This window comes from Onychomys torridus, chromosome 16 (genome assembly GCF_903995425.1).
Source record: "Onychomys torridus chromosome 16, mOncTor1.1, whole genome shotgun sequence".
NCBI classification, from domain to species: Eukaryota; Metazoa; Chordata; class Mammalia; order Rodentia; family Cricetidae; genus Onychomys; species Onychomys torridus.
In genome coordinates, this window is record NC_050458.1 from 2,125,772 (window position 1) to 2,269,950 (window position 144,179).

General features: G+C 43.3%; 1 protein-coding gene across 4 annotated transcripts; it reads right to left on the minus strand.

The window, feature by feature from the left end:
* Window positions 1–19,192: 19,192 nt before the first annotated feature.
* Nipal2 (NIPA like domain containing 2) lies at window positions 19,193–118,895 on the minus strand. 4 transcript variants are annotated; one of them, XR_004946800.1, is made up of 12 exons: window positions 118,533–118,895; window positions 92,408–92,476; window positions 89,784–89,955; window positions 70,308–70,367; window positions 57,261–57,382; window positions 46,320–46,416; window positions 37,095–37,230; window positions 35,281–35,369; window positions 31,123–31,186; window positions 29,987–30,081; window positions 24,721–24,823; window positions 19,193–21,485 (listed from the first exon to the last, which is right to left on the minus strand). XR_004946800.1 is itself a non-coding variant. In XM_036208725.1 (11 exons), exons 1-11 carry the CDS (start codon window positions 118,665–118,667, stop codon window positions 24,801–24,803), a joined length of 1,062 nt encoding a protein of 353 aa, XP_036064618.1. In that variant the 5' UTR covers window positions 118,668–118,895; the 3' UTR covers window positions 24,408–24,800. The 4 variants fall into 4 exon arrangements, 2 of the variants coding, with proteins under 2 accessions (XP_036064618.1, XP_036064617.1); XR_004946799.1 differs by having other exon boundaries at window positions 19,193–21,509; XM_036208725.1 differs by lacking the exon at window positions 19,193–21,485 and having other exon boundaries at window positions 24,408–24,823.
* Window positions 118,896–144,179: the final 25,284 nt, after the last annotated feature.

Genomic DNA, 144,179 nt, shown 5'->3' on the forward strand with positions numbered 1-144,179 from the left:
TTGATCCAAGTGTTTATTTTAAAGTATTTAAACTTGGAGGCCGGGTAAAAGTTGTAATGAGCAAATAAGCCACTAGGTGGTGACAAGACCTCATGAGTAAGCATAGGTTGTAGTTAAAAAAATCCAATCAAAATACAAGTCTGTTGTGTAATATCCTGCACTAGGAGCATTTATGAGGCTTAGATCAATCAGTACTCCACATTTTAGGGAGTAGACCCATTTGAGCAAAATCTTAATTGACAAGGCTTTGCTGTTTATTTGGTGTGTATTTATAATGTGATGTGGTGCGTGCATTCGTGCGTGTGCGTGTGTGTGTGTGTGTGTGCGTGTGCGTGTGTGTGCGTGTGCGTGTGCATGCGTGTGCGTGTGCGTGTGTGTGTGTGTGTGTGTGTGGTGTTTGTGTGTGTTTGTGGTGTGTGTGTGTATGTTTGTGTGTGTGTGTGCACACGTGCGCGTGTGTGCCATGGCTCACATGTACAGGGCAGAGGACAATTTTCAGGAGTCAGTTCTCTCTGTGGGATGCAAGGATTGAGCTTGGATTCTAAGGCACAACAAGTGCTTTTACAGAGCTGGCTCCAGGACTCTGAATTCTGAAGAAGCATCTAGAAAAGAAATAGTCACAAAGGTTTATGTCAAGTGTAGGAGTTGCTTACCATATTCACCCTGTCACTAGGAGGGAAAGATTAGGGTGACAGTCACTTTACTTACAACCGCTTGTTTTTACTGAAGTCACTTATTAACCTTGTCTGTTTTCTTTTCTCCAGGGCAAACTAACCTAATTTCTCTAGTTTTCCTTCACTCCCCTCTCCCAGGGACTCACAGAGAACTTTAAGCCAGTTTTTAGACATGAAGTGATTTGTTCTCAGAGAAGCTTCTGGTGGGTCTGTACATCTCTATAGGGAAGCCTGGGGGCTGTGGGTCTGTGCATCTCCATAGGGAAGCCTGGGGGCTGTGGGTCTGTGCATCTCCATAGGGAAGTCTGGGGGCTGTGGGTCTGTGCATCTCCATAGGGAAGCCTGGGGGCTGTGGGTCTGTGCATCTCCATAGGGAAGCCTGGGGCCTGTGGGTCTGTGCATCTCCATAGGGAAGCCTGGGGGCTGTGGGTCTGTGCATCTCCATAGGGAAGTCTGGGGGCTGTGGGTCTGTGGATCTCCATAGGGAAGCCTGGGGGCTGTGGGTCTGTGCATCTCCATAGGGAAGTCTGGGGGCTGTGGGTCTGTGGATCTCCATAGGGAAGCCTGGGGGGCTGTGGGTCTGTGCATCTCCATAGGGAAGTCTGGGGGCTGTGGGTCTGTGCATCTCCATAGGGAAGCCTGGGGGCTGTGGGTCTGTGGATCTCCATAGGGAAGTCTGGGGGCTGTGGGTCTGCATCTCCATAGGGAAGCCTGGGGGCTGTGGGTCTGCATCTCCATAGGGAAGCCTGGGGGCTGTGGGTCTGTGCATCTCCATAGGGAAGCCTGGGGGCTGTGGGTCTGTGCATCTCCAGCTTCCTGTCTTGTGCTCCATGATTCAGTGTTCCCTGCTCCAGGAAAGAGCTCATTTCCTTTCCATTAAAAGCAAGCCGGGGGCTGCTTACATGGAAGTAGTTTAGTTCAGGAAGTGACTAGAGCAACAGGAGTGGAGACAGGAGAGTGAACCTTGGGGAAAGAGCTGAAAGCTGTGTGTACCCAATTACGTATAATGAGTTTACTACCCTTGTGGGCAGCAACACTGAGGGATCCAGAGCACCTCCACAGTGTTTATGTGAAGCTCACAACAGAAATCTGCATTGGGCAGCTCCCCTTCCATATGAGCCTTGGGTTGCCCCAGGGAGTGTTCATTTTCTGGCCCCCAGAATCCAGTTTCCATGGAAGGCCAAAAGGAAGCGCCAAGGGCCAGTTTCTCCTGTTCCCAAGACAGTACTACAGAAAAAGCTGACCAAAAGTGGGTCAGGAAAACATGAGATGAGGCCCTCCAGGTGTCCAGTGTGTGTGTGTGTGTGTGTGTGTGTGTGTGTGTGTGTGTGTGTGTGTGTGTGTTCCTGATGGAACAAGCCTCAGCAGCTGGCATGTACACTCTAATGTCCCTTTTGCCAGATGCAGAGCTGTATTCAGATCCATACTTCCCATTGTATACTCACATTGTCATTAGGGAGCAAGGCCCCAGACTGCCACCTGGTCAGGAAATGATGAATGGAGTTACTCTGCTGGCTTTGGCTAGCTGTCCATCATTCATTCTTACCCAGCTTGCTGGTGGCTTTCACCCCATTTTCTTCTCTCCCTGCTCTGGGCTTTTTTTTTTCTTTCTGTTTCTCAGTAAGAAGGCGGCTATTAGAGAACAGTTTGATTGGCGTGTGTTCCTGGGATCAGCAGCCTCAGCAACAGGAACTTAGAATCTCAGGTACTGTCGGAGACCTGGGGAAGATTCAGCATCTGAACAAAATCACTGAACATTCCCATGGGCAGGAATGTTCTGGGCTCTTCACTGAACCCCAGGTGTCCAAACATTGCTATCATACCGCCCAGCTATCACCAGAGCTCTGGGCACTTGCCAAAAGCACACATTTCTGAGCATCACCCCCAGAGAGTCCAGCTGTGCCAGGCTTCGTGGGTGGCCTGCGGCTCATGGTTTCATTAGCTCCCAGGGTGATTCTGTGGGTGGTGTCAGAATCCCCAGGCTAGACTATCTTCTGAGTGTTTTCTACGTCTGGGCCATCGACTACTTTAAATGACATGCTTGTCACCTCTTGGGGTGTTAGAAATCAAGGCAAGAATTTTTCTTTTTTACACAAGGGCTGCAGACCACTGTGTGCCTTTTCCTACTCCATCCCTACTCCACGGTGAGCCTTGGTTTCTAGCTGCTGGCTGTTGAAGATTCTGGTATTTTTCCAGCATCTTTCAGGCTTTCCTAAGCCATGTAGCTTCCATGGCTCCTCACACTGGGACCCGGCTGAGTAAGTTCTGGTGGACTGGGATAGCCAGATTTTTAGGTGCTAGGGGACTCAGGTCTCAGTGGCAGGGTCTAGACTCTTTGGTGTTGCTACTGTAGTGTCTGGTCATCAAATGCTAGGGTCATGTTAGCCATCTGCACCACGTCCCCAGAAGTCTGCATGGGAACTAAGCTTCAGTCACTAGCTCTGGGAGTCTTGACTGATCATCTGTGAAGGTTTGGGTTCTCATGACGGGGGCAGAGGAGGGGGAACTCAGTGGGTGAGTCAACAACTGTCCAGGGGTGTAGACCACCTAAGGGAGAGGGAGACCAGCTCCCAGGGCACCCTGCCAGGCTGGAAGCTAAGAAGCAGCAAGAGGTTCCAATCCAGAAGGCCGGGCTGGGATGGAGCCCTCAGGCCTCATGTCCCCGTCTTCCCCGAGCCTACTCCAGTCAGGTCTGTCTGTGGGCCCTGCCTTTGCAGGGGGACGGTAGGAGCCACTTCTCAGCCCGGGAAGAGCTTGGGCCCTGACAGGTTACACATTCACCTGCTCTTTCTTCCACATGGAGGCTGTGCCGAAGTCCCAGAAGCTGGCTCTGGGCATGGAGCCAACCAGACTTGGGGTCTGGAGTTTTCCTTTTCTAGGGCCAGCTCCACTCACAGACAGCTGCTTGGCTCTGCTCCACTCAGAGCCTGGGAAGGAGGTTGCTATGATCTCAGCCTCCTCCAAGGTCCCAGGTAGAATTTAGGCACATTTTTGTAAGTCAGGTGGGAGTATCCACCAAACTGTAGTGACCACAGAGACAAGCTGGAACAAGGCCTTGAGCAACAGACCTGGCACCCTGGGGTACCTCATCTTCTCTCACTCTGGGGGTGGGGTGGGACAAAAATTCTAGTCCTGCCAGCTTGGTGTGTGGAGTAGATCTGTAGGGCTCCCAGGACCTCATTCAGTCACTATACTGTCAAAAGTGGGACATTGGGCATGTGATATTCCCTTAGGGATTTCTGTGCCGAGTTCCATTTAGTACAACCCACTCTGACCATGAGACTCCGATTTTCCTTTTATAGGCGAGGAAACCAGCCAGGGGAGAAGTTCACTGACTGGCCCGCCTTCAGGAGGATAACTCAGGAGGCTGACCCCAGGCACACACACTGTGAGCTTGTCCCATCCACCAGTCTTTCTCTTTCAGAGACATGTTGGCGGTTCTGTGATGGGTATCCAGGGCACAGATGCACATGTGAGTCAGACATGGCCATGCTCCTAACCTGTGAAGGCAGTTAAAAAGTTTGGCACTCCGGCTGTCCATGGAATCTGGTCTTTTTCATCCCGGTGTTTTTCTGGAAAGATGGCCCTGGAGTCCTGATAGATTTATTTTCTTTGCTTTCGTTTTGCCCAGATATGCTAGTGATATTTATGACACCAGCTCCGTCCACACCATTCATCTTGCCCTTGTTAGGAGTGTGTGTATGAAAGGCCTGTGATTACATCTCCCTATTGGTCTGCTCATGTCTAAAACATCAGCCAAAAGCAAGACAATAACATACAGCTACCCCTTACCCTGAGGGAAAGTAGGTAGTTGTTTGGCATTCTCTTTCTGAACCCCGGGCACCCCAGAGCTGTACCCTCTGCTCATGCCCTGCCCAGCATGGGTCTTCCAGGCCAAAGCTCATTGGAGTCTTCTAATCTTGCCCATAAATCACTGGCCTGGCTCCCAGGCCTTCGTGGACACTGTTACTCAGTTCCAGAGGGATTAGGGGTAATCTCCTGCTCATTCGCTAGAACACAGTTATTCTTTCCATCTGTCACCCCTCTCCCCGACACACACCCCGGGGCAGAGTTCTGGTTTCTCTGTGGGCCAATGCTGACCCTTCTCCTCCAGACAGCTAGGGGGCATCTGAAGGGTATAGATTGTGGAATGACAAGATGGGGGGCTGGGCAGGTGTTTTGCTGACTCCTTTGTTTCACTTGGCCATGGAAGAAGCTGTGTCCTGGAGAGAGGACAGCATATGTCTAAGTCACTCAGCCATATGACATAGCTCTATGTGTAAGAGTTGGGGCCGGAACCTGGGCCTCCTGCTGCAATGGTACTCTGTAGGACCAGGAATTGGGAAGAACATTCCCTGCCCCGCCCAGTAAGGATTTCATACCCACAGTGGAAGTGAGCTGTTTACTGTGCTAGTCTTAGGTCTGTGCTTTTCTGTCTTCCTCTTTGGATCTCTCCAACTTTATCCCAGCAGGTCTGCCCTCCAGGGGCAGGACTTCCAAGGGCCTGCTTGGGATACTGGCAAGATCCAGAAAGATGGGCTTCAAGTCCTGCCATTTCCTGACTTGGGGGAGGTCACTGACTCTCTCTGATCCTCAGTGTTCTTATTAGCACAGTGGAGGGTGCATTAATGTCCCCTCATCCTCTCACAGCAAGACTGAGACAGAAAAGCAGGAACCCTGTGTTTATATTTGCTGAGTGCTTGCATATGCCTGCCAGCGAGTTTAGCTTATTTTATATGAACTATTTATTTTAATCTCCATAGCAATTCTGTAAGATGTATAATCTCCTATTTTGGAGAAAGGGTGCCAAAGATGTTTCACCGAGAAAGCTCACTGAGACAGGGCAACACAGCAAGAGGGTGGTATCCACCATGTGCCTGTCATCATCCTAGCAAACTTGCTCTTTGGCAGAGGTTTGTCACATCTTGCCATTTCCCTTTAGATGTGACCTGTTATTAACAATCATTTGGCAAATAGAGGCTTAAGGCACAAAGGCTAAAATAATAGTTTTTCTGAGATGTTATCAGTGAAAGAGGTGAACATGGCCATTTGGTCCAAGGTTCTCCTGAGAACATGTATCTCCTAAATATGACCGCAGGGGGGCAGTGTGGACCAACGGTAATATTCCCAGAGGTTCAAGCTAGGGCAACAGCCCTGAAAAGGAAGAGGATGTCAGCAGCCCCAGGGATGTTCCCGGTGTCTTAGGGAAGTCCGCAGGGCTCTTTAGATTCAACCAGTGTTTGTGGAGCTCCAGCTGAAGACCAGGCCTACACTCAGGAAGCTGGAGGCGAACGATTGGTTGCTGCCCCAGAAGCTCTCTGTCCCTGTGCGGAGGGCTCCTCCCAAACCATGAAGAAGAAAGTAGGACATTATGCTAGAGATATAAAAATAAATCAGAATTTGAATTTGCTTTGCAAAGATCGAAGGAGACTCTCATGTTTCCCTAGAGCCTCACACCTTCCCTAGCTGCTTTCTCAAAGTTACAAAGTAGACTCAGAGAATTCACCCTTTAGGAATGTTCTAATGACCAGGGCCATCCATTGTTAGGCATATCCCATCATTCACAGCCAAGCTGTCTCAGCTGGGCCAACCCTGACTCGGTTAACTCTTCCCCTCAGTGCTGCTGGACTGGCCTCCAACTGGCCTCGCCATCCTGACTGTACACTCCCATCACGCAATGACCATGTTATATAGATTGTGTTGGTTCATACAAGTGCCCCACTGGACTGAAATGTCACTGAAGCCAGAGTCCCTGTGCTCAGCATCTGCAGCCTGTCAGGCAAGCAGGGCATCCCTAGGGTACCATTCAGTTTAACTGAGTTACTGGAGAGAAAATGGACACATTGTCTTTAGCAGTTATTACCTAATTCAGGCCCAGCAGCAACCCTGTGCCCTGGCATTATAGACATTATTTTATAAATGATAGATGCATAGAGACACGACAGATAGACCTGAAGGTCTCAGCGGCTTAACGTACCTGTAGGACTTGGACAGTCTTCTCCTGCCTTGATGCTGTATCATCTGGAACACACCTTCCTGAGGCTGCTCTCTGGTCGGCTCTGGCCACCGTGACAAAATTCTACAAGCTACCAGCTACAGGCAGCTTAACAGGCATTTGTCTCATTATCCTAGAGGCTGGGAGGTTGAAGACCAAGGGTGCTGGCAGACTTAGTCTTGGTGAGAGCCCTCTTCCTACCTTTCATGTGCCCCCAAATGTAAGCTATGTTTGTTCTATTTTGAAGAAAATGGAGAAGGTATACTAGTGTATGCACTAGACCATTCTGTTGTCTCCTTTTCTCTCCCCCATGTTTCCCGTCTTCATGACCTCACCTGAACCTGATTGCTACCCAAAGACCTCACTTCTCCGTGCTACCACAGTGTGTGTGTGTGTGTGTGTGTGTGTGTGTGAGAGAGAGAGAGAGAGAGAGAGAGAGAGAGAGAGAGAGAGAGAGAGAAACAGACAGACAGAGACAGAGCGAGAGATCTCTCAAAAATGTAGTCAATAACAGCTTTCACTTCCATGGTGTTTTCAGCCAAGCTGCACAGATCCAGAGGTAATCTCTTTTACACCCAAACTAGCCATGTTGGTCCAACACATAGGCAAGGGGGGCTGAGAAAGGAAGCCTGTGCGCTGGAGGGCCCTGGCAAACTCCACCACAACCTCACAGTCTGCATGCATGTGTGTAGGTGTGCATACCTACCAATCATGCTCTAACACAAGTGTGTTAAATGTCTTACACAGAAACACAGATCCTGCATGACAGCCCGTGTTTAAAATAAGACTCAAGGACATAAGCGAACTAGAAAATGAAAACCCTGCCGTGCTTGAGGACTTTCCACTCCACTGCTTAGCCAAGGATGGTGCTGAGGACGGGGGAAGGACATCTGGGCAGCAGGCAAGGCACTGGTGACAAAGGAGGGTGGAAATGTCCTCACTGTTTCTGAGGACAAGGGAGTTCTGGAGACAGGTGGTTCCAGGAGGTTCACAGAGAGCAGTGAGACTCATCTTTGCAAGGTTTAGGTCTCTTTCTTCTGAGGAGCATGCACATTTACTGGGGTGCAACACCAGGGCTCCATGTAGGGCTCAGCTGGGAAGGTTAAACATGGCTCCAGGGCACTTATGTCATGGTGTTCTGACATCAGGGAGACGAGAGGGGGCAGGTCTTTGCGGTAATTAAACTATTTAAATCAATTGTAACAATAAATGAGCTTTAAAGGAAAAAATTAGGAAAAGATAAACAGCCTCGACTTGGAGCCTTCAGCTGCTGCCCCTTTCCTGGGAAGCTTCAGTGAGTATTGGGGACACAAAGGTGTCCTTGTTCCAGGGCCTTGGGACTCTGCTGGGGAGGTCACCAGCTTCCCTTGGAGCTCTTCATTTTGCCCACTTTTATGAACAGCCACGTGACAGTGTGCGGCACAGCACCGAGTCTCCTTCTGTCTGGTTGTCTGGCTGCACTGGGAAGAGTCCTACCTTCCTTGAGGCGTAGAGTTACACCTCCCCTGTGAAGTCCTCCTGATCTACCCCAGCACAAGCTTCACATAGTTCTCCTCTGAGCTCCCAGCAGGCCCTTGAGATACTACCCCACTCCCACCCCCCACACCCCCCCTCCCGGACATAAAGTGTGTGTCTAAAGTTTAGGTGCAAATCTGAGTCACCACTAGCCCCCTTGCACACTGTTGCTGCAAGTAATTCAGCAGATGAACGAATGGGCAGAGGAGCCAAGGACATGCAGCGCAGACCCTGGCACAGTGTCTCTTTTTCTTGTCTCAGCCCCATCCGGCCGGCCCACGGTTCATCGTCTTAGTGGACTTGCCTGTGTGCCCAGGTGTGTGGAGGGAGAACACGGTAGGAAAGGCTCTTGTCATGTCAGGTCCAATCAGATGAGGCAGGTGAGTAAGATTTCGTGGCTGGTCACCCAGTGAGCCCCATCTTCAGGCAATGGTGTGATGTTGCAAAAACCAGTCCAGGCACTGGGCTCCAAGCAAGTTCCCAGTGGTCCTCACGGTATTCAGTACATGCACAGCCCTTTTCTATAGTGATCCAAGAATGGCCTGGGTGATGAATAGAATGCAGAGGAAGTGGTGGTGGGGTGGTAGTACAAGGCTAGGTCAAAGAGCATTACAGCTGGACTCAAAGTGCACATCTGTAATTCCAGAGCTGGAACCAGAAGGCATGGAGGTTGGGAGTTCAAGGCCAGTCTGGGCTACATAGTAAGACAAAAATAAATGAATAAGCCATATCAAACAAAACTGAACAATGAAAAGTACCCTGGCCCTTGGCATCTGTGGTGCAGGAAGCCATGCATGAGCACACGTCTCCTGTGGAGAAGTCCACATGGAGAGGGACAGAGACCAACAGCCAGCAACTGTACCAACTTGCCAGTCATTTAAGTGAGCCACCTAGAAAAGGGGACCCTGCAGCTTCAGTTCAGCCTCGATTTTGTGTGTGCCAGTGTGCATGGAAGCCAGAGGGCAATCTGGGGTGCCCTTTGACTAGTTTCTGAGACAGGGCTTTCTCTCTCTTCTCTCAGATGCAGAGTTTATATATTCACACACATGGAGGGGTAGATTGTAAAACTAGAAAGTAGACCACCAAAAGGAAAAAGTAGGTTTTAAGAGAACAGGGGAAGAAAAAAACAGGGTGATAGAAGACATGTGACATGGAGGAGACAAAGGACTAAGGGGTGCTGGGAGCCCCAACTGGTCATCCAGTACTATGTGGTCAGCTCTGAAATCATAAACATACAAGCAAATGTATACAGTGAGGGCATGACTACTCCAAGCTATGGTTGAGGGAAGGTTTTTATTGTAGACCAGAGGGAGATAGAGCCAGAGGCATCTGCAGGAGTCCAGAACAGGGAGAGAGAGTTGCTGAACATGGCCATCAGACTGGATTAGACCATGAGAGGAGGTGGGGGAGGCATGAGAGAGGAGGATCAAGAGAGGGAGAGAATCAAGAAAGCTCATGACCGAAATGGCAGGGCTATGTAGTGATGAGAAGCTGGGGAGGGAATCCCGTGAGCTGAAGCCATTAGGGAGGAGAGGGGTGAGAAGAGCCAGGATGTCAGCACAGACTCTGTAGCAGGTATTTGCAAGGCTGAGAGAGGCGAGAGGCCACCAGGAGCTTTGATATGAGCCGTTTGTGCCTTCTTACAGAGAAGGAAATGGCTGCTTTGGTAGATGGAAATGGGGCACCAGAATTAGGGGAAGTGGAGTTTCCTTTGGACCTGACATTCCAGCCTTTTTGTTGATGATAAGGGTCAACACACCTCTTATATAACTGCTTCTTGGATGAAATTGGACCTGGTAGTACAGGGTCTTTCAAATTGTCTGGCTTCTGGGGATTGAACTCAGGTTCAATGCTTGGGCAGCAGGCAATTTACTGAGTGAGCCGTCTCCCCAGCCCATGGGTCTAGATTCTGCATGAATTCATCCCTAGAACTGCACAAGGCACTCAGAGCCAGAACTGCCCAGCCAAATCGTACCTCATTTCTGACCCATAGAGACAATACAGGCTAATTAAGGCCATTGTTCAAGTCTCTACAGTTCGGGGTGACTTGTTATCCAGCTTTAGTTAGCTAGCACAGTGAGGGCCTTAAGTAGTAGTTACAGTTGCTGCCCTGAGAGCGCCACATAGTTCAAGGGTGTTAATGTCACTGGTCTGTGCTGCCTCCAGCCTTCTGCTGTGGCAGCGTTGGCATTTGCTCCCTAGTCCCCATGCCTGGGTGTCACCAGCACTTGCTAGCCCTGCCCCAGCACCAGACACCATTAGCACAGCGGCTCTGCCTGCTTTCAGCATCCTTCCCTGTTCTCAGGCCCAGCTGGTTTGGGTCAGGACCACATGGTCATAGATGATTTTCCTCCTGAGTCCTTGCAGTTAGGCTCCAGCATGACTATGATTATTTTTTGGGGAAAAGGACCAAGAGATGTAAACTTTCCTGCTTGGGATCTGGAAGGGAGAGATGACCATGTTGAAGAAAAATGTCAATTATTTTCATTAAAGTTTTAATTTAATTTAATTTAATTTTGTGTGTATGGATGTTTTGCCTGCATGAATGTATGTGTACCATATGCACCATATGGGGTTCTTGGAGTCCAGAAGAGGGACCAGATACCCTGGGACTGGAGTCATGGATGCTTGTGAGCTGCAAGCCACCATGTGGCTGATGGGATTGAACCCGGGGCCTCTGGAAGAACAGCCAGTGCTCCTAATCCCCGAGCCACCTCACTCCTCCCATTTGACTTCAAATATTTTAAGAGGAATGTGTTTTTCTCACACTAATCTACACAAAGAGACCTACTCCACCAGATAATAAGGGTCTCAAGGGCAGAGACTAGACATTTTCCATTAATTAATTAAATTAATTAGTCATCCATCTATTTATCTACTTGACCATTCATTTGGAAGTTCCTTAATTCGCTTATCTGTCCACCATCCATCCATCCATCATCAGTGCATGTATAGACACCACCTACTGGACATGGCACTAAGCTGTGGGAGGTCACATCAGTGGCGCCCACCCCTCTTTCAGATAGCTGACACTCTGGTTGGGAGAATAGACAATAAACAGAAGAAGTGTGATACACTGATTGTTCATCTAGAAGTACAGTGAATAACAAAGGAAAGTGAGTGTCATCTCAGTATTGAGTCAAGGACTTGCTGACCAGTTGACACCTGATGGAGGGAAAGGGTGAGTCCTGTGATTGCTGGGGAAAGAGTGTTCTGTTACAGTAGCCATCCCTGTAGAGGCCCGGATGTGGAAGTGTGAAATGGCAGGGGTAGAGGGGCCAGCACAAGGGAGTACCAGGGAAATGGGTCGATGGCCACTGAGCAGGAGAGGGAGATGAAGTTCTTTGGCCTTTATGGGGAGTGAACTGGGGAGATGCAATAGGGTTTTGAGGGCCAGGGGATCTTTTGTAAAGCACTCTGCCTGGGTCTCCTTCCTCCCATGCTTCCCTGGCATATGCAGACAGGAATCTAAGTTCTGGCCACATCTGCTCACATGGGGTCCTCAGCCCTTCCTTTCCCAGGGACTTATATGTTCAGTCCTGCTTGGGTTGTTGGGAACATGAACCAGGTATGGTTCTGCCTGGCTTCCCCTCTCCATGGGGCCACTTGGAGCCACCCACTGTAACACTGCTGGCTTCCCTAGTGGGAGCACCAATGGAGAGCTCTGTGAAACCTTCAGAAACTCTGTGCCCAAGTAAACTGATATGGGACCCAGGTCACCCACCTCCGCCAGTGAGCACACCCTGAGCTGGCTTCCTCCCATCCATCTGCCCACCCTCAGAAGCCAGGGCCTTCCAGGCTCACTCTCGCTGTTCTTTGGCTCCACATGAACTCCACCCATCTTATCAGATACAGAAAGGCCTGGATTCTGGTGGGGGCTGTCATCACTAGCAGGACTGAGGCCCCAGCCAGCTGGCCAAATGTTCCTGACATTCACGTTTGGACACTGGTATAGCTGTTTTCTTTGGTCCACCCTCTCTCCTCTCCTCTGGCCACACTTTCTGCCCCTGTCATAGGTTTGCTGCGCTTCAACTATCTCGGAGGTTCTGGTCTCCTAGACTCTTCCTGGTTTCACAGTCTCTGCGGATCATGCCCAAGCACTTTTTGGATCTCCAATTCAGTGTCACTGTCCTCCATAGGTGCTATTTTTGAGAACAGCCTAAGGCACCCATCCAACTTCTCATTTCTTAGACATGTTAAGAATCCTGACTGTGTTTGTGATTTGCACATTTGCTGAAGTGTCTCCAGTGAGTGGAGTACTCAACCCCTTTGCTAAGCCATTTTCAGACTGGACTATCAGCCTGATGCAGTGGTACGGAATCTATTATTTTCTTCTTTACCCTGCAGAACTCAACAGAGATAAATCCTCCAGCACCCCACCCCTCCCCAGGCACTCCGTGACTAGAAGCCCCACACTGTAGAACAAGAGGCCTTCTCGTTTCCCACCTCTGCTTCTGACAGTTGTGCTGATGAACCTTTATTGCAGTGATGGTCAAGGCTTGGTCCTGGGATGGTGGTGTTATTAAAAACAGATTTAATAATGCTCTAAGCAGTTAGCCTGCTGGGCCAGCGATAGTTCATCATGGTCATAAAGCTAAGCGGGATCACTGGGGTCAGCTAATCTCTGCTTTTAGACATAGCCACACCTACGTCATTCCAGAGAGATGGGATTATTTTTTATTTGTTATTTCTCAAAGACTTTCAGAGGGCTGGAGCTCAGAGTTCAGCCTCCTTCAAAAATTACATCTAGGGTTATAATGTTTTTGTGTGTGTGTGTGTGTGTGTGTGTGTGTGTGTGTGTGTGTGTGTGTGTGTAGTGCACACTTTAGGGTTTCCATGGTGTCTATGTCTGCCCCAACATGTCCCCTGCCAACCTTTTCGGGCACAGGGCTGAGACAACAGCCTCCAAAGGGTGTTCTGGCAGCAGGATAGCAGGGGCTCCATAACTCAGGGCTATCTGCCTCTGTTCTGTGACCTCAGGTGAGGCAGTCATCTCACTGGGCCTTAGTTTCCTTGGAGTAAAGGGGAACTAAGAACTATGACTTTGCAGTTCCGTGGCTCAAGAGTCCTCTGAGAACAGACTGTGTGGTCACTGTGGGCATTCATAGATGGAGTGGCTCACCAGGGTAGCCCCTTAGCACACCGTGTGACCTCCTGGAGATCTTAGGGCCACCTGAACTGATGGGGCACTACAGATTACAGCTGTTTGCCTCCAGGATGCTAAGCTGCCAAGTTAGTACTTCCTGGACTCTGGCTGTGGAGGACATAGGCACATGTCCCTGTGTCTGTGGAATGCAATATATGTTGCCCGACTTGATGAGAAGCAACTTGTTTCTGGACTATTGGTTTCCATGGTAGCAGAGAGAAGAGGAACCAAGCAACCAGGAATTATGCTTAAGGAAAAAAAATAGGGTAGGATTTGATGACGAGGGAACCTAGTGGCTGTTGTATACAGATTTCAGAGATGCACTTATATAACAAACATTTACAAGCACATCATGCTTTCTTATGCTTCACAGATATTACATTTTTATAAACCAAATGCATATGGTGACCCTGTAGGAGCTCACACTTTAGCAAGGTTTTCAGTGTATTGATTATGATGACCCAAGATCAGTTATCTTTGGTACTACTATTGTAACTGCTTTGGGGTGTCTCCAATGTTGCCATATTGATCCAATTTAATCTGTACATGCTCTGGTCTTTGTCCCACTGACTGGCTTTTCCCTATCTTTCTCCCTCTACTGCCCCCCCCCACCAATATTGAAACCAGGGTTATTAATTATTCTACAGTAATCTTAGAAGAGTTTCACAGAGAAATGAGGAGGAAGGCATGGAGAATGCTTAGACAGACCCAAAGCTGGGCTTCGTGCACCAGCCAGCCAGCCACTAGCAAAAGTGAAAGTTCTTGAAGGAAACTAAAAGTGAATGCATGCATGACGACATTCCTTCAGCCAAGAGCAAGTGCTGGTTTCTTCTGCGCTTCTGGGGAGGCTGACAGAAGTACGGAAGCTGCTGAGGCCGAGGCTGAGGCCAGCAGAAGTTGGCTCGCCAGATCTAAGGAAAGCAGCTGTCTCCACACATGAACGTGCAAAGGGAGTCAGCATGAGTCCCCGGAGCAGCTGGAGCCAAGTCCAGAAGACAGCTATGCTAAGCAGTAGTGTAAACAGCCTTTCCTGAAAGAAGACGCCATTGGGGCTTTCAGAGCTGGAGAAGAGAGTCAACGCTTGCTTTCAAAGCTTCAAAGAACAGGCTGACTCTCCTGGTGGGGCTGGTGCAGCTGGTGACTTTAAGTGGAAGCCAATGGTCATTTGCCATTCCAAAAATGCTGGGGCCCTAAAGAGTTGCACTCAGTCCCTCGCCTGGGCTCTGTAACCGAACAACAAAGCGTGGTTGACAGCACATCTGTTGACAACATGGCTCTGGCTATTTTAAGCCCACTGTTGAGAACTACTGCTCAGAGGAAGGGTTCTTTTAAAAATGTTACCACTCATTGGCAGAGTTCCTGGTCACCCAAGAGCTCTGATGGAGATGTATAAGATTAACATTGCTTTCATGCCTCTAACACGGCATCCGTTTTGCAACCTATGGATTGAGTAATAATTTTGAACATCCAAGTCTTATTATTTAAAAATGCATTCCATGAGTCTGGAGCTAGACCTAAGTAAAGCAAATGGAAAATGTTCAGGAAAGGGTTCACCATTCTAGATGCCATTAAGAATGTTCATGGGGGGGGGGTCCACAAAAGCATGAGGACCTGAGTTTGAACCCCATGGCCACATAAAAGCTGGGCATGGTGACATACATTTATAATCCCAGCACTGTGGGGGTGGAGACAGGCAGATCCTGGGGGCTCACTGGCCAGACAGCCTAACTGTGATTCTGCAATCCTGCTTCAGTAAGTAATCTTGTCTCAAAAAATAACAGGGAGAGCAATAGAGTAAGGTACCTGATATCTGTCTGTGGTCTCCACACATATATCCACAGGCAAGCACACACATGTACACACAATACACACGCCATACAGATAAAAGAAAATAAGAAAGAAGAATATTTTTTGACTCATGGAAAGAGGTCAAATCATCGCTATTAACAGGTGTTTGGAAGCAGTTGATAGCAGCCCTCATGGATGACCTTGAGAGTCCCAAATGTCAAACGGGGAAAACTGTTCATGCAGCAGGGATAGCAAGAGAGCTCCATTGGAGCTGGAGAGGTGGCTCAGTGGCAGAGCACTTACCTGGCACACAAGGCCCTGGGTTTAACACCTTAAAGTTTCTTAAAAAGAAAAAATTGAAAATGAACGGGTGACTAGGAAGAGCTGAGATCAAAAGTGGAGCCTGACACTGTGGTTGAACTGCAGTCACCTTCTGATAAAACCTTGATGGAGAAGGCGTTGCTTCACGTGGACAAGCAAAGGAAGTGTTTCCTGGTGGTGGGCTCTCCTCCTGGTGGTGGGATGTGATTATTGTGGAGACAGCAACAGCCTTACACTAGTACCATCATGTTAGTTGGGCAAGCAGCCTGAAGGGTTCAGAGATTGACTTCAAGTTTGAAAGAAGTCCTGCTGTACACAAATTGCTACCAAATGGCATTTCACGCTGCAGAGACATCCCTTGTGAAAGGAGGATGTGGACGAAGCACACTTCACTGCAGTACCTTTCTACAGCCACCCACTTCAGCACCCACCACCCTAACTAGCCAGCAGCATTTCCGTGGAGGCAAGACCTTCCAGCATCGAAAAGATTAGAACTCAGTGCAGGCTCAGGATGTTTTTAGCATTTTCTTTTTGGGCGGGGGGGTGGTGGTGGTGGTGGTGGTGGTGGTTTCGAGACAGGGTTTCTCTGTGTAGCTTTGTGCCTTTTCCTGGATCTCATCACTTTGTAGACCAGGCTGGCCTGGAACTCATAGAGATCCTCCACCTGGCTCTGCCTCCCAAGTGCTGGGATTAAAGGTGTGCACCACCACCGCCCGGCAAAGAGTAGATTTCTTTTCTTTCTTTCTTTCTTTCTTTCTTTCTTTCTTTCTTTCTTTCTTTCTTTCTTTCTTTCTTTCTTTCTTTCTTTCCTTTTTTTTACTGTTGTTAGCATTTTTTTAGCAACAAAATATTATTATATTTTTTGTGTGTGTATGTATGTGTATTTCATATGTGTGTGGATGCCCCCATATGCCAGAGGATGGTGTCAGAGTCCTTGGGACTGGAGTTATAAGAAGTTATAAGCTACCTGACATACATGCTGGGAACTGACCTCTGGAAGAACAGCAAATGCTCTTAACTGCTGAGCCATCTCACTAGTTCTGCAACAAACTACTTACAAAGTATAATATCTTTTAGAGGCATTATATTGCAGATGTAATAAATTAAGGTATAGTGAGAATACAATTTTTATGTGCACTGGGACATAAAAAACATGAACTATTCACTTTACTGCCGTATTTGCATTGTTACCACAGTCTGGACCTGAACCTGCAACATGTTAGAGGTATGCCTGTCTGAACACCTAACAGTGGTGTTCTAACAGTCAAGATCACTGATCTTAAGAGGCTGGTCAGATGGCAGGCAGGGGTAGGTAGAGAGGCAGACAATGAACGATATACAGACATATAATACAATACACAGATTACACAGTTGGAGGCACCGAGGATGGGTATGGCTCTCAGCTCATTGGCATGGATCTGAGTGTTGGGAAGCCCACAGAATCAGTGGGAGGAGTCCAAGTAAAGCCAAACAGCTGGCTGGCCCGGTTTCTGGCGACACTGTGATGGCACAGGTACCACTCTAACTGTGTCCGATGGCACCACTGCTGGTGGACATTTAAAACTGCCCCACACCCTACTTCAGGGTTGGGAACGTAGTGTCACCTGTCTGGGGCTGGGAAGAAGGAAGCCGTGTTTTCAGCTTGTATGGTGGGCAGGAGTAGGGGCTTTTGTCTCTTCTTTTGTGTCCTCTTAAGAGTAGAATCTTTTTTTTTTTTTTTTAAGATTTATTTATTATGTATACAGTATTCTGTCTGCACATATGCCTGTAGGTCAGAAGAGGCTCCAGATCTCATTACAGATGGCTGTGAGCCACTATGTAGTTGCTGGGAATTGAACTCAGGACCTCTGGAAGAATAAACAGTGTTCTTAACCGCTGAGCCGTCTCTCCAGCCCAAGCGTGGACTCTTACACACCGCTCCTGGATATAACTGACGAATGCCCAAGGAGACAAAAGCCCTTGTATTAATTTGCTAAACCTACTGTGACAAATTAGGGTACTTAAAAACAGACATTTAGGGTTGGGGATTTAGCTCAGTGGTAAATTGAAATCAGGGTAACATTAGGGTTCCCCTGTTGAGGGTGGAGGGGTAGCCTGCCCCCTGCTTATCTGCTGGTCTCAGACACTTCTTTGCTTGTTGATGGTGCTGTTGTGTGCTTTCACATGACCTTCGGTATATGTCTGTGTCCAAACCTCTCCCTTCTAATATTAAGGCACACCAGATACCCTAATGGCTCCCCTTATATCAGAGTTCCCCCGTTAAAGAGCCTCCATAAGGTCACATACTAAAGCAGTGTGGGGCGGGTAAGACTTCTGTGTATCTCAGTTTACAGCAGTTCCCTTCAGTGGAAGCTGGTGGCTTTTTTGTGACTTTGCTTCATTTCTCTTCCTTACAAGAACAGGGCGGCTTTCATACTGATGGCTTTTGAAAGATATTTATGCAATTCTCAAATTTTAAATTGTGAAAATTAAATAAGTCTGTCTTGCTGTTTCAATTATTCATTAACAACAACAACAACAACAACAACCCATCAGTTAACGGGCTTGGGTTTGTTCTCAGCCGTTTTTTTTTTGATAGGCTGTAGTACTAATGTTCTGAGCATCCCTGGCCACGGGGTAAATGTTTTTTCCATTACTGACTTGTGGTGCAAAACACCAGCAAGGAAAGTGAAGTCGTTCTCACTGTTTTTGGACAGAGACAACACGTGCAGCATGTGGGCTGTGAGAAGGGCCAAGTACCAATTTACAGTGAAGACCTATTGCCTTGGTCCACCCAGGAATGGTCCATCCATCACTCAGGCCTTCTGTCCAAACATGCCTGGCATCCCAGTGGTTATGAGAAAGGACACACAGACATGCCGTGTGTGTTACATCTGATGTCGGGGCCACCTTTGCTCTGTCCTTTTGGGTAGCTTTTCCTGTCTGGCCAGGGTGTACCAGGGATTAACTCTGATGTCACATGTCCACATGATTGGGAAGGGAAAGGGGGTGTTGGTGCCAGGCACAGGTCCCAGACCCCCAATTCTTTCACATTTTCATCATCTCCCCTACATCCGCTGATGTAACTAGATAGATGGGACAGTGGGGTCACCAGAGGCACACAAGCAGTAGCAAACCTTTCTCTGAATAGTGCTAGAAAAAAAGAATCTTGAAACTAACAACCCCCAAGTAAACTTGCATGTAACAAAAGGTGGGGAGATAGAAATGTGGAAACGTCCCCTCAAGAAAATCCAACATGGCTCTGTGAAGAGAGTAAACAGCAAGTATCAGGAAGCTATGTTTTGTTTGCTGCTGTCTTTACTTTCCCTTGACTCAGTGGAAAATGAGTCTAGATTCCACAAAACTCCTCGGTGAACAGCAAACACAACCTGCGGCCGGGCCAAGTCAGCGAGGTTTGGATGCAGTTCTACTCTGTGGAGACCTTGGAAGGCCGGGGGCTGAGCCCAGCAGGAAGCGGGTGGTTCACTTTAGATAAGGCTGTAGAGTGGCCAGCCAGGCCATTGTGCTCACGCCCAGAGACAGTGCTGTCCTTTACAGGTCTGTATGCTGTCACGCTCTGGGTAGTGTCCATACTGGAGGGGAGACAGCCGAGGGGGAGCTCCCTGGAGGTGGTGGAGAGTAAGCAGTGGGAGGAAGGCGCTGGGGACAGCGATGTCATCTGGTCTGAAGGCAGTTTTAGAGTTCCTAACTTGGAGCAGGCATGCATGGCTTGCAGGGGCGGGGGTGGGGAAAGGGGTGGAGTGGGGTGGGGTGGGGTGGGTGGTGGCCTCACTACCTGAAGGGTCTCTTCTCACTCTTATTCGCTCATTCCTCTGGTTTGCGCTGACCCACCCACCCAGCTGTGCACTCCCCTGTGGACGGAATAGAGGCAAGTTTTTGCTGTTGCACCCTGGTTTTGCTTGCTTTTGTGACCGTGATCTTTCCACTTTGAAGAGGCTCCCTTCTGCCCCGTTTCCTCAGCACCTCTTTCTGTACCCGCTTTTTTGCTTAGCCATACCTAAGCCGTCATTAGATGAATACATGAGTGACTCTGAGCCTTTAAAAACTAACAAAGTAGTGTTCATTAAAATAAAGCCAGGCAGTTTCCCAAGGCTTTCTTGTCACGCACACAGGCTCATCTTTTCTTTCTTGCCTGAAATTCTGCTTCCTCTGGTGTCGATTCCCACTGACCGGTTTGCACTATAGTCTGAGACAATGCCCACTTTTATGGAGCCAGAAGCCACACTTAACATCAAGGCCTTTTGGGGGTCTGTGGTCCCCTGACTGGCTGGGGGCTGAGTGGGTATTGTAAGCACCTCTGAAGTGAGGGACTGAGCTCCTGTGGCTCTCAGAGCCAGACTAGGTCCCCAGTAGCTCCCTGAAACACACCGTTGTCCCCAGTCCCTAACCCTAACACTTACAGTCTCTGACTCTCTTCTTTTTCCTCCTTCTCAACTGACAGCTCTGAGCTCTTTGGTTTCATCCTCTCTCCTCGCTAACTTCAGCCAAGGTCCTCTGCTGACCTTTCCTCCTTCGTGCTGTGGCACCATGGACTCCTCACCTGTGACTGCACCCATGCCTCCCATGTTCCCCAGGGCCATCTCGGAAGTCACTGTTTAGCCTGGGGTCCAGCCACAGCTGCTCGTTTCCAGTAAGAAAAGATGGGCTGCAAATGCACGCTTGGAATCAAATCCTCATCTCACACAGACAGAGAAGACTGAAGGATGATGGGAAGTCTCAGTTTTGTGAGGGAATTCCTGAAGATGCTGACAAGGTCTTTATGGTTTTCGTCAGAAATGGCCTCCTAGGCCCACGTTTGGAACATCTACTTTGAAGGCTGTGGAGGCTTTCAGAAGTGAGGCTTGGCTGTCAGAAGTAGAAAGTTCCCCTTGTGCCTGGTTCTGACCTGCCCTCGGCTTCCATGTCTGGAAGCTCTACAGGGGGAGCTGCCCCCACCACCATGCCTTCCCCTTTGTGCTGGACCAAAACTTGTGAAACTGTGAACCAAGCCAACTTTTCCTTAGGTTGTTTCTGCCATGGACTTGACGCTACCAACCAGAAAGTGACTAATGTGGTCCTTTTTAGTTATTTATTATTATTTTTTTATGTGTGTGAATGTTTATATCTGTGGATGCTGTGTAGGCCAGAGGTGAACATTAAGTATCCTTTTCAATTTTGGGGAGTCAGGATATCACACTGATCCTGGAGTTAATTGGCTGGTAGATTGAACTCAGGTCCTCCAGTTTGTGTGACAAGCATTTGACTATCTGGGCCAACTCTCAGCCAGGAAAGTTCTAATACAATATGTATGGTCATGTTGCATTCTTAGATATGAAGCCATACCTAACGCCACCATTTTCTTCTCAAGTCTAGTATATACCCGATCCAGCCACTCAAGGCCTTTGGAGCTGACCTCCCCACGTGACAGGCATATACCGAGCTTGTTTGAGCTGTTACTCGTCTCTCTTTGTTTTGGTGGGGCTTTCTCCAATTCCTGGTTCTTCAAAGACCATGTTGATCTGTATATTCATTTTCTAGGTCACTGCAACAAATTATCACATGCTTGATGGCTTGATAGTCAGCAGGGCAGTGCTCCCTATGAAGTCCCTAAAAGAGTCATCCTTGATTTCTTCTAGGTTCTGGTGGCTCCAGGTATTTTCGTTGTGATTTCAAGACTCATTTCTGCCTCCATTTTCAAGAGACTAAGTCTGAGTTTTCCCATCTTCTATCTTTTTAAAGGATACCCACTTTAGGGGCCACCCAAGTAATTCAGGTTGATCTCCCTCTACAGGACCTTAATTATCAGGGCCAGGGAGATTGCTCCGTGGTTAAAGCTCCTGCTGTACAAATGTGAGAACCAGAGTTCAGATCCCCAGATCCCATGTAAATGTTGGGTTGTCATGATGGCTCACCTGTAATTCTAGTACTTGGAAGGCAGAGATGGGGACACCCCACAGCAAGCTGCAGAGCCAGACTAGCCCAGTCCATGAGTCTTGGGTTAAACTGAGAGACTTTGCCTCAATGAATAAGGACGATCAAGGAGGACTCCTGGTACCATCCATGGCTTCTGTATGCATGCATGCACCAAACACTGCATTACATGAGAAGAGAGGGGTGAATGGAGAGGAGGGGGAGAGAGAGATCTTAATAACTTTTTCAAAAAACCTTTCCCCAAATAAGAGCTTTACCCATGACTTTCTGGGCTGCAGAGAGAGCATCCATTTTGTGCCACCAGCCTACCACCACCTTATTCCTCTAGACCACTTAACCTTTATCTTGTTATAGCTCCCAGCTTGTCTGCTCAAGCGCCCCAAGAAAGACATTTCTGACATGCCATTGAGCCACGTAGGGATTGTAGCAGTAGTGGTAAGAATAGGATAAGAGTTATATGTCAGGCTGGAGAGATGGCTCAGCAGTTGAGAGCCATCTGGCTGCCCTTCCAGAGGTCCTGGGTTCAATTCTCAGCACCCACATGGCAGCTCACAACTGTCTGTAACTCAGTTCCAGGGGACCCGACACCATGGCAAAACACCAATGCACATAAAATGAAAAACAAACTAAGAAATTTAAAAAAAGAGTTGTATATCTTGGGTGTATGGCCAGTGTACTGGTCAAGTCACTGGAGTCTGTGCAGGGCTGGGACACGGTAGGGTTGTACAAGACTAGACTTGAGGGCTAACTTCCTCTGCACACATAGGAGCGGCCTTCTCATGACCCTAAAAGGAAGATTTCATGACTTCCTTAAATGCCATGCTCCAGGTGTCACTCTCAAGTCATCTGACCCTAATCTCTGGTTTTCTAATGTGGAAGTGTAGAGAAGGCCTCCCTATCGGGTAATTTGTAAGAATAAAATGAGCAACTCAAATAGAAGATGAAGCATAGTCTCTGCCTGGCACACTGTGGGCTCAGTAAATAATACCTGTTATTTCCACAACCGAACGGTAAGCTCCCAAGACGCTGGTCCTCATGCTCATTCATTTTATGTCCCTAAGGACTATAAGCTGTCAAGATTTGGAAGCAGCCAAGATGTCCTTTGGTAGATGAATGGTAAACTGAGGTACATCCAGATAGTGGCACCTTACTTAGTACTAAGCAGAAATAGATTACCACGCCATGAGAGGACAAGGAAAGATAAATGAATACTAAGAAATGAAAGCAGCCGGGCTCAAAGGGCTGTGTGTATGGTATGAGAAAAACTGTATGAGGTTCCAGAAACAGCAAAACTTCCATGACAGCAAAACAACCAGAGGCTAAGTGGGGAGGGAAGGTTGGGGGAGCACAGAGATTTCAGAGCATCTTTGGTACAACACTGTGATGGTAGATGAGTGTCACTAAACCTTTAATCAAGTTGCAGAATACACACTTCTAAGAACACTGTCTTAGTTATGGTTTCTATTGCATTGATGAAATACCATGACTATAAGCAACTTGGGAAGTTCTTTTGCTTAGCCTTCTTGTATCACAGTCCATTATTGAAGGAAGTCAGGGCAGGAACTGAAGCAGAGGCGACAGAGAGGTGCTGCTTACTGGCTTGCTCTTCCTGGCTTGCTTAGCCTGCTTTCTATTTTTTAAAAGTGATATTTATTTATTTATTAAATGTTTTTCATTTATTTTACATACCAACTACATTTTCCCCTCCTCTCTCCTCCTATTCCCTCCCCCACCTCCCATCTATGTGTCACCATCTCCCCCAACCCCATTCTGAAAGGGGCATCAGCTTGCTTTCTTATAGGGTTCAGCATCATCAGCCCAGGGTGGCATCACCTATAATAGGCTGGGCCTTTCCACATTAATCACTAATCAAGAAAATGCCCCACAGGCTTTTCTACAGGCAGTCTTATGAAGGCATTTTTCAACTGTGATTCCAACCTCACAGATAACTCTAGCTTGTAGCAAGTTCACAAAAACAAAAAACCAAAACTGACCTAGAACAAGGACCATAATGGAGATGAGGAATGAGGCATGATAAGGATTCATGGGAATAAGTTCACTGATGGTACCAAATATGCCACTGTAAGGGAGAAGGTTGATAAAGAGGAGGCTGTGCAAGCATGGGGACTGGAATTATGTGGGAAATCTCTATACCTTCTGCTCAGTGTTCAAGAAGCAAAATCAAAAGTGTTCTAAAACAACACCAAACCAAACACACACTAAAAATAGTAGGCAACCAATTTCAATCTAGTGGCTTCATGAGTATTTGTCAGCTTGAGTCATTTGGTAATTGGATGAATAGTCTGTAATCAGGCAATGATCCTAAGCTTTGCGTCTCCAGCTCAAGCACTCTCAAGCTGACTCATTTTCTTGTAGGTGCATTGTGTTCAGAAGGCTTAGGTAAAGTGCTCTGGACATGGGGAGGAAAGCCCAAACCTCAGACAGTTTCTGAGGTTTGTTTTAAAATTAAAACCAGGAAAGGAAAGGTTCTGGAAGTGGACGTGCTGGGAGACTGGTCACGCCTGCAGAGCAGCGGCTCACCCTTGGAAGGAGGTTCTTGCTGGAACATGGACTATCTTGCATCTTGCCCAGGACTCTGTAAAGTTCCTAGCAATGGCTTGCTCAGCTGGGTGTACCTTGAAAAGTCATTTATTTGCTATGGGGTTGATATTCCTCTTTTCTGCTGTGGTTGGTACTCAGTAAGTCTCAATAAGGACCCACAGGGGGTTTTCCTAGTTCGGCCATAGCTCTTGGAGCCAGTTGTTCTCCTGGCACAGGACAGCATGTTGTGTGGTACCCTCAGGCTGGTAAGAACAGGACAGACAAGAATTTCTGGGTGGGAAGGCTCTTCCTTGGATTTCCACAATTGCCGTTTTAAAGCAATGTGTTCAATAGCCCCAGACTGGTCTATGTTTGAAACCATGTATGTGGGGATTATTTTTTTGTTTTTTAATTTTTGCTTCTAGATGATCATAATAAGAGCCAAGCTGTTGGTGAGTCTAATGATTAGAAGCAGCCTCAAAATTCCTTATACAATCTTCACTTCAATTTTGAGCTAACAGCAGTGCAGAATGTGTGGTGTTTACCTAGCAATCTCCCTAAGAGACTACATGAGAGACATGGAGGCAAGGTAAATGTGTATTAAGAAATGAAAGAAACCAGGCTCAAAAGGCTGCATATTGTATGATCCCAGCTATATGACATCCCAAAAAAGTGAAACTTCAACAGAAAAATGACTGAGTTGAGGGATGGACAGATGCCATTTGACGCGTGCATTAGGCTTAGAGTTGCTTAAAGATTGCCTTAATAGCAAGCCACAGGGTTTGCATAAAGCAAACTGGACAGATGCTGGGAAGGTTCATTTTACTCACTGCTGTGTTCATAGCCTTCATATTTCTATTAAATTGGCATCCCAGAGGCAGGCTTCAAAGGGGCCAAGCATGTGCAGTCACTATTCCTGGATGTGTTGTGTGCCTGGAAAACACAGAACATGCAGATCGTTCTTGGCTTCATATCTCTGTTCATCTGAGTCATGTTCACCATCACACCTGCTTTCTTTGGAGCCAAACTTAGACATTGTCACATTATTCTTCAATAGCCACGAGGTTGCACACATCCATGAAATCTTCCTCTTTTCCTTCTTTTTCCACTAATAGAACAGAAACTCCAGCGCTATACATGTATGTGGAGGTGGGGGTGGTAGTGTGTGTGTGTGTGTGTGTGTGTGTGTGTGTGAAGAATATATTCTGAATTTCTGCTTGAAAAATCTTTTGGTGTATTAGTTTTCAAGGGATTTTGCTAATGAGAGTGTTATAGCATAGGGTAAGCAAGCATTTGAACTAAGTGGTCAGATGGGAGAGACCTCTGCACTCATTGACTACGAGAGTTAACACTACAAAGCAATTACCAGAGTGGTACGTGGGACTGGGTAAATTCTTCCAGCCGGTTTAGTGATGTTCATAAAAGAATCACTGCTTTCCAAAGAGACAAAGTTGGACTCTGAGAATAAACTCATAACAAATCCATTTATTTCTTATATAAGCAAAATGATCCTAATATAAATATCAAGCATTTGATTTGTCACAAACCATGAAGTGTCAATTTTTTCTTTTTTTTTTTTTTTTTTTAGCTCTCCAGTGCTCAAGAAACAAGAAAAAAGTTGGATAGAAAGGGCAAAAGAGTCTGGACCAGGCCTTGGCAAAATACAGCCATGGATTGGCTACTATTTTCTTGTTGTTAATAACTACAGATGTACACCCATTCTCATTTGTTTACATATTGTCTATGGCCACATTTGTGCTATGATGGAATAAGCTGAGCAGCGAGAGACAGATACCATATGGACAACACAAACCCCCAAATATTTACTTTTTAAGTCTTTACTGAAAAAGCCAATCCTTGGTGTAGACAAACAGTCAGATGAGCCAAATGTTGGCTGAAGGTTCCCAGCTTACAACTCCAGAAGGGGTGGATTGGCTTTGGCTGTTATCATGAAAAAGAGGAAGAGAAGCGCTCTACAGGCCAGTAGACTTCTATCCACCTTGGTTTGGTGTACCACAGTCAATAAAATTAGGTCTGAATACATCTAACCTTGATTTCAAAAGCATTTCTGTACCAAATAATGAATTTCATTTCTCAAAACCTTTAATGCAGGTTACTGTTGTTAAGCTTATGTGTGCAAAATTCTATAGTGCTCAAAATTGGGTGTTGTAACTATGAATGTGGTCCTAGTTCAAGGAAAATTCATTGTTCTAATTGCTTCCCAATTTTTGAAACTAATGTCAAGATTTACTAGAAATTTGTTGTTTAAAGCACCAGACACATAACTTAGCTGAGCCTCCCAGAGCCAACATGCTGCACGCATTCAGTAAAGCATGTCATTAATTATCCAACTCTTGCATCCAGATTAATGGGACACTTTTCACAGTGGCAGGAACTGTTAATAATAATTTGAAGTCAGAGATGGGCTTTGGTTTATTCCAGTTTGGTCAGGAGTTCAGGTTATAATAAATAAAACATTTAAAGACTAGAAACAATTAAGATTAGCATCTCCCTAGCTCCAAGTTTAGCACCATGCACAAACACAAATCTTCAGTGACACTGGGTGGCATGATCAAAGTGTCATTAACTTTATTATTTAATTACAATAAATGTGTCCTTTTTTCTCATTGTTTTAAATATTAGGTATAGCATAAACAATAAAAGTTACTACAGATTCTGCCTGCAAATGTATGTTAGTGAGTGTGCTTAGGGGTAGCAGAGAAGTCATAAGAGGCACAGGTTCTTCTATTGGCTATAGTCGATGGCCAGATTCAAGGAGCTAAGACCCAGTTCTCTGATCATGATTTTTCTTTTCTAGAAAAATTGGCCAAGTGTAACCAGAAGTTTCTCAGTCCTGCCTGGCCCCACGGTCCTGCAGCTGCTTATAAAATAATCACACAGAGGCTTATATTAATTACAAACTATATGGCCTATGGCTTCAGCTTCTTGCTAGCTAACTCTTGCATATTAAATTAATCCATTCCTATTAATCTATATGTTGCCACATGGCCATGGCATTGCCAGTCTGCTGGCATCTTGTTGCTCCTTTGGCAGCGGCTAGTATATCCCTTGACTCTGCCTTTCTTCTCTCTGTATCTGCTTGGATTTCCAGCCTGACTGTAAGCTTTCTTGCCAGAGGCCAAAACTACTTTGTTTATTATCCAATGGGAGCCACACATATTCACAGCATACAGAAAGAAATCCCACAGTAGCAAAGCTTCAGAGGACTTGGAGGGAGAAACAGTGTGTAGTATGAATATCCTAAGAATCTAAATGCCATTTTGAGACTTGTATTGGAAGCTAAAACATAGAAACCCACCCAATAAAGTATAGGGTTTGTAACAACTTAAGGCATATGAAATGTTCTCCTTCAATTTCAATGTAAATATAATAGGATCATAAGGCTGGAGAAAATGCTACCATTCTAGAGTTTTATTGAAAAAATAAACATTGCTGCAAAATTTTTAACACTTTAAAAATTTGTGTGTCATACTTAACAAACACAAACCATGATAAAATATGTGCTGTTTGAATTTTAGTACATATGCCACAGAGGTGAGCACCATTTTGTCTTAAATACTCCCCACCCCATTTTTTTTTTTTTTTTAAGTTTTTGAGACATGGTTTCTCTGTGTAACCCTGGCTGTCCCGGAGCTCACTCTGTAGACCAGGCTGGCCCTGAACTCAGAGAGCTATCTGCCTCTGCCTCCCCAGTGCTGGGTTTAAAGGTGTGTATCACTACTGCCCAGCATAGGTTCCCCACCACCACCTTGTTTTTTCAGGAGCTGAGGACCAAACCCAGGGCCTTGTGCTTGCTAGGCAAGTGCTCTACCACTGAGCTAAATCCCCAATCCCTATAGGCCCCCTTTTTAAGCAAAAAAAAAAAAAAAAAAGCTAGCAGTCAGGTCTTTTGAGTGTTTGGTATATACCATCACAGAATACCATTTGTAAATTCTGCTTTTTAAAGAGGCCCTTTATTTTCAAAGGAGGATTTTAACAGAGTTGGTTTTCTGAAAAGAAGATCTGCCATCCTGACAGGGAAAAAGGAGTAAGTCCTCACGAAAGGCTCGTAGAAGATGCCTGAGAGAAGCACATCAGACCTTTCTTAAAGACAGGTTGTGGCAGCAGAGAGTGTTTTGAAGCCAACAAGCTGACTCTGCAAGCCACATGGAAGAGCAGCCTATGCCTTCTATGGCCAAATCTCGAGCGCACATTTTTGTGTGACATCTGCTCAAGCAGCCAGGCTCTCATTAAGATACAGCCAGTTAGATGATCGCTAGGGAGAGATGCAGGGTGTGGGGAGCACTTTGAGTTACATTCCATGAAAGCATTAGACTGTTAGAGATTAGGAGGGCCTGACTGTCCACAGTGGGGGAGAGGCCTGAATCGAATGTGCGCACATGTCAGCGTGAAATAGCTGCTGACACAAGCTGAACATGTGCGATTTTTAAAAGGTGGTGTTGGATAACAGGCCAACAGCCATCCCTCTCAGCATTTTAGGCTTCCTTCTTCTCTCCACTCTGGCTCCGGGTTGAGTCACTGCCATCAGGCAAGGCTCCATAGGATAAGCCATTTGAATCTGGTTGTATTTTGTCCAACATTTGTTTCCCTGTGGAGATAATAATCATAAAAGACCTTTTGAGCTCTTAAAAGATAAAAATGTCCTAATAATTTCTCTCCAGTTCTGGCCACATTTTTGCCTTTAAAAAAATACTATGTGGTTACCCTCTCAATGAAAAAGATAAAATGTCAAGGAAGGAAAGGCCCACAAAAATCTAGTATTTGTCATGTGGTCACACACTTATCCATATGACATCTGCCCGCTCTGCACAGGCATGGAGACAGGTTGGAGCGATCAGGAGAGGCACAGAACTAGTCACTCATCTCCAGACCTTTCAACACAGTGTTTTGTCTCCCCTCTTGTCTATACAACAACACAGGAAACATCATGGAACAGAGCTCTAAGAGCCACTGCAGATCCTATACATGAAGCAGAAAATAGTTACAAACAAATAAACAACAACAACAAAAAAAAAACATTTTATTTTTTGGCATTGTTATTTCTTAAAAAAAAAAATCAGTTTTAAATGAGCCCTAATGAGCATTGCTGCTGCTAATACCAATCCTATCACTGAGTGCTCTTGATTAGGTAGCTCACATAGCAAAGGGAATACCAAACTCACTCCCTTGGTCTTCATTTCTCAGTCTCACAGAAACTTTAGTGATTTTTTTGCTTTAAAGGCATGATGGACAGAATGGTGGACAAAACTATCTCTACTATTGCATAGAAACCTGTAGGTCACCCAAAACCCCTAGCAAAGCTGGGAGTGGGTGGGTGAGTTAGGGTGGGAGGGTGCTAAGGATGGCTGCCCTTGCTCTGGATTTTGCTTCTGTGTGTACTGTATGCACAAGGTGGGTTGTTTCTCAGTGGAAACGAGCATTGGAAAGATGGTACCCATTGGCCCAGTCTGCATGAATGAAGTGAGGAAGGAGAATGTTCATGTCCTGGTGATGGTGGTGGTCACTCTTGGCATCACAGTGAACAAGCTGCCTCAGTCTTCCTCAGGAATGCTATTCTTTAGCATCTGGACCATCAGTCCTTGGGTATCCCATCAAAACACCTGTAGGTGTCAGGAATTTGCCATTCCCCATGCATCCATGTCCTTTGACACTTTAAGGAAATCCCATGTGATCCTCCAAGTGACCCACATTAAGGGACTCTGGTAAGTTCCTCAACAACCTCATTGCTCTGTGCCGAACATATCTATAAATTATCAACATTATACCTCCCTGGGCTTCATCACTAAATGCAATTCTTGAGGTAAAAATTATGTTCTTATGTTAGCATCTAAAATAGTGCCAACAATGATTAATTTATAAGGGTAAAATTTCTTTCTGTATTCTAAAAAGATGACTTTGTTTGTGTGTATATGCGTGCATGGAGGTCAGAACACTTATAAGGTTGGGTATCACCTTCAACCACGTAAACTTGTGTCATCAAGCTTGGTGGCAAGCACTTTTATCCACTGAACCATCTCAGGCCCAAGGACAATCTATTATAAATTAGAGAAAAAAATACATATCTTTTTTTCTTACCAGGAATATTCCCAAAATCAATAAAAGACTGTTGTAGATGGTCATTTTCTCTATTTCTCGTCACCAAAAATACTCCAAGGAATGAGAGAAAGCACCTGTAAGAAACATGCTAATGAAGAACACAAGAATACTGAAACAGCCATTGCATTAAATAACTGTACCCTAACTTTACATGATGACATGAAGTCCATCAGTTTTGTATGTCCCACTTCTCATGGTAAGCTGCCTCAAACTTGTCTTAATTCTTACAGCCAGTAAGAGTTATACCCAGAACCAAGACTTGGGCAGTTTCCAATAAATCCCTGCCCCAGGTTTTCACCATCTGGAGGCTAATTCAGGCTCTAAACCCTTTGGGTAGACACTAGGTCTCATTTTCTATCCATGCATGCCCAGACCCATTACTGGCATGCAACACAAGTGAAAAACAAGCTATTCTTTAATTTTCTAAGAATTCTCATTGTCCTTGGCCATAAGAGTAGTCATAGTTTCCAGACCCCAGAAGTTTGGCCGCACCCAAATGTCTTATGAAATTAAATTTTCAAGATAGATGGTTTCCTATGTTGAAAATAGACTAGGCTCAAGTTTGCATAACAATGGTCATGCTGAATAGCAGATCAAGAGGCAGCTGAGCTAATGGGGTGCGCCTGGGGCCAACGGCAGCAGCTATTCATTGGCAGCACATCATCAAGGTCCAGCTCTCTGTTTGCCAGCAATGTCAGCAGTGACATGCACCACGTCTCTAGAAAGGGCCAAACTGGGTGTTTTATGACCAAAAGGGCAGCTATCAACCTGAAGCTACTTCATCTAAGACTAGAATCTACCAGCCTTGGCCTTTCGCTTGGGTGATCCGACCTAGGAGCTCTCAGGGAGGTGGTCTGATAGAGAACTAAACGGCTATGGAGGAACCACAGACACCAGTGGATTTATGATTGGGGCGGAACTGAAAATCTCAGTGTTTCAGAACTCTCAAAGGGGGACACAAGCCACAAAGCCAAGAGCACAAAGCCCTGTGTAGAGTGTTAAGTTGAAAAATATGTTTCTTGTAGTATGTTCCAATTTTCTATACTTGAGGTACTGTGCCAAAAATCTATTACAAAATTAATAGAACTTCATATACCTCTGAGACTTGTACTCACCCAAAGAGATATATAAACACAGTGAGAAGGGCAGCACCAAGGAACTCCTGGTAAAACACGATACCTGTATAAGAAGAGGACAGAGCTAATTTTAGGGCAGGGGCATTTATAATAGCAACACATTTTTTTTTAAATTGTGTAAATAGCTGGGCATCGGTGGTGCACACCTTTAATCCCAGCACTCGGGAGGCAGAGGCAGGCAGATCTCTGTGAGTTTGAGGCCAGCCTGGGCTACAGAGAGAGATCCCAGGACAGTCACCAAAACTACAAGGAGAAACCCTATCTCAAAAAACCAAAAAAAAAAAAAAAAAAAAAAAAAAATCGTGTAAATATATGTGTGGTTTCCCTTAAAATGTATATTCAATATTTTAATTTAAAAAACTCTGTGTGTTATTCTTACATTTCAAGCTACTCAAAAGACTTGCATGGTCTTGTAGACTTAATATAATTATCAATGTTATAAAACCAACGTAGGTTTCGTAAGCAGAAATTTCATTTTTGTCTATATGTGCATGTATTTGCATATGCATGCATAGTCATATGTGTGTGTATGCCAGAGGCCAGAGCACAACCTGTGTCTTTTCTTACGAGCTGTACGTCCACCTTGTTTTTAGAGGCAGAGTCTCTTACTGACCTGGAACTTACCAATGTGGCTCGGCTGGCTAGCCAGCCTCTGGGGTCACAGATACAGCTCCCCTCCCCCTTTTTAAATGGGGGTTTGCTCTGGGGATTGAACTCAGGTCCTCATGCTTGTGTGGAAAGCCCTTTACTGAGATGTTTTCCCAGCACTGTAAACAGTGATGTCTTATTCAGTCCAGGGTTTCTCTGTGGAACACGCAAGAGAACCAAACTCCAGCAACCATCTTCCACCTATGGTTTTCATCAGTGAACCCACCCGCTGTGAGAACCCAGCTGGGTGCTGAGGCCACTGTCATGGCAGGTCTGCCCCAGGCTGCCTGCTGCAGCAATGTTATCTCTTTGGCTATGTCCTAAGTCCTGTAAGTCTGGCCAGATGCCCATACAGGCACTAGAGGAATCTCTGGCAACTGGGCATTGCCTTGACCCATTTTTCTCCATAGAGCTTCCAGCCATTTTCTTCCTCTGGTTTTCCCCTATGGGCCATGGGGAAAAAGCATGTATCATCTGGTTTAATGACTTCTCTTCTCTTCCAGTTAGTCCCAATGATTTCTTCATTTAAGGCCCAAGAAACTTTGCAGAGCTTTTATTAAGTAGGAAATTTTTAAATCACAGACCATCTGAAACTAGCTGTGTGTGGGGTGGGTACCAGTTTTACTGGTATCTTTTAGAAGGTACTCTGTAGGTACTGGAGACACCATGGTGAGCAGGGCGAGCCCCGCCTTTAGGAGCAGCTTACTCAGTCTCAACCTCACCTCTTCACTTGCAGAATGAGCCACATCCACTTCTGCTGAATGTTCCACATGGATGAGCACTTCCCAAACACTCCTTGTACTGTGATGGACCTCTCTTTAATCATGTGAAGGTTTTTGTTAATCTAGGCAATGCACCCTAATGATAACTTCTCTAAGGGCATGTAACTTGTATCTACGTGTCCACTATTCAGTCAAGTAGTAATGAGTTTGTTTGTATACACCTCCCCCCAGGGTTTGAGATTTCTGTGTCATCAGAATGAGTTTCTGGAAATGAAATTTCTGTTTTAGAGAGCAGAGACTTTCTTTTTTTTATTTTAAAACTACATTAAAATTGTAACATTTACCATCTTAACCATTTTTATGTATGAAGTTCAGTAGTGTTAAATGTATTGGTATTGCTGCATATTTAAATCTGACAACAGTTTCATTTTGAAAACTTGAATCTGTACTCTGATCAAGCATTTTCTCTTCTCTTCTCTGGTAACCACCATGAGTTTCTTTCAAGTACATGGGCTCACTATTTTCCTTTTCTTTCTGAGATGGACTTGATTCTCTTAATAATGTCCCCGTGTTTCATCTGCATTGGAGCAAGTGGCAGAATTTCCTTCCTGTTAAACGTGAATAGTATTCTATTGTGTGCACTCATCACATTTTCTGTCCACTCATCTGTCAATGGATACTGGGATTGCTTCAATCTTTTGGCTATTATGGTTATTGCTACAAATTTGTGTTCATTTTTGGGGTACATACACAAGAGTAGAATTGCTGGATTGTAGAATAATTTTAAAAATTTTGAGTAACTGCATACTGTTTCCCATAATGGCTATATAATTTTATATTTCCATTTACCAATAGTACAGGAGTTAACATTCCAATGTCTCATATCTTTGCTGTTACTTTTTTTTTTTTTTTTAATTTTAGTAGTGGCCACTCTAGGGTTGGAGTGATTACTCAGCAGTTAAGAGCATTAGCTGCTCTTCTAGAGGTCCTGAATTCAATGCCCAGCATCCACATGGTGGCTCACAACCATCTATAACTGTAGTGTCTTCTGGGGTGCAGATGCACACGCAGACAAAACACCATACAAATAAAATACATAAACAAATAAGCCTTTGACTGGGCATATTCCTTTAATCCCAGCACTCAGGAGGCAGAGGCAGGCAGATCTCTGTGAGTTTGAGGTCTTGTAGTGATTTCTAGGACAGCCAGAACTACATAGAGAGACTATCTCCACAACAAAACAAACAACACCACACCAAAGAGTAGTCATCCTCTGGATTCGTGAAGTGCCATCTCATTTTCTTTCCATGCTGATTACTAATGTTTAGCATCATCATTTGCTTGTTGGCCATTTTATATTTTCTTTGCAGACACATTTAGTTCCTTTGTGTTGACTTGTAGAATCAGAGTAGAAGCTTTTTTAACACCATTGATAATACCAGGAAACTCAGTCTGGGAGAGTAGCGCCAGCTCCCCAGCCCTGTGAGGTGCCCATGACAGCTCAGGTTTGTCCATGTTGGCTACTGCAATAAAAATCAACCTTGGCAGGAAGGAACTAGCCATTTCACCTTTCAGCTATACCTTTCATTGCTGGGAGAAGAGGCCATCAAAAAGCTTCACTGCTATTCCACATGCAACATCAGATGAGCTGTTAGCATTTCCAGAAAGTCCTGAGCATTATATACAGCCCTATTAGCTCAGGGAATTACATTGTTTTTCACATTTTTCTGTATATTGATTATTAGGGTATATGTCATATCTGTAATTCTTCTTGCTTTATTTTAGTTTTCTGATAATTCTAGGGCACACCAACATACAATCTTTTATCACTTTCACTAGAAAGCACTAGACACTAAAAAAGACAGATGCCTTGGGATATAGTCTTTTCTTACAGTATTTCTTTGAGGTTCAATTTTTTTGGGTAACAGAAGGCTGTATGAATTACTTCAAGAACCTGTCCACTGGCCTGGGGGCACACATCTGTGATCCCAGCACTCAGGATGCAAAGATAGGAGGGTCATGAGTTAGAGGACAGCCTGGGCTACATAGCAAGTTCCATAGCACTAGCTTGATGAGAAAACGGCAAATACATCAAGTAGCTTGAGATTATTGATAATATTGAGCCAGGGCCTATCATTATCAAATTCATAAATGATTTACTTGAATCTAGTCTACTTTGGTTTGGACCAAGTTTTAAGTTTGTACTTTTTTAACATTATTATCTCTGCAAATGTAAAGGTATTTTCATTAAAATACAAGAGCTCTAAGAGAGGACTAGCAAGTGTGGAAGTTTGTCAGGCCTTCAGTACAGTGGTAAATTAGGCCAGGGACCCTATTCTGTCATTAAGGTGATGTGGGCACAGAGGATGAGTTCAAGGAACTGGGGTGTTTAGCCTGCAGGAAGACTCAGGAGGATTTTCCTGTCACTTTGATTAGCAGGAGCTGCAGGCAGAAGACTGAGAAAGTAGAGCAAAGGTGAGTGTCTTGAATTCATAAGGAAACTAATTTGAGCTCCAGAGTAAGGAAACACTTTCTAGTCATTAGAACTCTCAAGTTAATGAGAGTCATCAAAACAGGGCTTAGCTGCATAGGAAGCAGAGAGCACCAGGGAGTATTCACACAAAGGAGAGGACCATGGAGGAAATTAGATACTGGTTGGAGGCTGGGGACATGGACTCCCAAAGCTTCCTTGTTCCTCCTTTGAGTCTTAAGATATCTTGTACTTGTGCTGGAGTGGTTCCACCTGCCATGGAAAGCCAGGACTCACCTGCGACGATGGCACTGGCTGTGAAGAAAACATGGTTGACTGGAACCACTGTGGTCATCGTGTAGAGCTTTGTGGCTTGATTCAGGAACCTATAGGAGATGACGATTACTGAGGCTCCAGGTCAGCAGCACTCAGCAGCACACTAACAATAACTTGAAGAAATGCATGCTCTGTAGCCTCAACTACAAAGGAGAGGAAGTGCAGAGGAAGGGCACTTCCAATCAGCGGTCCGAGCTTCGATGCATCTGATGTATGAGATCAGATGTCAGGTTTTATGGTCTGTTTAAACCAACAACAGTAACAATGAAAAGCAATTAATCATATTCCGAGGCCACAGAAGTTTGAGTTGGAAGTGATTCAGACTGCTGGACCGGTATCACACTGGGGCTGATTCATTAGGATAGACCTTAGAACCTGTAGAATATCATATCTGGGGAACATACAGCTATCCACTGACATGCCACGTGCCAAGAAAGCAGACAGAGAAGCAAAGGAATGTTTAATGTTTCAAAAGCAATGCTTGGTGCTCCAGCTGCAGAGCACATGTGGGAGCTGAGCTTCTGCTCCAGCCACCCCCAGGAACTCAAGTTCCCACACTGGCTGTGCTCAGGCAGAGACAAAGCAGTACCTTGCATGGGCATTACCTGGGAGCTTTCAAAAAGTTAGGTAGGATGAGTGATCTGCTCACTCTCCAGCAAGGGACTGGATGTCAAGAATAACTGAAAAAAAAAAAGAGGTTTGTGGATAAAGCTTGTGTGTGTGTGTGTGTGTGTGTGTGTGTGTGTATACATGTACAAACAAATGAGAATCAAGGTGGAGGACTACATTTTCACTCTGTGAGAGAGTTAAACAAGGCAGACAGGATACAGTCTTCTTTTCATTGTGTCTGCCTTTAAATTCCTGAACGTGCTATAAAGTAATGACATGAATCACTAAATCCCCAGACACTGCAGCAGCACCGATTAATTCCAATGACAGAGGCGGCGAAACAGAATGGTGAAGTATGATAAACACACTCCATCTTAGGAAGTGGATTTCTCCTGTCTCAGGCCCAAGATCTACTTACCCACAGGACAGACTGCTGCCATCTGTAGAACAAGCCCCACCCCTTATCAGCAGTTTGAGATCTGGTTTCCTTCTGGGCACTGGGAGGTGCTTCTGCATAGTGTTTTGGGGTGAACTCTCTGGCTAACTCAAAAGAGCCCAGCAGGCAGAGGTTCAATCACAATGTGAAAAGTGGGGAGAGTGGTTAAAACAGATGGAGGTGGGGGACAGGAATTAAAAATGTTCCATGTCACCAGTATTAGGACCCAAGAGAAACATGAAACAGTCATTCCTAAATCCCATGGGTATGAAGGAAATTCTGGCCAAAGATACGAAGTTCTGGAGAAAGGGTTTTCCTCTGGGCCAAACGTCTGTTTTCATCCATCTCTGGTCAATTAATGAGCATGAGCTAAGAGATGGAGGTGAAGGGTTCATGCATTGCCTATATTTAGAAAGAAGCCCTGGATGTGGACCTGCCCCTTTGATTTATTGCTAATGACAACCTGTGTGCGATCGGTATTAATTACAAGCAGAAGAGCCTCAGGGAAGCATTGAGCACATGTAGCTGGATGGCAGCCTCACTTTAGAGTGTGCAAGATGCGAAGGCAGTTCTCAGTACGAACTAATCACTGGATGGAAGAGGAAAGCAAGGCATGCTGGAGAAGCCAGAGGTCTTTACCTTGAGAGACCATTTTAACTATCATCTAAGCCAGTGCACAGAGAAGCCCAGGAATCCTGAAAGGTCACTGAGTTTGTAGACACTGACTTACTTGACTTGGAAAACACAGGAGGCGATCATGATGACAAGCATGATATAGAAGATGGCGTAAGTTAGCTGCATTTTACCCGTCACAGAGAGAGTGATCATGCCTGAGACAGCTTTCACTGAAATCACAGTCAAGGAGGCTGGAAGACAAGAACACAAAAAAATACATATTTGAGACCAATGTACAGATACATATCTGAAGTTTACTTGCTGGAGTGGCAAATGTGCCAATTATACTTTCAGGACCAAGTTGGGGAAGGTGTGTGCCAGGGCGGACACACACAGGGCTCTGTGGCTCACACTGTGTCTGCTATGGGTGGGACGGGGGTGGAAGGCCTTCTACTCCGCAGCAAGGTGCTCACTTTCCAGCCCCAACTGCTGGAAGGCTGCCACAGAGATGACAGGAAGCACTCTCAGATGGGAAAGGCAAAGACAGTGAGGGGAAGCAACAGGCCAGAGCGCCAAGGCCTTCCAGGGAAAATGACAGACCACAGTGCGAAGTCTAAAGCTGAACAGGCAAGAAGACAGGAAGCAAAAAGCTTCACCAAGCACCCTGAGTTTACAGAGGGTTGTGTGAAGATTTTGTTAGTGGGTGTCATGTACTTTCTGACAAAGACAATAAAGTGAACCAGGACTGGAACTGAGTATTCATTTCTCAGACTGAACCATAAATATGACACTTACATGAGCAGCATCTTCTGATGTTCTGTGCTGAGGAGGGGCGCCGGTGGGAACAACTTTTCATAGGTTCCAGAAATCAATTAAGAAAAATGGACTACAAAATGGACTGGCAAAGAAGCGTGTATTTTCTTCTCACATTTCTATAGAATCCAGAGGTTTTTATCTGTCTCAGATCCTCTGAAATTATGTTGCAAACCATTTCATACTTCAGCTGAAACCATAGAAAATTCTCAAGCAGGGGCTGAGGAGATGGCTCAGTGGGTAAAGTGTTTGCTGTGTAAATACAGGACCTGAGTTTGAATCCCCAAAACAAATGTAAATACTGTGGCTGTGTGCATCTGTAACTGTACTGCTGGGGGTGGGGTAGAGGCTGAGCAGTGGATCCTGGGAGTTTTCTGGTCAGCCAGTCTAGCTCAAATAGCAGGCTTCAAGTTCAGTGATCTCTCTTAAAAAGGTGGAAAAGCAACTGAGAAAGACTCCTCAATGTCAGCCTCAGGCCATCACCCATGCCCAAAGGAGAAAGGCATACATGCAGCACACACAGATACAGTACACATAAAAAGAAAATTCACAAATTTTTTTTACATGAAATCAAGTAATTACAAGCCAAACACAATGTGAAAGGGAAGAACTCCTGTATTACTGTTGTTGGTCTACATGGGTCATAATATATCAGAATGTTTTCCTTTTTAGCTTTTAAAAAGAACATATAAAATATATAAAGAATATATTTAAAGTAGGTAAAGACCATCCATAATTGTATTTTTCAAAATCTGAAGATTCACTATAATTTGAAGAATACTAGGGAACACTTCCAAGCTAAGTATTTTCTTTCAATTAAAAGTCTTAATTATCAGAGATTAGGAGACAAATTCTAAAATGAATCTCCAATCTGAGCCAGGAGGTCTTATAACTTGGGTCCACTCCATCTCAAAGTGTCTTCTCACCTAATCTGCCACATCTGACTGAGACCCAGTCAGGCTTTAGGTAACCTCTGGATTTTAAGCTCTGTTCATCTGTACATCTGTACATCTGTATGTCACTTTGGTGGTTAAGTCTGTGGGTCACTCTTCAGGGACCCCAACTTCCTCCTGAAACTGGAGCACAGTGCGGCTGCAGCCGTGTGGTCTGGCCAGGCAGGTCTCCCAGAGGGCTGATTAATGGAGAAGTAATTGAACACATTGTTCCAATAGCTTCAGAACCTCAGGGCTATAGAGGATGTTAGAGGCCAGCTAACTTAACTGCCATATTATTTCAAGTTAAACTCAAGCCACCCCCCCAACCCCAAACTAGAATTCTTTAGAAAGCTGCTAAACAAACCACCAACTTCTATAACTGATCATACTTTGGATGTATGAATAACTGCTATTTTTGTAATTCTTCAAGTTATTTCTAGGCTGGTTATCAAACACTACAGAGTACTTGTTTTTGCTATTCTTGAGTCGGGGGAAGGGGAGGGTTGCTGGTGAGAATAGTCTGAAATTCACAATTGTGACACAGAATCAGTGTGATGTGTATTAGAGACCTCTGCATACAAGGAAAGATGGCTGGAAACATCATTAAGATACTATCAGTTGTGATCTATGATACTGGGAGTATGATAAAATTAAATTTAAAATATCTACAAAAGAAAGGAGGTAGAGCAAGGGGAACACTCCTCCACTGTTGGTGGGAGTGCAAACTTGTACAGCCACTTTGGAAGTAAGTGTGGTGGTTTCTCAGAAAACTGGGAATCAATCTACCTCAAGACCCAATGATACCGCTCTTGGGCACATACTCAAAGAATCATACCACAAGGACACATGCTCAGCTATGTTCATAGCAACATTATTTGTAATAGCCAGAACCCAGAAACAACCTAGATGCCTCTCAACCAAAGAATGGATAAAGAAAATACATATACATATACAAATACATATAAAGAAAGTACATATACACAATGGAGTACTACTCAGCAGTAAAAAACAATGACCTTATGAAATTTGCAGGCAAATGGATGGAACTAGAAAATATGATCCTGAGTGAGGTAACCTAGACTCAGAAAGACAAACATGGTATGTGCTCACTCATACGTGGATAGTATATGTAAAGCAAAGGATAACCAGATTATCACCCACAGCTCCAGAGAAGCTAGGTAACAAGGAAGACCCTAAGAGGGACACATGGATCACCCTGGCAAGGGGAAATAGATGAGATCTCCTGAGTAAGCTGAGGGAAAGGGGGACAATTGAGGGGAGAGGATGAGGGATGAGATCATAAGGGAACAGGATGGTCGAGCTGGAACAGGGATGGAGTGGGAGAGCAATGAAAGAGATATCTTGATAGAGGGAGACATTATGGGGATAGGGAGAAACTGGGTACTAGGGAAGTTCCCAGGAATCTACAGGGATGACCCCAGCTTAGACTACTAGCAATAGTGGAGAGGATGCCTATCCCAGTAATCAGATTGATGAATACCCTAACTGTCATCATAAAGCCTTTCTCCAGTAACTGATGGAAACAGATGCAGAGATTCACAGCCAAGCACCAGTAAGTCCAGAAGTCTAGTCAAAGAGGAGGAAGATGGATTCTATGAGCAAGGGGCATTAAGATCATGACGGGGAAACTTACAGATACAACTGAACCAAGCTCGGGGAACTCATGAAATTTAGACCAACAACTGTGGAGCCTGCATGGGACTGGACTAGGTCCTCTGCATAAGTGAAACAATTGTGTAGCTTGGTCTGTTTGAGGGGCCCCTGGCAGTGGGAATAGGATCTATCCCTGGTGCATGAACTGGCTTTTTGGAGCCCACTACCTATGGTAGAACACCTTGCACAGCCTTGATGCAGGGGGAGGGGCTTGGACTTGCCTCAACTGAATGTACCAGGCTTTGCTGACTCCTCATGGGAGGCCTTACCTTTTCAAAGGAGACAGGGGGTGGGCTGGGAGGGAAGGCTTGGGGAGGGTGGAAGGAGAGATAAGAGGTTGGTATATTAAAATGAATAAAAAATTTCTTAAAAAATCTATAAAAGCATATATGTTCATTTAAAAATTAGAAAATGCAAGAAAGCTTGGAAAAGAAAATAAAAATCAATTGTCATGCCTTTTATCCCAACACTTGGGAGACAGAGGCAGGCAGATCTCTATAAGTTTGACGCCAGTCTGGTCTACAGAGTGAGTTCTAGGACAGCCAAGGCTACACAAGAGAAACTCTGTCTGGAAACAAAACAAAACAAAACAAAAAAATTAGTTGTCATGTTTTTTATAATTTAATTTTATTTTATGTTCATTGGTGTTTTGCCTACATGTTTGTTTGTGTAAGGGTGTCAGAAGCCCTGGAATGGGAGTTACAGACAGGTGTGAGCTGCCATGTGGGTGCTGGTAATTGGATTGGGACCCTCTGGAAGGGTCGCCATGCTCTTAACTACTGAGCCACCTCTCCAGCCCTCAACTGTCCAGTGCATACTCACCCTCAAGTCATCTGTCAACATTTGGGCATATCATTATTTTATTTTTTTCAAGGAAATGTATCACAGCACATGACTCACAAAGTCTACACACTTAGAAACTTATTTCCCATCTCCACTAAGTGTTTTCTATGCCATGAAGCATTCTAAAGACTTTTATTGGCTGTCAAAAATGCCTTTGTATGAGGTGTATAATTTATTTTGACAATTTCCTATTTTTGGATATTTAGACTGAATCATTTTTTCTCTTACATTAAAATGAGGCTGCAGTGAACTTTTCTGAACATAATCCATCCATCATTCTGCCTATTTCTGTGGGAAATCACCTGAAGGGGAACAGTGTGTTGACAGCCGTGTGAGAAGGCTTCTGAAACAGCCTCACAGACAGCCTTCTGGAGTCCTGCTGTCACACAGTGTCAGTCTTCATGACACACATTTTTATTGTTTTCTTCTATTTTCTCTATTTTCTTAATCAACAACCACAAACACATAACCCTTTCGCTGCTACAACACATTCTCCCAGCATCCTGCTCATTCCTGATTTGATTTCTGGCTCTCCTAGTTTAACGCTTAGTTCTTTATCCCATTCTAAGGATTCCTGGGTGACTAGATACTAGATTAACATCTCCTGATCAAAGCCATCAATATTTCAGTTGTTTTTGCATTGACAACTGGAGTGTGCTAAAAATAGGGTGAGATTTCTGGATCCCCCAGCATTCTGATCCTTGGGATGACTGTGCATAGAGACCAGATTTTTTCTTTTTTTTAAAGAAAGGAGGTCACAAATTATCATTAACAATACCCACCACACTGTGCAACAGAACTCAAAACCTAAACCATGCTAAAATAACAAAAAACCCTCACTAGATTTATCCTGAGATTTCATTGACATTCAAAAATTGCTAAGAAAATACAATTTAAAAGCTCTCAATACATAAAAAATGGTCAATGTTTGAGGTGATGGATATATTAACTATCAGTGTGATCATTAACAATAGTGTTCATAAATTATAACACCCCTTTCCCCCGTAAGTTTATATAGCTATACATTGTCAATTTATAATTAAAGTCTCTAAAATTAGGGGCATTTGAGGGGTAGTTTGGAAACCTAGTACAGTAGAAGCTTCCTAAAACATAGACATATTTGAAAGTGATCTAAATGAAATTGCCAACTAATGGGGGAGACAGAGCCCCAACTGTCTATCTCTTGTCATCAAATGAAGCTTCCAGTCTTGGGATGGAGTTGTTGGTCAAAGGGATTTCATAGGAACCCCCAAACAACCCAGGCTGTTACCAAGACTTAGGTTGCTCTCCACAAGTGACAGCTCCCTATTGCTGAGGACAACAGCTACACAGCTCACTGAACATGGAGAAACTGGGCTGGCACCTGCATAGAGCCGCCACCCTTCTTTCTAGCATCTTTGGCACAGGAAGGTACTCTGAACATCACCAAAAGAGATGTCAGCACCAAGTCAGCTGCAAACCCTCTGATCTACAATAGTGTCCTGCCTGCGGTGATTGTGACATGAAGCTTGTGGGAGTAGCCAATCAATATCTGATTTGACTTCAGGCCCACTCCAGAGATGGACTTGATACCTAACACTGCTTGGGTGACTAAGAACCTGAGAATAGATAGCCTGGGAATACAGGGTAAAACCAAATGCTACTGGTCTAAAAGAAAAGTAGCAATAGGAATGACGCCTAATGCCATTCTGTTCTACTCATAGACCAGTGCCTTGCTCAGCCATTGTCAGAGAAGCTTCCTCCTGCAGCAGATGGGAATAAACACAGAGACCCACAGCCAGACACTATGCAGAGAGTGAGAGGCCTTGGAACACTCAGCCCTAAATGGAGGTCTCCATCAAATTACTCCCTTCAGGGCTCAGAGAACCCTGAATAAGACGAAGCAGAAAGAGTGTAAATGTCAGAGGGGATGGAGGACACCAAGAAAACAAGGCCTCTAAGTCAACATGATAAAAACACATTTGAACTCACAGTGACCGAGGAAGCATGCACAGGGCCAACATGGGTCTGCCTTCCAGGTCAGTGTTTTAATGGGATTCCTTCGTGAGTGGATGACAGGCTCTCTCTTTCTTGTGCCTTCCCTTGGGCTCTTTTCCTTCTGTTGGTTTTGTCCAATTCTGATGTGTTGGGTTTTGTATTATCTTATTATATTTTACTTTATTATATCTTTTTATTATTATGCCTTAGAAGCCTGTTTGTTTTCTATCAGAAATCCAGATGTGAAGGGAAGTGGGGAGGAGCTGGGAGGAGTAGAGGCAGAGGAAACTGTAATCAGGATGTGTAGTGTGCAGGAAAAATAAAATCTGTTTTTAATAAATGGAAAAAAAATTTAAAAAGTGTGTGTGTGTGTGTGTGTGTGTGTGTGTGTATAAGAAATGATGTTACCAGATACAGGCAAGACAGCTACTCATTGGAAGCCCTTTTGCTTCACCTTTCCGTTTGTTGCTTATTTTTGAGATAGGGTCTCATATAGCTCATACTTGGCCTCAAGCTCAAGTATGTAGATGATTCTGGCCTTGAACTCCTGATTCTCCTGCTTGCATATCTGAAGTGCTAGGATTACAGACATTTTGAGCTATCACACAATCAATATCAGATCAACAATAAAGACAAAACTACCCACGTACTTCCACTCCCTCTCACTCACCTCCAAGTTTGCATCATGTGTGCTTTTGTTTTTAATTTTAATTTTATGTGTGTGGGCATTTTGTGTGCACGTATGTCTGTGTCCCACTTGCATGCTGTTGCCTGCAAAGGCAGAGGGAGGCATCAGATCCCCTGAAAATGGAGCTACAGATGGTTGTGAGCCATCTATAAGTTAAAAATCAGGCCGAGAACATTAAAAGTGACAAGCAGAGGCATTCTGAGAAGAACAGTCTTGTGTAGCTGGGCATGGTGATGCACATCCTTAATCCTAGCACTTGGGAAGCAAGTGGATTCAAGGCCAGCTTGGAGTACATAATGAGTTCTAAAACAGCCGGAACTGCATAGTGAGACCCTGTCTAGGAGGAAGAGGAGGTCCATCAAATCCAGGTCCTCTGGAAGAGCAGCAAGTGTTCTTAATCACTGAGCCATCTCTCCAGCCCTTCACGTGTGTTTCAAATCATATGCAGGGAAGCACTCTGTGTGCTACCTTTTCCATTTCATACAACTCTATACATTTTTCAAATCTTCCCACGACTTTCATAACTACTTTTTTTCTTGTAAAAGTCACTAGTGACTAGCAACAATTTCCTATGATCACAGTATTAATCAACAATTGTAGGTTTTAATATTAAGTATTTTCATAATGATCTTGAATCCATGTGCTTCAATTCAATCTGGGTTTTCACTTTGTGTGGTTCAATATTAGATGGTCCAGTTCAATACTAAATATTCAGATTTTCTATCTCAATGCATTTGTATGTCTCTTTTTATGTTCCATGAGCAGAGAGAAGTCTCCTATGCCTCTTACCTTTCTATTAGTGTAGATTTCTGAGATTTTCCCATAGCATATTCAACATGAAGCACCACTGGACTAGACTCTCTTCTTCCTCTTCCTCCTTCTTCTTCCTCCCTCCCCTCCTCTTCCTTTTAGACAGGGTCTCACTATGCAGCCCTGGCTGTTTTAGAACTCATTATGTACTCCAAGCTGGCCTTGAATCCACTTGCTAGGATTAGAGGTGTGCATCAGCTTGCCCAGCTAGACTAGACTCTTCTCAGAATGCTTCTGCTTGTCACATGTAATGTTCTCAGCCTGATTTTTAACTTTAGTAAAACATGATACCCATTTTCTTCTACTTTAGGCATAAGTACACAGTTCTAGGAAAAGTATATATGTATATACATTCAAAACATTTCACATCTGGCAAGGCTGATCAGAGAGGGAGCTGGTCCTGAAGGAGGCCCTTGCCCTAGTACCAAGTGCTAATCATGGCAGGTGTAGAGACCTGAGAAGGCAGGGGCTTTGGAAGGACTCATTCTAGAAGATAGTGGGCATGTGTGTGGCTATTTCAGCAACTCACACAGAGTTGTACTCATGTACATGGACTGAATCCAATTCAGAACCATTTTGAAAATTAAACTGAGAGTTTCTCTGAAGTCCAATTTGAAAATCTTTCTTTTTAAAAAACTGGTTTCATTTACATTTATGTTCACAACTTTGATCTTAATTCTGTTATGCTCCTATTTCAACTTCCTTTTATTTTCAATATTTTTCTATATGGTGTACATTTTTCTCTTTTCTTGTTTGCTTTTGAAATAAACACAAAGTTCCCCTCTGTTTTCAGCAGATGGTGTTTTGTGTAGGGTATATTTGTTTCTAAAAATAAGTGTCATAAACATAAATGCTCCAGTGTAGAGGAGAGGAATAACTAACTGATGAGGTAGAAAAATAGGAGCTCAGCATCTTGCTAATGGGGAAGGGTACACCTACTCCAGTGACATCAGTACAGTCTATCAAGTTTGGTCCATCTTCCAGCAAAGCGGGGTTAAAGGAAGAGTTCTAAATGAAGTATCAAGAGAAAATTTCTCAGTATGGGCTGTGAGCTGTCTTAGTGTTGGCATAGAAGCATATGAGAAAGATCAGGAGGAATGGGAGAAAAAAGGGTCTGAGAAAAAAGTACATAGAATATAGTTGGTTATCTAAGCATCAGGTTTCAACCTTTCCAGGAGCCACTGGGACAAAAAGTAAACAAAGAAATATAGTGCTTAAAAGAACCATGCTTATACATCATGTTATCCACATTTAAGTTAAAAATATAAACAGGAGATCTTGTGAAGCAAGTTCTGACCCAAATTGAGTTCATTAGTTTCTTCCTTTCAATATTTTCAATTATTCTCTTTAAAAATTCTTCAGATTCTCAGGGAGAAAAAGTTTAGCAACAGATAAAAAACTTAAATGTATTTGAAAAAGAATTAAATATGTATAAATTGAGAAATGATATGCAAACTATAGTTTGTATAATTTGGACTCTCTTTTTGAGGGTCAGAGGTAGAAAACAGAAACCGTGAGAAAGAATAGCATGTCCAGGTCTTTCCCTCAGCCTCCTGACTTCGCACAGTGAAGAGACTCAGAACATGAAGCAGGTCCTTACCAAGGAGTGCCACCAGGGTGAGCAGGATCACAATGTGCCTCATTCCTTTCCTTTTATGGAAATACAGAAGGATGCAGAAAACTAGGATTTCTAAAATCTAAAATGAAACAGATTAAAAAAAAAAAAAAAAAAAAGAGTGAGTTACTCTATATATCCCACAAGATGCCCAAAACATCTGCTTGGATTTGCCATGGTTCTCATGAGGACTGGGGTGACTGAGGTTCCCAGGGCTGACTGCAAATGCAGGGCAGAGCTTGAATACTACCTACCTACCAGTGATGCCAAGCCCAGCTCTCCAGGTTCAGCTCCCCCGCCATTCTAGTCTCATTTACCCAACTGTTTCCTGTCCCTGTGTGTGCTGAGCAGACATGCTGTGTTAAATTGGACAATCCCTTAACTCTTGAGGCCTCACTTCCTGCCAGGCCCTTTCATAGTCATGCGCCACCGCAGGGGCTCCCAGCTGCACCCCTTTACCCTCCGCCAGTCTCCTTGCAAAGCTGCAGCCATCTTCCACTTTGCCTGACTCTCCTTGGCCTTTCAACATTCTACCATTTGGCAATCCAGAATTATTTAAAGTTTTGGATTAAGGAAATGTGGCACATTAACACAACAACATTTTACTTAGCTATGAAGAACATTCAGGAAAATGGGTGGAAATTATATTACATTAAGTGGAATAAGTAAATCAGACTCAGGAAAAAAAAAGAAAGAACTGTGCATGAGATCCACACAGATTGGTACTGGGAGTGAAAATGTAAGTCAGGCCCAGCCACTCTTTTGCTTGAATTCCTACGGCTTTCCATCTCTTGTATATTAAAAAACTAATTTCCTCCTGGGTAACAATGTTTAGCTTCTGCACAGACCTCCTAGATGATCCAGTCTGTGCCAGCCATGGCCTCTGCTCTCTTTCTCCTTCCCTCCCTACCTCCTCCGCTCACCCTAGCACAGCTGAACAACACTTTCATAGGCTCACAGGTCAGGAGAGTTGAGAACCACTACTCTAGTTCTTCATTATTCCCAGACTTCCCTTCACCAATCTGATTCACTCTCAGCTGAAATGTCACCTCCTCTGAGACTTCCTGATGGCTAAGAGCCACCCTGTCCCCTGCCACATGCTGGCTTCAGGTTGCTATGGCCTGTTTATCATCATCAAGCGTGTTTCTTGCTCTGTTTCTTCTCTGTCTTCCCAACTAGAGAGACACCAAGCCAGTTCAACGGAAACAGGAACTTTGTCTGGTCTGTTGGTCACTCAATGAGCATTTATGGAATTCACAAATCTATTTCAAATAGCTTGCCTGCCAAGCAAACTTAACATCCAATAAATTGAAAGTCTAAAATTTTGCTGTGTTTAAGAAAAGCCTAGTATCATTTTCAACTCTCAGTGTTTGGGGTTTTTTACATTTAAATTTTTGCCACCCCTAAGAAACCTGAGACCCTGCTACAGTTATTTTTGGTAAAGAGGTGGCACTCTGCAGTGAAATCATAAATATGAAGATTTGCTTTTTAGACAAATAATTGTTTTTTCTTTAACAATCACTGAGTTAAGGACCTCACTATTTTCAGAATTGAGTTTTACTTATAGAGCCTTCTCTAAATAATGTAAATTTCTGTTTGGGCTCTGGATCCTGCCATTGGCTAGATCTCTCTCAATTAGGAAGTTTTCCATATACTATGGAAGATTAAACTATCCTTTCAACTTTTCCCTGGTAAATGATGCCAATTATGATCACTTTTCTGTATAGGACATATTTGCAAGGCCATTAACTATGTTGCCCTACAAAAGCTATCCAAGTGCTCCCCACGCCTTCCGTCCAAGTGCTCCCCATGCCTTCCGTCCAAGTGCTCCCCACGCCTTCCGTCCAAGTGCTCCCCATGCCTTCTCTCCAAATGCTCCCCATGCCTTCCCTCAAGTGCTCCCCATGCCTTCCCTCCAAATGCTCCCTATGCCTTCCCTCAAGTGCTCCCATGCCTTCCCTCAAGTGCTCCCCACGCCTTCCCTCCAAGTGCTCCCCATGCCTTCCCTCCAAGTGCTCCCCATGCCTTCCCTCCAAGTGCTCCCTATTCCTTCCCTAGAGCTGCCCTTGTGACATTGGGTGCCTCAGTCTCCTTCCACAGTTAACAGGAAGACCTTCTTGGCCCAGTGTCCCTCAGTGTAGACATCCAGTTCTCACCTGATGGAGCGGTAGTACTGGATTTGTTACCAGGGGAGAGAGTCCTCCTCATGAGCACAGCAAGGACCATCTGCTTCATGTCCACTCTAAGTTTTGGTGAGGCAGGATATAGAGAGTTGTAGCTAGTTCTAAAAATCATGTAGAAATTTCTCCTGCTCAAATCCCTCTCTGTGACTTCAGATAATAAACATGAGTTCCTATTATCTAAAGAATGGCTGCAGTGGTACTGGACTCCACCTTGTGTCAAGAGGTCACACAGCTCCCAGGGATAAAATATTCAAGCAGTATGAACAATGTCCATTTTTTTTCTCAGACGGCTGTAGCTTTATGGGTTCCTGCACCCGATGGAGAAGCCACAATGCTGACTGGCTTCTGTGAGCCCAGTATACACTGCTCTCAGGGCTCTCCTTGTATCAACTTACCAACCCTGTCAACCACCTTAGGAGAAGAGTACTATAGTGGATATCTGTTCTACCTATGACCCTGAGGTACAGCCCCTCGAGATGTAGCAGGTAACTGTTCTGCTAATAGCCTCCAAGTACCTGCCCCTGGGGTGTGGTGTCAGGGCTACCCTGAAGACCTGAGATGCATGTGTGCTGCTCTCTTCTTCTCTCACTGTGGGCTTGGGTGGTGCGGACTGACTCGGGCATCAGAACAGCGTGGAACTGTACCCCAGCCTTCCAGGACCCTGCAATGATTCTCCTATTCTGTCTAGTGAGTTCTTTCCTAATAAATTCCTTTTACCCTCTAAGCAGACTCCCGTGGATTTCTCGCTATAAGGTACTATGATTATCTTCATTTTATGAGTGAGGAAACTGTTGTGTATGTGGGGCATATTAAAGAATACTGCCCCCAGAATGCAGAATGACGCCATCCCACCCAAAGAGGCCCATGTCCTAAATTCCCAGAACATTTGTTTACATTATGGCATATTGCATTGGAGCTTTGCAGCTGTGGTTAAGGTTATGGACCTGAAATAGGAGGTGGTCCTGGACGAGTCAAGCATGTGAGTTCCTGGAAGCAGAAGCCACTGTAGTCAGAGAGACTGGCAATCTAGGTAAGACTGAGCCAAGCACTGCTGAAAACCCGGAGGAGCTGGCAAGTGATGGATTCCTCCCTGGAGGCTATGGAAGGAACGTAGCCTATCAGCACCTTGATTCTAGTCAGGGCCCAGTACAGCAATTCATTTCCGTTGTTTAAAGCTTCAGAGTGTGACAATTTGTTATGAATTCATAGAAAACTGATTCAGGTTTTGGTTCCTGAAGTTTTTTCCAAGGAATTGTCTTCAAGATAACTTTTCTGAGTTGGGGAGGTGGTTTGAATAGGAATGGCTCATGTGTTTGAATGCTTGGCCGATAGGAAGTGGCACTATTAGGAGGTGTGGCCTTGTTGGAGGAAGTGTGTTACTGTGGAGGTGGGCTTTGAGGTCTCCTATGCTCAAGCTGTACCCAGTGTGGCACACAGTCTCTGTTTGCTGCCTGTGGATTAAGATGTAGAACCCTCAGATCTTTCTCCAGGACCATGTCTGCCTGCATGCTGCCATGTTTCTTGCCATGACAACAATGGACTAAACCCCTGAAATTGTAAGCCACCCCAATTAAATGTTTTCCTTTGTAAGAGTTGCTGAGGCCATGGTGTCTCTTCACAGTAATAGAAACCTCAACTAAGATAGTTGGTTTTGGAGCTTCTTTTCCCCTCCCTTTCTCCTCCCCTTTCTCCCTCCCTCTCCATTACCCTGGCTACCTTAGGACTCATTATGTAGACCAGGCTGGCCTTGAACTCACAGAGATCCACTTGCCTCTGCCTCCAGAGTGCTGGGATTAAAGGCATGCACCACCATGCCTGGCACTTTGGGGTTTTGTAATTGGTTCTTGAATCCAATTAGAATTAATGGCACTAGATACCCTGTTTTGGTAATATGGGGTCAATGGTAATCTAGGAGATGATATATCAAAACAGATGAATTTCACCAAGCTGAGTTTATCTCCTATTTTTCTTAAAAAAAAAAAGACTTACTTTCATTTACTCTTTCTCCCTCCCCCTCTCTTCCCCCCTCTCTCTCCCTCTTTGTGTGTGTGTGTGTGTGTGTGTGTGTGTGTGTGTGTGTGTGTGTGTGTGTACACTTGAGTGTGGGTACCCATGGAGGTCAGAAGAGGGTGCTGGATCCCTTGGAACTGGAATTACAGGTGGTTGTTTAATCAGCTGATGTGGGTGCTAGGAACTGAAGTCCTTTGCAAGAGCAGCACGTGCTCAAAACTACTGAGTCATCTTTCCAGCCCCACCCTTTTTCTTTTTTGCAAGCTGAGTCATTCAAATAACTTTTTATGTCTCACAGAAATAGTGTCTGTTAAGGTTCTCTGTAGACATTTTGATCCTTGGTAGTCAGTTGCACTGATCCTGCATAGGCTGTTCAGTTAAGTGTTGGAGTGTGTCCTCCAGAGAAAGACAGCCTTGGTTTCGAGTTCTGACTCTCTGAATTTGTATTTATTGACTTTGGCCAAGTTATTAGACCTCTCTCTATGCCTCAGTTTTCTCTTCTGGGAGGTGAAGGAGACAATGGTGCCCACTTATAGGACTGCTGCATAGGTGACGTGCAGAATGAGGCCACAGCTGTGCATAGGCTTTGCCTGCTCTGTAAGAGCCCTCTACTGTGCATCCCCTGCTGCAGACACATGGTGGTGTTCATCTAGGCAATGAAGCAAAGGGATCTCACAGAAAAGATGTTTAATAAAAACACAGGTTCACAGTACCAGATGGTGGGTGCTGAATCAGCTTTGTCAGAACTGCAGACTTAATAATCAGCATTGGGGCATAAAGTACTTCAAATGATAGGTTTGGCCCTGCCACTGCTGACTTAAGGAAAGAAAATGAGCACTGTGTAGATTATCATATGAAGGATTTTATGTTCAGAACAGAGGTTTCAGTTTGAGTAGTTTATTGGAAAGTCTGGGTGGGCAAAAGAGTCATCACCAAGCCTGCCAAAGAGCATGATGTAATTGAGGCTTAGGCTGGACCTCCTGTGTGGGCTGCAAAGAATACGTTATCAGGTGTGTTGTTCAAGGAAAGGCTCTATAGCTCTTGGTCAAGCAGGACATATGGGACTAAGGACACTTAAACTCATCTCCTTCCTTAAGGACCTGTGAGCCCACTGACACAGATGATGGACTCCTCAGAAGGACTGTGTTATGTAGTGTCTTTCCAAATTACTCTGATCTTGAGACCCCATTCAGCCTGACTTTCGGCAGTTTTCAGGAAGAGAACTACTCCTCTGCAGCAGATGGTCTTGGAAAAGTTGAACCAGTGGGTGAGCAGACTGATGTTCTCCCCCTGCCAACAGATATCAGACTTCTCAAATCCCTTTCTGCACAAGAACACCAGGACAGGCTCCTGGCCTTGTTGTGGTGAGGCTCTCACTTAACAGAGAATTGGAGATAACACAGACACCCATGGCCCATGTGATTACATACATGAAGGGTGAGAGATGAGCTGGTCTAGAATATAACTTTACAATTCCTTGTGGAAAATGTAAAACTGATTAAGACTTTTGAATATCTTTATTTATTTGATATGGTGGTCTGATCAGTTCTGAAAAGCAATTCAGATGCTGTAATTATATTTGGTGTAATACAGAAACAATGAATGGCTTGTCAAAAACTAGTCTTCTGGGGGTGATGCTGAGACAGGGTCTTTCTATGTATCCCAGCATGCCCCTGAACATGTGGTTCTTCTCCCTACCCTTCCCGAGTACTGTATACTGATTACAGGCATGTGCCACCATACCCACCTCAAAGAATAGTCTTAATATAATTATGACCTTTGTAAAAACTAAACAAAAAAACCCCATAACTGAAAAAAAACACCAAATCTGCCACATCTGAAAATTGAACTTCGATTATTTACATGTTCAACAGATTTAACCCAAAATTCAGCTCAAAGATCTTAGCATGGAACCCATCACTCCTAGAGTTCTTAGTGATGCAGTTACAAAATGGATTTGATTCCAAACTAACATAAAATTGATCCTCTAATGGCAACAGTGCTGCTCAACTGTAACTTATTAAAGACTTATTTTATGCTATTTTATAAATATCTAAAAGTAGTTACACTGTTGTGTGTGGAATTTATTTTGAAATAGCTTTCATTATTATAATATAGTTTTCAGAAGTAGAAGTCTCTCCGAGAATGATAAACTACTTTCCTCTCTATTACCTAGGTTACAATATATGCTACAGCACACTACACTACAGTACACTACACTATACTATATAATACTACTCTATACAACATTATACTACAGCATACTACACTATACTATAGAACACTATTCTATACTACACTATACTATAAAACATTACTCTATACAACACTATTCTATACCATATACTATACTACACTACACCACACTATACTACAGCATACTACACTATACTATACTACACTATACAACACTACTCTATACTACACCATATTACACTATATATACTATACTACACTATATTATACCACTATCCTATACTATATTACTCTATACTGTACTACATTACTCTACACTATACTATACTACATTACTCTATACTATACTATATTACATTATACTATACTATACTACATTACTCTATACTACACTATATTATACTACATTACATTATATTATACTATACTATACTACACTATACTATACTACATTATATTATACTATACTACACTACACTATACTATACTACATTATACTATACTATACTACATTACTCTATACTACACTATATTATACTACATTACATTATATTATACTATACTATACTACACTATACTATACTACATTATATTATACTATACTACACTACACTATACTATACTACATTATACTATACTATACTACATTACTCTATACTACACTATATTACACTACACTATATTACATTATACTATACTACACTATATTACACTACACTACACTATACTACATTATACTATACTGTACTACATTACTCTATACTATACTATATTACTCTATACTATACTATATTACATTATACCATACTATACTACATTACTCTATACTACACTATATTACACTACACTACATTATTTATACTATACTACACTACACTATACTACATTATATTATTTACACTACACTATACTATACTACATTATACTATACTGTACTACATTACTCTATACTACACTATATTACACTACACTACATTATATTATACTATACTACACTACACTATACTATACTACATTATATTATTTACACTACACTATACTATACTACATTATACTATACTGTACTACATTACTCTATACTATTCTATATTATGCTATACTATACTACATTACTCTATACTACACTATATTGCATTATACTATACTATACTACATTACTCTACACTACACTATATTATACTACACTACACTATACTATACTACATTATACTACACTATACTACACTATATTACATTACACTACACTATATTATACTACACTACACTATACTATATTACACTATACTATACTACACTACATTATACTACACTATACTATGTTGAATGGGTAAGTAAATAAATGAATTTAAGAGTTAGCTTTGAGAACATTTCGTTGTGAGAGTTTGGGGATGAGGGGTTAAACTGGGAGGAGTTTGTGGAGGACTGGGGAATACGGTCAAAATACAGTGTAGACATGTATGCGATTCTCAATGGTTAAAAATATTATATAAAATAGTCAGATTTAGAAAAATACCAAAATGTAATTGGAGTATTTTGGTCCATATGTAAGGTTTAATAAAAAGTCCGTGGACTGGTGATACATCTCAGTAGTAGAATTCTTGCCTGTTTTCAATCCTCAGTGCCATGAAGGAAAAAAAGAAAAGTAAAGATTTAAAAGGCTGTTTGGTCCTTTTCAGATGTATTTTCTGGTACTAAAAACAATACAAGATACATCATCATTAAACCATGCAGTTTATTCCAGGAAAGAAGGCTTGATGCATCTTTAATCTCCAGAGGATCTAACTCAGGCTATTAATTTTCTGGTCTATGACACTATGTCACTTTTTTTGTCACTGGACAAAGCATCTGTTTTGCCCGTAGGCAGAAAGTTGTAATGTGTTGGTCAGATTTCAAGCCTGCACAACCATGAAATATTTAATAAAGTATAAAGAACAGAAGTAAATCAGAGATTAAAGCTCCTTCTAGTGCTTAGAGGTGATTGATGAAAGCTGTGGTAGTTAAAAGACTCTGATGGTAGACAAGTAAGGAAGTAAGTGGGGTGGAGTGGAGGCAGAGTATGGAGGACCCCAGGAAGGCTAACTTGAGTTGGGAAGCCAATGCCCAGCACTAAGGGCAAGGGCTAAGGACAAGCTGGGAAGTGACAGCCAGCACAGAAATGAAGTCCATGATAATAAGAGCCTGGCGAGCAACACATCACAAATAGGTGTTTCTTTAGGCAGGGCATGTTGAATGATGGGCTGGTTAATTGACTGATTAACCAATAATTCTCCTGTGGCAGTGAATTGCTGAAATAGAGGACAGGCAAATAGGTAATTACGTCATAATGTGACTTGTAAAAAGTATAGCAAATAGAGAAACTAGCTTTGTAATAGTTCCACAGAAGAGGCTGCATCAGAGTTGTATCCATGAGGGTGGGTTTGCAGGAAGCTGGAAAGTGATAGAGCTATAGGTTAGAGGAAGTAGGGTATTTTCCCAGCAGAGGAACCATAGGCAAAATGGCACTGAGTTATGTAGCTGGCAGGGTGATGCCTGTAGCTATGGTACTGAGATGATCAGCAAGGAGGGCATGCTTCTTCAGACACCACTGGCATGGCCTGAGAAACCGATGATGAACGTTCGGGTTAACACAATGACAGTAGAAATACCAGAGAGGGGTTTCAAGTTCAAGAGACTTTGAAACATGTAAGGATGGAGAGTGGGGATTCAAGATGTGAGAGAAGTCATATGTAGCTCAGGTTTCCAATATGACAGACTGATACAGAAAAAGTAAGAGATGAGAGAGTTGGGGAACAAAATACTGAGTTCAGATACTGATATTTGCATTTGAGGAATCCATGGAACATTCATGAAGGGGTGAGTAAAGAGTGAGCAATGAGTGAATTCAGAATGCAAAGAGTCAGGAGAGGCCTGAGAAGAAGCAGATACAGATTGCAAGAGGCATTATGTGTGAACAATGGCATCTGTGCTGGTTAGCTTTTTTGTTTTGTTTTGTTTTGTTTTGTTTTGTTTTGTTTTTATCAACTTGACACAAACTAGAGGCGACTAGGAGGAAAACTCAACTGAAGAATCACCTCCATGAGATGGCCTATGTCTGTGGAGACGTTTTCCTGACAAACGGCTGATGTGGAGGACCCAGCCAAGAGTGGACACTTCCACTCCTGGGCAGGTGACCCCAGTAAACGGAGAGAGCAATGGCTAGCAAGGCAGTGAGCAGCCCTCCTGCCTTCTGTGCCTTCTCATCTCCTACCTCTAGGTTCTCCTTTGGAGCTCCTGCCCCAGCTTCCCTCAGTCTTGCACTGCAAACTGTAAGCCCAACACACCCTCTCCTCCCCCACTTGCTTTTGGTCATGGTGTTTATCACAGTCATAGAAAAACAAATTAGAACAGTATTCTAGAAGGCCTTGGTAACACATATTGTGTAAGCAGACATATACAGCTGGCAGATGAAGAGGTGCCCACAAAAAGATGGAGTAGTCAGAGAAGGAAAGAAGTGTAAAATATACCACTAAAGTCAAGAAAGAGAGACATGCAAAGAGATGATAGGCATGGAGTAAACACTGCACAGAGTTCAAGAATTCTTTCTGTCCCTCCTTCCCTCCCTCTCTCCCTCTTTCTATCTCATTCATATATATATTAGATGTAACGAGAAAGGCATAGATGGGAGCTGAGGAAGTGGGTGACTTGGAAGGCTACAGGATAGTTTATTAATGGTGTGTAGCATATGAACACTTAAAAACACAGAAATTAACTATTTTTCTGTAGGATAAGAGAAAGGAATCAAGAGGGAAACAGTGGAGAATATTTGTAGGTATGTGTGTTCCAGTGGTCAGGGTTATGCCAGAGACAGTGAGACAGAGAACACTTGTCATGAAAACTGCCATGACATGAGCCTGATTTATACCTGGGGCAAAGTTCACCTGTAAAACCTGCAAATGTCAACTGTGTGCTTTTAACACTAAGTTGACAGAATAAGACAATCTTTTCTACATCAGAGAACTAGATCAGATACCTTTTGAGGTCACCTCTGATCCTAAAAATGTGAATCTGCAGACTTCAATTCTTTATTATCAAATTTGTAAGTATTTTGTCAAACTAGTTCTTAGGAAAATGCTCACTTAGACAATTCCAATTTTTTCTACTCCTTGTCCTTTCTAGAATCTTCTTTCTTTCTAGTCTTAACTGTATCCTGTAGCAAGTTATATATCTACAGTTTTGATCCAATTCTTTCTTTATACTTACCAGATGCAGCTATTGTATCAAATAAAATATCTCAGTTAATGTCTTCAACTGCCGATTTACCAGCTCCCCCTTCCCCGACCCCCACACCCTTGGGACTGTGTCATTGTTTTTGATCTCAATGAGGACTGTTTGAAGATGATTCAAGAGTATCTCACATCCTTTGGTACTGACCACATACACTTACATCTTAGTAAGCCACTGTGCTAAGAAGAAAGGGTTGCATGGGTTTTCTAACACTGTAGCTACCAGTGGTCTAGAGAATATACATCAGAAACAGTAAAATATTTAGAACCCTTACCACATAGACCAGAAACTGCCAGCCAACAAAGTAATACTGTACTGTTCTTGCTGAGATGTCCTGGGTCATATTTGGAGCAAAATTCACCAATAAATATGTTCCTGCAAATGCCAGTGTCATACCTTTAAATAAAAAAGAAAAGATAAACCAAACTGAAGAAAGATTAAAGTTTTACTTTTTCCTTCTTTCCAGTTGAGGTGGGGTCTTGTTATGTAGTTTGAGCTGGTTTGGAACTCATTCTGTAATACAGGCTGGCCTTGAACTCACAACTCCTCCCGCCTCAGTCTCCCAAATACTGCAATTACAGGTGTTCATTATCAGCATGGCTACTTTAAAACTTTTCTTGACACAAATGTTACCTAGAGGGGAGTAGTATATGTTAAAATTCAGGGATCCCTGACCCCCCCACCCACTTCAACTGGCCCCATTAAAATACAAGTCACCAAACTGTCCCTAAAGAGTACCATATCTTTTTTTTTTTTTTTTTTTCCCCAAGGCAGGGTTTCTCTGTGTTACAGCTCTGGCTGTTCTGGAACTCACTTTGTAGACCAGGCTAGCCTCAAACTCACAGAGATCTGCCTGCCTGTCTTCCAAGTGCTAGAATTAAAGGCCTGTGCTACCATCACCCAGTATGCACCACATCTTTAAAGGAGAATAAAATCCAGGGAGTAGACAGAGCAGGATGTAACTCCAGACTCTGTTGCCCCAGGTGAATCCTATCCTCTTCAGGGAGTTTTCCCCAAACACAGAGAAGATCAAAACATGCAAAAATAGAGAGGTAAGGACACACTCATCTGACTGTTTCCACACCATGAATACAAGTGGATCTACACAGATCTAGATCATCTAGGTTTAGATGGAAGTGCCCGCAGTGGAGGATAGGGTAGTCCATCTCATGATGACCAGCTCTTGCTCACTCATTCCTGGAACACATGTGCTGTGGATATCACTCTGTGTAAATAAAGTTCTGATTGGCCAGTGGCCAGGCAGGAAGTATAGGCGGGACAAGAGAGAAGAGAATTCTGGGAAGTAGAAGGCTGGAGAGAGACACCACCAGCCGCCACCATGAAAAGCAACATGTAAAGACACCAGTAAGACCCAAGCCATGTGGCAAAGTATAGACTAACAGAAATGGGTTAATTTAAGATAGAAAAAGTAGATAACAAGCAGCCTGCCACAGCCACACAGTTTATAAGCAATATAAGTTTCTGTGTGTTTACTTGGTTGGGTCTGAGTGACTGTGGGACTGACGGGTAAGAGATTTGTCCTGACTGTGGGCCGGGCAGGAAAACTCCAACTACACACATGAGCTTGGGTGATCTGGACTTTGAAACTAGGCAATGGGCACTTCAATCACTGTCATTGATGGTAGTCCTTCCAGAAGTAACTGTGGTGGATGGGACCCCACTGGAGAATTCTAATCATCTACTAGGGTCTAGAAGTCCCATAGGTGGAAGTTTCTCTCCTGCTTGCCTGTTCAAATATAAAGTATATATATATATATATATATACAAACTAAATGCAGTGATACTTTGTTTGTGCTCTAACAAATAAAGCTTGCCTGTGGAACTAGCCACTAGAGTCCATGCAGTGGTGGTACACACCTTTAATCCCAGCACTTGGGATCTCATGCCTTTGATCCCAGTACTTGGAAAGCACATGGCATTTGGGAGGCAGAAACAGGAAGTAATATGTCTGGGCAGAAAGAGGAAGTGATAAGGCGGGGTGGAGACAGGAGCTGGTGGAGACAGGAGCTGGGCCTTTCAGTCTGAGGATTCCTAGAGGTAAGAGGTTTCACAGTGACTGGCTGCTCTGCTTCTCTAATATTTCAGCATTTGCCCTGATATCTGACTCTGGGTTTTTATTATTAAGACCAATTAGAATTAGTGCTATACATCCCAGGGTTAGCATAGTAAAGACAGAACCCATCATGAGCCTAATTGCTGTCTGTTCATCACGTTATCATTACTTAGAACCATGAAGAATAGAGATGTGCATGGGGAGGGGTGCCACAGGAAGGCTGTAAGGGCCCTTTTTAGATACTACACTTGAAAACATGCCTTCTTTCACCACTGAGCACATCTCTGTTGTGGATATAACTTATAAACAGCCTTTAATATACTGGAAGATGTGGTAATATTTTATTTGTGATGAAATGTGATATTTTATTTACATGTTAATAAATAAAGTTGCCTGGAGATCAGAGGTCATGGCTATTGCTCTGATCTCTTTGGCTATTTCTTCTGTATTTGGCTCTGTGTTTCTTATTTACTAAGACTGTTTAGAAATTTGTCTACAGGAAGAGTCTGATCTATTTGTGGGGCTCCACAGAGGCTCCCTAGTAAGGCCTTAATCAAGGTCAGAAAGTCTGAGCTTGCTTTACCCAGCAGGGCTGCATAATCGGATGATTTGACCAGGGGCATGGTTACTACATGTTTTGAAGGGTCTACATTTGGCTATACATTGTGCTTTGATCTTGAAAGGGGGAGGCCTTTTGTCTCTCCCCTTGGTAGTGTATAAAAAGCCCATTAGAATAAATCTTGGGGTGACTGGGTATTGACTCAGGGCCCTCCTGAAGCTATCTTGTGTCTCTGTCTTTCTCTCTGGCTATGTCTCTTTCTATCTAATATTTCCTCATTCCTCTCTCCTCCCCCAACCCCAGAACCCTTTGACAGGTCAGAGCTGGACTTCGACATCTATCCATAAAACCTGACAGTTTGAGGGACTGATTTCCTACCCCTCTTAACCACATGGTCTAGGTTTTAAACTCAGTTTATGAGAACAAACAGTTTAATGTTATATAAGTTTGACAACAACCTATTCAGAGCCTTGTGAGGCTACAAGTTTCTTCTCATTTATCCTACAATATACTGTGAAGACAAGCTTATACATACAGTTTTTAGAGCTATTTCTAATGAGGACTTTTAAAATGAAAAAATAATATACATTATTAAGTGCTTCAGTAAAAGCAAAATAATAAAAACACATACATGAACTTGGGGAAAGATATTGGCCAGTTATGTTCTTTCTTAGAAAACAAAGGATTATTTCAAATTAGGTTCCTAGGAGGAAGGGGTTTTTAAAAAATCAGTTTTCTGAACCTGATGTGGTAAAGTAGCAGAAGTCCACTGGACACACTTTAAAATGTCTCAGGGCTTCCCAATGTTCCTTTTGTGGAGTCAAATTCCTATCGACTTTTAAGGTCCTTTGCCCAAGTTTCTCTCCTCACCGTACATTACCCAGCACTCACTAAACTTCCTGTGTTGTGATGTAATGTGAAGTTGGTGGCACATGCATGTGGAACAAAATTCCAGAGAGTTATGTAGGATTGGTCAGCTAAAACCAAGTGTCTCTCACTCGCTGATGGCCCACCAGGTGACCTGCCCAGAGTCAGCCTTAGGCTTCCTCTTTAGAGACGAGTATGCATGAGTTTTGTTGGTTTCATAATAAGCAAGAGCATATCATAGACACTACTTTGCACCGACTTTTCTCTCACCTACAGAACACTGTGGAGATCTCTTTTAAACCTGCTCAGTGTTCCAACACTTGAAGGTAGTTGTGTTTATTTGACCTCATTTTCGACGCTGTTTCACATCTGCTTCTACACTCTCTATCAAGGCATTTTTCCTCTTTGTTTCATTTCAAAACAAAATACAAATAGGATGGCTGAGGATTTTACAATGAATCCTTCCATATCCCTTTTCATATATATTACTTCATTTGAGCCTCAAATCATTGTGAGTCAAGAGGATAATCTTACATCAGTTTGTTTGTGCTTTCTCTTTAATAATTTTAAATTCGGATACCATAGGACAGCCTTGTCCTCTAATAGGTGTATGCTTGCTTGTTTTATGCCATCTGTATTTTTGTTCTTGTTTGTTTTTGAGACAGGGTCTTGCTAGGAAGGCAGACTATAGGCCTGACTGATCTTGAATCTATGACCCTCTGCCTTAGCCTCTTCATGCTGGGATGACAATCTGTGGTCTCATGACTAACTTATTTGTATTACTTAAGATGACCTGCCTTCTATCTCCTTTGGGGTCATTCATATTTTCATCAGGATTTAAAAGGATTGATGTCACTTGCACTTACACCCTTTCCTATCCTGTTCCTGCTACACTTTATTTATTTCACAGTTTTGCACTATCTCTTCTTTTGAAAGATGCAGATTTATAATTTAGGAACCTTGCTGTTCACCTTCAGTGGCCTTGTTAGAAGGAGTCGTGAAGGAGCCCAAGGAAGCTGGCTGCATGGATATTCTCTGAGCTGCATCCCTGGTCGAGGCTGGGATCCTACAAGTTTAACTCTGAAATGTACTTGAGAAACTCAAATTTCACTGGTACTTCCTTGACAGAAGAGCTCAGGAAAATTTCATCCAGGTGAAACTGCCTCATCTCCACATGTGAATTAAGCCATCACACCTTTCAGACCTGGGAAGTATGCTCCAAGAGGCCAGTCAAGGCAGCAGAATATGCTAGAAACTCAGATAACCTGGGACAGATGCATTTCAGGATATTGACTACCTACCATGAGTCATCTGAGTTCACCCTAAAAATTCACTTAAAATCATATTTATATTATAATATCCCAGAGACAATGGGGCTATCTAAAAGGAGGCTCTAATCCAACTTGACAGTGGAAAGTATGGTCAGGAAAGAATTGGCTAGACTCTTGACTGCTTAGGGAAGAACTTCCCCCATTGATTTAAAAACAAAACAGAAAGATGGAAACAACCTACAAACAGAAAAGAGTTGCTGCATTTAGCCCTGAGAACTACAGACAAGCACCAAGGTCTGGGCGACAAAAGCCACTGGGCAGCTGCAGGAAGCAGAGTCTGGATGCTGGATGGTACTCCAATTTGGGGATGGAGCCCATCCTCCTTCCTCATGCCCTAGTCTATAGAAATTCTATTTTCTCATTAAAAGTCGGTTCTTTTGATAGGCAGATCACTTACCTGATCTGAGACAAAAGCCTGGTGGTTTAAAACAAAGACCTTATGGGGCTTTCCCCTGCCTGTAGGGAACTGGGCTGATGGACTGATCTGCCTGGAGCATTTATAACAGTATGAGTTGGGGAGGAAGACCCTCCAAAGATGTAAAAAGCAAAACAAAACAACCCTCCCAGAAAAAAAAACCACAACTCACCCAGTCTTTGAGGAGAAACTGGAGTTTTAGGCTCCTAAGTCCTTGTCTGTTTTGTCGAGGGTCTTTCTCTCTGTGTGTTTACTCTGTGTGTGTGTGTGTGTGTGTGTGTGTGTGTGTGTGTGTGTGCGCGCTCGCGCGCGCACACGTGAATTTTCTCATCCCTAATAAAAACCTTTTTTACATTGGCAAAAAAAAAAAAAAAAAAAAAAAAAAAAAAAATCAGTTCTCTTACAAGTTCACAAGGGCTATTTACCATGTAGCTTGATATACTATACAAATAATGAGATCTCTTCCTATAAACATGTACAATGTATAAAGCATGTACACAGGCTAATCTGTGCTCTTTACAGTAGGGAGACTGACTGTCCTGGAAGGGAGCCTGGTACTCTTTATAAATTCCAAACTAGTTATGTTATAGACAAGAATGGCTGACATGAAGGTAATACTGTGATCAATATTAAAATGTGGTAATCCTGAAAAAATTATCGTTAATAAAAGGGGACAGGAAGATGGTTCAGTGGGTACAGTGCTTGCTGCTCCAGTATGAGAGCTGAATTCAAGTTTCCAGCATCGGCACATACATCTAACCCCCTGTTCTGTGGGGGATGAGACAGGAGAATTATTTGGGCTCGTTGGCAGCTCTAGTTCAGGGGAAAATACTGTCTCCAGGGGACAGACAGAGTGACAGAGCAGGGTGCTTGTTGTCCTCCTCTGGCCTCTGCACTACATTTATACACATATGCACAGACCACACATGTACACCACACACACCACACACACTATACACACAATTATAAATGCTTTACACTTGATTAACTTAATGTTTATAACAAATCTGTGAGAAATGATTAGAATTATCTCCTCTGTCTGTGGGAATACATCCCAAAACTTCCCTGTGCCTAAAAATCTCACAGAGTACAAACTTCTGTTTGTACTATCTATTTACCTATGATAAAGCTTAATTTACAAATGGGCACAGTAAATGATAAACAATAACAACAAAACAGAGCAACAAAAGCAATATACTTTAACAAGTTATTTAAAACTTACAAATTGCTTATTTCTGCAATTTCCCATTTAACATTTTTGGACTGTAGTTGACCATGAGTCACTAGATCCACACATTTAGCAAATATATGTATAAGGGCAAATTGTTTACTATTATACAATTATATTATTATAAAATATATTATAAATAAATCCTATAGTATATAATATATACAATATATATTGTGTAATCTTTATTACTACCTACATTTGACAAATAAAGACAATGAATCAGAAAAGGAAGAACTATTCTGCCTGGTGTTTTCCAGCTTGTAAGTGGGAAGCTTGGTTTGGAACCCAGGCAATCTATTTTCTTGACTGTTACATTCCAATGACCAGTGATTGCCTTAGGGGGTGCTGCTGAGTGGAGCGAGCCCTCATGCTGCACAGAGCATGCATCTCCACAGAAGGCTCCTGGCAGAGGCCCCCGAGGTGCCTGGAATTTCAGATTATTCTGACCCTAACTTTCCTTTTGGAGAGCATTCTCGGTGGGCACTCACAATAGCGAGTTTAAGGAGACTTATGCCTCACCAACAGACACTTCTAAGACATCAAATCTGTTTGGGAAAAGGTGGGTTAAAGAAACCTGAGCAGTTCTTTTCCTGGAAGACCTCTCAGGTGCACCAATATGTTGATGTTTGCGGACTCACCCTGCAGACAACAAAGTTATCTTGGTCTCTGAACATATTTGACCATTTATTCTGCTCTGAAGTGCTGTTTTGAGGAATATTTAATACTTGGGAAATGCTTGACATTTAATGGGCTTGCTATGAACTCAGCCTTCATCTCAGGAGGCTACTGGTCTGCTACCAGTCTGCTGGAACACTATGGGAAGGGACGAAGCATGAACAGAATGAAAGGACCGGAGCCTGGAATCCAGGTGTTCCTGTCCCCTGGCTCCTCAATGTGCCAAGGAAGACAGATGTGTTCAGTGCTTCAGCAGATGTTCCTCTACTGGACAACTCTTCTCAATTAAAATTCTAAACTTTAGTTTTCAAAATTTTCTGACTTCTGGGCACTGCATTATCTCTTGATTGATGAGAGTCCAGGTATTACTTTGGAATACCAGAAGTCACACAATGAACTGGATTCATTAATTCATTAATACTAAGGGAGCAATCTCATCCAGATTCCTCAGGCTCATGGCAGATGCCCTCAAAAGAGTCCTAGAATGGGAAGTCTAGAATGGTGGTGACACATGCTCTTTGTTTTTTTGTTTTTTGTTTTTTTAAATGTGGAGCTGAGGATCGAACCCAGGACCTTGCGCTTGTTAGGTAAGCGCTCTACCACTGAGCTACATCCCCAACCATAAATCTACATACATATGCTGGCGTGCATATGCATGTGACTCTTCTTTTTTTTTTTTTTTTTTTTTGAGCTGAGGATCGAACCCAAGGCCTTGCGCTTACTAGGCAAGCGCTCTACCACTGAGCTAAATCCCCAACCCCGGGAAGTCTTAAGTAGTCCTGGACCTGCCATCAGAAAGGCTCCCAGTCTTGAGGCTGCTGGGAAATCAAAATGGACGCTTATCCTCTCAGCTAGAATGGCGCTGCACTTGGCTGGATCCTATTCTAGACAAATGAACCAAACCATGCTGATCTGGGATCAGGGGTGAGGAGAAGGAAAATAAACGGCCTTGGTCTCACTATCAATTTGGGGAAACTATTTGTAGGTGACTTGAAGTAATCAGGTTACTGGTCTCCAGGGAGTGTGAGGAGTTTACTATAATTTGTATTTTTATGATATTATTATCTGGGCCTAAATCAGTGTGGTTCTCATGGACTATTAGCTGTGGTACTTTGATGGCTGATGGAGAAGAGGAATGCACTATAGTTTTTGGCTGGGTGAAGGGAAGAGAGAAGTATGGTGCTTTTTAAAAGGAAAAATAATCATTAAAATAATGTTAAATTATTAATCCACTAAGAATCAGAGCAGGGGCCAAAGCCTGTCAGTGAGTCTTTTCAGGCAAGGCTTTTGTGAGGTCATTTTTTGAGGCTAGTGGTAAAAAGCTTCATGGCCAGAGAGCAGCATTTGGCAGTAAATGACCTCAGCTTGTTTCCACACGGCCTCAAATCTCCATTTGTCCATCAGGACAAACAAACTTCCATTTGCTTGAAGCAGGGAAATAAATTATATTCCTTCTCACATTTTGACAATTTAATTTTTAGCATGCACATATGTTAATCTTTCAGAAAACACCACTAGCTACTCTTTCCCCTGTTTGGTTTTAGTACCTATAAAGGAAAAACAAAAAAACCCTGCATTCTTAGCTTTTCACAGAAAGAGCCCCATTTCCTCCAGGCAAAAGCAAGGAAGGCCCAGGAGAGTAGTGTATGAGTAGTTAGCACACCACTAAAGGGGCTGGGAAGGCCTTCCCTGGATTCCCCAGTGTAAGTGAGTTACTACAGCCCAGATAATGATAGGCTGGAGGCACTGTTTGTTGAGGAAAGGGTGTGGAATGGATGACTCCCCCATCCCCCTCTATAACAATACATTAAAGGCAAGAACTGACCACTTTCTTAACAGTGGCATCCCCCCTCAAAGAGAGAAAGGCAGCCAAACCAAATCAAAACCACAAACTGAGTTGTGGGGACTTTACATTTGCTCTTGAGTGTGTGGTTGTGGAGTTATGAAGGCAATGGCTAACATTTTGAGTACTTACTTTGTGATAAGCCCTTTTCTAAGAATACATGCATTCATTTAATTCTGTGTGGGTAGGTAATAAAATCTTCCTTTTAAAGACGAGGATACTGAGGCTTAAAGAGCTTATTAAATAACCTCATGTCACATGGCTTTAGAGACATCTCCTAGACCAAAGCCCCCACTTGGTTAGGTTGCCATGATTAGAATGCTTCTCTGGCAACTGCCAATTATGTGACCTTGGGAAAGTTGGTTAACCTCTCTGAGAACCAGATTTTGCTTCTAGAAATGGGTTATTCCTGTATTTAAGCAAGCTATTCCATGTAAAACACAGCATAGTATCTGGAAAAGGAAGTTTAAAAGATGCTGGCTTCTGTTCATATACATCAGAGGGTCCTGAGCATCACCGGGAGCTGTAAGAGCCCAGGCATTACTATGAGGCTTTGCTTTATATTTTGTTCATTTTCTTGATGTGTGGTCATGGAGATGCTCCCAACCTTTGTGTTATATTTTTAGTATTACCTTCTGGAAAGCTCTTGGGAATGGTGGTGTTCATAGTAATTATATCAATTATAGGGAGAGATTATTTGTCTTTCTCAGAATAATACCACACTATCCACACAGTGCACAGCAAAGTTGAAGCCATGGGAGGAAGATTAATTTTTTGCTTTAGTAGATCTTGGGTTTTAAGAAACGATTAAATCACTGAGTATCTTTCCCAGAGTTAGGGCTTCCATGTGTTTTCTCTCTAGTTCTTTAGGTAAAAGCTTCAGGACAGGCATAAAAAAAAACCTTAATTTTACTTTCCTATTCTTTTAAAGAAGTTTTAAATTTCTATTTATTTTATGTTTGTAAATGTCTCGGTTGCAGGTATATCTGCGCACTACATGCTCACCTGGTGCCCTTATCCACTGCAACTGGAGCTAAGGATGGGTGTGAGCCACCATGTGGGTGCTGGGACTTGAACTGGAGTTCTCCACAAAAGCAACAAGTGCTCTTAACTGTGAAGCCAGCTCTCTAGCTTCACCTTTTCTATTCTTTGTTCACCCTTTTTATGTTGGTTAGTTAGTTCCTGAATGCCCTTCTTCATATCCTACATCTGGTCTATGCCAGTCCTGTCTTCTGTCAGAGGCTCAAATGACACTACTCTTCCCAGACATGGCTAGGAGTGTTTTCAAGTCAGGGTGAGTTTTCCTCTCAGGAGACATTTAGTCATGTCCAAAGACAGCTTTGATTGTTCTAATTGTGGTTGAGGACTTGAGAGGCACCTAGTAAGCAAAAGGATTGCAGACCTATATGTAGAGGGTAGACCTGAAAGAGAAGATTTATTCACCCCAAATGTCAGAGGGCATGAGTTCAGAACCACTTTTCTAAAAGCTCACACCAGTATGATACATATTATTTTTTATTTAAAAACATATTATTTATTGTTACATTAGTTTAACTCTGTGAAGCTGTGTTACTGTGCTTGTCTAAAACACCTGATGGTCTAATAAAAAGCTGAACAGCCAATAGCAAGGCAGGAGAAAGGATGGGCGGGGCTGACAGAGAGAGTAAATAGGAGGAGATCTGGGAGGAGAAGATCAAGGAATGAGAAAAGAAGGGGCCAGTCACCTAGTCACCCAGTCACCCAGCCAGACACGAAATATGAAGGAAAGAAAAGATATACAGAAATAGAGAAAGGTAAAAGCCCAAAGGCAAAAGGTAGATGAGATAATTTAAGAAAAGTTGGCTAGAAATAAGCCAAGTTAAGGCCGGGCATTTATAAGTAATAATAAGTCTCCATGTGTATTTATGTGGGAGCAGGGTGGTGGGCCCCCAAAGAATAAAGAGTAAAAACAACCAATAACAATTTATATATTTTGTCATGGAAGGTAAATTATTCATAGTTAGGGAGAGTGATGCTTAGTTTTAATTGTCAACTTGACACAACCCAAGAAGAGAGTCTCCATGAGGGACTGTCTAGATCCAGTTAGTCTGTGGAGGACTGCCTTAATTATAACTACTGGAAAGAATCAGCCTGAAAGTGGGCAACATAGCTCTTTGGGTTTAGGTCTTGAATTGTATGAGAGTGGAGAATGTGAGCAAGGTGGTACCGAGGCATGTACTCGTCACTCTCTGCTCTTGGCTACTTTAAGTTCCTCCACTGTGGTCTCCCTGCAGTGACAGACAGCCTGGAATCATGAGCCAGGGAAACTGTCTCTCCCTTAAAGTTGCCTTTGTTGGGATATATATCTTAATCAAGCAACAGAAAGAAAACTGGAACAAGAATTCAGTCATAATTATCTTTTTATTTCTATTAGTCAAGATAATTTACCAGTAGTAGTTGAGACAGGAAATCTTCCGTTACCCATCTATATGACCTTATTAAATTGGGTGAATTTAGTTAGTAACCACCCATTAACTACAAAGATGGCAGGTGGTGGATGAAAGTATTTGATGTTTCTTTGTGACATTTGATAAATATGAAGCCTAACTTTAGCTTTTAAAACCTAGGCATTGATTGTTCTTACTTCTGATTTCATATGACTTTCCCAAATGATTCCATAAACCACAACATATGAAAAAGGATGTATAAAATAGTATGTTGGAAATGATACAATCACATATGAATGCATTTGGAAAAACATTTTAACCATGAAAAACCTGACGATGCTGACTGAAAACTCCACCAGCAGAGTCAAGCCAATGAGGAGGGAGGGGCAGGGTCAGGGCCAGGACAGAAATGCTAACACACCAACTCTGGGGTCAAAGTCGGAGCTCACATTAACAAAACAAAGCAAAACTCTGTGGAAGAGGGTAAGCATTGTTTTGTTTAAAGTGCCTAAAGTATCTGTATTTATTACCATATGTCAGAAGAAATAAGGCAGGATTTTGTCGAGGAAAAAGACATGAACATCTATAATTCTCATAAATGATCTTTCTACAAAAGTGAAAAGATACAGTGCATATGAGAGAGCCTTGCTATATGATAGAAATCTTTATTATAACCAGTAAGGTCACTGTTAATTTCTATTAATAATCATATTCCCAAAGAAAGAAACTTACTCTGATTTTATTTTAAAATGCTTATTTATGCATGGTGTATGCCTGCAATGGTCCACGGTGGTCAACTCTGGTTGTCTTCCTCTAGGGCCATCTCCTCTATTTTTTATTTTTCAGATTATAATACAGTCACAACATTTCTTCCTTCCATTTCTTCTCTGCATACCCTTCCATATGCTCCCCTTTTCTCTCTTCAAATTCATGGCCTCTTTTTATTACTTGTTATTGCATGCATATATGTATAAGAACATGCATAGATACCCTGCTGTAGCCTGCTCCATCTGTTCAATGTCACTCACATGTATACTTTTGGGACTGACTGTTTAGCATAGGATAACTAGTTGGTGTGCTCCTCCCCAGGGAAGTCTGCTCTGCTCTCAGCACTCCTTTGTTACCTGTAGTTCTTCATGTAGGGTTGAGGCCTTGTAGGCTTTTCCCATCCACTTTGGCCTGTCTATTGATGGTCTTGTTCAGCTCATATTTAGGCGGTCATGTTGGTGAGACTTTATGTGTGTTGCTTCTGACAGTACTAGGAGACACAACCTCACAGCAAACTCCCTGATTCTCTGGCTCTTGCAATCTTTCTGCTTCCTTCTCTGCAATGTTCCCTGAGCCTTAGGTGTGGAATCCTTTACTTTTCAAGGCAGGATCTCACTGAATGTGGAAATTTCCGTCCAGCTAGACTGGCTGTCCAGGAAGCCTCCAAGAGCCTCTCTGCTTCCTCAGCTTCCTCAGCACTGAGGTTTCAGACATACGCCACAAAGCTAGGCTTTTCGGTGATCTGATTCAGGTCCTAATGCTTGCACACTTGGTGAGTTTTACTTTTAGGCAGTATAAATATAATGATATAGCAGATATGAACTTTCAAGTAGAATGGTCTAATAGGTAACACAGATGTTTTTCCTGAGTTTTATTATGCTCATAAAAGCATCACAATGTAAGCAACAATAGTCTTGCAAAGTAACAATTTGCTATAGCCAATAACTAGCAGTAGCATAATGAAAATAAAAGCTTTACATGATAAGAGGCGGTCTCCCATACAGAATGCTCACCCCTATGAGATTTGCAACCATTTCATTAAATTTTCTGATTTTAAGTATGTCATTTTATAGGTAGTATTTATTTATTTACCAAGAGGTGCTATAATTAGATGACTTAAATGGTTACTCACCTAGTAAATCTGAGGCTCTCAAATTTTCTTTTAGGAATATAACAGAAATTATGGCACTACCTGCAAAGAAAATAGCCATTAGTAGTAGTCCCAATATGAAAACCATGTATTATCAGCGCAAAATGAAAGAAGTTAAGCATTCCATGTCTTTGCTTCTCTCACTGTTCCCTGAGTAGAGACACCCAATAGTTGTGGTTGTAAAAGTGATTTTCTTTCATGATGGAAGAAGACACATAGGAACTAAGAAAGACAGGACAGGGCCTGGTTACAGGGAGGGCTTCCTTTGTAAGTTTACTGAGTGAACATGTGGGAAGAAGGGAGAGGGAAGAAGGAGGAGAGAAGCAAAGAGAAAAGAATGAAATGGAAGACAGGAGCAAAGTAAAGAAAGCTGAGAATGATTCAATTGATACATTTACATCGTATACCCTACTAAAGCCATCAACCCTGGCTTCCCTCCAATGCCTCCTCCTCCAGGGTTCCTCCTGGTTCTCTCTCCTTCACACAGCACACCCAGGAATCCAAGTCTGCATTCCAGTTGTCCTCACCATCACCCTGTCATGGTCACCACTCACGCTTGTGCCTCTGTGTAAGAGCCCAACGGAAATCTATCCTGACATCTCACTCTTCCCCTCTCCACATCAGAGGAATCCTTCTAAAATGCAAAGCTCACATACATCTACATCTTTAAGTCTCTAATGGCTTCCTGCTACTTACAGGGCAAAGCCCTGGGCTGCTGCCTGTGCCCTTCAGTGACAGCTGTGGCTGCTGTCCTGCCACTTCCTCACGTCTACCCCAAGTTCTCCTCTGTGCTGTGTGAGTCCTGTGCATGAAACAGTTCCCAGACCACCATGTGCTTTCATGCGCATGACTTCTATGAGTGCAACTGCCCGTGGTGTGATCAATTCTAGACTCAAGATCACTTCTAGATACAGACTGAGCTGAACACTCTACTCTTATCTTGGGATAGTCTCCATGTAGTTTTTCATTGATCTGAGACCTGTTTTCGTGTCTTCATCCTTATATCCTGTGTTGTGACTCTTCCAAGGATGACTGATACTGCTGGACCCTCACAGCTGAGCCAGGGCTTGCTGCTATGGCCTCCAGTGAAGGAGGCAGTTTTGTTCCTTTTGTAGACTCATTCCTTGATGAATGCAGGCACTGGAGAACTCAAAATTGCAACCATAAAAAAAGATGCACAGTGTAATCTGGATTTGAATTTTTTATTTAAAAATTTAGCTGAGTTTTTAAAAGTAAAAACAGAGGAAAGAATGTTTTCATAAAAAAAAAAAAAAAAAAACCACCACTATTATCCTGTGGCCCATAGTCAGGGTCTGTGTTGATATCCATATGGTACCTGTTGCCACAGAAGGCAATGTGGATCTGGGCCACCACCTGGGGCCATATTGGTGTCCTAGGGCCACTCTGCAGCCAGGGCAAGGCTGATCTGAGTGGCCTGTACTGCCACCTGGGGCCATGGTGACATCCAGGCCTGGACTGCTGCTGAGGACCACATCTAGGTTTGTGGTCCTACTGCAACTGAGGGGGTCTGTGTTGATATTTACCACCCATACGTGTGCTCCCCCAGCACCCACATTGCCACCAAAGGCCACACAGGTGCCTGGATTCTAGGCAGCCATCTGTGGTCATGTTGGGATCTGAAGGATGTGCTGTTGCCAGGGCCATGCTGATCTGACGGGGCTGTGCTGCTACCTGTGCCATGGTATTGTCCGGGCTGGGCTGTAGCAGAAGCCCATGTCTGGGTCTGGGTCAGGGCTGAAACCTGGTGCCGGAGGGTCATGCTGCTGCTGGGACCACACAGATTGGGGTGGCCTATGTTGCTACCCAGGGGCATGGTGATGTCTGGCCAAGTTATGGCTGGAGGCAATGTCTGGGTCCATGGCCCTGCCATAGTCAGGGGCTGTGTTGATGTCCATGGCTCCTGTTACCATTGAAGGCCATGGGACTGCTGGGGGTCTGGGCCACCACTTGAGGCCATAATGGAATCCTGAGACCATGCTGCTGCTGGGCCCCATGCTGCTCTGAGAGGGCTGTGCTGTCATCAGGCACATTGTGACTTTTTGGCCCAAGCTGCTGCTGCTGGCCATGTCTGGGTCTGTGGTCCTGCTGCAGCTGGGGTCTATATTGATGACCATTGCCTATGTTACCACAGGGACCCATGTGAACCATGTGTTGAACCATGCGTTGAAATACAAGGGCCATGCTGAGCTGGATCTGGACCTCACCTGAGGGGAGTGGTCCCAGAGGCCCTGGCTGACCAACTCTGCTACCACCCAGGCCCATATTCAGGGCTTTGAGTTGGCCCATCCCAACATCTACCTCATCTATGACCTACTGGAGCATGTGACTGACTAGGCTGTAGAATCATAGCCACAGGATCTCCATGACTCAGGGCACCAGCAAGATGTCCCAGAAAAGTTTCAGTTAGGGTCCAGTGTTGATGGTGTGCCAGAAGCCAGAGGCCTTGAACCAGACCAACAGCTCATTACAATGAACATCTGCAAGTGAAGCTGTTTGGACAAAGCAGCCTGTCTCCTACATGACACACTGCAGCTCCCAGTGCCATCAAGACGAATGAAGAGGTGACTGAGAGGCAGGAAAGACAGAAGAGGGAAAGGGTTTTTTTTAATTGTTGTTTGTTTGTTTGTTTGTTTGTTTTTTACATTTGTTTTTAGTTGATATTCTTGTTTGTATTTTTTGTCTTCTTTGTTTTGTTTTCCTTTATTTCTTTTTGGGTTTCCTTTGCAGGGAACACTGTAATGGTGAGGGGTGAATACAGAGGGACTGGGGGATAGGTGGGATTGGAGTGCATGATGTGAAATTCTCAAAGAATCAATAAAAAATTATGTTTTTTAAAAGTGCTATTATCTAGAGAAAACTGCAGTTGATATGTTGATGTTTTTACCCTCTCAGTTGAGAACAAACTATAAAACACTATTTTCTCAGTTACTATGGAAGCAGCAATTTGCTATGTCATTAAAAATTCTTCATAGAGATAATTTTAATGTCTGTATAATGACCCATTATGTGGCTGTCACAGTCACATTTTAAATATGAATATGCCCGGTGTTCTGGTGACTTGTTTAAAACAAAATAAGAAGGCTTTCACTTTAAATAAACTGAGATGTTCATACACTGCCCACCCTGATGCTCCTGCATAATCTCCCTGGTGAGGTTATGTTTTCAAATGGAAGTTTTACCAAGTATATATTTAATTGAGTGGTTTGGCTCTAAAACATTAAAGCAAGATTTTCTATAGACAAATATGAATATTAAATTATCAAATTAAGCCTTTTAAATTATGAATTTAGGTTAATACAGGTATGAAAACGTATGTAAAATTTCTATTCTAAGATAGAAATAATTCCAGGAAACCACCAGCATCCTGTGTTTGGAGACTTAGAAAGGCATGAAAATCAATGGCTTTACAAACTGCATTCTTTCGCTGGCTTCTTACAAAATTGGACAAAGAATGTTTATATCTGGAAAGAGATAAACAATAAAAAACAAGAGCCAACTGACTGCACTAACACAGCAGTGTGTCCCACTCAGCACTTCTGGCGACTTCACAGCCAAGGGGTGCAGTAAGATGGGGAACGGCTTCTACAGAATGAGGAAAATGTAGAATAGTAGGGTAGCTGCTTAGCCCTAAATGTTGTGAATGTGAGAATCAAATTACAAGGACATTGTGAATTTGCTCTGAGACATACTGGTGTTCCAGTTGAGCCGGTGTAGACACGGGCACCCCTTCCCAGGTGAGCTGGTGTAGACACGGGCACCCCTTCCCAAGCTGAGCTGGTGTAGACACGGGCACCCCCTCCCAGCTGAGCTGGTGTAGACACGGGCACCCCCTCCCAGCTGAGCTGGTGTAGACACGGGCACCCCTTCCCAGATGAGCTGGTGTAGACACGGGCACCCCCTCCCAGCTGAGCTGGTGTAGACACGGGCACCCCTCCCAGGTGAGCTGGTGTAGACACGGGCACCCCTTCCCAGCTGAGCTGGTGTAGACACGGGCACCCCTTCCCAGCTGGAGCTGGTGTAGACACGGCACCCCTTCCCAGGTGAGCTGGTGTAGACACGGGAACCAACTCGCCTGCCCACGTTCTTCATGCACCCTGCTTCACTTGAGGTCAGAAAGGACACTTTCCTTTCTTTTGTTGCTAAGCCACAGCTTCATAAATAATCTAGCTTTCATAGGCAAGTGGGGAGAAATGTCATGTGGCAAATAATTTTATTGCTTCCAGCCAAAAGGACATGACTGTAATAAAAACTTAAAATATACGACATGCATTGAGCTGTATCAACTGCCACAAACCAGTTATGTTTTATGAAACAAATGTGCTTTTTTCACTCTAAAAGAATTTAGAATTCTAATGCACTTCTATACCTATCCATTCACCCATTGTTATTTTTTCTGTTTTAAGAGAACACGAAGTTCAGTGTAAATGGATTTATGTTGAGGTCTTTGATCCACTTGGACTTGAGAGGGTGCCTAGACTGGTCTACTCTGGTGATTGGACTAGTGAATAACCTAACTGTCATCATAGAGCCTTCATCCAGTACTGATGGAAGCAGATGCAGAGATCCACAGCCAGTCACCAGGCGGAGCTTTGGGACTCCAATAGATGAGAGAGAGGAGGGATTCTGTGGGCAGGGGATGTTGAGATCATGACGGGAAAACGTGCAGAGATGACCAGTCACACTAGTGGAAACCCATGAACTGTGGACTAATAGCTGTGGAGTCCCCCACAGGACTAGACTAGGCCCTATGGATACGGGAGATAGTTGTTTAGCTTGAACTGTTTGGGGGGTTCCAGGCAGTGGGATCAGGATCCGTCCTTGGTACACGAGCTGGCTTTTTGGAGCCCACTGCCTATGGTGGGCCACCTTGCACAGCCTTGGTGCAGGGGAAGGGGCTTGGACCTGACTCAATTGAATGTACTAGGCTCTGCAGACTCCCCATGGGAGACTTTGACTTGGGGAATGTGGGAATGGGGGTGAGTTGTGGGGGTAAGGCCGATGGGCAGAAAGAGGAAAGAGAGGGGGAATCTGTGGTTGGTATGTAAAGTGAATAGAAATTTTCTTAATAATAATAAAAACATAAAAAAGAGAACACAAAATTTTTCTATCAAGGTTGTGTGTGTGTGTGTGTGTGTGTGTGTGTGTGTGTGTGTGTGTGTGTGTCTGTGTCTGTGTATGTCTGTGTGTTGGTCTGTTATACACAGAGACCAGAGTGGCTGATGTCTGGTGCTCTCCTCTACCATTCTCCACCATATTTTAAAAATACTCATTTTATTTTAAATTACGTGTGTGTGTGTGTGTGTGTGTGTGTGTGTGTGTGTGTGTGTGTGATTTTGTGTGGGTGTGTGTATAAGGGGCAGATACCTGCAGAGACGAGGGGTGTCAGGTCACTTAAAGCTGGCGTCTCAGGTGCTTGTGAGCTACCTGATGTAGGCGGTGGAAACAAGCTCGGGGGCTCTGCAAAATCAGTGTGTGCTCTGAACCGCTGAGCCACTTCTCAAGCCCCGCCCCAGTTTTCGGGGCAGGATATCTAACTGAACCTAGAGTCATTGTTTCAAGTAGATTAGCTGTCAGTGAACCTGTGGGTCTGTCACCCTGCCTCATCCCAGAGCTGGGGTTCAGATATGCATCACTACACCTGCTATATTGCTTTTAGTGGGTATTAGGGATCCATCTCCCCAACCTCTCTACCAAGCTTTTACATAGAAGAAGATATTTATTTAGTAAAGTAATAAAAATAACATGTTCTTATGACAGATTTGCTTGTCACTCATTTATATGCAAACTATCGGTGAAACAGGAGCTGTGCTGAGCAAACCAGCAGTCTCCAAACAACCGCTCAGACATAACTTCCTGGTAGAGTAGTGGATTTATATACGGGGTCTCACCGTATATAAAGTTTGCAAAAGGGACCTGAGCTGGGCTGAGCTGTCTTTGGCTCCTTACTTCATTAACCTTAAGGAAATTCTCAGGAAGTGTGAGGTGGCTTCATTAAGATGCTGTAAAGACAATCATAAGTAGCCTGAAACACTTCCCTGCTCTTTGGTTGGGTGAAAACTAGAGGTCCCCTTGGAGGACTCTGGGGCGTGGGCTGCAGAGGACAGCAGGGTGCTGTGCTGAGGAGGGAGAACAGTACCGAGCTAACATGTCCTCTCTGTTTCTCAGCTGGTGAGATGAAGCACATGTACTTCGGGGTTGCCAGGGACCCACTCTGCATATGCAATTACCCAGTGCTTTAAGAGCACACCAATGAAGGCAGGCCTTTTGTGATTTTTAAAAGTGATTTCACAAATATGAGCGAAAACCAAGAGACGGGCAATCTGTTTTCTGTAATACCTGGGTCTGTGGTGAAGGCATGACAGGAGCACACATCTATATTACCCTTTCCTTATTAACAGACAGTCCAGGAGTACTCACCAGCACGAAAAGAAACTCAAGCTTACTAATTAGTAGTAAATAAGTGGCCACAAATACAAACATTCACAAAGTAGAGCAGACAAGCATAAGGAAAAGTCCAACCTCGTCAGTCATAACAGAAGGCAAGGCCATAAGGCCCACTGATGACCCGGAAGCAGTGGGTTTGTGACCCTCTATGTAGGGACTGCTGCTGGGAGCTGATGGAATCTGTGTAAAGAGTGATCTCATAATCATCTCATGAACATTGAACTGTTCACATTCTTTGATCTGTATCTGGGAATCTGTCTTAAGGCAGTAATTAAAAAAAACTGGAAAGAGTCTAAACCTATCATTACAAAATTATTTTTCTATAGTAGAAAACTAGAACAGTCTAAGGACTCAGTAGTAATGGACAGAATATCACAGTCAATAAAAAATTATGGAAAATCACAATGATAAAAATATTCATATTGCAATATTTTTAAAAATATAGGATATATTTTAAAAATATAAAATTATCTATAAAATATATAGATAATAATGGTGATTATTCTTTTTTGGTAAAGATTTATTTTTAATATTTTTAAATTATGTGCATGTATGTGCACGCATGCATGTGTCTGTGTGTGGGTATGTGCACATGGGTCAGGTACCCTTGGACACCAGAGGTATTGGGTCCTCCTGGAGTTGGAGTTACAAGTAATGGTTATGACTTGCCGAATGTGGGTATTGGAAATTGAACGTGGGTTTTTTGCAAGAGCAGTATGTGGTCTTAATCTGATGTGGCTATTTCTCCAGCCCAGTGGTAACTATGCTATGGAGAATTCTACATGGAATAATTACTCCCAGGAGACAAGCATTGCTCTGCTTTATAAATGAAGAAGCACAGAGCAGAAGAGGGTGAGCTCATCACAGTGTCACAGAGACTGTGGAGTCAGGCATAGAGTCACAGCAGTCATGGCATCTGTTCAAAAACCGCCAAAGGTGATCCACCGCAGGCACAACATTTCCACCAGCTAAGAGGAACATACTGTAGCATTCTTTTGCATAATATAGCGATCACAATTAATAATATTCACTGTATTTTTAATTGGTTAAATAGATATTAAATGTTCTAAACAAAATGTATTGGTGAACTGACAGTATGTTCACTCTTTGTCTTGACCTTTTCTAAAACATCACTTTGTACTTTATAAAGATACACAATTATTGTTTGTTAAGTAAAAATGTAATTTAATTATTAAAAATTAACTTTAAAAAGAGAAAATATACTAAAATATAAACTATTTTTATAGGAGCTATGGTGGAGGAAAAGCCTTGATCCAAGGGTAGTTTATGTATTTGCTTAGCTAGAAATTTCAATGCTTGTTGGTCAGGGACAATTACAATGTAAGATTTGTCCATGAGTCATAGGTTTTCTTTTGCCCATTATGAATCACTGAGGTTAGCAATCAGAACGGAGGTTGATTCTGCCCAAGGTTGACATGAGACAACACACACACACACACACACACACACACACACACACACACACACACATACACACGTATTCTGATTTACAGTTTTAATAAAAACAGATAAAGGCCAAGCATGCTTTTGGTGGCTTCAGCCAGCCTCAGAAGTAGGTATGTACATTGATGCTGGCTTCCCTGTTCTTCCTGATTTATGGAGAAATCAACCCCTACATTGGCCTGTATTCTCTTCTCTGAAATCACTCAGCATACAAGGGTCAGTGCAAGTCTGGCTGTTATTATGGAAGAGTTATTTGGTGTAATGTGGAAAAGAGTTGTAGTCTAAGGTTCATAAAAAGTCAGGAGGGGGAGTGGAGGGAGGAAGTGAGGAGGAGAGGATGTACAAAGTTTGGATTGGGTTTATTTCTGCAATTAAGCACAAACCTTCATTAACAGTTAACATCAAAGGCAGAGTCAGATCTTTGTGTTTTTATAATCATAGATAAATGAAGGACTGGAGAGATGGCTCAGTGGTTAGGAGCACTTGCTGCTGTTGTAGAGGACCTAGGTTCAGTTCCCAGCACCCACCTGGTGGCTCACAATAGTCTGTAACTCCTGTTATGAACTCTGACCTCTCGGCCTCCAGGTTCCTTTGTGGTATACAGACATATATGGAGGCAAATACTCACATACATGGAATAAAAATAAAGACATCTTTAAAAAAATAAAAAGGAATGGATAAATGATTGTTCCATTTTAAATTTATAACACTAAGGTGTTTGTGTTCTCGCTGCTTAAACTATTCCCTCATATAATCCTTTTCAATTAAAAGTAAGAAACTTCAAAAACTATTCAAATGTGCATGGCAGAACTATTATTTAAAAAATGATTTTGGTCACCTTTACTTATTTTGCTCAATTTTTAGCCCTTAATTTCCACTTTTACTTTGGTGGTGCCAGGAAAACCAGTACTATGCCACAACCTATATCCACTATTTATAAAAGATACACTTAACCTAAAGTTAACACACTCACAAAAATGCACACATGAACACTCTTACACACTTTGTTGAAAGGTTATAAATACTAGCACCTATAGGAGCCAGTTAGGTAATGTCTAAAGAAAAGACAAAGAATGTTGTTGGGCTGTGGTGAGGAGGGTGAGGTGGGCTGCGGCTTTTTGGTTGGCTATGGTGAGAGTAGTGGGCTGTGGTGATGAGGGTACAGGCTGTGGTGGTGAGGGTACAGGCTGTGGTGGTGAGGGTACAGGCTGTGGTGGTGAGGGTACAGGCTGTGGTGGTGAGGGTACAGGCTGTGGTGAGGGTACAGGCTGTGATGAGGGTACAGGCTGTGGTGGTGAGGGTACAGGCTGTGGTGGTGGTGAGGGTACAGGCTGTGGTGGTGATGAGGGTACAGGCTGTGGTGGTGGTGAGGGTACAGGCTGTGGTGGTGATGAGGGTACAGGCTGTGGTGGTGGTGAGGGTACAGGCTGTGGTGAGGGTACAGGCTGTGGTGGTGAGGGTACAGGCTGTGGTGGTGAGGGTACAGGCGGTAGTGGTGGTGAGGGTACAGGCGGTGGTGAGGGTACAGGCTGTGGTGATGAGGGTACAGGCTGTGGTGATGAGGGTACAGGCTGTGGTGGTGGTGAGGGTACAGGCTGTGGTGGTGGTGAGGGTACAGGCTGTGGTGGTGGTGAGGGTACAGGCTGTGGTGGTGGTGAGGGTACAGGCTGTGGTGGTGAGGGTACAGGCTGTGGTGGTGGTGAGGGTACAGGCTGTGGTGGTGAGGGTACAGGCTGTGGTGGTGGTGAGGGTACAGGCTGTGGTGGTGAGGGTACAGGCTGTGGTGGTGGTGAGGGTACAGGCTGTGGTGGTGATGAGGGTACAGGCTGTGGTGGTGGTGAGGGTACAGGCTGTGGTGGTGATGAGGGTACAGGCTGTGGTGGTGGTGAGGGTACAGGCTGTGGTGGTGAGGGTACAGGCTGTGGTGGTGAGGGTACAGGCGGTAGTGGTGGTGAGGGTACAGGCGGTGGTGAGGGTACAGGCTGTGGTGATGAGGGTACAGGCTGTGGTGATGAGGGTACAGGCTGTGGTGGTGGTGAGGGTACAGGCTGTGGTGGTGGTGAGGGTACAGGCTGTGGTGGTGGTGAGGGTACAGGCTGTGGTGGTGGTGAGGGTACAGGCTGTGGTGGTGAGGGTACAGGCTGTGGTGGTGGTGAGGGTACAGGCTGTGGTGGTGAGGGTACAGGCTGTGGTGGTGGTGAGGGTACAGGCTGTGGTGGTGAGGGTACAGGCTGGTGGTGGGGTACAGGCTGTGGTGGTGGTGAGGGTACAGGCTGTGGTGGTGATGAGGGTACAGGCTGTGGTGGTGGTGAGGGTACAGGCTGTGGTGGTGATGAGGGTACAGGCTGTGGTGGTGGTGAGGGTACAGGCTGTGGTGAGGGTACAGGCTGTGGTGGTGAGGGTACAGGCTGTGGTGGTGAGGGTACAGGCGGTAGTGGTGGTGAGGGTACAGGCGGTGGTGAGGGTACAGGCTGTGGTGATGAGGGTACAGGCTGTGGTGATGAGGGTACAGGCTGTGGTGGTGAGGGTACAGGCTGTGGTGATGAGGGTACAGGCTGTGGTGATGAGGGTACAGGCTGTGGTGGTGGTGAGGGTACAGGCTGTGGTGGTGGTGAGGGTACAGGCTGTGGTGGTGAGGGTACAGGCTGTGGTTGGTTGAGGGTACAGGCTGTGGTGGTGAGGGTACAGGCTGTGGTGGTGAGGGTACAGGCTGTGGTGGTGAGGGTACAGGCTGTGGTGGTGAGGGTACAGGCTGTGGTGGTGGTGAGGGTACAGGCTGTGGTGGTGGTGAGGGTACAGGCTGTGGTGGTGGTGAGGGTACAGGCTGTGGTGGTGAGGGTACAGGCTGTGGTGGTGAGGGTACAGGCTGTGGTGGTGATGAGGGTACAGGCTGTGGTGGTGAGGGTACAGGCTGTGGTGGTGGTGAGGGTACAGGCTGTGGTGGTGAGGAGTAGTGGCTAGGAGAAACTACACAACATTCGTGAAAGATTCCAGTCGTGATTCAACCTAGCTAACTGAAAGTCTAATGCTACCAAATTGGACTTCCTTTTTTCCCTCGAGACAGGGTTTCTCTGTGCAATAGATCTGGAACTTGCTTTATACAGCAGGCTGGCCTCAAACTCACAGAAACCCACCTGCTTCTGCCTCCCAAGAGCTGGGATTAAAGGCATGTGCCACCACCTCCCAGCCCAAATTGGATTTTTAAGGAATTATTTGTGTGACATGGTCTAATTTTTAAACATAGGGACATCAATCCATGTCCCTTAAAAATACTGTTTGCGTCAAACAATACAAAGCACTGGCCAATTCTAGTAACAAGCACAAACGTAGGAAATACATTGTGTAACCTCTGACCTAGTCTACATGTGAGAATTTCATCCATTTTCATTTCCAGGATATTCAACTTATTGTTTTAACTTCTATAATATTAGGGAACACTATATGTTGATAATATGGGAAGCAGAAGACAAAAACAATTAAAAAAATTCCTTTGTTAAAAATATCTCAAAGTCTGCATGAAAAGAATGTATTTACATAATAATGCTACAAACAGAACCCAGTGAGTAAATGTCTGGCTTGTGGTTTCTGGCCACTATATAGTGACTTTACTACGCTGCTCCGAAGCAAACTACCCAACACTTCCCATCAGCCACAACCAGGCCTCAGTCCTGTGGACACAGTGAGCGTGCTCAGGCTCAGGCTGCTCTAACCATACCGAGGCACTACTCTGTAATTATCACTCACCACTTGTAGAATTTTTAGGGAAAAGAAAAAGCATGCCAATTGCAATGTATTCCAGGGAGTTAGGGTATGAAGCTTTGAGGATGTGTGACAGATTGAAAAACGTACTCTTATGCAGAGAAACCATCTATGCTGGCAGGGGTGAAGAGTCAGGAAACTCATTTTGATGAAACAAGTTGTATTTTATTTATCGAGGATAATAAAGATGTAACAGTTGCTCAGATGGTGATTTGCATAATTCTAGATGAGGAGATTTACCTGGATTAAGAGCTGTAGCTCTTCCTTTTCTACATTTTTCTTGGCATGCATTAGACGTGAAAAGACTCCAAAAATAAAAAATAAAAAGGTAAAAATAACCACTGCTGACAATGTTAATTCTGTATTATAAAATTAATAGCCTATTACTTCATCATCAGCAATTTGTCTAGAAATAGTTTGTGGCACTCTCAAAAAAGAGATGGGTGAAAAAGATGTTTCAGATAAAACTTGAGATTCAGCAATACTTTCTGCTTGAGAGTGTATGAGCTGACATAAAATTAAAACGTTAAAGCTTTAGTCCACATGGTTTATATAAGCTAGGTTTGGACAAATGTACTGAAGAAAAAATACAAGCTAGGTGGAAAAGAGGTATTTTCTGTATATCTCAAGCACTAAAACCAACATCCGTGTGAAGTGTTGTCACGGTGTCCAGGAAGGCTTGGGTTGCAATGAGTGGGTCATGTTGGCACTAAGTCTGTTGCCCCAAAGGACAGAGACTCCGTGGCATCAAGGTTTATATAACACTGCATGTCACTTGCTCACTGGTCTGCTTGTGTTTCCTCTCATTTGTTCCTAATAAAAATCTTGGAGACTAAAATTTCTGCTTGACATGATGTCTCTGGAATTTCAAGACCCTGGTAGGGCTTACGTGCCTCACTCTGACCATCTTCTAATGGACTGCAGACACAGTTCTGCTAGGGTTTCTCAACAGCACCAGGGAAACACATGAAACAACAGAGATCCCGCCTAGGTCAAGGGCTTCAATGACTTACAGCAGCTGGCTGATTAGGGGAAATCAGACAGAGCAGGCGCAGGACTGACTCTTGTTCTCTTCTCAGGGTATTAGCTCCCAGCCTTAATTCAAATCATCCAACAACAGGGGGACTGGTTTTTATTTCTGAGGAAATTATTCTGGAGCCAGTGAGAGCCTGCTGCTACTAAATGATTTGTTCAATAGGAAATTCCAAGTATTTGATATCATATAATTACTTCTGAATTCAACCCACCTCTTACTTCTATTCACCTTAGCCATGACTAAGAATGATGCTAAATTTGAATATCTTACACAGCACCTGACATGTAGATACTCATTCAGTATTAATTTCTTACCATTAACTGTGTACCATCTGAAGCATCATCAGTATTTAAATTGTTAAAAGATCTCCCTCCTAGGCTTGAAATCAGTGTGCTCATAAGCTGAAAAGTAGCATTGGTGCTTCCTACCCACTCCCCTCTGGAATCAGTCTCTTTCTAAACTCTCCTGCTTACCACCCAGGAATAAGTTGACTTTATACTGAGTGAGGTTCCCTATGAATCTCCCCAATTCCACATAACCTCAAATTCTGGATTGCAGGTAACTTCCTTATTTTTAGCTATCTCTAAAAATATAGCATATATTACATATAGCATAGAACTTAGTTATGAAGGTATAAAGTGAACAACAATTAAGTGTGAGGCTATATTTTGTAGATGCATGAATGGTCTTATTCATCCCCTCTGGAATAGGCTTATGAACTTCCTAGTATTCACAGGAGTGAATATTCTCTACTGTCTTGCCGTGAACTGATTGATCATTGTACCACATCAGAAATTGAACTCTTCAGTTGGAGAAATGGCAGTTAAGAGTACATAACGTGTCGCTGGAGAGATGGCTCAGTGGTTAAGAGCACCAACTGCTCTTCTAAAGGTCCTGAGTTCAATTCCCAGCACCCACATGGTGGCTCTGTAATGAGATCTGGTGCCCTCTTCTGGCCTGCAGTCAAACATGCTGTATACATAATAAATAAATCTTAGAGAAAAAAAAATTCCTTTAAAGAGTACATAACGTCCTTGCAGAGGACTCCAGTTCTGTTCCTAGACTCCGTGTGTGTGTGTGTGTGTGTGTGTGTGTGTGTGTGTGTGTGTGTTCACAATTACCTGTAACTCTAGCTTCAAGGGGTCTGATGTCTCTGGCCTCTGTAGGCACTTGTACTCATATGCATATATCCATACCCCCCTTATAAATTAAATCTTAAAAAAACAGGAATTGAATTGTTAAGCACTTATGCCCTTTCCATCAGTATTGAAACCCAGACCAATTCTGCAGCCATGTTGTATGAGCCTCTGTGTCTCTCTCAGATCATAAGCAACGAGACCCAGGGTCTCAGTTGAATGGTGAAGCAGCTGCATGGGTCATTTTGCACATGTGGAGCACTGTTCACAACTGTGCAGCTGTATAAGGTGCTCAGTGCACAAAAACTCCATATGTATTTCTCAGGATGGTCACAAAAATTCGCAGATGGACAGAAATAAAATACCATATGAAGGGGCCATCTTTTTCTAATTCACAAAATTCCACCATGCAAATGAGAAGTGGGTCTGTGTAGAATGTGAAGAGAGCAAAGAATGAGATTGTTTAACTCAGTCTAAAAGACAGGAAAGGCCTCCAAAAAAGAAGGTTACCCAGACAAGAAGGATTAGCAGGTCAATCATTAAAACTCCATAGTATATAACTTCTTTCTTTCTTTCTCTTTCTTTCTTTCTTTCTTTCTTTCTTTCTTTCTTTCTTTCTTTCTTTCTCTTTCTTTCTCTCTTTCTCTCTCTTTCTCTCTCTGTCTCTCTCTCTCTGTCTCTCTGTCTCTGTCTCTCTGTCTCTGTCTCTCCTTCCTTCCTTCCTTCCTTCCTTCCTTCCTTCCTCCCTCCCTCCCTCCCTCCCTCCCTCCCTCCCTCCCTCCTTCCGTCCCTCCCTCCATTCCTTCCCTCACGTGTCATTTTTTTAGGCTCCACCCACCTTTTCTTTGAGACAGGGTTCCTCACTAGCCTGGAACTCACCAAGCAGGCTAGGCTGGTCAGCTGGCCCCAGGGATCTAACTGTTTCTGCCTCTCCAGTGACTGACTGCATTACAGACACACCACCCTGCTAAGCAAGCTTGTCTGCCTGCCTGCCTGTCACTGCTCACTCTCCCTCCCTCCCTCCCTCCCTCCCTCTCTCACTCCCTCTCTCCCTCCCTCCCTCCCTCTCTCACTCCCTCTCTCCCTCCCTCCTTCCCTCCTTCCTTCCTTCCTAAGTGGGGCTCAGTGGATTGAACTCATTTCCTGATGGAGCCTTTGCACCAGCTACTATCTAGCATGTCTTTTTAATGGACTTCTGGTACAATAATAAATAGCTTCTAAAAAGTACACAATCAAGTCATAGCTGGAGATGAAAATAAGTGTGCCCTTCAGCCTGAGTTAACATACAGGACACAGAACTGATCTGAAGAGAGCAGGAAGAGGTAGACCACACACTTGAGGACAATGCTTTCTTCACCTGATAAACTTCCTTCCTTTCTCCCTCCCATCCGCCCTCCCCCTTTTCTTCCCACCATGATTTTTTTGTTTTGCTTTTTTGTCTTTTTAAAATATATTTTTATTTTATTACTTGGGAATTTCTTACAATATACCATATTTATTCCCTGTCTCCTCCCAGACCCACCCCACCCCCTCACTGACCCTCTCATAACTTTGTGGGTTTTTTAATAGTCTGTCACCTCCAATCTGCGCTGCCCATGTAGGTGTGGGGCCATCCAATGAAGATCATGGACCTCCCAGAGGCCACATCCCTAAAGAAAACTGACTCTTTCTGCCATCAACTATCAACAGTACCTCAGTTAGTGGTGGGAGCTATAAGCCCCCTCCCTGCCACACTGGAATGTTGACTGGCTTGATCGCATGTAGGCAGCCATAGATGCTGTGAGTTCATGAGTGGGGACGTACTATCCTGTCTGGAAGATGCCATTTTACACTGGTTTATTCTGGCTCTCCCTAACAGCTGGCTCTTAAAGTCTTCCTATTCCCTCTTCTAAGATGGTCCCTGAGCCTTGGGAAGGGGTGCCTTCTATTTATTAAGAAAGAGTCTTCATGTGTAGGCCTGGCCGGCCTGGCCTTGTCTTCCTGCCTCAGCCTCCTGAATGCTGTAGTGCAAGCGTACACTATCATGCAGGGCCTGTGCTCTTCTATAAACTGTGCTTGTCTTGGTCTCTCACTTGGAAATTCTGGAATTTTACAACCTGTTCCCAAGGAGGATGTGGAGGAGTGTACTTGGTGCTTCATGGATGAACTACTTCCTGCTTCCTGCACATTAACCACTGCATGGATAAGAACAAAACAAAGCACTCCCAAATTGGCTCATACATTTTAGAACAAGGAACAAACTCCATTATAAAGAATATTGTACTTTGTTTCTGTGTAATGATAATAATAATTATACGCACAGTGACAATAGCTAGTGTTGCATGTCAAACAGTCTTCTTACACTGTTGAGGTTACTTGGGTCTTCAAAGTCACCTCTGAAATAGCAACTATTTTTACCACCACTTTACAGATTAGTGATCTGAGGCATAAAAGTGGTTTAATCTACGTGCATGAGGATGCAGAGGGGCAGGAGTGAGATCCAGCCAGGCAGTGTGTCCCCAGAGCTGTGCTCTTGACCATCCCACAGGCTGCTTCCCTGGAGCACTAGTCAGCCTAGGCGCTGATGAAACTGAAGCCCATGAGCTTCCTCAGAGAAACACAAACCAAATCAACATGGAGAATTAACTCCTGCAGCACAGGCAGCATTCTTAGTCAGTATAAGCTTTGGGAACTGTTGTCTGTGGAGAAAGAAAGTGACACAAAGGTGACTCCCACACACTCAGTCTGGAGCTTGGCCTGGGCACAGAGCCCCGCCAGAGCTGCAGGCTCTTCCTCTGCCAGAATCTACTACAGGGCTACTCAGGTCATGTCTTTCGAAGGCTTGGGTGTTTGTGAGCATCACCTAAGGGTTTTCTGCAGAAATTATTGTATCTAAGGTGCTCCACAGAAAAGTGCCTATGGCCATTGGGTTCTGGAGATGTGTTTATTGAGCTTCCTCTGAAGACAAGTTCAAGACCCATGGAACTCTCTATCCCCAAACTCAGATACCTCTGTGATTATGGAATCACATAAAACTTTCTATTATATGTATTTATTTGTGTAAGTATGACAGTCAGAGGACAGCGGGCAGGAGTCAGTTTTCACCTTCCAGGGATGTGATTCCAAATGCACCACCATGCCAAACACACACACACACACACACACACACACACACACACACACACACACACACACACACCACACACATTTAAAAGCAAAAGACAGCCACCACCGCCTGGCCAAAATTACAGAGTATTCTAATCCTTAAAGTCCATGTTATGGTGCTGTAAGATTGCTCATGAGCATGTATCCATTTGTTGCAGTGGTCTTAGGAGCCAGCTGCTGTGTGTCATACCCTTTTGTCCAAACAGCTTAACTTGGAAATGTTCATTGTAATGAGTTATTGGTCTCATTTAAGGCCTCTGGCTTCTGGTACACCATCAATACTAGATCCACACTGAAACTCCTGCTGTTGTCCTGAGTTGTGGAGACTGTGGCTGTGGTTCCACAGCACCAGTCTCTTCTTGTGCTCCAGCAACTTGTAGATGGGGTTGATGTTGGGGTGGACCAACTCAAAGCCGTGGATGTAGGCCTGGGAGATAGTTGAGCTGAAACCAACCCTCAGGTGAGGAGAGGGGAGGAGTCTGCTCTCCTGTGCCCTAGCCAAGAGAGTCCACAGTGAGGGGTGGGGCTAGCTATCCTGAAGGGCAGGGCCAGCTCTCCAGTGCCTAGGCCACTGGGCCAACTCTCCTGCTTGGGGCAGGGCCAGTTCTCCCAGGGCCTGCAAGGAGTGAGGAGTGGAGCCAGCTCAGCATGGCCCTCTGACTTCAACATGCATGTTCTACATGGCCCCCAGTGGTAACATAGGCCACAGACATCAACACAGACCTCAGCTATAGGAGGAACACAGACCCAGACATGGCTCTCAGCAGCAGTCTGGGCCTAGACATCACCATGGCCCTGGGTGGCAGGCTGGCCACTCAGATCAGTATGGCCCCAGTGGCAGCATGACCCTAGCACACCAACACGGCCTCAGGTGGCTCTGTGTTTCTTATTTAATAAGACTGTTTAGAAATTCATCTACAAAAGAGCATTGCAGAAGAAACAAGAGCAGAGATGCCAAAATGCACAGAAAACCAGAAAGCCCCTCCTGCCCCATGTTGACAACTCAATGAAAACTCTTACCTGTTATTTCTCAGATATTAAGAAGAAACACCTAGAACATCTGTATTATATGCAATAAAACAGAATACACGCCCAACTTACGTATTTTATTGGGATGTTAAAAATGGTAAATGACAGTCTAAATTTTGTCTTCTCTGGGTAGTATCAGCATGTGGATTTGTTGTATATGTACATAGCTATGTTGTATGCATGTGTATAAACATGTGTGTGGTGGGTGCTACCCTCTGCATATATGTGGAGACCTGAGGACAGTGTCAGACATCTTCCTCTGCTGTTATCCGTCTTACTTTCTGGAGACAAAGTCCCTCACTGGACCTGGAGCTTATGGTTGCAGCCAGAGAGCCTGGCCAGGGAGTCCCTGGGATCTACCTCTGTTCCACCTGCTGTTCTGAGCTTATGAGCAAGTGCTGCTCAGCCTGGCTTTTACAGGGATGCTGGGGGTCCACACTCAGGTTCTCCTGTCCATGAAGCCGGCATACACTTTTACCCATGCAGCCATCTCCCCAGGCTCAATATGGAGGTTCAATAATCTCTAGAAAGTGAAGTAAGTATTCCTTGTAAAACATCTATACTATAATATAATCTTCAAAACTGGAAAAGTTAAGAGGAGAAGCTTCCCAAATAAAATGGAATTCTCTCTGTCTAGATATTATTTCAGTTTAAGTTACACTTCCTGGAGAATACCACATCACATTGTGGAGAAATGTGAAACTTGGGCTGTGTGATCATATGCCATCACAACCACTATCAAGTTGTTTCTATTTCAATGAAGATTCTAAATTCACAGAAATTTAGAAATATGCTGCTTCCACAGCAACAGATAAAGAATAAAACACAAAGATTTTTTTTTATTAGTTTTTAACAAGGCTTATAGAATTTATCCTCCTTGTTAGCAGTGATTTTTGCTCTTTAGGAGAAATCTCATTTTATTCATCTTTAAATGTACTTAGTCATATGAATTTTGAAAGTGGGTAATTGTGACATTACTATAAAACTGCACATTCTTATGGTAATGCAGAAAATTAATATTTAATTTTTAATGCCAAAGAGAGGCCAAATTATGGTTCAGGATGAGACAACAGTAATCCAACTACATGTATTGTTAGTTTAACATAAAAATAAAATATAACTGCATAGAGATGTTTTTAAATAATCCATTAGTGATCAAAAATACAGTATAACTTTTAAAGTGACTTAACTTTTAGGACTCAGATGTTGAGAATATGGTCTTTAAATGTAAATGGAACAGTTATAGCATGCATGTTTCTATGTGGTTAGTGTGGTGGCCTGGGAGGGCATAACAGAGATCACAACTGTGATCCTATGTTAACCTACTTGGAAAAATGGGAATAAGACATTCTTCTGTGCTACATCTTTTATCAATTATTCTAATTTATGAACATCTTAGTTGCCGAAAAGGGGTAAGTGGCCTACCTGTAACCGACATACAGCCCAATGGTGCGATGGAAGTGATGGGGGCCACTCCATAGGCTGCGAAATTGCCCACCTCTCCTATGGCCATCAGCAGGGCTCCACTCCACCAAAGCACACTCTTAAAGTATGGCTTTGGCTGCTCTCTCTGGGCCAAATGAAGATGAGAATATTTCTGGAAGCAAATCAGAACATAAATAGAAAACATTTCTACCCAATTAAAACTTGCTGTCAATTTTTACTTTATTTATTGAGGCAAGTTCTCACTGTGTATGCTTGGTTGGCCCAGCACTCACTATGTAGACCAGGCTGGCCTCAAACTCAGCAATCCCTCTGCCTCTGCTTCCTAAGTGCTGGGCTAATGGCATGCACTACCAAGTCCCACTTGCTTGGACAGTTTAGATGTCACTTTACATCAGAGCTTTCTCATTTGTTTGTTGACTATTATGGCTTTCTGTCTGTCCCAAGCAGAAGCATTTCTATAGGGTCTTTTGTGTAAACGCTGGTTTTCCTCTCACAGCTCTGTGACGTGCACTCTCATCACTATCTGAAAGCAAGCATCACGTGCAGGTGAGGAGCTTTTTAGAGCACTATGGTGATAGTTTATTTGTATTGAAATGTGATTTATTTGTATGTCAATAAAGTTGCCTTGAGGTCAGAGCAAGCCAGAGCAGAAGCTGGGCAGTGGTGGTGCACGCCTTTAATCCCAGCACTTGGGAGGCAGAGCTAGGCGGATCTCTGTGTGTTCAAGGACACAGCCAGCATGGCAGACACACGCCTTTAATCTCAATACCAACCATAGAAGACCTGGAGGTCTGTACAAACAGGCAGTGACGAGGAGGTCATGTGGCTGGGTTTACAACCAATGAGAAAACAGAACAGAAAGTCTTTAAATAGACAGGACACACAGAAGTAGGTCTCTGGTGGAGAGGAGGAACCGCAGAAGCAGTGAAGGGTATGGTTTTCCACTCTTGCTCTGACCTCGTGGTTTTTAACTCTGCAATCGGTTCTGTGTTTCTTATTTAACAAGTCGGTTATATCTACAGAGCACTATGCTGAGACAGGTTATTTTAGAATTTATAATAGTTCCAGATCCCAAAAGAAACATTAATAAGATGAAGGCAGTGAGGTATTAAAGAGAGTGCTTTTAGAAAGGATTCAGATGTATAGGTTGAAGTATCTACTACAATTAATATAGCAGAGAGAATGCAAATTGCTGGGAAGTGTGGCAGGTAGACTCATGCATATCTGGTCTAAATATTTCTTTGTATTTAAAATATAAATGCTGGGCTAGAGAGATGGCTAAACAGTTAACAGCACTGGCTGCTCTTCCAGAGGATCCAGGTTCAACTCCCAGCACCCTCATGACAGCTCACAATTGTATGTAACTCCAGTTCTAGGAGACATGACACCCTCACACCAATGCACATAAAGTAAAGATAAAGTATTAAAATATAAACGCAATATGCTAGAGGTACAGTTCAGTGGCAGCATACTTCATGAGCCTACACAAGGCCCTGGGTTTCATCCCCAGCACTGCAAAATGAAGCAAACCTATGAATTCCAAGGAACTCATTAAGTACGTTTTCCCTAGATTTTATGAAAACTGAGCTTATTTCCTTATAAGACTAGTGGACTGGTCCAGATCATCTTTAAAAAAATAGAGGTCTAGAAGAAAACATGGGACATTAAAACAACTCAATTGTGAATCAGCATGATACACAGTACATGTGGGGATCAGAGCATAGCTCAGGAGGCTGGTTCTTCCTTCTACCATGCAGGCCCTAGGGGTTGAAGTCGGGCCATCGAGCTAGAGGCAAGTGCTTTTACTCACTGAGCCATCTTACTGGCCCTAAAGTTCTCTTTGTAAATGCTACAGTTTGGTCTAAAATGTCCCACAATGGGACAGCTTTCCTGTCACTATCTCCTAAAGAGACAGGATCTACTTGAAGGAAGTCAGGTACTGGGGGCGTGTCCTTGATGGGGGCATTGTAACCTTTCCTAATGTCCCCTCCACTCCATCTGCTTCCTGGACACAGTAGGTGACTAGGTCTCTTCTGCCATGTGGAGCAAGACATGACTCAAAACAAATCTTTCCTTTACTAGACTTTCTCAGGTGCTTTGTCACAATGACAGATCTCAGTAAAATAAGACATGATTTATTTCCGTATTTTTCAGGAATAAGTACATTTCTTAGAAATTACTAACAATTATATTAGGCTATGGCCTAGTAAAGTTTTTCATAAAATTATATAACATTCAAGGAGATATTTTGATATTCAGACCAATTTTAACTCAGCTTTAGAAACTATATTTGGTTTGATTCTGTTGCAAAATGACTTACTAAATGATTTAAAATTTAGATTGAATTCGTGGTTTGGTTTAAAATTCAGATTTCATTCGGTTTTTAGTTTTGCAACAGCAGTTTTCTGGGGTTTCTAATTCAGTTGAAGTTCTTACTGTATACCCTACATTTTTCAAGACCTTCACAAAAGATAATTTTTTATGATTTTTCTTCTTTCTTTTTTAATGGATGAAAGAGCTGCAGAAGCCAAAGTTCCTTACCCATGGCAGGTATACTACACTCCCAGATAAAACTGCAGCCAGAAAAGTAGAGTTTTTCTTACCTGGATATTTAGGGAAATGCTGATCACCAAGTTTCCTAAAATAGCCAGCAAAACTCCAAAAAGGTGAACCTGAAATGGAAATACTTTCTTTAAATGTCTTTAGAAATGGTACTTATTTGGCAGTGGGCGGTGGGTGGTGGTGGTGGTGGTAGGGGGGGTGGGGGAGTGGGGGGGGATTGGGAGGGTGGGCAGTGGGGGGAGAGGTATGCTGCTGTATTAACTGACTTACTCATCTGCTCGGTTCTGCTTCACCTACATTTGCCAAACCTACCCTGGGAATAACATTTGATTAAAGTGAAAAAGTAACCAAATACTGGTTTTTGGAGATAACTCGGTCAGGGTCAGTGAGATGGCTCAGTGGGTGACAGCATGTTCTGCACATCTCAACAATCTGGCTTTGATCCAGGGAACCCACAGTAAAAAGAGAGAGCTGACTCCTGAAAGTTGTCCTTTGACCTCCACACACATGCTGCCCATGCATGCTCTCATGTACACACACACACACACACACACACACACACACACACACACACACACGAATAACATTACAAATAATTGTTAGGTCATAGCCAGGTAATCCAAGCCCTAAGGAGGCAGAGGTGGGAGGAGTAGGCAAGAACTAAGGCTAGCCTGAGCTACATAGTGAGATCCTCCCTTGGAAAAGAAATAACGGAGTCCTTTACTCAATTTTCTAGGCATTTGTCTGCCCCATTCAGTAAATAGCCATCAGGGTCTTACTGCCCATGGAGATGCTTCTGACTTACCCGTTCTGTTCATTTTGTTTTCTCTTAATATACCCAGAAGTGTGGTATGAAAAAAATCACAGGACTCAAAGGCAAATCGGAGACATAGATCTGTTGTCCTCTGATCCTTGACAATTTAGTTCACCTTCCTGGCCTCAAGGAAAAGGAGGAAGATGTTTTCCAGAGCCTTTACCTCTAAAGTGTCCCACTAGACAGACTGCCTTCCCTGCTACTCCTCTGCTCTCCATCTCCAGGGCTTCTTGGAAGTTTACTACATCACCAATACCTAGCCATTCAGCTGGTCAAAACGCACTGCTCCACTTCTGGTAAGTGGCACACACACCCTCTGGTGGGTGGAGCACTGGATTCATCCAGTGTTGCTGTTCTCCATCAGCTCGCTCCAATTAGACTTTACCCTCCTGGCCTGTGGAGGCCTAGAGCGTCTCAGAACCTTAACTCAGACCCTTCACGGTAAATGCTATTTCTTCTTTAATATCCTCATGTGTGCCATCAGGCTCTACAAGGAAAAGGCAAATTCTCTGAGGTAGAAGAACCAAGTCTTATGTTTCCACTGAGTATTCTAAATAATCTACTCCTCAAAGTTGGAGGATTAGTAAATACTTGAAAAGTATGTAAGTTTAAATAAGAGCCATAAAGGTTAAAAAAGAAGTTCTTCATATTGCCCAAATATTTACCATAAATAGATGGTGAATTATTTGATAACTTTAAAATGATTCTGTGTGGGCTCTTGAGATGGCTCCATGGGTAAAGTAACTGCTGTGCAACATGAGGACTTGAGTTCTGACCCCAGCACCCACATAAAGTTAGGGTAGTGGTGCATGTTTGTAACCCCCAAACTGGGGGTAGAGACAGGTGGATCCTGGAACTCACAGTCCAGCCAAATCAGGTAAACCCCAGGTTGAGTAAGACACCCTCTCACAAAACATAAGGTGGAGGGCCGGGGAGAGAGCTCAGTGGTAAGTGCTGACGATTCACACCTGATGGTGTGAGTTCAATGTCTGGAACCATGTGAGAAGCAGGAGCAGTGGTTTGTGTCCAGACTTTCGGCACTTCCACCCTGAGGTGCGCAGTGGAGGCAGGAGAGTTGACCAGAAGCTTGTGGGCCAGTTAGTCTAGAGCGAGCTAGTCTAGAGGGAGCTAGTCTAGAGTGAGCTAGTCTAGAGGGAGCTAGTCTAGAGCGAGTTAGTCTAGAGGGAGTTAGTCTAGAGGCAGCTAGTCTAGAGGGAGCTAGTCTAGAGGGAGCTAGTCTAGAGCGAGTTAGTCTACAGGGAGTTAGTCTAGAGGGAGCTAGTCTACAGGGAGTTAGTCTAGAGGGAGCTAGTCTAGAGGCAGCTAGTCTAGAGGGAGCTAGTCTAGAGGCAGCTAGTCTAGAGGCAGCTAGTCTAGAGCGAGCTAGTCTAGAGCGAGCTAGTCTAGAGGGAGCTAGTCTAGAGTGAGCTAGTCTAGAGTGAGCTAGTCTAGAGCGAGCTAGTCTAGAGGCAGCTAGTCTAGAGCGAGCTAGTCTAGAGGGAGCTAGTCTAGAGGGAGCTAGTCTAGAGGGAGCTAGTCTAGAGGCAGCTAGTCTAGAGGCAGCTAATCTAGAGGGAGCTAGTCTAGAGGGAGCTAGTCTAGAGCGAGCTAGTTTAGAGCGAGCTAGTCTAGAGGCAGCTAGTCTAGAGGCAGCTAGTCTAGAAGGAGCTAGTCTAGAGGCAGCTAGTCTAGAGGCAGCTAGTCTAGAGGCAGCTAGTCTAGAGGGAGCTAGTCTAGAGGGAGCTAGTCTAGAGGGAGCTAGTCTAGAGGGAGCTAGTCTAGAGGCAGCTAGTCTAGAGGCAGCTAGTCTAGAGGGAGCTAGTCTAGAGGCAGCTAGTCTAGAGGGAGCTAGTCTAGAGGCAGCTAGTCTAGAGGCAGCTAGTCTAGAGGCAGCTAGTCTAGAGGCAGCATCAACAAGAGGGACCCTGCTTCAGAAAGGCAGAAGGGCAAGAACAAACTCCCCAGAGTTGACCTTTGTCTTCCATACATTCACAGTGGCACTTGCACCTCTGGCCTCCATGTGCACATACACTATATGCACACTCACACACACAGATGTCCTTGATACTCTCATCCAGGCACAAATGTGTAAAATTCATAAGTATAAACTAGCAATGGTACAGAGAGCTTCTCTTAGTCTACAGAACGTAACTTCCACCTAGGTTCCAATTCCAAAGAAAGAGCTACGTGAATTTCAAGTGAACATCACAGGCACAAGACCTCCGTTTCAGATGCAAAGTGTCTTTGAAGTTTTAGAGATCTATTAGCCAAGCCAAAATAAAATTTTGTATTTAAAACATGAAGCAGGAAAGTGGAAAACTCATTTTACAGTTGATATATAATATGGTCTCTAATCAGTTAAGGTTTTGTTTCTAATAAAGGCACTGAGTGGTAATTTTGCTCACTGTTGCTCATGGGGAATGCTTGTATCACAATACAATGCACTATTTCCATGATTCTTACTTACAATTTAATTCATTTGGCAATAATTAGGAAAACAAAGAATCAAAAGAAAGTTAGCATTGAATGTATAATTATGAAAATCTTCCATAACTATAAAAGTAAATTGCTAAAGAGAAATAACTGACTCCAAAATCTTTTAAATCATTTAAAGAACCATTCAAAAGACACCACGCTGGGCGTTTTAAAATTGGTGGCCAGATTTAGCAAGGGTTTCTTGTATGTGACACCAAAATCTCATACAATAAAATAAAAAATATACACATGTTGGACTTCATCAAGATAAAAACCTTTTTTTGTTGTTGTTGGTTTTTGTGATGCTGGTGACCATCCTTGTTTTCTGTCATCTGCTAGGCAAACACCCCTTCAGAGCTATATGCCAAGCCCTCACACCAGAACCTCCTTTTCCTCAGACAACTCTGTCAACATACTGAAGAGGCAAACAGCAGAACAGGAGGAATATTTATAAATCTTTACCTAGTGGGGCTTGATATGCAGGACATTAAAAACCACTACAATCCAATAGGACAATAACTGCCAAGAGTGGAGCAGGTTTTCCAGAAGAGACTACAAGTCAAACCACAGTGCTATACTACCGCATACCAAGTAAGAGGGCTACAAACAAAAAATGAGACAATAACAAGTGTTGGCAAGGATGAGATAAACGAAGACCTTTACATGCTACTGGTAGGAAGACAAAATGATACAAACACTTTGGAACACACTTTGACAACTTTTCAAAAACCTGGAATTTCCATTTGTTAGAATAAGAGAAATACAGAAAATGTTTATTCAAAAATGCGTAGAAATCCCCATTGTAGCATTACTCATAATAGTCAAAAGTGGAAATGACCCAATGAACAAAATGTGGTGTTATCATACAATAAGGTACCACACAGCCATAAAGACCACTAAAACACACTGTAGAGCGGATGAATTTTGAAAAGTGTGTGCTACATGGAAGAATCAAAGATCATGTGTTCCATGACTTCATTTATTTTAGTGGTTGGGTTAAGGAGGGGAACGAGGGAGCTTTGACAGCAATGGGGGGCATTCTTTGTAAGGTGACAGAATTTCCTGAAGGTGACTATAGGATGGTTGTATAACTTGAAAAATATGCTAAGTCATCAATGGATTGTCTATTTGATATTACCAAATTATATGGTATGTTAATTATATTTCAATAAAATTGTGATATAATTTGTGTACAAATTATGTATTTTTGTTCAAAGAAATAAAATATTACAGATGTTTCTGTCTTTTCTCCCTCCAAGACATTGAAGACTTTTATTAAAATTTTAAGTATTTATTTTTATGCAGTTATTTACTGGTATGTACACATACATACAAGTCATGATGTGCATGTGGAGGCCAGAAAACCACCTGTGGGGTCAGTTCTCTTCCTCTACTATGTGGGACCCAAGGATTGAGCTCAGGTCATCAGGCTTTGCAGCAGGCACTCTTAACCACTGAGCATTGGTCTGACCAGAAGACTTTTCTTGCTGAAGGTGAAATTAATGTATTTCATTCCTAGATTTAAGTTGTACTTGTTTATTGTTTTTACTTTTTCATCTACATTTGGATTTTAACAGTCTTTCCTCCTCCTTCTCATCTAGGAAGACATGCAGGTGCAGCTACATGCTTCCCTTCCAATTTTAGCTTCCTGCATAGATAGTTCTGTCCACTCACTGCCATCATCCCATTCTGTTCTTTTCTATTATGAGGTTTAGCTGAGTCTTATATTTTTAAATAACATGTTTACATTTCTTTAACTGAATGGGCTGTTACTTACTGTGTTGTTACTCTTAGGGTCTGCTAGTCATCCCACAAAAGACCACCATTCACATATGCCATCATCAAGAGTGTTTATTTACTATACCAGCATATGTGAGGTCATTCACCTGCACAAAATGGCCACAACTCCAAGAGAAGCATGTAGACTCCTTTTAAGCACAGCTGAGGGGAGTTTCAGGGACAGTAAGGTCATCTTAAACATCATTGGTTAAGCAAGTTACATTAGCATACTTTTAATTGGCTGAAGGTCTATCTTTGGGCATATTTGTACAAGCTTGGGCAAGTCCTGATGTGACCAGAAGGGGGCTGTAGGATTTGTCCTTGAGACTCTGAGGGCTGACACCGCAGCCTTGTTTGTGTTCTCTCCCTGGTCATGAATGTGATTTGTTGACAAATGGCCCTTTGTTGGGAGAGACACCTGTTTGTCCCTCTCAGAGAACCTAAATTCAGTTGTAAAAGTGGGAGAGTTTAACCCCTTCAGCTACTAATTTCTGATTTATAGAGCTGTGGTCAGGAAACATGCTGTGCTGTGAACTGGCATTTGCTTTATGAGACTTAAATAGCCTATGTCTCCCTATGTCCCCCTATGTCCCCCTATGTCCCCCTATGTCCCCCTATGTCTCCCTATGTCCCCCTATGTCCCCCTATGTCTCCCTATGTCTCCCTATGTCTCCCCTATCTATTTCCATTAATCTTGTGTTCAAATCCTTACTATCAATTGCCAAGGGATTAATATTAAAAATCTATCACCAACATGAATTTATCTTTTCCTTTAAAATCTACTGAGTTTTGTTTTACATATGTTAAGGCTCCATTGCTAGGTGTAGCTCAGAGTTGTTTTATCTTCCCACTTAATTATTCTTTCTATCATTATGTACTGAACTTTTCCTTGCAGTCTGTTTTATCTGACATTAATAGATTACAGCTACTTTCTTCTGATATTTCCATCTCCACCATTACTTCACTTTCAATATTTCTGTATCATTCTTTAAAATTATAAGTTGACAGAATTATTTGTATCTGTTGTGTAAAATATGCTTTGAATACGTATACAAACTGTAAAATCACCAAATCTACTCAATTAACATGTGAAAAACATACATACATCTTGGTGGTGAGGACAGTCTCCATCCATTTTTTTTTTCAATAACACACTATATGGCTAGCAATAGTCGCCAAGTTTAAGAGCAGACCTCTTACTCTCAAACTTATTCCTTTCATGCACCTGAACTACACTTGGGCTGAGTTTTTTTCTCTTCTCATCAGGAAGTTCCTAATTCTATTCCCCACCTCCCTTTTTGAGACAAGGTCTCAAGTAAAACAGGCTGGCCTTGAACTCACAATGCAGTTGGTGATGACCTTGAAATTCTGATTCTCTTTCCTCCTGGAAAGATCCTCACAGACACTCAGAAGTATGTCTCACTAATGCCCTAGAACTTTCCTCCCCGTCCTGGGTGCTGGTAGTGCAGTAGTGCACCATCACACTCAGTTCTGTGACAGTGAGGACAGAATCCAAGGCTTCGTGCATGCAGGCAAGCACTCTACTCACCACATTTACATCCCAGTCTTGCTTCACTCCTTTAGCAATAATAATAAACTAAAAATTCTTCTTGAAATAATTGTAGATTCATATAGTAAGTTGCAAAGAATTCTACAGGTAGCCACGTAACATCTTACAAAACTAGAATAAATATCCAACACCAATAAACTGGCCTTTTATCAGTTATGTTTGCACTTACTTGTGGGTTCTATAACTACCACAATGAAAATACTCATCAATTCCAAGCCTTTCTCCTGCCTGTGCCTCCCCCACGGCAACCACAAATCCATTCCCCATTTTAACATATTTCACAAATGTTATACAAGTGGAATCATGAAGCATGTATACTTTTGAATTGACTTTTGTTCATTGAACATAATGTCAAGTTTTGCTCAAGGACGTTGTATCAGTAGCTCACTCCTAATTGTCGAGTAGTGTTCTATGGTATGTGCGCATCAGTGTGTTTAACCATTCACTGTTGAATGACGTTTGTATAGTTTCCAGTTTAGAGCTGTTATAAATAAAGCTGCTATGAATGTTCGTGTATAAATTCTTCATGAAAATAAGTCTTAATTTTTTCTGGGATAAATGCCCAAAAATGTAATTGCTGGGTTGTGTGGTGAGTCCATTTTTAGCTTGGCCAGGAACTGCCAGACTGCTTTCCAGAGTGGCAGCGTCTGAGTAATCCGGTTTCTCTACAAAGTCATCATGTGCTCTTGACACACATTCTAAACTTCATCAATATTCTCTCCTCTGTAGCATTATTGAAGCTTGTACTTATTTTAACTGCAATCTGTTCTCTGCTATTTTATGTGCTGCCGGTTACTATGATAGGATATTGTTTAATTCTGCTTGGCTTGTGTATCCTTTAATTAGTCATTGCAATTACTTTTTAAATAAAATTTATTTTTAGAAGTTTTAGATTCACAAAAAAAAAAAGAGCAGAAGCCACCAAGCTCTCCTATGTGCCCCTGCTTCAGTAACATGTATATTTCCCCATCATCCACTCTCTCCACAAAACCAAATGGTACATCTGTTACATTTCATGAATCTAACACATATCATCCAAAGTCACAGTTTATTTATTGATTTTTTTGGTGTGGTTGTTTTTTGTTGTTGCTAACCTTCTTTGGGTTTCAGCAAATGTACAGTGTGTGTTAGATCATGGTACAATCTTTTTAAAGTCACCCTAAGAGGCCAGATATCACAGCCTGAAGAAATTAGGCCCCCATCCTCAACTCTCTCTCTGAGACATTAAGAGTTCTGTGATGTAGATTTTATGCTCATAATTTATGACCTTAACCAGTACCCAACTCCTCCATCCTTCTTGTCAGGTAGGTTATCTCAAACCTAAACTGTGTGGTATAAAGCATCTGCTAGCTCCCTCTACCAACTTACACAAGAGATGCCCCAATGGCTCTTTTCTCTGTACCCCCCCCCCATCATCCTCCCCTGGTGGGTCACTCTTGAAGCTTTTCCTTTAGTGAAGCTCCTCCGCTTCATTTTTAAAGGGGACCTTCTCATCTTTAAGGCCCATCCATCATGCTGTTTCTGATATATTGTACTGTTCCCTTCTGTAATGCTTGTTTGATTCAGAGCCTGGTCGTAATATGGACCCTTCCTCCTGACAAAACTACTTCCAGAATGACAATTATGTGTTGGCTCCTTTCAGAACCAACAGCCACGCCACTTTATGTAACACTACATGGCCACCATCAAAGAATCCACTGGGTGGTCTCACGAATCTAAAACCCTCTCTGCTTGCTGGGTTTCAGTCTTGCTTTGGTCCCACCCATCCTTTCTATGCCCATTCCTCTCCTTGGAAGGGAAACATTTACTCAGTGTCACTGTATACTGGAAGTATGTGATCTTCATTTTTGCAGGGGCTCACAATTCACAGATCGCCTTGAGTCTTGGAACCGACCATAATTTGAGCTTTTGAACAATGTTACAACTGTTAAGACTTGAGAAACTTCTAGAAGTGAAATAAATCCTTTTGCATTATGGGATGAACATAAGACTTTAGGGACTAGAAGTGGAATATTATAGTTTAAAGTGATGTGATTGGTGTTAGGTTGGCAAGAGATGAATTTGTGATGGTTAATTTTGATTGACAACTGGATTATATTAAGACAAGCCTAAGGAGATTGAAGAAATGGCTCAAGGGTTAAAAACACTTGCTGCTCTTCCAGAGGATCTGGGTTTGATTCCCAGCACCAACATGGCAGCTCATAGCTATCTGTAACTCCATTTACAGGTGATCCAAGAGGGCCTCTGTAGGCACCAGGCATGCATTAATGTAATGTGCATGGATATATATGAATATGAATATATATGAACATGAATATATACAGAGGGATAGCTATAGATATGCAAAACATCCATACATATTAAGAGAGAGGAAGGAAGGACAGAAGGAAGGAAAACAGACAGGCAGTCCTAGGGCATTGGGGAGACATACATCTGAGTATCTGTGAGGATGTTTCCAGAGAAAACTGAGGGGGCAGCCCTGTGTTGACTATGTATGCTACTATCCCATGGGATGGAGACCTGAACTGAATAAAAGGGAAAAAAGGAACAAGCCAGCCGAGCACTGGCATGCGCTTTCCTTTACTTCTCGGCCTGCTGAGCTATGAGCAAGCAGCCTCCTACACCAAGGACAGCAGCTGACCTCACTGTAAAACCTTCCCATGAGGATGGACTGTATCCCCTGATCTGAAAGCCCAAATAAACTTTCTCTTCTTTCATGATACATGTCAGGGATTTTGTCACAGTGACAAGAAAAGTAGCTAATTCTGTATCTGTGGGCAATTAGTTCCAAGGCCTCTGTGGTGCCAAAGTGCACTGCTCAAGTATCTTACATTCAGTATTGGAGTATAATACATCCTCCTGTTAACTTTAGTTTACTTATAATGTTGTTCTAGTGTGGATTTTTCCTTCAAGATACCATAATAATCCCACTGCCATCTTGGAGTAGAGATGACTGTGACTCAGTAGTCATGGCAACAAAGCAAGCACAGCAACAGAAATAGTTAGCGCTAACGGTGAGTGGCAGTAGAGCTGCTGAGACTCTGTGGTGTCCAGGACCCTCCCTCAGGTCCAGCCATTGCTCCCCTCCAGTCTGCCTTCTTTCCCCATATTTAGAGATAGACGCTAGAGTATAAGAAGCAAAACGTTAGTTAAAGTGGATTCCATGACTCAGCTTCCACGGGATGTCTCCTGTGGTGGGACTTTGTACTGCTGTAGTTGTTTTTGGATCCTCCACAGTCTCTAGTTAACCTCTTATCCATGTCCCTGGAAGAAAGCCCAATAAACTGAACTTGGTGAATTCTTACTTTGATCTTCTGTGGGTACCTATTGGGGTGAAGGGATCTTTGTTTATCACTCACCAGGAAAAATTAACACAATAATATCTAACACAATGGAAATTCCATACACATAGCTATTGTACAATAACATTTACGGAATAATGACAAGGAAAAAACTCCATACATATTTAGTATAGACTTGGTTTTTAAAAAATATTTTTGACTTATGGTTGGTTGAATCTGTGGATGCAGAAACTATTCATTCAAAGGGCTGACTGTTCTTATGAAAACACATTTATTATAAAGTTTAATTGGTAAGTTAAGCACAATGAGGGATCAACAAGAGTTAAAAATAAAATAGATAACCATCAATATAACTTTAATAAAGGTTTTGTGAATGTAAAAACAAAACACCAAACTACCTTGAGCTGTGCTTGCTCATTTCATTCCAACCCTTGAAAAACATCCATCTTCTGCCTCATTCCACCTCCCTGAATGTCGTGTATATGGAGACACAGAGTGGATCTCCTTCCCAGATTGGCTTTTTTCTCTCTGCAATAGCAATGACGGTTCTTCCACGTGCTTCAGTGCTGAAGTAGGTCATGCTTTACAGTACTGAATACTTTCCCACTGTCTGGATGTACCAAGTTTATTGATCCATGCATCCACTGAAGGGTATCTTTGTTGCTTAAGCAGCTATGAACAAAAGCTGCTATAAATGCCGTCATACAGGTTTTTGTACGGATATGTTTTCAGCTCCTTTGAGTAGATACCAAACAATGTGATGCTAGACATGTGGTAAGAATGTATTTTTTATTGTGTGTGTATGTATGTGTGTGTATGCATATGTGTGTGTGCATGTGTGTATATGTGTGTATGTACATGTATGTGTGTATGTGTGTGTGCATGTGTGTATATGTATGTACATGTGTATGTATGTGTGTATGTATGTATGTGTGTATGTGTATGAGTGTGTATGTATGTGTGTATGTGTATGAGTGTGTATGTATGTGTGTACATGTATGTGTGTATGTATGTATGTGTGTGTATGTTTATGTGTGTATATGTATGTGTATGAGTGTGTATGTATGTGTGTATGTGTATGTGTGTATGTATGTGTGTGTATGTTTGTGTGTGTATGTGTGTATATGTATGTGTGTATGTGCATGTGTGTATGTGTGTGTGTTTGTGTATGTGTGTGTATGTGTATATGTATGTATGTGTGTATGTGTATGTGTATATATATGTATGTGTGTATGTGTATGTGTGCATGTATGTGTGTGTGTGTGTGTGTGTGTGTGTGTGTGTGTATACACAAAACACCTGACAGGAGCAACTTGAGGGTGGATTTACTTTGCCTCACAGCTTCAGGTTAGTGAGTCAGCTCATCATGTGGGGGAAGGCATGGGAGGTGACCCTATGTGCTGAGAGTATGTGGCAGAGTCTCTTACAAGGATCACAAGCAAAGCAGGAAACAGAGGCCCAGATGGAGTGGAGGTCAAGAGGACAGTCTAAGCATTACCCCCACGGCCTTTATCTTCCAGTCAGACTCTACATGCCAAAGGTTCTACAACCTCTCCAAACAATGCCACAGCTGGGAACACCTGAGCCTGTGGGAGCATTTCACCTTTGAGCCATAGTTCAGAATAACTCCCCACCAATGGCTCCCATGGTTTGATGCTGAATATCTCCCAAAGGACATACGCTAAAGCTTTTGGGGGTTCTGTGGACCTCTGGAAGGCCTTTGAGGGGATGCCCTCAAAGCTGACTGTAGGGCCCTAGTCCCTCCCTCCCTCCCTCCCTCCCTCCTTCAAGTCATGCAGCAGTCAGTCTGCTGTGCCATGTGCACCCACCATGTGCACCCACCATGTGCACCCACCATGTGCACCCACCATTGCCATATCACCCTGACAATGCCTGAAAGGCAATGGGCCTGCCCGACCCAGACTGGCTCTTTTAGGACCATGAGCAAGAATCAACTTTTTCTTCCGTAAGTTGATGGCCTAGGGTATTTTGTTAAGCATTAAAGGCTCCCCAACACTCATGCTTAGTTGTTTGGGAGAGAGGGGATTGACACTTACAATGATTTAAAAGAACCTGGTTTAGGTGAGCATCAAGGTCAAGAGGTAACTTACAATAACCACCTGTAGATACTGTTTAATTCTGAGAAATGTGATTTAATGATTATGAAATCCTCAGCTGCATCCAGAAACTTCATTTTCTTATAGTGAATGGGCTCTGATAAAATTTTATCCAATTATTAATACGTCTACATCATTATTTATTTGATATGTCATCTACTTCCTAATATGAGAAATAGTGATGGCCAAGGCTCCCACCCACTCCCTCCTACTCACTCCCACCCACTTTGCCCTCACTGGTTTACTGAAACTACTTATAAAGATATCAGAGAATCAGCAAAGAAAAGAGGTTTATGCAAAGTCACACAGCCTAATTCTCTTTGGCCTAAGGAGCCCAGGTTAAGTCTGAGTCACTTCCAATAGACTGCCAGAGGCAACCTTTTGGCTAGTGAAATCAACACTTCACATTTTCTTTTAAATTAGCAGAATTTTTGTTTCTTTATCTCAGGGAAAAGGAAATGAAGCAAAGACAATGTTAGGAGAAAAGGTTATTATGATGGAGTTGTAAGGATAGGCCAGAACACAGGAGGAAGCGCCTGCTTTGAATGGTGCTGTTCTTTCACCATTGTGGATTCATTTCCAGCATTTCCAGGATATCTTGGCAAATAGGTGGTGGCAGCCACAGCAAACCATTCATCAAGAATGAAGTTCAAAATATCAGCACTGATGACTATGACTATGTTTTAATTTTATTTGAAATAACAATTTTTTTTTTTTTTTTTGGTGCCAGAATGTTCTTTAAATATTTCACAGTGACCTGAATTCTCGTGTTACTGACCTGTACTCCCTAAGTGGGCCAGCCTGTCCAGATGGAGATGGGATGTGATAACACAGGAATGTGTAGAATTAAAGTCTGTCCCAGCCCTGACTTTGAACTCAGCCATATTCTTGGCTCTACCTTCAAAACATACTCCGAATCAGACCAATATGGAGCCAGTGTGTGACTGAAAAGGACCACAGATCCAGAGCTGATTTTGAACACAGTAAGAAATATAGTCAACTCCTGATTGTAATAATGCTTTCTCCCACTCTAAGCAGTAAAACATGCCTGACCTGGACATATGATGTACTTCTGATATCAATGATAAGCCACATTAAGTGATTTAGGTCAACAAATCACCACAGGGATGACGTAAAGGCCTGTGCAGTAAGGAGTCTGTCTCAGAAATGACTTTCTGCTTTCCTCAGCCCACGGTCAGCGCTTAGAAATGAGCTGGAGTGGATTTGGACTTTGCCTGGTAAATAGGTAGACACCCAGCCCAGCTCCAAAACAAGTGGAAAGGACAGGAGAGCATCTGGATTCTCAGAGATACATCCCCACGCCTGTGAGCAGACAGGAGACAAAGACTCACAACTGTACGTGCACTGAGTTTCCAATTGTTGTCCGTATCTATGCACATGGAGAGGAACTAATTAGACACTTCATACTGGGAACAACCTCTAGGTGAGGGACACTATTTATTTTTACTGTTTTACACATTTGAAACATTTCAAACTGAAATAAAAGTTGCTTTGCAGGCCCCGTGAAGTTAAGAATATGGGTTCACTTAAACTATGAGTTTGAAGGGGAGCTAACAGGAAAAGAAATCAAAAGGGAGCTGGTAGAACCCAGAAAAGATGTGAAGGAGAAAAATAAAACCATTGCCCAACTTCAAACCACATGTAGACACAGCTTGAGGAAAACACATGATGTGGAGGGAAGGATGTGAAATGACCCGACCGAGATCAGAGACACGGGAGACAGAAGGCTCAGGAAAGCCGCCATCAGGCGTAACTCATTCAGTCATACATCTATTTGGGATTTATCCAGCAACTGCTAAACATTAGGCCCTGTGTCGGGACTCAAGGATGTAAAGTCCCTCAAGATGTTCGGAGGAAGCAGAGAAAGTACAGACATGGCGCACCTGTGATGTGTGTACAGAGTGTGTTCTTTACAGCCCACAGGAACAGAGAGCTCACAGCGTGGGTATGCCTAGCCTGACATGTAGTCAGTGTCGAGCTGCTCTACTTGGTGACTAAAAACAATCAAATTTAATCAGTTTTGTTGAGATGAAACCAAGGAGTTGGGAGAGTTCTGCTCCCTCTGGAGGATCTAGAGGAGAATCCAGTCATTGTCTCTTCTGGCTAGTTAAGGCTGCTGCAGTCCTATGCTGTGGCACTGTTTTCTCCTCCTCTGTGTCAATCTCCCTGTGCCTTCCTGTTTTAAAGGCATGAGCAGTGCCACTGGGGCCCAACTGACTGATGGAGGATAGTCTACCCATTTACAGAGCTTTTCCCTAATTAATTGCATTTGCAAAGTCTTTATGCTATGAAAGGAGGCAGCATTCACAGTTGACTCGGGGGGTTAGGGTATGGGTTCCTTTTAAGGGGTTATTATTCAGCCTTGCTCATGTATGCTGAGCAGAGCAGGCACAGTGTCACAAAGTGTACCAACGGCCTTGCCACAGAGAATCCCAGCACAGCTGACTGGAGGGGCAGGCAGGAGTACCCCACTGACCTACAGGTTAGGCAAGGACATGAAGGACTTCAGACAGGAACATGCCCAGGTAGAGGACTCACTCCTCTCTCCATCTCTGTGGAAACTTCCAGATAACTGACTTCAAAGGAGGAAAAGTTTATTTTCCTCATAGTTTCAGAGGTCTCAGCCCATAGTCACATGATACCTTCTTTTGGAGCTTGTTGTAACATGCCAGGAGCATGTTCTGGAAGAGACCTGTTTACTTCCTGGCTGCCCTGAAGTGAAAGGAGAGCAGCGTGAGTCCCAATATCCCAATCAAGGGTACACCCCAAACAAAACTTTTTTGCACTGGAACCCTCCTCCCAGCAGTTGCCCATTGGGCCACAGGCAAGGGACCAAACCTTCAGCACAGGAGCCTCCAGGGGACGTTTGAAATTCAAACTATCTATCACAAACTAGAGGGAAGACAGTGGGGCAGGTGACTAGGGAACAGAAGACTAATTAGGAGATGGCGTTCAGAGGGTTAAGCCAGAAACAGCAATGAGGAGATAAACTGCAACAGAGTCATGCAGAAATGATATCCACAGCAGTAAATACCGGTGACAACCTGAAATCTGTGATCCATTTTAGATTATGGGATGGGTTAGACTGTTTTTGTTATTAACCACCTCGACTCTTGTTGACAATGGAGTATTGTCAATATTAGTGATCCATAATGGGGATAAAAATATAATCTCATATGTGAAAAAAAGAAAGAGAGAACTCCAGTGAAGAAGAGACTTTTAATTTGTTATCTTAATTATGGCATGCTATAACCATTTGCTATATGCTATAGGGTTATCACATTCCTATTCTGAATAAGTCTCACAATGTTAGATCCATCTGGTGATTATAAAAACCATCAGAAAAGGTCAGGGTTACATAACACTGTGTATCATCACTGCTCTATACGCAGTTCCATGCCAATTTCTAATCAACCTTAAAACCTCGGTAGACAGCCACAACATATTTCCTTCCCATACAATTAAGAACTTTGTCTTTTACTAGCCAACACATTTATCCCACGATTGTACATTCCTCATGAAACAACAGTGAACTTATTAAAGATTAACTTTAGTTTTACTAAGATGCCATCATGTTTTCACTTTTGAGAAACTGAAGTTCCAGCAGTTCATGGGAAAAGAAGTACATTCAGTCGTCACTCATCTGCACAAGGCCTTTGACACCTTTCTAAGGGGAGAGAGGAGAGGAAAGGTGAGACTCTGGTTCAGGGAATCCTAAACTGGGTTCTATTACAAAATTCTTAGTCCTGTCTGATGTTGGGGAGGGGAATCTCGGAAACCCCTGACAGTCACATTGAATACAAAGGTTGTTACTGTTCACCCCCAGATCCATAATCATGATTTCAAACCCTGTAATTCTTTGTAAAGAGTCAGGACTGCAGGCTGTCTTTTGTGGACCCAGCCAAGGGGGTGGAAAACAACAACCACCCTAAAGCTGGATGCCGTGAGCCTTCCTGGCTGCAAAGCCTTCCTCTACACCAGCCTGGGTTTCAACGATGCTTGCCATCAACTCCAGCCGTAGAGTGCCACAATTTTCTCTGAAGACAGAGCTCTACTGATCCTATCAGATGCTAGCCACTGGATGAGTTTCTGCCCGAATTTGGGGGGCAGGGGAACATGATGTTGCCTCACACTGTCCATCTCTGCCAAAGCCTCCTAAGACCCTTGCATCCATCACACCAAATCTTTCTGAAGCTGAGACAGGAATCAAGTTTAACTTTTCCATATGCCACGTACACTGTGATATAGACTCTTTGCTGCCTCTAAAAGGCCAGTCCTCAAAGCTAGACTAATATCCCCTCTTTAGCTCCTATTCTAGCAAAATTCTTCAACAAGCCTCATAGTCAGCGTGCATATGACACCCATGCTTATTAACGGTAACTGCTGCTCGGCTCGGAAGGCTTGTAAATGGCTCTCCACATAAATCACAGATATTCTCTTAATAAACGTGGCAGCTGGTCAAAACATGGTATCTGCTTGAACCTTAACCACAAAGGACTATGCATTTCCCCACCACTATGACTCAGGCAGCTATAGCCGAAGGTGTCTAATATTTTCTTTCTCTTCCCACTCACGTATTCATAGTCACATACAGTACCATATTAGTTCTGGAAGTTTCCTGTAGCTAGTCAGATAGAGAATATAAACAAAGATCACTCCTTCAAATGTTGTTCAAGTACTTTTAACATTTGTATTATGAATTATTTACAATTTGTCCAAAGTGAGTTATGATTTTGGATGGAAAGTGGAATAATTAAGTAAGGAAGGTTAACACTTGTCACTTCACATGCCTATCATTCTTATAGTGCGGAAATTTGAAATTTACTTTTTGCTATTTGAAGTGTGCAATACATCATTAATATTCACCCCTGTGCAACAGAGCTCAAAATCTAACCCTCCTCCTCCTGAGACTGTGTTCTTTGGCCACCACGACACCAGCTTTTCCACCTCCCACATTGCAGTCACCGTTCTGCTTTAGGGGTTCAATTGTTTTAGATTCCACAGTAAGTGAGAACATGTGGGATTTGTCTTTCTGTGGCTGTCTTATTCCACTGAGCATAACGTTCTCTAATTCCAAGTTGTTGAAAGTGACAGAATTTCTTTCCCTTTTAAGGTTTAATAGTATTCCACTGTGGATCTAGAGCACATTTTCTTCACCCAGTCACCTGTCAGTGGATGGACACTTACACTGGCTCCCTGACTTGACTATTGTGAATAATGTTGCCATGGACTTGAGAGGCAGTACAGGTACCCATCTCTTCAATAATCTTTTGTTGAATAAATACCAAGAAGTGGGATTGCTGGACCATATGGTAATGCTATTTTTAGAGGGTTTTTTGGTTGTGACTTTAAGTATTTCTAAAGCACTTGTATTTCATCTATCACCCTATCTCCCGTCCTTCCCTCTCCCACATACAAGTTCAAACATGTCACAAAAGTACAGCTACATTTTAAGAACACACCCCATGTTTTCTGATGTTGCTGTTCCTGTCCTACGCCATCCTACTGAGAGGGCTCTCAGCACCCTAGACTAATCATTTAATTTGGGTCCTCATTGTTCATTGGCTTACATGGCTTCTCACATTAATTTTCCCATCAACAGGAAAAATACAAGGCTTTTCTAGATGTATTGGCAGGCAGGGAATAAGCCTAGAACTTAGAAATAAGTCAGTCTAGAGACAGTCTAGTGAAAATAATTCAAAAAGTGAATCCTATGGCCTAAGCTTTTTACAGAGATTGCTTCTCAGGTCCTGGCCACACAGACAAGGACACTACCTGGGGAGGAAAGCTTGTGGTGAGCCAGGGTGTAGTAAAGGAGAAATGGATGAGCTGAGAAGTGCAGGCCAAGGGCTGCCCAGGCAGACAGTTCACAGGAGCCTTGTCCCTACCTGGTGGGGACTTCTGCTTGAACCAATCAGTATCTTTTCTTGATCACAGGACCTCTGTTTCATGGAGAACCTAGCCTTCCCAAGGAGACCCATGTTCTTCAGGAACATCAGGCCCAGCTCCTCTGGCTTTGCTGACTGACACAGGACAGGGCGGGGACCTTGTCTTGGCAGATGAGACCCTGGTTGTCTTATAAACTCTTCCTTCCCTGGAGTGCAGAAGTCTAGCCTAGGGAGGAGAGTCTGCTGCAGTGGGGTCAAAAACTAAGGACACAAGTGGGACTCAGTGAGGACCTGGATGCTCACCTATTGTTAGAGGTCCTGCATCAAAGCATATGGGGATTCAGAATTATTATCTATCTTTCTACTTCATCCAAATGTATTCACTTCTTTTATTATTTAATCCAATTACATTTGTATGACTTGCTGCCTGAACCTCTGACCTCTCAAAGCATTCTTGGTAGAGAGGGTCAGTTCTAAAGCCAGAAGAGAAACAGACTCCTATTAAAAGTTAAAGAAGTTAGGCTAGTGGTCCAGGTTCTTAAAATAAGAAAACAGTTTGAGAGCTGCGAAGAGCATAAGTTCTGGATAATCGGGAGATCAGTCAGGGCCTCAGCAGGTTGCCGGGCGTTTGCTTTACAGAGGCTTGGTATAACTCAGCGCACTCAGGGGGTCTTTGGAGGAGTCAAGACTAAATACAGCCCTAAATGAAGTACATGACTAACACATATATTTACATTAGAGACCATTGTTCAGCACCTCCTGTGTGTGCCAATGATGACAGGAGACCATGCTAAGAGTGACAAGGTTGGCCCAGAGCACAGGTGTGAACATCCTAAAGCAAGTGGAAGGTTTATGGAGTGTAACTTGCCTCCTCCCCAGGGCAATTATAACACTCTGGTGGTTCTGACAGACAACAAAGAACCTTGACTCTGCATAAAATGTAAGTCAGTAAGAACAAGGAACTAAGTGAGGTAGTTAACAACAAAACCCAAGCTGTGGGATGGAGGGGTGTGGCTCCCTAGGTAAAACCCAAGCTGGGGGATGGAGGGGTGTGGCTCCCTAGGTAAAACCCAAGCTGGGGGATGGAGGGGTGTGGCTCCCTAGGTAAAACCCAAGTTGGGGGATGGAAGGGTGTGGCTCCCTAGGTAAAGTGCTTGTCATGCTAGCACGAGGATCTGGGTTGGAACATGGAAAGCCATGCATGTCTCAACTCAATGTTGAGACAAATGGGTCCCGGGAAGTTGCTGGCCAGCCAGTCTAGCCAAATTGGTGAGCTCCAGATTCAGTGAGAGAGCCTGTCTCTAATGCTGCTGCTGCTGCTGCTGCTGCTGCTGCTGCTGCTGCTGCTGAGAGTGTCTAGGGAAAACTCTCAACATCAACCTCTGGCCTCTACATGCATGCACACACATGTGCACACACATGAACACATACACACACAAACAAAACAACTGAAAATCCTAAGCATAAAATCCAATGCTAACCCTGAATGAGTCTTCTCAGGCTGAGGATGCTGGTCCTCACACAGAGTATATGAGATGTGATTGCATCCCTGCCACTATATCTCCACAGCTGTTACAAGTGCGGCACACCCGATCTCCCCAACCTAAAAGTCTGAAAAAGACATGTAAAAGTCAGTAAAAGACATGGGAGAATCCTTGCCTTAGCATTTCAAGACACCAAGTGCTCCATTAGGGACTTGTCTGATTAGGAGGTGGAGATGAAGAGGAAGCCACCAAAGAGTAAGGCAGGCACTAGACAGACGCACAGTGACTGCATGCTAAACCTGGGGAAGTTTCATCAATGTGATGTGATGTTTCTCAATTCCATTTGTGTTGAATCCCCAATTTACTGACTAGAAATATATATTTTATGACCTTCCCTATAGCATAGGCTGCTTGTACTAACAACAGCTGTGCTTATTCGGTACTTCCTATGTGTCTGGCATCTTACTGTTTGACATGTATTATTTTATTCTTACAACACTCCTGTAAGGTATACACATCATCGTCATCTCAGTAGAGAATGCCAAGAAACAGGGAAACGAAGAAGCCCAACACCACATCCAGTAAAGAGGCTGTGCTTTAAAACCAAACAAACCCTGCCCTATACGGCCACAGCAGAACAGCTTAGGAACACCACCCTACAAAGATGCCCACTCAGAGGCCAGTGGGAACAACCACAATGTTTCAGAAAGAAATGAGAAGTAACTGAACTCTGCCAAAAAACAAACAGACAAACAAAACAAAAACCCACTGGTCTGGCTTTGTGGCAATCACTTTTTGGCTCTTCCTATAAGTTAGGCATGTATCTTCAGCATTTGAATTATATCTTTTAATCCTATTTTAATCAACATTTTCTCCCTCCCTCTTCCTCTTGTAAAGGTAATTTCTGAAGAAAGGAGGCCATGTAAATCTGTAACTTGGCAAAGTTTTCTACAGTCTAGATTTGGCAGTTAGGCAATGAAAATATTATAATTAGTATGAGCTGAGGCATGGGAGGTGTCAGGTGGATTTAAATGCTAACATCTGGCCTGCCAAGTTCACAAGAACATTAAGACTAACAAAAAGTCCTTCCTTTTCTTTTTCCTTTTTCCTAAACAAAAGCTTCAAAAAGGAAAAATGCCTTATTAGATATATGAAATAGGTTTTAAAAAATCAGTAAGTATAAACCAAACAAAACTAAAAAACAAATTTTCCCTTAGGAAGGATATGGAAATGACCAACTGTCTCTGCCCAGGCCTTCATATTTGAAATCTTAGTGCTTTCCTCTTTCCTGGAGAGCCATGCAGCCACTGGCAGAAAAGAGATGGTGACAGCAAGCTGAACCAGTGAGGGCAATGCACAGCTCACCACAGCCTTCCTGAGTACAGCGACAAGCCACGTTCATCTCTCCCTTCACATTTACTCTTCACACCACAGTGTTTGCAAGCTTCATCTCTAGCAATGGCCTCTAGGTGTTTGCTAAAAATAGCTGTGCTGCTGAGCCTGCTTGCTCGCTGTACAATCTCTGAGCAGGTTATTCAACACAAGTTCACTTACATGAGCAGTGGGGATAATGTGCACCTCACATGTTTGCTGTGGGGCTCAAAGGGCATTACAGCCATAAAGTATCACACAGTAAATACCTAACAAATGCCTGTCTCTCCAACTTTGCCACTTCCTTGACAAGTTGTATCAATTTCCTTGAAATATGTTGACTTTAAAAATTCAAGCCATTGAGACTCTAAAGTTCAAATAAAGGACATTAAAAATTCTGAATTTTCATCCTATTCATCACATAACCCTTTAACCGTGTCCTTGTGAATTTCAGCAGTCTATGAATGTGAGGACCTAAGATCCACACCCTCCTTTGCTGCTCTTCCCACCTTCCTCCTCTCCATCTTCCCATGCTTTTCTTTATTCAACACACAGTAGGACTGGATCTGAAGATCTCAAACAAGGAAACAGGCCTGGGAGATGAAGCAGTTCACTCAAGTACAATCAGCTAGTTAACACCATCAAAGCAGCTGGCTTTAACACTGGCTGGAAACCAGATGTCAGCATTGGTTACACTGTCAGCCCCTGAAAGAAGCGGAGAGCAAAGAGCTGGCCAGGGTGGGAACTCAGTGATCCTGCTGGAAGGAAATACTAGAACCTGGTTTTGTGTGTTAATTTTTTGTTGCCTGTGTATTTTATGTGGTGTGTGTGTGTGTGTGTGTGTGTGTGTGTGTGTGTGATGTTTGTGTAGGGGCCAGAAGTTGATGCTGTATGCCTTTCTTGACTACTTTCCACCTTATATATGGATTCAGGGTGTCTTGCTCAAGCTCAGAACTTGTTGGCTTAGCTAGTCTCATCTCACTTGTTCTAAGGACTGTCAGCCTCCAGAATGCTGGAATTGTAGGAGGCCATCAGGACCTCCAGAGTGCTAGAATTACAGGACCATCAGAATCTCCAGAGTGCTGGAATTGTAGGAGGCCATCAGGACTTCCAGAGTGCTGCAATTACAGGACCATCAGCACCTCCAGAGTGCTGCAATTACAGGACCATCAGCACCTCCAGAGTGCTGGAATTACAGGACCATCAGCACCTCCAGAGTGCTGGAATTACAGGACCATCAGGACCTCCAGAGTGCTGGAATTGTAGGAGGCCATCAGGACCTCCAGAATGCTGGAATTACAGGACCATCAGCACCTCCAGAGTGCTAGAATTACAGGAGGCCATCAGAACCACCAAGCATTGACATGGGTTCTGGGACCCTAACTCCTGTTTGCATGGCAAGTGTTTTATCCATTCATATGTTCTCAGGCCCGAGTGTAAACTAATGCTTAAGGAGATGGTGGAAACTTGAAATTTTATAGCAAATTTTATTTTAAAAATTTATTCCTTGAAACACCTTAATTCCCAATTTAAATGACAACATGTCACCATTTAAATGCAATTTATTATGCATCAATAACTTCAAAGGAATGTAATAGTCCAGACAATTTAACAAATGTCTTCAAATTGTAACAAAAAAAGGAGGTTGGCTGCTATCCCAGGGGACCCAACACCCATGGCAAAACACTAATGCACATAAAATAAAAATAAATAAATTTTAAAAATTTAACTTTTTAGTCATTTCCCATCATAGAAAGCACATGGCTTTTTGGTCATGTGCTTTCTATGATGGGAAATGAATTCTCCTTTAAACTTAAAAAAAATCTGAATTATCTCCTTATATTTTGATAATGGGCTTCTTAAAGGTTCTCAGCTTTGACCTTTGATAAACCTTTGGCTTTTATTTGTATAAGTAAAAGAAAGAATGTTTACATGTATGAGTAAATGGGGTATTTTAAATATGACTTTTAAACAGTAAACATCAAACTAAGGTCTAGTTTTAACCTTAAAAACCATTTTTGTCTCATTTTTTAAACTATCCAATCTTCGGAACTAAAGTTACAGGCAGGAGGTTGTGAGGCATTCTGTCGCTGCTGGGAACTGGACCCAGCACATCCTCTCTAAGAGCAGTGAGTGCTTTTAACTGCTGAGCCATCTCTCCAGCCCCAGCTAATCTCATCTTTAAATGTTGGCAATGTATTAAACATTTTAAAACTTCTCTGAAGGTCAAACATGACACATCACCAGATTTAGTCCACATCTGGCCAGTCTGAGGCCTCTACCTCCTGTTAACCTAATTTAGATGTTTTAAATTTTAATTTGTTTTGACTTTTGCAGTGCCTGTTCAAAAGACTTCAATGGCTCCCGACTCTCTGCTAGATAAAAACTTAATTTCCTTACTCCTCCTTTAAGGCGATCCAGGACCAGATCCAAGGTCTAAACCCTGTTCCCACCTTATAGTCTTCATTTCCCACAACCACCACATCCATTGCACCAGACTCTAGGCCTTGAAATTTCTAAAAAGCACAGCTGTTCCTTGTTCCAGGGTTTCCCTTTCTGGAATGCCCTACACCTGTATATTCCTACCACAAAGTCCCACCCATTCTAAGTGTCCAACTGAGACATTGATCTCCACAATGACATCCCTGACCTGGCTACCTGGCTCTAGACTTCCATAGGCCTTTATATCACTCACATGATACCACATATTCCTGTTTTGGAGTTACATACACCTTCCTAGCCACCTAATAACATTCCTGAAAGAAATGTCTGGGTCTTGGAATACAGCGAATATTCCCACCGTGCTTTGTACACACAGTGAGCCCACTACACATCTCAGGAACATTAGCCTTTTGTGCTAAAAACGTGTGAACACAACATAGACCAAGCCGGCAGAACTCACCACATCTAAACTTCAGTAACAGGGCATTTCTTTCAAGTGGGGCAGGCTCTCAATTTCCTAACAGCAGTGGCTTCTCAGGACACTTCCCAGACTTTCTGCTCCAGGCATTCTTACATCTGTCTCGGACACCATCACTTACTTCTAAGTGGGCACTGTCACAGGAGAGCACTTCAGGGCATCAGTACTTTTCAATACAGGAAGGCTAATTGGTAACACCTGACAGCAATCACTGTGAACAGAGGGCTAGCTGGGCAACCAACAAATAGAAACTACAAGTATTTCACATGTGGCAAAATGGAGGGAAACCTCCAACAGCCAGTTAGCCTGCTGGTTGCTCCCAGTGCTAATTATGGCTGTAGGGCTTGGGAACTCAGATCTCACTCTTGTCTTCCCCTCTCCCCTTCCCCTCTCCCCTTCCCCTCTCCCCTTCCCCTCTCCCCTTCCTCCCCTTCCCCTCTCCCCTTCCTCCCCTTCCCCTCTCCCCTTCCTCCCCTTCCCCTCTCCCCTTCCCCTCTCCCCTTCCCCTCTCCCCTTCCCCTTCCCCTTTCTTCTCTCCTCTCCTCCTCCTCCTCTCCTCTCCTCCTCCTCTCCTCTCCTCCTCCTCCTCTCCCCCCTCCCCTCCCCTCCCCCCCCCCCCCCTCCCCTCCTCTTCTTCTTCTTCTTCTTCTTCTTCTTCTTCTTCTTCTTCTTCTTCTTCTTCTTCTTCTTCTCTCTCTCTCTCTCTCTCTCTCTCTCTCTCTCTCTCTCTCTCTCTGTTTTTTGGCGCTCACTCCCAATTCAGCCATCTCTCTATTCGGTTAGTGTCAAAAAGGAAAGGCTAGATTCCATTTACTTTTACTGTCCTAGACAGCACTAGTGGCACTTGATAAAATGTTTGTTGAATGAATTTTAAAATTAAATTTTCACTTTCCTTGAAACAAAAGTAATTATCCTTTCAGCAGCAAGCAAAAAGATAAAATACTATGGCTTATAAGATGGCCCAACTCTGCACACTCAAGGGAAAAGCTGGCATAGTCTTTCTTATCTCAACCCAACAAGAGTGCAGATGTCAGTTTAGCAGTTCCAATTAGCATATTCTGGATACACCCTTCCTGACTTGTACAAGTGTGTACTATCAAGGGTAAGTTAAACCTTGCAAACATTTATGTCACATGATAATCTGTGCCTGGGAGAGCCAAGACAATCAAGAATTCCAGGAAATGTTAAAGAAAACTAATGACTGCAGAAGTTCTCTCTGTGAAAACATCGCTTTCCTGTTTTGAAGATGCCATGGTTGGTCACATCTACTCGCTAATATTTTACCAAGAGCAGATCATTCATCCTTAAACTTTCATTGGAACTGTGTCTATTACAAGCATAACAGATACTGAGGAAGTCTCCATGAGAAGAAAGTCTGTTCTTTGTAATTTTGTGGGTGGGAGCAAGGAAAAATGGGTTTGGTCTTTGAGCAAGCCTCCTTCCCCATTTTATTATCTTTTTTGTGACAAAACAGACTTGAAGCAAAATTTATAAGTGGACTACGCTTATATATTCTTTATACAAATCACCCCTGAGTTCAGAAACTAACATTCAAGATACTTTTCAAGCATAAAAGAAATCTAACCCTTTGATTAGTGATTAAAATCTCCCACTTAGGACAATAGTAACAAAATTTTATGGATGATCGCTATGATGTTTAGTCGATCAATAAGATCCATGGCTTTGTTAATGCACAAGAACAACGTAACAGGCTTAGGAAAACTGGAAGCCTGAAGCCTACCCCATGATAGCTCACTTGCCCCACTTGAATATAAAGATTGCTAGAGACAGGGCTGGGGAGAGCGTCTTTCCTCTCCCTGATCTTGGGGCCATCCAAAAATAAATGGGCACCTGAATCCCCTTTGATGCTCATATATAAATATAAATACATATTTATATATAAAATCTCCAGCGTAAACCCGTGTTGTTTAGGCTGACAATGTTGTTTTCCCAAAGGGCAAGCAACGAAGAAATGCAGCCTGAGAATATCAGTGTTTTTTGCAGGAAGGGCAATGCTGAGACCTTGGAGACACAACTCTCTGCAGAGTTGACATTGGGAGGCCCATAATGAGTTTCTGCTTCTGAGAAAGGTGTCACTGTTTTTTTTTTTTTAAACTGTGAAAGGAACCTGGGGTGAAAATAAGTAGAAATCCACTCAGACCCTTGCCGAAGGGAAGGCGAGGTTTCTGGGGGCCCAGAGGCCCACGAGTGAGGCCCGGAGCAGCCTGGGGGTCTGCTGCTCCGCGGAGTGGGGAGGGGAGGGAGGTGAACGTGTGGCGGCGTCACACACCGGCTCTGCCCACTCGCACGGCCGCTGTCGCGCGCGCGGAGAGCTGGCAGGAAGGCGCCGAGGCCTGGAGCCTCCGCAGGGCCTGCGTGGAGCTGGCGGGCGCCGCGTCCCGGGGCGCGCGGGCGGCGGCCTTACCTGGTTTCTGCGGTACCAGGCGCTCGACAACGAGCCGTTGCCCGGGCCCGGCGCCCAGTACGTGAAGTTCTGAGACAGCTCGTCCAGGACGGCCGAGGCGTCGTCCTCGGGGCCCGCGGGCACCCGCGCCGCCATGAGGACCGGCTCTGCGCGCTGGAGCTCGGGCGCCGCGCCTCCCCGCCCGCCGCTCCCCCGCAGCCGCAGCCACTTCCTGCCGGGCGACCCGGCGACAGGGCGCGGGCACCTGGCTCCCGCGGCGGCCGCGCAGGTGCAGTCAGGGCTCGGCCTAGCTGCCGCGTCTCCCTACCCGGTGTCCACACCTGCCAGCACAAGAATGAGATCATCTCCTTTGCCTCCGGGATCTACTGTGCGCATAGTAAATGTTTGTCCAAGTGCACGGAGAAAAGGAGCCATCGGTTAGCCCAAAGTGACCGTCGCCCTTGGCAATCCCACTTCTCGAATGTGGAAAGTCTAAAATGGTCCATATGTATATGGGGGGTGTGGGGGGGAAGTCATGATTTCCCTTTCCCCAGAATTGTGAGCAGTGTGGGAATTAAGAGCCCAGCAACTGGCCGCACTTAGGAACTATTCATGGAATGGAGAAGGATAGCCACAGCCGAAGGACCCCAAGTGTATGCGGTGACTGGATGGGCTTTCTGTCAGATAGGTTCACAGAGATTGCCGAAAAGTTGCCAGCTACTATATATAGAGATTTAGGTTGGGAAAGAAATGCTAAGAACTGCCTTAAGAGCGCATACGGGCTATTCTGGTCTGACCTGTTTTTAGCTGTCACTACAAAGGATCTCTGCGGTATCTCTCTTTCAGCATTCCATAATTTTGTGCTGTTTCCTGAAGCGTCTGCACTTGGAATTCTTTTGTTTACAGGGCACTGAGATTCTTCTTAAGCAACACACTTTAGCTTCCACTTCGAGAGATGGGGAGAGAGAGGTGGGGAGGGGAGGGGAGGGGAGGGGAGAGAGAGAGAGAGAGAGAGAGAGAGAGAGAGAGAGAGAGAGAGAGAGAAATTCTGTCTAGCTGGGACCTGGGAGAAGGCTGTGATGGTTTCTTAGGGGAAACATGTAAATGAAGAAGTAAAAGTGTGAAAAAGCCATTTCAGATTCAGCAAAAGCAAGGGAAGTCATCTCACAGTTGGGTTGTTTCCTGAATAACCAAAATGTCGAGTCAGCAATTAATAATTGTAGCTACTATGCTCAATTTAAAGAACCTAATTTATTTTAAATAAACACCTAAGGAAAAATACCTATTTGTTATATCATTATTTTCATAGGTATATGTTGCTAGGAATTGAACTCACTGCCTTCTGCATGCTAAGCAAGTGCCTGTCATGTGATTCTATGATGTCACTTCCATTCTGCTTTGTGGGTCCTGCTCTCCATCCACCCTCTGTTAGAAAATGTGTTTCCAGAATCTCCATCCTCCACACCCCTCTTCTTTCCCCCTTGACCCCGTTGGCGGCAAACAGGTCACATGCCTGTTTTTACCTGCAAGTGATCCTTGGGCACTTCCAGCCTGGAGAGTAGGATGTGAGCTCTGCCAGAAAGAAAAGAACAAGGATGGGTGGGGTGGCAGAGTTGGCATGATCACTCGTTAGTATTTTCTGTCAGCCAGATTGTAAGTAGGCATGCAGTCTCTAACGAGCAAAATACTAAACAGGTCGACTTTTCCTATTCAGTATGCCTCGAAGCTTCCCCCCATAGACAAGGACGTTCTCAGGTTTTATGCCTGCTCTGTGAGATCATTATGATCAGGCCCCCATAATCTGCTGCACACCTCATTCCCCTTTATTTCCTAACTTAGAAAAATCAGCTTTGATTTCTTCATATTTGTATAAAACCTCCAATTTTGGAGAAAGCGCTTGGTGGAGAAAAGATGTGATATGTAGCCTCCGCTATGATGTTTAGTCGATCAATAGGTTCCAAGATGCGGCTGCCATCTCTGCCGCTGTCCTAGTGTGTGGGTGCTTGAAAAGCAATTCGTGACCAGAGTTCCTTCCCACTGGGTTCATAGGAGGCGGCAGCGATGCGTTTGAACTATTTTGGTCCCAGTGGTGTAGGTGGAGCTCTGGAGACTGTTCCTGCTTTTGATGGCCTCTGCCTCTTGCAGGGTTTCTGGGTGGGGGTGGGGGGCAGAAACTCCGTTCATTTTACAGAATGTGATCAATCTCCCTAGCTTTGGTGCTACAATCTGGAGGCTGACTTCCTGTTTATTCTAGCGCCAAAGCGTTTGAAGCTGGGCTTCACTTAGCAATTGAAGAGTAGGGGCCATTTGGCTCTCCTTATTTGGGATCGTTTAATTGCAGAATTAATAAAACTTTAAAAGCATCTTTAGCAAGAGTCAGTTAACACTAGTTTTTTTGTTTGTTTGCTTGCTTTTGTTTTTGTTGTTGTTGTTTTTAGGATAAGCTTCTCACAAATGGTAAGTGGAGGGTCAGAGGTAAAGATCCATTCCAGAAACTCACTTCCTATATGCAATTCTAGACTTTAAAGAGGAAGGCAGAGCTTTAATTGTGTGACAGTTACGTAGGAAGTAAACTCTAAACAGAAGCTTGGCAGACTGCCTGTGCTCCAATCCTAACGGCTGCTTGTTTGCTGGGTGGCTTTGACCCAGTTGCTTCCTCTCTCTGATCTTTCAGTCTTTTACGTAAAAGGGAGCAGGAAACATGGCTCAGTGGTTAAGAGCACTGGCTGCCCTTCCAAAGGACCCAGGTTCAATTCCAGCACCCACATGATAGTTAACAACCAACCCTCTGTAACTCCAGTCCCAGGGGATCCGAAGTCCTCTTCCGGTCTCCTAGGGCACCACATGCACATGGCACACAAACATACATGTACAACAAAAATAAATAAAATTGCAAAAACATTTTTAAAAGGAGATGAGCACTTAAAACAGAAAATATTCAATAAATATTGAAGTATTCAGTAAATGCTGGCTGTTACTACCTATAACCTTAAAATAGGAAAAGCAAAACTTCCTTAAACAAAACAACAACAACAACAAAAAAAAAACCACACAAACCATAGAGGGAAATTTGACATTTAACTAGAATAAAGCTGGGAACTTTTATACATTAATAGATAGTATAGAATATAAAAGGTAAGTTAGGAACTGAGACCATATTTATCACACCTACAACTGACAAAAAAATTACATAGCCAGAATATACAAGTAGCTTTTGTAGGCTAATAAGAAAGAAAAAAAGCAGATAACCTAGTAGAAAAATATAAATGGTTAATAATAAAAGTGCAGAATATTCTAATCTCAACAATAGACAAATTGAAACCCTCAACAGCAACCACTTCCTGCTCACTGGTCTGAAAAAGTAAAATCTTAAAGGTTTAGACATCATACACTATGTACAAACACGGAGTGCTGTTGGGCCATCTAGAATGTGAAATCATGTCATTTGCAGGAAAATGGGTGGAATCATAGATCATGTTAAGCAAAATAAGCCAGATGCAAAAAGACAAATATGACATGTTTTTCTCTAAGATATGAATTTTTTCTTTAAAAAAAAGTATGTATTTGTGTGCATATATGTACACATGACTGTGTTCATGTCACTAATGGGTGGGTGCCCAAAGACACCAGAAGAGGGTATCTGACCCTCAAGCCCAAGTTACAGGCAGCTGTGAGCCACTTGATTTGGCTACTGAGAACTGAACCCTCTGCAAGAGCAGCAAAAAACACTGGTCCACTTCTCCAGGCCGCGTGGGGAACCTTATGTAAGCAGTAGTTACATATGACTTACACACGCCCTCTCACACTCTTCATCACCTCTATGTAAGATCACCACACAAAGTGAGTGCTCTGTACATAATATGTGCTACACTATGCTCTTTAGGAATAATTCCAGAGAGTGAAAGTCTGAACTTGTTCAGTTCCTAAACATCCTTCCCAAATATTCTGAATCTACAATGGGTTGAAACAAGTGTGTGGCACTTGTGTGGTACTTGTAGGCATGGAAAACTGAAAGTTACCTTGAAAATAAAGTTAAAGTGAAGCACAAAACCAGGCAACTGAGGGGCTTGCGTGCTGAAGTCTAAACAGGAAGTACTGCTGTGAAAGCACCACAGAGGCCAGGGGAGGTTCAAATGGAGAAACACCTGGATAGGCAAGTGTAAGAGACCGCTATGGCTCAAGAGACGACACAGAGAAAGAAAGCAGGGGGAAAGGCAGTTTATGAAAGGCAGCTGAAGAGGCGTGGGGTGGGGGATGAGTTAAACTATGTTCTAGCTGGGGTGACCAGATACAAAAGCTGCACCATTGACTGAGGTGAAGAAGAGGAAAGATTGGGTTTAAGTTTGATACTCATGAATTTAGGAGCTTTAGAACATTAAAGAAGAAAAGGATATGCAGGTATCCAAAGGAGGAGTTAGGTCAGAGCCAAGGAAATCAATATGGGTGTCACCCACATGCGGGTATCTGAGACTAGCCAGAGAGAACATGTAAGAACTTCTTTTAGAGCAGTAGTTTGCAAACCACTGTAACAGGCTAGTAATAAATTCCAGTGTTTGTGGGCCACATGCTCTGTGCCACTATTATTCAATTGCCACTTTCAATGTGGAAGCAGCCAAGGACATGTAAACAAATGGATGAGACAGTTCCAATAAAACTTTATTTACAAACACAGAAGACTGCTGGTTTTGTCCCATGGGCCATTGTTTGCCAACTCCTCTTTTGGGGGGGAAAAAGGCAAGCAGTACAGAACACAAGGCTGGCAAAGACCTATGGAGAGGTAATGAATGCTTCACTATAGGTCACAGCATGTGAGTGACAGGATCCCAGTTCAAAGAGAAGTTAAGCAAGTCATAATTAAAGGCTGGAAAGGCAGGGTAAAGCTTGGCTCTGGGTGTAGAAACCTGGTTGTGTGGTATAGGCTTCATCTTCAGATCAGTTTTGCATTGGTGGGATCATAGCCACAGCAGCTCCTGGTGTCTATCTTAAAACCATGGGTTCAGGAAGGTGAAGCAGGCAGATAAATTGGACTACTGGTTCCAGGTCTTCATTCCTCTGCATGACATAGTATTTGTGCTGTTGTCACATCCCTTGCTCAGTGACCACAACTGCTACCACTAGAGGTATTTTCTCAGTCATGCGGAGATTGGCCATGTGGCTTACTTTGGCCAGTGGAAATGTGAGAGAGAAAGAGTTATGGGCCAACACCTTCAGACACATTCTTTTTTGTCTGCTTATCCTGTGCTCTGTGTCTCTTCCTGGTAAAAGAAGGTCCCAAGTAGCTGCTGTTGGCGGAGAATCAAGAAAGCCATGAAGTCTAACTTAAGCCAGTTCTTACAGTCTTTAGCAAAAGTTTCTTGGACAAGAAAATAATTATGGGTAGTTAAAAGTCACTGAAATTTGGAGGTTGAATGTTAGGTAACATAAGTAATTAAGGGCATTTTAAACCAACACTGGATTGAAAAATCTAGTTTAAAAACTCTTTAACTTGATGTGGGACATGTGATCTACCCAACAACAATCACTAAGAGCAATGAGATTTAGTATTATGATTGGCCTGTTTGGGTTATGTGCTCACTCTTTTCAGGAAAATGGGAGTGCTACTGTTGTGGCTGCATCTGGAGACCCCCAAGCGAGACCATCACAGAGCCAATATCAGATGCAAAACACAAAGGGGTTTATTGATAACAAGCAAGCCTGGGCTTGGTCGGTGTCCAACATCTGACACAGCAGGTGGAGTTTTAAAGAGAAAAACCCCAAGCAGGGTGGTACAAGCCTGGTTGGGGGTTACAGTTATCATCTTGGGGGCAGGCCTGAACAAGGCCCAGGCTTTGTCCTTGAATTGCCATGGGGGCTGGCTGGCCTAGCATGTTCACATTGACCCATGCACGTAGCTCTAAGTTGGTGAGGGGTCCCAGACGGTAAACAACTGGCTGAACCTGGAGCAGACAGAGTATGTGCAGAAACAGAACTACTTTAAGGACTATGTCTTTTGTTCATGGCCCTCCCAGAAACTGCTTGCTCAAGTCTCAGGAAAGTGAAATTGAGGCCTGATCTCTGAAAGAAGTCTGAGCAGCCTGTTATGGCATCTGCTTGGTCCTTTCACTACCAATGTAAGGGGAAGGGATGCTGGGCAGACCATGCAAGGGCCAACACTGCAGAAAGCCAGTGAAGAGAAGCGCTGTGGAAACTTGGGCACAAGGCAGACTGAAGATTGAGGGTGTGTTGAATAGTGCGGTCAGTGGGAAAGAGGATAGGCACTAAGACAATAAATGAAGGATGTTTATCGGCTTTGGAAATAATGGGGATTATTGATGATCTCTCCTGAGCAATTTCAGTTGACTGTTGGGTTGATAGATTAGATAATCACAAAATACCACCCCCAAACCATCAAGTCTATAATTCATTTTAAAAAGACTTTCGATAAGGAATCAGACAGGGGACAGCCAGAAGTTGTGTTTATCTGAACATCACTTTGAGGGGGATACTTCTGGGAAGAGGAATGTTGGGATCAGGCCACCCCTGAAGTAGATTTTAGTAGACAAGCAGCCTGGAGGGTGCAGCCAGGGCTAGTGGACAAGCTCAGGCCAAGTATGACCTAAGGGCTTGCAGCAGGAAGAATCAATCGAACCTTTGGGAAGCAGACATGAAGACCGGATCCAAGCAACTTGGAATTTAAAGCACAGGGGTTTGAGGACAGAATCACCCAGGGGAGGCATGAGTCCAAAAGAGTATCCAGCATCTGGTCTCATTCCTGGAGAATCAACAGCAGAGCCAGCTCTAAACAAAAGTGTTCAGCTTACAAAGTGCTAACCTGGTGCCCCTATCCCTTACGACTGACCTGTTCTTGACTCCTTTCGGGACTTTGTCCTTATCTTACGCCCCTAGCATTAGTCTCCTAACATGCCTCCCATTTGTCTTTACTGTCTTCTGACTAGGGAGAGATTCTCAAAGCCCATTGTTTCCCTCCCTACCCAGCCGCACTCTGTCTCGCTTCTCATTGCTTCAAGCTGTTTTTAAGAGGCTCCGAGGATGCATACATGACAAATTATTAACATCATGGATCTTCTCCTGTGGTTATTTGCTTCCTAAGTAGATTCTCTTGGCGACAATTCTTAACCCAAGGAGTCTTTCTATCATGGAAAGAATTGGGGTACATGGGGAGGGGGAGCACTGGAAAAATTACCCCTCAAATCTTTACACAAAGTAGGTTTGTTACTGATAAGGCTGTTCCTGAACTGGAGAAAATATCCAGGGAGAGTGAGATAAGAACTTTAATTTTAGAAATAGGATATTTCATTTGCAGTGATAACAGATTCTGATTTCCATTGTTCAATGAAAGGGCCTCAAGTGAGAAATACAGGCCCTGACACATTAGCTTCTACCATTTTTTTCTTTTCCTTTTTCCTTTGTGGGCGTGTGGGTGTGGGGTGTGGGGTGTGGGGTGTGAATGTGGGGTGTGGTAGGGGTGAGGTATGGGGGTGAGGTGTAGGGTATGGGTGGGGAGTGTGAGTGTGGGGTATGCATGGGGGGTGTGAGTGGGAGATGTGGGTGGGAGTGTGGGGGTGAGGTGTGGAGTATGGATGGGGGTGTGAGTATGGGGTGTGGGTGTGGGGTGTGGGGGTGAGGTGTAGGGTATGGGTGGGGAGTGTGAGTGTGGGGTATGCATGGGGGGTGTGAGTGTGAGATGTGGGTGGGAGTGTGGGGGTGAGGTGTGGAGTATGGATGGGGGTGTGAGTATGGGGTGTGGGTGTGGGGTGTGGGGGTGAGGTGTAGGGTATGAGTGGGGGGTGGGAGTGTGGGGTATGGATGGGGGTGTGAGTGTGGGGTGTGGGTGGGGGTGGAGTTTGGTCTGTGTTGTAATCTAACCTGTCCTTCAGGTTTCTGTGACTATTCTTGCTGAATAGAACTTCATTTTCTGGACAGAGTTTTCTTCCCCACTCACTCATTCTCCCGGTTGTCCTGGTCACCATCATTGCTGTCAGCAGTCAAGGTTCAGGAATGCCTGCTGCTCCCAGAAGGAGTGTGGCCACCATGGAAGAGGCTACATCTGTTATTTACTTTAAGTGGCTTAACTTCAGTTTAGGAAGAGAATGCACACATAAAAAGATAAATGTGTGTAACCTAAATGCTGAAGAAACCTGGTGGTAACCAAGAATTCCAGTAGAAGACATACACACTGGAAAAGCCACATGGATGTGGACATGCAGACAGTAAGACAGGGATGGAAGAGGGAAGTGCAGACATGTGTAAGGCCCAGGAGACACGTGTGTGTGTGTGTGTGTGTGTGTGTGTGTGTGTGTGTGTGTGTCCCAGGAGACACTGCTCCACCCAGCAGCCTGATGCCTGGAGAGCAGCCTCCAGGCACAACTTGAGGTCCAGATTGCTAATTAGAATTTTTTTCTGTGTAGTTTTCCAGGATCAGCATGGAGTGTCATATGCATCTCTGGCAGGCTTCCTAAACCCGTCTAGCCAGTCAAGTACCCCGGTGTTCCACTAACTCCCATGTGTTCCTTCTGTGAAGCCTTCTCTGGATTTGCATGTGCTTAAAATAAGGAAAAACAAGAAAAGAAAAAAATTGAGCTGAGCCTTCATGCACGGAGATGATGTTGATCTTCTCTGCTGTCTTCTATCTGCATCCGAAGCATTGGTGTGTCTTAGATGACAAACAGAGCAGGGTCAGTTCTGGGAGCTCACTCTGCAGAGCCCCCGCCCAGTGCTGTGGCCTTTATGAGTTCTTCCTGCATGTGCTGAGGACATGATGGAAACAGCATGCATGATGAGGAAGGGTAGGCTTTGCCTCCCACCAGCCAAAAGCACAGCTTCCCACCCTGAGCCCTCCCCATATGCTTCCCTGAATTTCCACAGCTCCTCCTTCGTGGTGTCCCAGCTACCTGGCGTGTACTGTCAGCCCCTGTTTTATTCTGTCACTAACCAGCTGTGAGGCTTTGGGCAAGGACTCTTAACTCTATGGGCCTTGTTTTCTCATCATTGAAAAGAGAGGTTTGGACTACATAATCTTTTAGATAGTTTCCAACTCGAAAGTAGGCATCTACAAAAATCTCATCTTCTTCACAATTACCTTTAACGGTTGTTTGTTTTGTTTTGTTTTTCTCTTGCTATTTAGGGAAGAGAGAGAAGCTCTAGAAGGAACTATATTCTAGCAAGCTGGAGCATGACTATTATGTTCTTAGAAATACAGTAGAGCTGGTTAGCTGTGACACACAGGATTTAGTCAGTTCTGGGGTCCAACTTGTGCTCCATCCCTGACCACTGTGTGCTCTTGAGCAAGTGATTTTACTTCCCAAACCCCAATTTTCTCCTCTTTGCAGGACTGATAAGATTTCCTGCTTTGTAAGGTGATGATGAGAATTTCACAAGACAAAGTATTAAAAATACTCAGCCATGTCTGACTAGGAGCAAATATTCAAAACATTTAATCATCATAGAAAATAAACATTATTTTTTATCTTATTATTTTAACAAAACATATGAGATAGTTGCCTTTTTAAAGACTTATTTGGATCGTAGTTTTTAAAGTTCCAGCTTGTGATCAATAGACTTTTAGGTCTCTGATGAGGCAGCATGCCATGGCAGGAATGTGGTATGATGACTGCTTATATCTTGAGACATAGAATGACAAAATGAGGAAGAGGAGAGAGTAACCAACCGGAAGCTTGTCTGTGTCCCACCAGGTCCTGCAGCCACTTATAAAATAATCACTCAGAGGCTTAATATTAATTACAAACTGTTTGGTCTATGGCTCAGGCTTCTTGCTAGCTAGCTATTACATTTTAAATTAACTTATTTCTGTTCATCTATGTATTGTCATGTGTCTCTGGCTTTATCTGTGTCCCATTACATTGTCTCCCCTGGTGGCTCGCAGCGTCTCCCCAACTCTGCATTTCTTCCCCCTGTATCTCTGCTTGGATTTCCCTCCTGGCTACCGATGGCAGCAGCACATATTCACAGCACACAGAAAGACCATCCCACAAAAGGAGAGGAGCTCCCCATTTCCTTCAGAAGCATGCCCTGATTGGGATGGATCAGGAGGAGCTCACGTCCGTCCCTCTGTGTGGGCATTTGTCTAGGGGTTGAGCACTGTGACTTGTTAAGAATTTCATGGTAGATCTCTGCCATGAGTGCCCCTTCATGTATTGTTTTTCCTCATCAATGTCAGAAACTGTCAGAGAACTCTGGATAACTTGGTTGCTTGATTGGTGGCTATCAATTCCCAACTCAGGAGCCAAATCTGGTCACTATCCAAGGTGAAGTAGAGACCCAGCTGGGCTCAGAAGTGCTGCTGTTGTCTCTGAGTTGAGTCTGGTAAGAGTGTGAATGGCGTTGTTGCTCTTGAATGTATGTGGGGGGGCAGAGAGTGGGGTGTAGCTATGGTGCATCTGTGGAGACCTCTGGGGTAGTCCATCATGCAGCAGCTCTTCAAGGATTCCTCCTGTCATTGCAAGAACCAAGGTTGATTTAAACAGCCTCACCGCTCCACGTGTAGCCCAGTCTTGGATCCCCCAAGGACACTGCATTTCAGTTGCAGGAATTACTGTGACTGTTGCAGCTGCTGCTCAAGCCAGTTTCTGCATCTGGACACCTAAGTCATAGCTGCTCCAGACACCTTACCACTGGTCTAATTTACTCCAGCTTTAGATGACCCAGCCTGCAGGCCCTCCAGATTGTGCCTCCCATAGACACTCTGGATGTCCCTGAAGCTGTCTTCAATTGGGTTACAAAGGAGTGTCCCTGCTTCCCATGGTAGCAGAGGCAGGCAGGCCTAGTGAATCTGCAGCCTGTCTTGATCAAGCAGAACGTTTATGGTTCACAAAAGGGAGGCCGTGTGATGTGTAAGAAGCCCCTGATTCTCTTTGAGCACCTGGGGATACCCCACTCCTGTGCTCTGCTCCCTGAGGCTACAGTCAAAGCTCCAATGGGGCATCATCTTCCTGTCTTGTTGTTGTCTACTTATGGTAATTATCATTGGCAGGCCAAGTGGGTGGATCTTGGGTTGGAAAGATAGCTTAGTGGTTAAGAATATGTGTAGCTCTTCCAGAAGTCTTGATTTCAGTTCTCAGCACCCATGTCGGGTGGCTCACAACCTTTTGTAACACAACCTCCAGCTCCAAGAGATCTGACTCCCTCTTTTGGCCTCTGTATGTGCCCATATATGCAAAATTAAAAATTAATCTTAGAAATATTTAACAAGTGGACTGATCTGATAACATGAAGAGCAGACAACTTCCATTTTCTTGGAACATGTGCTCTTACTCAAGGTGCTGTCATGTTTTTAGTTTATCTCCTTCAAAAAGTCCCATGTTGGAAGCAACCCCAAAGCCATATTCATTCCACAAGATTGACGTTACACAGGGAATTGTCAACTGCAAATACAGTCAAGCTTGTTGCTGAGGTAGGCAACAATTGCATTTCTCCTTTCCCATCATGCATTTGGAGACCTTTGTCCTTTGTGCTCTTGTCTAGATACTACCTAATTTCATTTTCTCATTCAATTCATTGAGTGCAACACATAACAAAGTTATGAAGACAATGCACAGAAAGGATGTGATCTCCAGTCTGGGAAACTTGAATTCGAGTGTGATTGGAAGAGGAATAAGCAAGGTCCTAGAGCACATTGAAATAGAGGAATAAATAGTCAGTACTCTGAAAGGTCATAGGAGAGTGACTAACCTGGCATGGGGTGTATATGTGTGTCAATGCAGAAGTGTGTGTGTGTGTGTGTGTGTGTGTGTGTGTGTGTAGAAGAAATCACATACTTCTAATGTGAGCTGAAGACTGAGAAGCTAGGGTGTGTGTTGTTGGGACAAGGGATGGGTAAAAGAAGACAGCGTCCTAGGCAAGAGGAGCACTTCATGCAGCTGAGGTTTGGGAGAGCACCTATGACTGGAGCCCGGGGGTGATTAAGGATAATCATGGTCAACAGTTTGTCTTTTATTTAAGTCCTGTAAAGAAGATACTGAAAAACCAGCTCCAATTCTAATTTCTTACCTGCATTTTCACATGTACAGCTGTTTACAGATGCTTCCCTGTTTCAATTTAAAGTCAACATGCTCAGCATCTCTTAGCTCTTTAAAATATCCCAAAGTGGTTCTCCGTCCTCATTTCCCTTCTAATAATGAAGCCGGCACAGTCTCAGGCTCTTTCCACAGCTGAGCCGTCTTCCCCTCCCTGCATCCTCACCCGCTCTACACAAGCTGCCACTAAGTCTACTCACATTTTGGCTAAGTATCTGAAGGCTTTTCGTCCAGGCACTTTTTGCTTTCTCTGAAGCAAATCCATCATTCATTTTTTTATAATAACTTTAAATTTTCATCAGCACTATTGAAATTCTAAGTGGTATAATTTGTTCAGATATCATTTTGGAACAAATTAGCTGTTTAAAAAATTGTGTCAGATGATGAAGTAGGAAGATAATTTCAGGGCTTCAGAAAAGCAGTTTTTATTGGAAAACCACAATTCTTAGTCTTGTATTTATTCTTAGACTCTTCCAACTACTTACACAGTGAAAAGTTCACTGACGTCTGCTAAAGGTCATTGTCACTGCACAGAGAACTTCTCATCCTGTCTAATTGTGTCCATCCTTTTAGACATGAGCTCTTCCCTGAGCGCATCACCTGCAAGTGCAACCCCAATTTAAACTCGTCCTTGACTGTGGGTATCTTACTTCATACTAGCACAAAAATTTATCCTAACCCTGAACACTGGACATGGAAAATTCAGAACACAAGTACCAGATTGTAATCAGTGTTTGAGAATAAATGGCTAATAAATGGTTGTATTTTGTTGTATTTTAAACAAAATAATTCACTGGCTGGAAATTCTACTTCAATCACTATTTATTGAGATTCATACACTATGTTTAGCCTGAAACTACTTGGTAGAGGTATGGTGACTATTTTCATGACCTAAACATCAGAACACACAGCATGACCGTGGGACAGAGCACTTTAAATCAATATCAAAAGCAAAAATTTGGATGTATATTAAGTTACAAGAAATGCGAGAGAAATAGTGTCTCCTGAGCTCATAATTTTATGGGAAAAACAATTCTAATATGTGTTCATTAGTTTCACAGTCAAGAGAAGAGTAATGGGATGTTGGGTGGGACAGGCACTTTGTTCTCAGCTGGCTTCTTAGGATGCCAGTTTGTTTAGGCTTTGGCTAGGCTTTGGCACTCAGTTGTCCACATGATGCTGCCAAGTTATTTCTAAAATGAGTTTGATACTGAAAGCAGCGGACTGTGAGTAAAGCCAGTTGCCCTTCATGGTGTGGGCATGGTCTTCAGGGCACTCTTCCTTCAGATTCAAGATCACAGCATCAACTTTGGTCAGAATGGCCAGCCTTCTGTCCTGGCCCACATATTTTAGACAAATGTCCCACAGGCCAGGGAATTTGAACACTTGGTTCCAAGTAAGGAGCAGTATTTGGGGGAGGCTTGAGAGGTACAGGCCTGCTGGGGAAGTACATCACTGGGGTAGGTTTTGAAGGTTTTACAGCCTTGCCCCCTTCTAGTTTGGACTTCCTGTTTACAGTTGAAGATATGAGCGCTCAGCTTCCTACTTCCACAGCTACACTTGGTCCAAGCAGCCATGCTTCCCTGACATGTTAGACTCACTCCCTTGAGCCATAAGCCAGAGTAAAGCCACTCTTGTATGAGCTGCTTTTGGCCATGGTGTTTATCACATCAGAAAGGGAAGTAAGATGTCATCTAACATCCACACTCACCCACTCCTTACTTGGTTCAATTTCAAAGGAACACCCAAATACAGTTCTTAAAAATTGTATTTCCCATTTCAGAAATAACCTATGCATTTAAGGACATAATTATACAATATTTTCCCCCACAAATGCTATCAGTCCACTTAACAGTATACCCTCCAGTGATGTTTCAAGATATGGCATGCATTTTCAAGCCCCCTGCTGAAGAAGAGAGATCAAGTGGACTCCTCAGATGAAAAAGAAGTGAACTTCTTATGGAGTGAGAAATGAAAGAATGTCAAGTGGTTGACAGGACCTAAGGACTCAGCAGAAGCAGACAGCAGGAAAGGGAAGCAGGAGAGAGCAGGTTTGGCCTCTCCATTACCAAGTTTGGGAAGAGGAAACCATATGATGGAATCTGCCTGTAAGTATCTTTACATTGGAAAGACATTTTAGAAAGAAAAGCAGACAAGAGAGGAACATGGGTCAAAGCAGTGGGGCCTAACATCTGAAATGACTTGGGGGTTAAAAAGAAAAGGAACAAGACTGTAATGAAGGCAGAGATCTGTGAATGCAGCACTAGATTAAATCAGGAGCCTTGAACTGATTGTTGGAAAATGGTACAGGTTGATTGGTTCCACCAGGAAATAGTTCTAGATTGAATAATAGAGTTGATTTTTCCATGTCTGCTTTAAAAACTCAGCAGGCCCCTTCTCTGAACTGGCAATAGAAAACCACTTGGAAGGGGAAACACTCTGAATTGTTAGACATAACTAAGTTGTCAGCTCATATATCATCATGCTTTGCCTCCTAGGGATGTTTTGCAGATTAACTAGTTAATGTTTGTAAAATAAGCTCCAGTTGCCTTGTATAACCAGCACAGATGTGATTATCAGTGTGATGAATGTAATTAAGGCATACAAACTTTCACTGCAGGGTAATATTTGTTCTGGAAGGTTCTGGAACTGGGCATTCAGGTTCTTGAACTGGCATTTCATTAAGAAAAACTTTTGAGGGTAGGTATTCTGCAACGTCTGTGACACACATCTAAGCACACAGGACTCATTTAAAGTGTCAGATTAGAACTGTGGCTTTCATTGATTATTAAAGGCTTTTATTCCCCTTACGTTCAGCTGACAGTAGAGTGACCTCAAGACTGACTAGAGAGTAAACCAAATCTTCCTTTTGAACACAAGGTCACCCTTGTCTACCATACAAGTGATTTATTCAATTTCATCAGTTATGAGACTCACTTCTTAAAACTCAGAAATGGCTTCAGATGTCCTCAAGCAATTAAATAGACAATTGATTGTTGATCGATTATGTTTGAATATGTATGTATTTTCAGATTTGGTGATGTTTGAGAGAGGAATTGAGTTAGCTCTAGGAAAATGGTTTTCAAACATTTGGGTCACAGGACTCCTAAATACCCTCAGAAATGACTGAAGAACCATATCTGTACACTGATTGTGCAAATCAGCCTTTGGAAGTTCTATGTAACTTAAGGAATCAATAGTTTCCAAATGCTCAACACTGGACAGACCAATGACTTTAAAGTGTATAGGATGATGAAAAGTTATGTACATGATTTCAGAAACTTTAAGAAACTGCTACTTTTTGAGTTTCTGTGTCAAATATAAAATGAATAACCAAAGTTATCTTTAAAATGCTATTAAAATACTCCTCTCTGTTCCAGTTACAGATTTGTGTGAGGCCAAATTTTCTTCAACTACTTCAACCAAAACAATGTCTCATATAAGATTGGATGCAGAAGCCATCCTGGAACCACAGCTGCTTTTTATTAAGCCAGATGTTAAAGAAACTTATAAAAATGTAAAACAATGTCACACTTCTCCCTGATATTTTCATTAAAATTATTGTATTCATTTTCCTATGCAATAATCTTATGATTTTAATGAAGAAATGAAATTCACATTTTTTTCTTAACTTCACTGTCAAGTTTCCCAGATTCTCATTTTCATTTGAAAGCTGGAATTTTATTTTTGGCAATAAATGCTTTGAATTGTTTTCCATGAAGTGATAGTTTCATTTTGTTCACTTTAGAGAGAGGATCTGCCAAATGCCCATATCTGATTAACCATCGCTTTCAAAGGAGCTCCATTAGAAGCAAATAGTTAGGCTCACAGCTCAGATAATAACATGATTTTCCTAGAGTCAAAATTATAACTAGTGATTCAAGGCCTTCATGAGAATTTCTCATTTTCTCACCCAGGTGAATATTTAATAAAATAAATACATGTTTATTGCTTAATCGTTGTCATTACTAACTGAATTGACACACAGAGAAAAATCAGTGGGTGCATAATGGTGAGTGACTGCCAGTGACAGGTACAATGACTGTATTGAGCACACAGTGGCTGCCAGTGACAGGTACACTGACTGTAATGTGTAGACAGTGACTGCCGGTGACAGGTACACTGTCTATATTGAGCACGCAGTGACTGCCAGTGTATACAAAGTCACCTCCAGTGACACATACATTGATCAAAATGAGTACACAGTTGCTGCTAGTGACTTACACTGACCATAGTGAGGTAAATAATGGCTGTCAATGACATATGCATAGACCCTAGCAAGAGTAGAAACACTGACTCCCTCATTTCATCTGGTGCTCTATTTTCCCATGTTACCCAGGTGTTTTGTTCATTTTTTTTTTCTATTTTTTTTCCACCAATGCAAATGGAAGAATGGTCCAAAGGCACATGGTTTCCTAGTCTGATCATGGGAATTGTGTTGAACTTGCAGAGTCCTTTAAGAGGGTTTTAGAATGTTTAGGGTCCAGGAATAGCACTTTGAGAATAGTTAGCATCAGTAATGTCCTGAATGTGGAGCAGAGGATGGCCATTAGCTGTTATTAAGATGGTCCTTTAGCTATGCACAGGGCAGTGGGAGACAGAGCCATTTGGTGGAACATTATTATTTTTTAAACATAATAAGAGAATATTATATTGCCTTAGGTAGATTTTTCTTTTGCTACAATAGGCATAAAGAAGCAGTGGGCACTGTTCTTGAATGTGCATGTGTATGCAGACGCATTGACCCAATTGAAGTTTCAGAGAATGGTGCCTTTCTCATCTGTGTTGCATGCTACCAAGTGCAACACTCACTTTGAAAACTTCTGTTCTGTTACTTTAAGAAAATGTTAGTTGTGACAGGCCCCAAACTTCAGGATACAGCCTGTGCCCCTCCCCTTCCCATCTCAGCCCCAGCAAGGCAGTTGGGCCCTGCCCTCCACTCTGGTGGATCTCCACTGCTCTGGAGCAGTCCCCAGCAGCCAGCCAAGAGGTGAGAGACCTGTAGCAGGCTGCACCAGCACCCCCAACACCCACTGGAATCGGTAAACCCTAAGACCCACTCCACTACCCAAACCCACCAACCACATCACTCTCCTCTTAGCCAACCATCCACCACAACATTAGCAGCCCCTATACAAGCACCACCTACATCAGTTGGAAGAACAGATGGTAAACAGCAGTATAAGAACACATGCAACAACACAATAGGCAATATGGCACCACCAGAACCCAGTGGTCTTACAGCAACAAGACCTGAACATCCCAACGCAGATGAAGCAGAAGAAAATTACTTTAAAAATAACTTTATGAAGATGATAGAGGCCCTTAAAGAGGAAATGAAAAATTCCTTTAAAGAAATCAACAATAAGACAAACAAAAAGTTGGGAGAAATCAATAAATCCCTTAAAGAAAGCAAGAAAAAAATTAACAGGTGAAGGAAACAGTTCAAGACTTGAAAATTAAAATAGAGGCAATAAAGAAAACACAAACCAAGGGATTTCTGGAAATGGAAAATCTGGGTAAGCAAACAGGAACTACAGATGCAAACATAACCAATAGAATACAAGAGATGGAAGAGAGAATCTCAGACTCTGAAGATAAGATAGAAAAAATAGATCCATCAGTCAAAGAAAACATTAAACCCAACAAATTCTTAATAAGTATATCCAGGAAATGTGGGACACCATGAAAAGACCAAACCTAAGAATAATAGGGATATAAGAAGGAGAAGAATTCCAGCTCAAAGGCACAGAAAATATATTAAACAAAAACATAGAAGAAAACTTTTCCAATCGAAAGAAGGGCATGCCTTTGAAGATACAACAAGCTTACAGAACCAAATAGACTGGACCAAAAAAAGTCCCCTCACCACATAATAATCAGGATAATAAACATGCAGAATAGGGAAAGAATATTAGGAGCTGCAAGGGGGAAAGGCCAAGTGACATATAAAGGCAGACCCACCAGAATCACACCCATCTTCTCAAGGAAGACTGTAAAAGCCAGAAGGTCCTGGACAGATGTTTTGCAGACACTAAGAGACCACAGATGCCAGCCCAGACTACCATACCCAGTGAAACTTCCAGTCACCATATATGGAGAAAACAATATATTCCATGACAAAACCAGATTTAAAGAATGCCTATCTACAAATCCAGCCCTACAGAAGGTACTAGAAGGAAAACTCCAATCCAAGGAAGTTAGTTGCACCCATGAAATCACAGGCAGTAGATAATCTCACACCAGCAAAACCCAAAAAAGGGAAACACACACATACCACCACCACCACCACCAAAACCAAAAAATAACAGGAATTAACTGTGGGGGTATTGTGTTCCCCAAAATATTGTGTGTTCCCTGAAATAAACTTATGTGGGGTCAGAGAGCAGAAGGGCCACAATATTAAACAGGATAGGCAGTGGTAGCACATGCCTTTAATCCTAGCATCCCAGAGACAGAAATACCTCTGGATCTCTGAGTTCAAGGCCACATTAGAAACAGCCAAGCATGGTGACCCACGCCTTTAATCCCAGAAACCCAGCCTTTAATCCCAGGGAGTGATAGCAGAAAGCAGAAAGGTATATAAGGCATGAGGACCAGGAACTAAGTTAGTTAGGCATTTGGCTGGTTTAGCATTTAGGCTTTGGAGCAGCACAGTTCAGCTGAGACTCATGTGGAGGAGGACTCAGAAGCTTACAGCCTGAGGAAACAGGATCACCTGAGGAACTAGCAAGGTGAGATAGCTGTGGCTTGTTCTGCTTCTCTGATCTTCCAGCATTCACCCCAATAACTGGCCTCAGGTTTGTTCTTATTAACAAGTACCTTTAAGATTCCTGCTACAATTAACAATCACTGACCATTAGTATCTCTTAATATCAATAGTCTCAATTCGCCTATAAAAAGACACAGGCTGACAGAATGGATATGAAAACAGGATCCATCCTTCTGCTACATAAACACCTCAACCTCAAAGACAGGCATTACTTCAAAGTAAAGAGTTGGGAAAAGACTTTTCAATCAAATGGACCGAAGAAGCAAGCTGATGTAGCTATCCTAATAGCTAACAAAATAGACTTCAAACTAAAATTAATCAAAAGAGATAAAGAAGGACATTTCATATTCATCAAAGGGAAAATTCATCAAGATGAAGTCTCAGTCCTGAACATTTATGCCCCAAGTACAAGGGCACCCACATTTGTAAAAATAAAAAAAATTTCTAAAGTGTAAATCACACATCAAACCCCACCCATTAATAGTGGGAGACTTCAACACCCCACTCTCACCAATGGGCAGGTCTGCCAGACAGAAACTTAATAGAGAAATAAGGGAACAGACATTATGACTTAAATGGGCTTAATAGACATCTACAGAACATTTCACCCTAACACAAAAGAATATACCTTCTTCTCAGCACCCCATGGAACCTTCTCTAAAATTGACCACAAACTCAGCCACAAAGCAAATCTCAATAGATATAAAAAATTTCAGAATAACCTCCTGTCTCCTGTATCTTATTGGGTCACCATCGCTTAAAGTTAGAATTCAACAACAACACAAACTACGGAAATCTACAAAATCATGGAAATAAGAACTTTTAAGATTCCTGCTACAGGTGTCAAAGATTTATTAAGATATAAAATGGAGAGAAAATGCACTCATGGATACAGAACAGAGTAAACAGCCTCTGTGGTCCTCCATTCTGCCTGCAGGTGAATGGAGCCAGAGTCCAATCTCCGACCACCGCAAGAGAAAGCAAGCTCGCCTCTCTCCTCAATTTTAAACAGTCACATAACTCACCAAGAGGCTGGTACACCAAAGCTACTGGCCGAACGAATAACCACAACAAGAAACAGAAGGAACATTGCCAAATTCTTTTTTTCCTGTTTTTTGTTTGTTTGTTTTTGTTTTGTTAGTTTGAGACAGGGTTTCTCTTTGTAGCTTTGGAGCCTTTCCTGGAACTCGCTCTGTAGCCCAGGCTGGCCTCAAACTCACAGAGATCTATCTGCCTCTGCCTCCTGAGTGCTGGGATTAAAGGTGCGTGTCACCACCGCCTGGCTTTTTTTTTTTTTTTTTTTTTTTTTTTTTTTGCCAAATTCTTTTTATGAGGCTACAGTTACCCTGATACCCAAACCAAAATGCAACAAAAAAGGAAAATTACAGACCAATCTCCCTCATGAACATTGATGTAAAAATACTCAATAAAATACTGGCAAACCAAATCCAAGAACACATTAAAAAAAAAAAAATCCACCATGACCAAGTAGGCTTCATCCTAGAGATGCAGGGATGGTTCAACATATGAAAATTTGTCAATGCAATACACCATGTAAACAAACCAAAAGAAAAAAACCACATGATCATTTCATTAGATGCTGAAAAAGCCTTTGACAAAATTCAACACCCCTTCATGATAAAGGTCTTAGAGAAATCAGGAAAACAGGGAACATACCTAAACATAATAAAAGCAATATACAGCAAGCCAACAGTCAACATCAAATTAAATGGAGAGAAACTCAAAGCAATTCCACTAAAATTAAGAACAAGTCAAGGCTGTCCACTCTCTCCATATTTATTCAATATAGACCTAGGCCCTCTGCCTGTGTGTGACAGTCATGTAGCTTGGTCTCTTTTTAAGGCCCCAGCAGTGAAATCAGGACCTGACCCTGTCCCTTAGATGGCTTTTGGGAACCTGTTCCCCATGCTGGATTACCTTGCCCAGTCAAGGTCCTGCCTCAACTTGCTGTACCATGGTTTGCTCAAGTCCATGAAAGGCCTGCCCCTTTCTGAGTGGAGATGGAGGAGGAGTGGAAGGGGAGGGGGGTAGATGAGAAGTGAGGGGGTGGGGAAGACTTGGAGGAGAGGGGAGAGGGGGAACTGTGGCCTGTAGGTAAATAAGTAAAAAAATTTATTTAAATAAAATAATTTAAAAAAATGTTGCTTGTGACCCACTAAACTGACTTCACATCTCACCAATTACTTGGTAACCATAGCTGGAAATATAAAATAAAAACCTCTGCTCAAAATGAAGGTACTTTCATCTCGAATTTTCTTCTAAGGGTATGTTACCTCTGGTCTGAAAGTATAGACACTCACAAGCTTTTAATGGCTTGTTTTCCCATTTTGACTCAGATGCCAATAATTTTATTTTAATTTAGCTTAATTTTATCTTGATGCCAATAATTTTATTTTATTTTCATGCATGTGTTCATGTACATGTTTGTGTGTGTGCAGTGTGTGGACATGTGTTGGAGGGCAGAGGATGACATCATGTCTCTTCCTTGATGGCTCTCTACTTTGTTTTGCAATAGGGTCTCTCACAGAACCTGTAGTTTGCTGATTGTGTTAGAACTGCTGGCCAGGATGCTCCAGGCATCCTTCTGTCTCTGTCACCCCAGAACTAGGAGTATATACACACCTGCTAAGCTCAGCTTTTACAAGGGTGCTGGTATCAAACTCGGGTCCTCATGTTAGGGCAGCAAGTACTGCGCCATCCAAGCTGTTCCCCTAGTCCACCCATCACGTCGAAGTGTCGCCAAATAATAAAGGTTTTGTATCAGGGTGCAATATGTGGATTTCTTTTTGTTGTTGTTATTTTTGGTTTTGTTTTTTTGAGACAGGGTTTCTCTGTGTAGTTTTGGTGCCTGTCCTGAATCTCGCTCTGTAGACCAGTCTGGCCTCGAACTCAAGAGATACGCCTGGCTCTGCCTCCTGAGTGCTGGGATTAAAGTCATGCACCACTGCTGCCCAGCCTGTGAATTTCTACATGAAACATCCCTTTGGCTTCATTCTCTGGGAAAGTCTGAATGTTTACCCGGCATTTATAAAGCCAGATGTCTCTTTTGATAAATAGGCACAGTTAAAGGTCATCAGGAGGCTATTTTGAGACTGATAATAATCATTTTTCTCATAAAAAGAACTTTAATTGGATCTAGATTTCTATTCTAATCAGTACTGCCTTGACTTCCCACTCTGCCAATCTGAGATTCATTACCCTGGCAGTAAATATTAACATAAAATGGCCACCATTTGAAATTTTAGAGCTTAAGGAATTTTATTGCTGTGGATAAGACAGATGGCAAGAAAACAGAATAAATTAGAGGCAAATAGTTTCTTTCCCTTTTTCAATATCTGACCTCTGCTTCCCTCTCAGCTTCTCAGGCTCCAGTTCTCTCTCTCTCTCTCTCTCTCTCTCTCTCTCTCTCTCTCTCTCTCTCTCTCTCTCTCTGTGTGTGTGTGTGTGTGTGTGTCTTTCTCTCTCTGTGTGTGTCTCTGTGTGTGTGTGTGTCTTTCTCTCTCTCTCTCTCTCTCTCTCTCTCTCTCTCTCTCTCTCTGTGTGTGTGTGTGTGTGTGTGTGTGTGTGTGTGTGTGTGTGTCTTTCTCTCATGGTGATGTATTGTGTACCCTAGCAAATTTGTCTGAAGATCAGAGAACAGAACAGTCACTAGATTATAGAGGCCAGGCAGTGGTGGCACACACCTTTAATCCCAGTACTGGGAAGCACACACGCCTTTATTCCCAGGAAGCAGAAGGAGAGAGGTCTAGAAGGTGTGAGGAGGCAGGAGCTAAAGGCTTTCCAGCAGAAGCACCCCTTCAGCTAGAAGCTTTATCAGCTGGAGCCCTTGTGTGAAGACTCAGAGGATTTCAGTCAGAGGATTCGTGGAATTGGTGAGGTGAGATGTGGCAGTGGGTTCTTCCTTTCTTTGTCTCTCTGGTCTTTCAGCATTTACGCCAATATCTGGCTCTGGGTTTTTATTAAAAGGCTATCTAGCATTCAAGCAACACATACTGTCCCTCTCTCCTCCCTCCCTCCCTCTCCCTCCCTCCTTCCCTCCCCCTCTTACCCATATATTTAAAAATCACACCCTGTTTATGCCTCTCTTTTGTTGAGCACTGGTACCATCTGCTTATAGTCCAACCCTTGTCTAGCATCCTTTGCTTTATTGTCTTTTGAGTCCCTGGTTTCGGGGATACCTAGGAAGGAATGGTGGAGGAGATGGCTGGAAGGGAGAAAGACTTAGTTATCTATAGCAGTTGTTCAGACCAGGGCCTGAATTAGGGTGATGCATTGGGAATGGAGACAGATCCATAAGTCTTGGCTAGTCACTGGAACAGGGTTCTTTGAAGGGGGAGCAAAGATGGTCTTGAGATTCTGGTTAGGGTGAGCACGCTAAGGTGAGAAGAGGCAGGGAAACAGAAAGTGATGACTTTCTCTTCTGAATGTCCTATTCATTTCCTGGTAGACGAAGATGCTTTTGTGGTGGGACCTGGGTTAGAAACTTGGATAAGGCTGTCTATACTGAAGCTGTTGTTGAACTCACAGGTATAAATGAAATCATGGATGGAGTAAACATAAAATAGTAAGATACTTTACCGTGGGGAACTTGGAAGCTGGAAAACAAACAAACAAACAAACAAACAAAAAAAAAAAGCAAAAACAAAAAACCAGAAGAAGAATTGGCAGTAATGGAACCATCCCAGGGGCAGAACCTGGGGGAATCACATGACAAAGAACGTAACAGCTGGTGAGATACTGTTGCTGCCCCTAACTGAGGCCTGAGACAAGACTTCCTAGCTTCAGACAGCCTTCATTTCTTCCTAAGTCCTTACTACTTATGTCCACTTGGGCAAACCACAAAACAGATCTGAAACAAGGAGGTGAACTGCACCTGCTGTTAGAAGTGTATGGTCAGAAAAGTACGGTTGGACTGAAGAGATTTAAGTCTTTTGGTGTGTGTGTGGAACCTCCCATCAGACGAACAGAAAGGCATTTTATCCTGCCTTTGGGGAAAATAGTTACAAGTTTGACTTCTCAAAATTAGTTTTAGGGTAGGATAAGCTACATAGGATTATACAGGGTCAAAAACTTTGGTGTGCATGGATTCTCCTTTGTGGCTGAGAAGTGTCTCTGGTCTCTCTGTGATCTGAATGTGGCTCACCTTGCCTTGAACAAAACAGTGAAGTCATTAGCATTCACATTAGTGAGGACAATCTGAGGATTGACAGTCTATCCAAGTAAAAACCAAGGAGTGCTAAATGTGTCATCATTAGAGGGGGTCCTCTGGGTTGTAAGAGGATTTGGACACATAACAAGGACCATTATGCTATTAAGTTATTAAGCATGCATTTATAAGTTAGTTTATTCTTGCCAAATGAAAACATAAAAATCATTTAATTACGCAGGCACTGAAGTCTTGCATCATTAACCACATATTTAAAACAGCTCTGCATCACTTACAAAAACAATTTAAAATATCAGATTATTGAATTTCCTGTGTTCCAGTGTCCAGCTGCCTTGCAGCCAAGATTAACCTGTTTATTGTCTCAATTAAACACATCAGAAAGTGTTATTTTCCATTTTTCAAAAAACTTAATTCCAGGGAAATGAGGTAATTCATCCAGCTATATTCACCAATTCACTGTTGAGAGTCAAAAATTAAATTCTGATTTTTAAAACCTAATTGTTTCCTTTTTTCCTTTCTCAAAATATAAATACAAAGGAAAGAAACATTAAAACCTAGCTCTGCTTGCACAGTGTGCCAGGCAGGCAGCATGCCGTTAAGAGAAAAGAAAGAAGAGAAGAAAGCTCTTAAATCATCAGCTTTGAATTGAATAACAGAGAAGCACCACATGGAACCTCATCCAGCAGCCATGAGGGCTGTGCTCTCCTCTCTATCACCAGCAGCTGGCGACGCCCTGAAGAGTAAAGCAGGGCTCCCAGACGCCAAGTTCTCTGCTCTGGCAGAACCTCCACCTCTGCTATCTGGGATTGGGAAGGTGGGAGTGGACCAGAGCTGATGTTTCCACATCCAGCCATCCCACTATTAGGGAAATGAGGCCACAAGCCAACAAAATGGAATTCAAATTTGGAACCAGACCTCACCTGATATATTTTAATTGATTGGACATCTGCTTATAATTTGACTGTCTTTTCTCCATATGAGAAATGATTTTGTGCAGGGCGGAACCCAAGCTCCTCTCAATTTCTATATGGAAAAAAGTATTTTCTATCTTTTCATTGCTCTGCTGAGTAGCTTTCAACAAGCTTTTGGGAAACGTCTGGACACAGATTTACAAAGTATCAACCATTGCTTTGCTAAGACAATGTGGATATTACAAAGTATCAACCATTGCTTTGCTAAGACAATGTGGATATTACAAAGTATCAACCATTGCTTTGCTAAGACAATGTGGGTATTTTATGGGCTGTAAAGCTCTCATTGTTAAGTAATTTTTGGTTATGATAATTTTAATAAGGGCAGTAAACTATTCTAGAGATTGGAGGGCTAACAAGCTCTGCAAGTTAGTTGGGATTATTTAAATTCATTTTACACCTTAGAGACTGAATCCAAAATATTTGGTTCCAGCTTCAGTTACTATTATTTGAACATGACCACTTAGATGATTTTCAGAAATTGATGTTGGCTACAATTGCAGAGCAAATTTATTGGGCCCCCAGTTTTCTAGACAGAAAGAAATTATTTTCTTCCATTCAATATGTGCCAATCTTCATTGATCTAACTTTGATTTTCTTATGTAACTATGTCTTTTTACTAATTTCTTATCAAAAATTCAGCAGTAAATCTAGGGCATTGGGACCACATTATATTGGGAGGAAAGAACAAACAGAGGACCCCAA

Excerpts from the sequence above, each read along its gene's own strand:
- Nipal2 (XM_036208724.1), bottom strand. The coding sequence starts at position 118,667 with ATGGCGGCGCGGGTGCCCGCGGGCCCCGAGGACGACGCCTCGGCCGTC. Across the intron at positions 57,383-70,307 it reads GAGAGCCTCAGATTTACTAG|GTATGACACTGGCATTTGCA; the intron begins GTGAGTAACCAT and ends TTTTATTTAAAG. Across the intron at positions 37,231-46,319 it reads CACCCTGGTGGCACTCCTTG|CCTCCTTGACTGTGATTTCA; the intron begins GTAAGGACCTGC and ends CTTGTCTTCCAG.